At 43.4% G+C, this 144,179-nt stretch overlaps 4 protein-coding genes and 1 long non-coding RNA gene across 5 annotated transcripts in view; 3 read left to right on the forward strand and 2 right to left on the reverse strand.

The window, feature by feature from the left end:
- Positions 1-238: 238 nt before the first annotated feature.
- Positions 239-81,174, reverse strand: LOC127592365 (uncharacterized). Its single transcript, XM_052053064.1, has 2 exons — positions 80,211-81,174; positions 239-677 (listed from the first exon to the last, which is right to left on the reverse strand). Exons 1-2 carry the CDS (start codon positions 81,147-81,149, stop codon positions 261-263), a joined length of 1,356 nt encoding a protein of 451 aa, XP_051909024.1. The 5' UTR covers positions 81,150-81,174; the 3' UTR covers positions 239-260.
- spry2 (sprouty RTK signaling antagonist 2) lies at positions 4,473-10,394 on the reverse strand. Its single transcript, XM_052053227.1, has 2 exons — positions 9,910-10,394; positions 4,473-8,023 (listed from the first exon to the last, which is right to left on the reverse strand). Exon 2 carries the CDS (start codon positions 7,973-7,975, stop codon positions 7,079-7,081), a length of 897 nt encoding a protein of 298 aa, XP_051909187.1. The 5' UTR covers positions 7,976-8,023; positions 9,910-10,394; the 3' UTR covers positions 4,473-7,078.
- Positions 78,015-78,767, forward strand: LOC127592687 (uncharacterized). The gene is made up of 2 exons (XR_007960177.1): positions 78,015-78,203; positions 78,285-78,767. It is a non-coding gene; the product is annotated as an uncharacterized LOC127592687 (long non-coding RNA).
- A 61,661-nt stretch (positions 81,175-142,835) lies between the features above and the next one.
- Positions 142,836-144,179, forward strand: part of LOC127592142 (SLIT and NTRK-like protein 1) — a 5,262-nt gene continuing 3,918 nt past the window's right edge. Inside the window, exon 1 of the mRNA XM_052052653.1 lies at positions 142,836-144,179. This exon is cut by the window's right edge and continues 3,918 nt beyond it. Coding sequence (XP_051908613.1) covers positions 143,760-144,179 — 420 coding nt within the window. The 5' untranslated portion in view covers positions 142,836-143,759.
- Positions 143,760-144,179, forward strand: part of LOC127596170 (SLIT and NTRK-like protein 1) — a 2,133-nt gene continuing 1,713 nt past the window's right edge. Inside the window, exon 1 of the mRNA XM_052058358.1 lies at positions 143,760-144,179. This exon is cut by the window's right edge and continues 1,713 nt beyond it. Coding sequence (XP_051914318.1) covers positions 143,760-144,179 — 420 coding nt within the window.

Consider the following 144,179-nt stretch of genomic DNA (forward strand, 5'->3'; position numbering starts at 1 on the left):
ATTACTGAACAAGGTTTTATATTACAATTTCAGTAAATACGTGGACTGGTCTAATCTTTGTCTCAATTATGTAACGAATACTGTTTACATATTTCACGATACACATACTGTATACAAAAATTCCCGGGGGTGGGTGGGTGAATCCTACCTCACGATTTTCACCTTTTGCGGGAGGGGTGTTTGGTCCCCATAAATCCCTATATATATATATATAAATACAAAATCCTCGTCTCACCCCCCCCTCGGGTGCTGTCCGTCCCTCATTCAGCTCGGGTCCTCTGCCAGAGGCCAGGAAGCTTGAGGGTTCTGCGCAGTATCCTTGCTGTTCCCAGCACTGCACATTTCTTGACTGAGATGTCCGATGTTGTTCCCAGGATCTGTTGCAACCACTCATCTAGTTTGGGGGTCACTGCCCCGAGTGCTCCGACCACCACAGGCATGACTGTCACCTTTACCTTCCAGGATTTCTCCAGCTCCTCTCTGAGCCCTTGGTATTTCTTGAGTTTCTCATGTTCCTTCTTTCTGATGTTTCCATCACTTGGGACCACTACATCCACGACAACGGCTTTCCTCTGCCCTTTATCTATGATCACGATATCTGGTTGGTTCGCCATTACCATCTTGTCAGTCTGGATCTGGAAGTTCCACAGGATCTTCGCTCTGTCATTCTCCACCACCTTCGGAGGTGTTTCCCATTTTGACCTTGGGGTTTCCAATCCATACTCCGCACAGATGTTTCGGTAGACTATGCCAGCCACCTGGTTATGGCGTTCCATGTAGGCTTTCCCTGCCAGCATCTTACACCCTGCAGTTATGTGTTGGATCGTCTCGGGTGCCTCTTTGCACAACCTACACCTTGGGTCTTGTCTGGTGTGGTATATCTGGGCCTCGATGGCTCTGGTGCTCAAGGCCTGCTCCTGTGCAGCAAGGATGAGTGCCTCTGTGCTGTCCTTCAGACCAGCCCTCTCTAGCCACTGATAGGACTTCTTGAGATCAGCCACTTCAGTTATGGTCCGGTGGTACATCCCGTGTAGGGGCTTGTCCTCCCATGATGGTCCCTCTTCCAGCGCCTCATCTTCTGTTCCCCATTGTCTGAGACATTCTCTGAGTACGTCATCCGTTGGAGCCTTCTCCTTGATGTATTCATGGAGCTTGGATGTTTCATCCTGGACAGTGGCTCTCACACTCACTAGTCCCCGGCCTCCTTCCTTTCGGCTTGCGTACAGTCTCAGGGTGCTGGATTTGGGATGGAACCCTCCATGCATGGTTAGGAGCTTTCGGGTCTTAATGTCCGTGGTCTGAATCTCTTCCTTTGGCCACCTTATTATTCCTGCAGGGTATCTGATCACTGGCAGGGCATAGCTGTTTATTGCCCGGGTCTTATTCTTGCCATTGAGCTGGCTTCTTAGGACTTGCCTCACTCGCTGGAGGTATTTGGCCGTAGCTGCTTTCCTTGTTGCCAGTTCGAGGTTGCCATTGGCTTGTGGTATACCAAGGTACTTGTAGCTGTCCTCAATGTCTGCTATTGTTCCTTCAGGGAGTGAGACCCCTTCAGTGCGGACTACCTTTCCTCTCTTAGTCACCATCCGACGACATTTCTCAAGCCCGAATGACATCCCGATGTCGCTGCTGTAGATCCTGGTTGTGTGGATCAGGGAATCTATGTCCCTTTCGCTCTTAGCATACAGCTTTATGTCATCCATGTTGGGGAGGTGACTGATTGTAGCTCCATTTCTGAGGCGGTATCCATAGCCTGTCTTGGTGATTACTTGGCTTAGGGGGTTCAGTCCTATGCAGAACAGCAGTGGGGAGAGTGCATCACCTTGGTATATGCCACATTTGATGGACACTTGGGTAAGTGGCTTGCCATTGGCTTCAAGTGTGGTTTTCCACATCCTCATCGAGTTCGCAACGAAGGCTCTTAGGGTCCTGTTCACCTTATACAACTCCAAGCATTCAGTGATCCACGTATGTGGCATCGAGTCATAGGGTTTCTTGTAATCAATCCAAGCTGTCCACAGGTTGGTACGTCGGGACCTGCAGTCTTGTGTGACTGTTCTGTCAACCAGGAGCTGATGTTTGGCTCCTCTGGTATCTCGACCAATGCCCCTCTGTACTTCGCTCATGTATTGTTCTCTGTGTCCACTTATCTTAGCCGCAATAATTCCTGACATGAGCTTCCATGTTGTGGAGAGACAGGTTACTGGCCTATAGTTGGATGGGACTGGACCCTTTGAAGGATCCTTCATGATCAGGATCGTTCGCCCTTCGGTTAGCCATCCTGGGTGAGTCCCATCCCTCAGCAGTTGGTTCATTTGTGCTGCTAGGCGCTCATGGAGTGCTGTGAGTTTCTTTAGCCAGTAGGTGTGGACCATGTCCGGGCCTAGTGCTGTCCAGTTCTTCATATCTGAGACTCTTTCTTATATTTCTGGCACTGTTATGGTAACTGGGTTCTGTTCAGGGAGGTTGCTGTGCTCCTCTCTGAGGGTCACCAGCCATTGTGCACTGCTGTTATGTGCAACCTCCTTCTCCCATATGCCTTTCCAGTACCTTTCAGTTTCCAGTCTTGGTGGGTCAGCTCTGTTGTTAGGACCCTGCCACTGAGCGTACACTTTCGCAGGTTGTGTTGCGAACAGCCTGTTTATTCGTCTGGCCTCATTCTCTTTCGTGTACCGCTTTAGGCGACTGGACAAGGCTTGGAGCCTTTGTTTGGCAGTTTCGAGTGCTTCAGGTATGGTCATCTGGATGTACCTCTCGGGTATCGGCCTTTTCATCACACCTCTCTGGGCCTCCGTCAATTGACTCACATCTTTCCGGGCCGTCTTGATCTTTGCCTCCAACCGTCTTTTCCATGGTGGGTAACGTATCTCATGGCTTCCATGGTTGCTCTTACAGCCCAGAGTCTCCAGGATCACTGATGCTGAAGCGTATATCAGCTCATTGGTTTCTGTGATCGTTACAGTAGGGATCGCCCTCAGTGCTGCATTCACACTTTCTGTGAGACTTTCAGATGGTAATTCACATAGCCGTTGTAATCGGTTTCTAGGTTGCCCAGCTTTCATTCTCGCCATGATCTTAGCTTTCAGGTCAGGTTTCAGGCTGCCTCGCTCAGCATTTCATTCATTGGGGCTTGCCTCCCAATCTCTGGTATGTATGTATGACCTCCTCCTCTGATCTGGCAGCCTGGGGCCCTTCACCATGGAACCTGCGTTGTACCTCATCAATCTCAAGTTGTGACAGCAGTTGCCGTTTGTGGATGTTGGAACACTGAGCTACTAGTTGTTTCGTTGTCAACCGTGACTGTGGGTTTCGAATAACCATTTAGCCCACATTCTCTGCATGTAACCCCTCTGACTAGGATTGCTTGAATAGTAGCATTTCAACAGAGCCATGTTATTGCATCTCGCCCATCTCCGCTTTGTTCCAGTAGCCCATTTTTCATCAAGGTGATCTGGTTCCCCAGCACCTTGTTTGGCCGGGCGACGTCTGAGCCGGCATGTCATTCGTTTTATTGTCTCTCATCATTGTTATGAGGTAGGCATTAGCGTGAAGGATCTTGCCAACACTGGATGGTGTTATGTGCTAATTTTTTTGCCCCAAGCGGGATTCGAACCACCGTCTCCCGTATGCCAAACCGATGCCTTACCAACTGAGCTATCCAGCCGCTTGTGTGTGTGTGTGTGTGTATATATATATATATATATATATATATATATATGGTATGCCCATTTAGAAAGTGTTTGGACAGTTTGTAGTGGAGTTGGAATTTTTAATATATATACTGTATATATCTATATAGCTATATATATAGATATATACAGAGAGAGAAAGAGATAGAGAGAGAGACCAACAAGACTAGCACCAACTTCCCAAATAGGTGCAGATAGCTGCATGGCATTGGGGAAACTAAGTAAACCTTGACCCGTTATTCAAAACAGCATGAAACCATCACGGTCTACTCAATTTAGGGCAAAGATGTTTGGTCTTTGTCATTCAAAGTGATGCTGTTAACCCTTTGCACTCCTTGTTCATTCCATACATAAGCCTGGTCTTTATTCAGGGAAACGACAATGGTTGGCGAGATAAAGACCAAACACAAGGACAAGACTCCCTTTTCTCCCTCTAATAGGATTCGGGCCGTTTCTTTCGTCCTGCACTGATGCAGAATAGGTGAGAGTTGATAATCACGTGAACTCCCCGAGCCCCACTGTCAATCAGAAAGGCTGCTGATGAATAGCAAACAAGTGAGAGCAAGTTGCACCTCGGCGTCAATCAAGACGCTGAATGCATACCGTGCTGCAAACACAACTGTCAGCAGGTGTCATGTTCTTGTTTGGCCTGCGGGGACATTTATCACCAAGTAATGCTCGAATAAGCCTTTGAATAAAACTGATGAAAAGTAGAGGAAAGCCGCATACATTGTCAGCAGAGTTGAGGAACACTTAAAATCAAATCAAAATCAGAGTCCATCAGACATGGAGGTTATTTTATTTCCAACGTTAATACACTTGCCTTTCGGCTGACACTTACCTAGTCTCCACCACTGACACAAATAAATACTTGGCATTACAAAATAATAAAACCTTCTAATAAATATTTACTTTTTGAATTCAGACTAAGAAGTGTTGAAATCAGAAAATATGTTTTTTTTTTATAGGTGACTGTGCAATTGTACAAACTGAATTGCTCTGAAGAAAATGATCTGAAATGAGAAGTGACGAAATCTACATTCCAGCGAAGGCCAAAAGCAGTTGTCACAGTTGGGAGTATTCTATGTACAAAAATAAAAGCATCTGACTAATGTACACAAAGTTAGTTGTTAGATTTCTGTTCTGAGAATTCGGTCAAGAAAGTCTTCGACTACAGTACCGTTGAGTTGAGTGCAGACCTCCACCCTCCCACCCCAGAAAAAAATCCCATTTTTGATCAACACCAAACCTTACACCTTCATGGATGCCCACCTGCTGTGTATGTGTCATCAGGCTTCATGCAACAGACGAGGCAATGGGAACTCAAGGCAAAAAGAAATGCTCGATCCTGTCAAGTAATTGGTTCTGCTGCGCCGCACCCCACCAACCACTTTCATCGTCCATGTGTAACGCTGCTAAGAAACACGAAAACGTCGTTTAAAACATGCAACCTCCTTGTGAGAGGTCAAACAAGTTCTGCAAGGCACAAACATAGCACGCATGCCTTCGCAAGCGTGCGGCGCTTGTTTTGGTTTTTCTTTCAAGTACGACTCATAATGCTGTCGTCATGCACCGAACGGTGCCAGCAGTAGCTCATGGCGTGGAGACTTTCGCATTCCCACTTGAGCTACAGGACTGAAACGGGACTTCAGTGGGTCTCACACCCCCTAACTCACTCGGTACGTTTACATGCAAAAATGTGTCTACACATTAATCTGACTGTAGTCAACCTTTTCAAAACGTGGATGAACAAACCTTTATTTATTTATTTTTATTTGATTGGAAACCAAATTCCTCTTCCCGTGTTTAATATCAATGCCTGCTTCCGAGGAGCGGCGCAAGCCGTGCGGGCGGCTGTGTTTGGACGGACAAGGAAATACATTTCCGCTACATCCTGACTATGAAACTCCATTTTCTGAAGCATGTTAAGAGAGGCGAAACACAAATTTTCAGAGCAGAGCATCTACAACAGTGTGGCACGATGGAAAGAGTATCGGGCGCATCCACCAAATCAAGCGGGTGTATTTTAACACCCAAATTGCATTTTTGTATCCCACAGTTGAATCGAAAACGGAATTCGTCTATGATCCACAACCAAAATTTTGCACGAATAAACCAACATCTTCAATTGTGCCTCTCATTGCCCTAAGGAAAAATAGCAAACCTGATTGTGAAGACCACTCACAACAACTACAGTATTGTACAGATTTAATCCAACGTCATGTATTTTAGACTTTATTTACATTAAGTATTGTTCTTTTGTACTCCTCACATGCCACCACGTACTCTGTGACCTTGCACAGCCTGGTGTTGCACTATTTGTACAACTGCATCCATTTTTCGGTATTTTCCAAAGTGTATCAGATTCCCCCTTGTTCTGGATACACACTGCCACATGGAACTCCTTTCTTTTATATTCGGTCTCTATTTGTATTTACCGTAGTTTGTTTGTTTGTTTGTTTTTTACTCTGTATTATTTCTTCGTATTTTACACATTGCCATCCATGTTACGAGCGAAACAAGAATTTCACTCTGCAGGGTAAAACACGTTTCCCTTCTGTTCATATGAAGACTTGGTTTCGAGCGAGAGATTCCAGGATGATTCGAAAATGCACAGAAACTTTTACAGGTGAACTTAATATGACCTTCTTTCAACTTTTGAATGCACATGTCCATGTTCATCGTTGCAGTACATTTGGGCATTTTGCAGTTGAACGGCAACATTCACAACAGGTGTTTGATCCATGAATACGTTCACAGCTTCATTTCAAATTGTGTTTTTGATTGATTGATTTGATTTCAAAAAATCAAATCCCCCGTTCACAGCTTCATTTCAAATTGTGTTTTGAAACAGTCTTCTTCAACATGAAGACAGCATGAGACAGAGGCCGCGCCGAACAATTGATCAACAAGTGCCTCGCCTTGGAGACGCTTCAAACAGGATGCTATCATAGGGAAGTGGCAACTGAACTTACGAGTGTCACAGTGCGTCATCATCGGCTTGCAACAGAGAGACTGTAGGACTCACAGAAAGGCAGTCCTATACGTATCAAACAGGTGTGAATTTTCAGCTCCTTGCTAGAGAACATCCAGCTATGCAAAAGGTACGGAAACACCAATAGTTGGACATTGTGCAAAAGTTCAGAAATGGTCAAATTAAATTTACCTGTAAATGTTATCGGGCATTTTTTTGCCATCCTGACATTTCAGCCTAAAGCCAAATCTCCCAAACGTATTATGAGAAGTGTGGTTAGACCAAAAGTTTATTGAACCCACTGCAAGTAGAGCCCAAAAGTAACCCGGCTGATTTTTGCATGTAAACGTCGTCACTCTCTCTCACACACACACACACACACACACACACACACACACACACACACACACAAGTTCTACGTTGGCTTGCTCACAGCCTCGAAGTGGATTGCATTCCTGCACCGACAACCGGGCCGCGTAGCTCGGTCATAGCAGCTCTGGCATGCCGCGATGCATCCTCGAGCTGGAAGGTAGCACAGGAGACATGGGAAGATAATGGCCAGAAGGGACACGGCGGTCCAGCGGATGCAGCAGCGTTCCTCTGTGCAAGAGAAGGGCTTGTCTGTACACGTGTCCTCATCGTCGGTGGAGCAGTGGTAGAACAGTCCCTTGACACAGCACACGCACGTACAAAACTCCACCGCTTTTTGTACGGAACATACACAGCGTCCGCCGCACACCCAGAAGGAGGGCAGCGGCCGAGGGTGCCCGCATTCGGGGCAGCGGCACCGACCGCAGCCCTCGCACTTGGAGTGCGTGTCGGCGCTTTTACACTCGCCGCTGCTGGGCACAGCCGCTAACAACTTTGGCTCTTCGTTAGCAATTTTCTCATTTGAAACTTGCGCTGCTGGTACGGGCTGGTCACTGATGATCTGGTCACCACTTTCCGTGATGCCGAGGACCCTCTGACCGGCGTACCCTCCGCTGGTCCCAGCGCTACTCTGACAGTCCTTCGTGCTGGCGGACGGCATGACGTTTGTGTCTGCATGCAGGTTACGAACATCCGTGGGCCTACTCTCTTCCTGATGAATGCTGGAAAATCGTGACGTAACTGGGTCACTCTTCTGTGAGACCGGAGTCGTCGTGGGTCCTTCTGTGTACTCATTGCGGTTCCCAGTTCCCCTCATTTCATCTAATGCCAGCGCGCCATCGTGGGCTTGCAAAGGCCTCGCCTGCAGCCACCCATCGTCCTGCGATGAACGCCTGCGCTGTCCTCCTCCCCCGTCGCTGAAGCTCGGATTTCTGGGATCCATCGTGCGACTGAAGAGCCACTCGGGGTTGCATGGGAAACATCTGAAATTCTGCAAGAAAGACAGATACAGTTGCTTTTACCAAGAAATCACGCAAATGATACTATGCAAATGACAACGGACGCCGAAGTGGGCAAAAGTGACGCATTGAGTGGTGAGACAAGCCGGTGTGTCAAAATGAATTGAATGTGGGTGCATATCGTTCTTGTGTTATGTTTTGTGATACGAGTGGGAGGTTGACGACACAACGGTGTACACTTTGAACAAAGGAAATGTCATCTGTTTATTGCTGCTGGACAATTTAATGGTTTGCATACTGCACGTTACTCTGCACGAGTGCTTTGCATTTACATTTATAGCCTTGTTTTCATCAATATTTCACACCAAAGTGAAGCAGAGTGACAACACCATGCTCTTTCTTCTGCATTGTGTTAATTAGTTTTCAAATCCATTTTTTTTTCTAGGGGGAAGGTGGTGAAGTCCACACATTTGGGAGTATGCAAGAGGGCATGTCAAGTTTGAGCGGCATGAAGGACCATTGGAATTCAATCACAAGTTCCAGGTACACTTCCGTTTTCCTCTTGCCATGCGGCAGTTTAAGCCATCAATGAAATGAACAAAGATGTGAAAAGTATTTGATCCCCTCACACAACTCACATCATTCCTGTCCAAAGGCAACTTTACTGACTGCCCATTACACAACAGGATTTCGTACAAGATCCTCTTTGGAATACATGGAGCTGTCAATAACCTCATATATCTCACCAACTTCTTTCACATGAACAGACCTACCTCCTCCGCTCTCGATTTGAAAGTTCTTCACCGCCCGCTCGTCTGCTCACAATGCGGTCAAAAGCCCTCAGCCACTCTGCTCTTCCACCTTTGGAACACTCACCCACCTCATCTTAGGAACTCTTGACTCTCACCACAATCAAATCATCACTCACAACATATCTTTTTAAACAGGCATACATTACATAATTGGCGTTGTTTTGACTACTTTTATTATGTTTGATTCTTTTGTTTCGGACTACAGTACTTTGACATATTTCATTGCTCATAGTCTAATATTTCATTTTATACTGCTCCTCTTACTCTGTAAGGTGCCCAAAATAAAATTCATTATTATTTTGCATTACGGGTACTATAACTTTTTTTGTGTGGTTGTAGTCGTAGTAGTAGTAGTTGTTGTTGTTGTAATAGTAGTGGTATGTGACAGTAGACAAATTTTAAAAAAAAGGACATCCAGAACTAAGTGTTACACTCGATCTACAGCTGTTAAAACCGCTTTCTTTGACACAAGGCAATCTTTTGTTGACAGGAGTTGGTGCCCCTACAGATAGAATGGATTGGGTGTAAAACGTGGCACACGGACCTTATCTGAATACTCAAACGTGAATCGGAGTGATGCAAATACTCCTGTCATCTACAAAACTCGATTTAACTGTGACTTTGCGGAACAGAGATTAGGAGGCTGCAATGTTGCGAAGCAGGCCCACGAGTTGACTTATGAGGGAACGGGATGGGGGTGGGGTTTCAGACTTCCACCATTCTCCTCCTGTGCACGCAGGCCACACTGGCAACTGACATGACTGGCAAACGGATGACACAACAGTTCATTTACCATACGGCCAGATACAAGCGCTGAACATGTGCTGAAGCAAAAGGTTTTCATGTTTGTTATCCCGAAAAAAAAAACACAGTGAGCGTCTTACGTCTGTCAGCCCCTGACAAACGAAACACGCCTACGTTCATTACATTGGAAGTTATGAGTTGCAAAAACTATGCATGTGAAGGTTCGTGACGCGGCTGAAAGCAGCGGATGTAATGGCTGTGCGTGTGAGAGTTTATCGAGGCTTCTTTATCTCACGCTCACATAGAGAGTCATTCAATATGATGAGTCCTTACTAAGAATCACTTTGAAGATGTTGACTTACCGGGCTTTCAACACTTAAATATCCGTTTCGGTTTTCAAGAAAGTTCGTCCGTAAAACCAACCACAACCGCGCTGTTTATCCCATGTTTTGCGCATGCGCACTAAACAGCAACCGGGTAGACAACTTTTATATGTCGTAAGAGAGAGACAAAAAGAGAAAGCTTACTCCACTTCGATTTGCGGAAACGGAAAAAAAAGTATGTGCACGTCCAAAAGCCGCCCCAAAAAGTTTGGTAAATCCAAGAAGCTTTGAGAAGGCGTTTTGTCCTTGTGAATCGCTTTCCCCCTCGCGGTGTCCGGGGATGCGGTAATGGATCGCGGCTGTAACTGTCGTCAATATGGTGGGGGAGGAGGACGGCGGCGGTGGTGGTGGGGACACGACAGGACAGAGCGCCTGTTGTTCCAGCGGATGTCTCGTATCCGGTGCTCAGTCATTGGCTGGCGGGTCACACTCATTCACGGGCACTTGGATCGGTCGTAGCCCTGCTGGTCACTTGGTCTGCAGGCTGCAGCTGACACGTTGCAGCGGCTCCATCCCCTTGAACGCCCCACGCTGTAGTTACATAGGGCTGCGTTGTGAGTTAGTCTTTAGTTGTTGTCCCCCATTTTTACGTTTAGGCGACAATGACACAAACACAAATTAGAAGGATCTGCTCAAATGTAAATTTGAGTTGAAAATTCCCTTTTTACTTTGTTTCGTGATTGGCTCTATGCACCTGCAGCACTGGCCCTGATATTCTATTTACTATAAATTGAGTTGAGTTTTCCAGGTATGGAAATCACTTAATGAAATTTGAATTAACTGCATCATTGCATTAACATTACTTCACGCTCACAACAAATAGCCTACACCTGAGGCCCATGTGGAGAAATCAATTCTAAACCTGATTAAAACGACTGCCCACTTATGTTCCATCTGCTATAAAAATCAGTTTTTATTCAGTACACCTCTTTTGATTAATGTATATCTTATCTTATCTAAATAGACCACTATATGAAATTTAGCATGGCTGAACAGCATGATAAAGTACTGTTTAGAAGAAAAAAAAATAAAATTGAACCATGAAAAGTATGAACCCATTTTACGATCAACACTGTTTTTTTTAAATTGCCAATTAGCTCCTTGTTAGAAGCCAGCATGTCCTGACACATTGAACAGTTGTATATGTGCATTCGAAAAGATTAGAGGTCAGGTATACAGTATGTTTTCGGAATGTGGGAGGAAACCGGAGGTACTCAGAGAAAACCACGCAGGCACGGGTGAACATGCAAACTCCACAAAAGAAAGGCCGGAGCCGGAATCGAACCCTGCACTTCTGCACTGTCAGGTGGACGTGCTAATTTATTGGCCAATGTGCCACCATGAGGAAATTCAAATGAGGAATAAAATAATTCTGCAGTGTGTTACAGTAAAAAAATAAAATAAAAAAGACTCACAAAATAAATTTTGCCCAACCACTAAAATACATGAAATAATTTGCAATTCTTGCATCTGATTAGTTTTAGTGTTAGATCAATATTGCTTAGTGTAATTAAAAGTGTGATGGCACCACAATCCAGTTTGAGGTCACTTTCACCCACTTCTAGGGTGACTTTAATTAATTTGAAAACAAATCAGGAAGTGCTCAGCATCTCCCATTATTTCCCCTCTGGGTTTTCACCTCAATTGCCAACTGCTCCCTGTTATTTTTCTTCTTTATGGCCCAAAGCCGCTCAACGTCAGAATCATATTTGGAAGATGTATGCTGAATGAACACAGGTAGAAATGCATTGTTTCATAAAGTATATTTTGGATGCCATTCTGAAGTTTGGTGGTTAATGCAGACTTGAGTATTAGCATGCATTCATGCAGCATCGGTACGTGTCCATCAAAATAAAGTGCCATATTGTTTGTGCTTGGAGACACAAACAATGGGCCACGTCGGTGTTCATAGTGCTCTGACATTTATTTTTCTTTTTTTTTCTGAGAAGTGCTATTGGTAAGGTTAGGGGGGAATGTATTATTGCATTCAAACACAATCTGTCAGTCTTAAAGAATGGGAAAATGTAAAATGTTTTTTTCTCCCATTCCTTTTTACTTTTTAGTAAACAATGTTTAAAAAAAAGCATAGGTCGACTTTCACCCCCCCCCCCCTCCCACCGGTTGAAAAGCAAATGTGTTTATTTTAAGACAAGAGCTACATTATTATTTGTAAGTGCACTTTAAAAACATGGGGCATCCTACCCCAACACTGACATAAGCATCACCTATCAGGGGAACAGTAAGTCTTCGTGAGGATATTTGCACAAGGCTTTCATTCCCTTCATTGGTTTGTTTTGATTTTCATTGAGCTGCCATTCCCAATTGGGCCACTAGGGACCAGTGGTGACTCTTCTGTTGTTTTCCCCTTGTGAAATGCTGGTATTTGCTGTCTGGTTCGAAGCATTCAACATTGTTGCAAAGTATGCATTTGTGGCACGTTTCCATGGTGCTTCTCTCCGAACCAGTAAATGCTTTATGTTATCTGCCAGAGCAGACGATGTTCTCTCTTGTTTTGAGGGCTCCCCTGCCAAACCCCAGCAATGTCCTTCTCAGACTCAAGGATACAAGTTTTGTTTATTGGGTTTTCACAATTTAGGACACGAAACTCTTCCAGAAAGTGACAGTTTACTTTGAATCTAACACCTCGGGGATATAGTCCATCAAAACAAATGGCAGATAAAAATGGCCTTTTTTGATTGATACTGTCACGGAGGGAGTCATTTAACGATGGGTCATTCCCGTTACTTTCTGTGACAATGTTTTGATTAAGACAAAATAAGCAGGTGTACCTAATGTTATGGCTAGTCTATTTGCAAAGCGGCACGGTCCTGTGGAGCCGACATGTATCATTCATTGATGGTGACGTTACATCATCGCCGAAAGTTTTTGTCATGCGCCAAAAGCAGTGGCCTCTTTTTTTTTTATCTTCCAGGGAGCTCTACCAGCAAATTCCACTCCTGTTGAGCCCAAAGGAAGGTCTCTGCACACCGTAAAAAAATAACAAGAGATCAAATTGAAATTAAGTCCAAGTTCCCTGCTGCTTTGGGAGATGAAGTGCGTCTCTATTGTCAAACAGAGGACGCCATCCCACGGTGCATCCCGTCATCGCTCACTGACTCATGCGCTGTTGCAGCGTCACCTGTGGGTGAGTGTGAATTCACCGCTGTCAGCTTTTCCCTCCCGTGCTGTGACCATTTTTGGTCAATTCCTGGTTGAATTCCTTAACATGACAGCTGAATGTGGTGGAATTTACGCGGAGGACAGGTGAGCAACTCTCATGCAATATTTGAGCTCTTGTGAAATGGCATAGGCAAGTGCTCTTGGTGCCAACTGAAACCTGGAATATTTGTCATAGCGGTACAGGGTATCCACAAAGTCTGGGTACGTAGGAGATCGGAGTGGTTCCGTCCTTTTCCCCACTTGACTTCTCTTTCTAGGGTATGCTAAAAGAGAATATGTACTTGTTGAAGATTACAGATACAAATCACATGAGAGAACGCACTACCAATCAATGTATGGAAGTCGTGAGCAATGCGGACCGATTTCATCAAGTTCACCTAAATTTTGCAAAAGTGCATTCAATTATGCATTTGAGCATGATGGAAATCATGTTGAAAATATTATTTGTCAACATTACAATTGAATAACATTGTTTCTTTGTAAAAACAAGTATTATTATTATGTTTTTTTACCATGTACATAGCCTTTTGGACATTCTGTAGATCGGAGAGGAAGAATTGTCTTTATTTGTAATTTACACACACACACACACACACACACACACACACACACACACACACACGCACGCACGCACGCACACACGCACACAATTTAATTTCTGCTTTTGGCCCATCACAGCAGTAGACGCAGCAAACGCTGCCTACTTACATGCCTGAGGAGCAGTTTGGGGTCTGGGTGCCTGGCTCAAGGACACCACAGCGTACTCTATGTCTGGGAGGAGTTGGGGGTGGATGATCTTGAGCCGGAGTCCACACAATGACAGTAAATGGAAAGGCTCCTCACCACTTGGCCATGGCTCCGGGAAGGCAGGCAAGCAGGCAGGCATGCAGACAGGCAGGCTATTTAACCTGTAAAGCACTGTTGCTGGGTTACAAGATGGAGCAGAAAGCCGAATGAATAAAGCAGCAATGTGCTCTCACCCATTGACAAGCAGCAATTATGGTGCTTTCTGCTCCCCATTGGCAGTGGACCTGTGTCATTGAGGAGTCACTTGCAAAAGGCCCCTTTCTGTTCCACACGTACAGTAGCAATGTTCATAAAGACTAGGCTCAACTGTGCAAAGCCCTGACATCAACCACGTGAAACACCTTAAAGGTAGACGCGAGCAGAGCTTGTTAGCCAGGCCCTTTGAATCCCACATCCTCAACTGCTGATCTTGCCAATGAGTGGGCACAAATTCCCACGGCCACTCTACAAAGTCCTCCAAGGTAAGTCGAAGCTTCAAGCAGCACATGGATTAAAATAGGAAGTCACAATAAATGATGTTCTGTCATTTGATGTAGTGACTGTGCCGAGGCTCCGATGCTTGTGCCGAGTAAACCGGAAGAAAATCTGCGAAGCGCGCATCGAGGCGTGTGTCGATTACGCTTGTGACCACGCCCGATGCCTCGCGGGACGGGATTCCTACGTCACCGCCAACAAATAGTTTTGCGGGTGAATTGAAATAAATTCGGCACACCGGGACGACAATGAGCTCACAGGTGACGCTGACACTCAACTCGCATCTCCAAACCTCAACTCATTCCGATTCGTTTTGCACCTACCGTCCTCAACGAATAGGAAGAGAACATCCCCTGTCTGGGATCATTTCATCTCTCCTAAAAAGGTACCTGTATAAATTATAACCAGTGTGAATATATATTGTAAATTATTGTGACAGCACAGTATAATCCCTCATTTTAATGTCTTTCTTCTACTTGCAGATATTTCAAAAGGTGAAGTGTAAACTTTGTTCCAAAGAACTTGGGTACCAAAAGAGCACGTCATCTATGTTGAGGCATTATAGGGCCCTGCATGAAAATAAGGAGACAACTCAAACAGAACCACCCCCAGGGAAGGCATTTTAACATGCAATGAAAGAACAGCATAGCTTACCATGTGTAATTCAAATGTGACAGATAAAATTAATGACATCTATCATTAACTCTGTTTCTGTTAAACTGCAGTGAATAAGAAAGCACAAGACTTTTTTTTTTTGTTGTTGTTGTTTTTGTGTTTCTTTTGTCACTTTGTGTTTGTTGTTACGTCGTGTGGACTTGATGTGGACCTTTTTCAGCATTTTTTGGCCACGACATTCATTAAGGAGGAGACTCTGTGCTTGGTGGTTGCGCCTTCTCGGCAGCATGGGTATACCAGCACTGTTTTTGACTTGAGGAATGTCGGCGCCATTTGACTGTCGTTGCTGGACAGTCCCGGGGCGCTTGTGTCTTGCGCCTGTAATGGGCAGCATTTTTCACTGCCCCGCTTTGTTCAGCGGAGAGATCGGTGCTGTTGAACGGTCTGCGGCTGGATGGATGGAGGTCTTGAGGAGCCGACGATGAGAAGAAAGGAGCGTTGGCGCGGAGTGCCGATGCGGATTTGGTGCTGGGAGTCGCGGCTTGGAGTTTGAAGCGGATTATGTGAGACAGGAGAAGTGAACTAATCTCTTTTCGTCAATGGACGCTACAGCTTCGTGTTTGCTTTCAAAACTTTGCTTGTAGCAGACGTGTGCACATTTTCAGCATGATGTCTCTGATCCACTGGTGAAAGGACACTTTGATCCTCTCCTCTTTCATCTATAACTGCTTCAGACAACAAAGTGTATGCAGAAAAGTGGTGAAGATTGCACGACTGTCTCTGTCCTATGTGTTGTCTTGTGTTATTTTTGTTATTTTGACTTCAAAATGGCGCCGCGAGAGTGGCTGCCTTTCCAGCAGCTCCTATTTTTTTGTTGTTCTACTTCTTCCTTTCATAACTTTGCTGCTGTGAATCTGTAATTTCTCCATTGCGAGACTAATAAAGGTTTTCTTAATCTTAATCAAGAGGCTGAGAGGAGGCTCACAGCTGAATGTGCGACAGTGATCCGATACAGGGCATCTTCCTCCTCCTCCTCCTCCAACCCATCATCTTCAACAAAACCGGACACATCAGAAGCTTCCCAGCCTGTTGCGCAAGATAATATTCGATACATTCAACGAAAAGAAGACAGAGGTGATATTGTTTGGTCCCAGTGGCCCTTGTACATTACATCCTGTAGACTTGGGCCCCCTGTCTCCCTCCCTCCATCCATCCATCCATCCATTCATCCATCCATCCATCCATCCATCCATCCATCCATCCATCCATCCATCCATCCATCATCTACCGCTTATCCGGGGCCAGGTCGCGGGGGCAACAGCTTTAGCAGGGAAGCCCAGACTTCCCTCTCCCTAGCTACTTCTTCCAGCTCTCCCCAGGGGATCCCGAGACGTTCCCAGGCCAGCTGGGTGACATAGCCCCCTGTCTCCTTTTCTGAAATCAACGGTCTCAAACTTGGGCCTTAAACTGGACAGTGATTTCAAACTCGATCGGCAAATTGGTGCCGTTGTTAAATCCAGCTTCTTTCACCTTAGACATCTGGCCAAAATAAAACCTCTCCTCTCACATGAACACTTTGAGACAGTAATTCATACCTTTGTCACATCTCGGCTCGATTACTGCAATGCCCTTTACTTTGGAGTCAGCCAGTCCTCCATTAAGCGCCTTCAGCTGGTCCAGAATGCCGCTGCTCGCCTCTTGACTGGTACTCGTAAGAAGGAGCACATAAGTCCTACTCTGGCATCCCTTCACTGGCTCCCCATTCATTTTAGAGTTATTTTCAAGATCCTCCTCTTTGTTTTCAAATCTCCGAATAATCTCGCGCCACCTTACCTCTCTGAGCTCATCCGCCCCTACACACCCGCCCGGCGCCTCAGGTCTGTGGACCAGACTTTGTTAGAAGTACCAAGAACTAAACTGAGGCCTTTTCTGTTGCTGGTCCCTCTCTCAGGAATGACCTCCCACTGAACATTCGGCAAGCATCCATCTTCAAAGCCCTCCTCAAAACTCACTTGTATTCTTTGGCATTCGACTCAACATGACTTAGATTTGTTCTTGATTTTACTGTTTGGTGCTTTCTACCGCCTTTATTACCGATTTGTCTTACTGTTTATTGTGCATGTTAAATTGTTCCATGTACAGCACTTTGTATGCAGCGATGGCTGTTTGAAAGTGCTCTATAAATACTGTTGACTTGACTTGTTGACACTGTCATGACATTTATTTTCCACGTGATGGCGCAATAGAACAAATGAAGCCTCATGATGCTTTGGCCCGGGAACGAACCAGTTGAATGGAAAGCCTCATTGCTTCATGAGGCTTCAGTTTCCCATCACTAGTTATTTGGCGACTGCAATTTAATTGCATCTAATCAAATATAAATGCCATTTGTCACTTTACATAATGTATTCCCCCTTTCTCCCCTAACTGTTAGCAGGTTTTCCAGTGTACCAATATTTTAATTGAACACTGATGGTATGATGACAGCTGATGTGCCAATGCAATGGATTTGAAGAAACAGGTAAACTCAAGTTCTTGATTTTCATAATGTGAAATACAATCAATTACAACTCCGTATTACCGTGTGCATCTATAATGGTGACCCCAAAAGGGAAAGGCCTGGAAGAAGAGGACACTGTACAACAGGGGTACCCAAACTTTTTGGACCGAAGATCTACTTTTCGATCAACTAACCTCCCGGGATCTACCCTTACTGGCGCACGCGCGCACTCACACACTCAAACGCACGCACGCACACACACACACACACACACACACACACACACACACACACACACACACACACACACACACACACACACACACACACACACACATACCATTATGAAAAACAGCCTGAAACTATGGCATGCGATGCACTTTTGCAGCCTGTTAACTGTCGTAGCTCACGTGTACCGTTTTAAAGTGCTTCCCTGGGCCCTCCTCCTGGATTCGTATTCTTTGCCCATGCCCTCGGTGAATTGTACACAAAGCAAACGCTGAATGAGAATAATGACGATAAAATATGGAGCGCAACAGCTCTGATCACACGCTGCTATTGCAGACTGCTGAGCGCTAACAACTTCTGGTGGTGTAAGCACGCGCCACCGTAAATTCAAAATTTACCTGCTTTTTTTGGGGGGGGGGGTGAAAATGAGACTGATAAGATGATTAGTGTGCAGTCTTCCGGTACATTAACACAAAAATATATTACTAACATGTACAAATACACACAAATGGTTGTTGTTTTTTTTCTCCTCGACACTCCTCGGATCTACTCGGGACCTGTCTTACATCTACCGGTAGATCAGGATCCACGTAATGGGCACCCCTGCTGTACAATCAAGTTCTAAAGGAAGAGAGTACGGTACATTGTTGCTGTCATTAACATCGTAATGCGTGCCTCCATTCGCTGCCATCATCCAGCCACCCATTTTCTGGAGCACTTATCCTCATAAGGGTCGTTTAGTGAACTGAAGCCCATCTCAGCTATCACAAATCTCAGGGGGGGGCATGATAGACACATGCATGTTTGGTTACGGTGTGGGAGACTGTTTTTCAGTGGAGGAGCTCCGGTGTCCTTCTGCCCTCCTTACTTAAAGTTAAACCACTCTAAGCACCGGTTTGTTCAGTGTATTTCTTCCAAAATAACATAGCTTATCTTATTCCGATGCTTTGTCTTTTGACTGTGTATTTTCAAATGATTTATTTTTTACCCTAAAAACTATGCAGGGAAACTCTTTTGCTACGTTAACGAATCTGCTGTGAGAATTGTCATTGGAAGAAGCGTGCGTGTGGGCAAAACTTTCGGCTACCCATATAATAGCTTCCTATTTGTTGCCCTGGAGTATACATCCAATTGTATGTGTTCTTGAGAGGGGGCATTTACAGCTAACGGTAAACTCAAAGTCCTTCTGACGCCTAATTAAGAGTCGAAACAACACATATATTGCAATGAGTTACGCACATAGGCAATGAAGAAAGCACAGCACTGCTCTGTTTGCTCGTCCACGCTGAGACGCTTCGCATAACTAAACATATACGTAATTAGAGGTCGATTTTCTACAAAAGATTTGTGCAGAACTTGAAAAGTTCGTCCAAAGGGTTGTTTGTAACACAAGGTTCCACTGTACAGCTTTTTCACAACCCCAAGGTAACGGTAATCGCCTATACACCAAAATTACAGGTACTTTTTTTTCTCGACCATCCCCTCGATTTTGGAAGATTTGTCGTGCAAAATAATGTCCGTTATTCTGAAGAGATTCACCTATGGTCACGAGCTATGGGTCGTGACCGAAAGAACGAGATCCCGGTTACAAGCGGCCGAAATGAGTTTTCTCCGCCTGGTGTCCGGGCTCTCCCTTAGAGATAAGGTGAGAAGCTCGGTCATCCAGGAGGGGCTCAGAGTCGAGCCGCTTCTCCTCCACATCGAGAGGAGCCAGATGAGGTGGCTTGGGCATCTGTTTCGGATGCCTCCTGAGCGCCTCCCCGGTGAGGTGTTCCGGTCATGTCCCACCGGGAGGAGACCCCGAGGAAGACCCAGGACACGCTGGAGAGACTATGTCACCCAGCTTGCCTGGGAACGACTCGGGATCCCCCGGGGAGAGCTGGAAGAAGTAGCTAGGGAGAGGGAAGTCTGGGCTTCCCTGCTAAAGCTGTTGCCCCCACGACCCGGCCCCGGATAAGCGGTAGATGATGGATGGATGGATGGATGGATGGATGGATTCTGAAGAGATTATCTCGAATGTCGAAATATTTTAAGACCACGGAGATAAATTTATTTCACCCAATATAGTTGTGTATGTAATGCGCTGTGTGTATTGAACCTTAATGCTAACTGTAGCATTTTAGACAAAAGCTGAAAGTTAAAACCTCAAGTGACATACAGTACTTGCTCATTGTTTTGTTTCAAATTAATTTTAGGGATGCACTATGTATGTACTGTTGAGGCAAAATCACAAGCACCCTCTGATATTCGGTATAGACTAGGGGTGGGCAAACTTTTTGGCTCGGGGGCCACATTGATTTCTAAAATTTGACAGGTGGGCCCGGTCAGCACAAGATACTGTACATACAAAAAACTGCAGATGTTGACAGTCCATACCAAACATCAACAAAACAAAAGCATTAAAGTATTAACATACTTTTTTAAATGAGAACAGTGAAACAACTGTGGTATATGTCCTGTATGAACGTTCAAATATGTTAGCAACATGTGTGACAACACAAGCAACAAAGTGCAACAATATATTGCCCAAAAACTGTTTATAACACAAAAACTACAGCATACAATGCAGGTACAGTATATGAACAAAATATAACAAAGTTATGATGGCTTTTCTTTCCACTCACTCACTGTCTCTAACATGACCTCCCCTCGATCACCACACATGACCGTATTGCTCAGCTGATGTTGTGCAATGAACTTTTGAAGCCAGCCACGGGATGCTTCGAAGTCTTCAATGGTCATAGTTAGCGCTATGGAACTCGCCTCCTCTCTTATTAGCAATCCAGTTTGCGGAACGTTTTTAACACGATAACAGTCAAACCATTCCAGGAAACGATCATTTACTTGACTGTCCATCGAGCCGCAAGCGATTCACGCTGAGCATGGAAATTGCCAGAATGGGACTGAGCAAGAATCGCTCCCATGTTTTCCAAAGTCTCGTATGTTTGAGTCTTTCCGACTTCAAGCGTTTCCCGAATGTTCCGCACCTTGTAACCCGCTTCGCTTCATTGGATACATTTCACTTTGTCTTCCGCGGTCATTATTGTTGCTCTTCGTTTGGATGCCATGATCTACAGGAAGTAAACGTAAATGAATGAAATTAAAAACTTTCGCAATTCCAGTAAAACTCACTGCAATAAAGAGTCTCTTAAATGTCGGCGTTTTGGATCCAATGAAAATAATATTATATATCTATATATGTGTATATATATATATATATATATATATATATATATATATATATATATATATATATATATATATATATATATATATATATATATATATATATATATATATATATATATATATATATATATACACCATAACACCATCCAGTGTGGGTCCTGGGGCAAGATCCTTCACGCTAATGCCTACCTCATACAATGATGAGAGACAATAAAACGAATGACATGCCGGCTCAGACGTCGCCCGGCCAAACAAGGTCTGCGTCAGGTGCTGGGGAACCAGAGCACCTTGATGAAAAATGGGCTACTGGAACAAAGCGGAGATGGGCGAGAGGCGATAACATGGCTCTGTTGGAATGCTACTACTCAAGCAACCCGAGTCAGAGGGGTTACATGCAGAGAATGTGGGCTGAATGGTTACTTCGAAACCCACAGTCACGGTTGACCACGAAACAACTAGTAGCTCAGTGTTCCAACATCCACAAACGGCAACTGCTGTCACAACTTGAGATTGATGAGGTACAACGCAGGTTCCATGGCGAAGGGCCCCAGGCTGCCAGATCAGAGGAGGAGGTCATACAAGAGATTGGGAGGCAAGCCCCAATGAATGCAGATGATGAGATTGGGTGGCCAGCCCCAATGAATGAAATGCTGAGCGAGGCAGCAACTGACCTGAAAGCTAAGATCAGGGCGAGAATGAAAGCTGGGCAACCTAGAAACCGATTACACGGCTATGTGAAGTACCATCTGAAAGTCTCATAGAAAGTGTGAATGCAGCACTGAGGGCGATCCCTACCGTAACGATCACAGAAACCAATGAGCTGATATACGCTTCAGCATCAGTGATCCTGGAGACTCTGGGCTATAAGAGCAACCATGGAAGCCATGAGATACGTTACCCACCATGGAAAAGACGGTTGGAGGCTAAGATCAAGGCGGCCCGGAAAGATGTGAGTCAATTGACGGAGGCCCAGAGAGGTGTGATGAAAAGGCCGATACCCGAGAGGTACATCCAGATGACCATACCTGAAGCACTTGAAACTGCCAAACAAAGGCTCCAAGCCTTGTCCAGTCGCCTAAAGCGGTACACGAAAGAGAATGAGGCCAGACGAATAAACAGGCTGTTCGTAACACAACCTGCGAAAGTGTACGCTCAGTGGCAGGGTCCTAACAACAGAGCCGACCCACCAAGACTGGAAACTGAAAGGTACTGGAAAGGCATATGGGAGAAGGAGGTTGCACATAACAGCAGTGCACAATGGCTGGTGACCCTGAGAGAGGAGCACAGCAACCTCCCTGAACAGAACCCAGTTACCATAACAGTGGCAGACATACAGGAAAGAGTCTCTGATATGAAGAACTGGACAGCACCAGGCCCGGACATGGTCCACACCTACTGGCTAAAGAAACTCACAGCACTCCATGAGCGCCTAGCAGTACAAATGAACCAGCTGCTGAGGGATGGGACTCACCCAGAATGGCTAACCGAAGGGCGAACGATCCTGATCATGAAGGATCCCTCGAAGGGTGCAGTTCCATCCAACTATCGGCCAATAACCTGTCTCTCCACAACATGGAAGCTCATGTCAGGCATTATTGCGGCTAAGATAAGTGGACACATGGATCAATACATGAGCGAAGCACAGAAGGGCATTGGTAGAGATACTAGAGGAGCCAAACATCAACTCCTGGTTGACAGAACAGTCGCACAAGACTGCAGGTCCCGACGTACCAACCTGTGCACAGCTTGGATTGATTACAAGAAAGCCTATGACTCGATGCCACATACATGGATCACTGAATGCTTGGAGTTGTATAAGGTGAAGAGGACCCTAAGAGCCTTCGTTGCGAACTCGATGAGGATGTGGAAAACCACACTTGAAGCCAATGGCAAGCCACTTACCCAAGTGTCCATCAAATGTGGCATATACCAAGGTGATGCACTCTCCCCACTGCTGTTCTGCATAGGACTGAACCCCCTAAGCCAAGTAATCACCAAGACAGGCTATGGATACCGCCTCAGAAATGGAGCTACAATCAGTCACCTCCTCTACATGGATGACATAAAGCTGTATGCTAAGAGCGAAAGGGACATAGATTCCCTGATCCACACAACCAGGATCTACAGCAGCGACATCGGGATGTCATTCGGGCTTGAGAAATGTAGTCGGATGGTGACTCAGAGAGGAAAGGTAGTCCGCACTGAAGGGGTCTCACTCCCAGAAGGAACAATAGCAGACATTGAGGACAGCTACAAGTACCTTGGTATACCACAAGCCAATGGCAACCTCGAACTGGCAACAAGGAAAGCGGCTACGGCCAAATACCTCCAGCGAGTGAGGCAAGTCCTAAGAAGCCAGCTCAATGGCAAGAATAAGACCCGGGCAATAAACAGCTATGCCCTGCCAGTGATCAGATACCCTGCAGGAATAATAAGGTGGCCAAAGGAAGAGATTCAGACCACGGACGTTAAGACCCGAAAGCTCCTAACCATGCATGGTTCCATCCCAAATCCAGCACCCTGAGACTGTACGCAAGCCGAAAGGAAGGAGGCCGGGGACTAGTGAGTGTGAGAGCCACTGTCCAGGATGAAACATCCAAGCTCCATGAATACATCAAGGAGAAGGCTCCAACGGATGAAGTACTCAGAGAATGTCTCAGACAATGGGGAACAGTAGATGAGGCGCTGGAAGAGGGACCATCATGGGAGGACAAGCCCCTACACGGGATGTACCACCGGACCATAACTGAAGTGGCTGATCTCAAGAAGTCCTATCAGTGGCTAGAGATGGCTGGCCTGAAGGACAGCACAGAGGCACTCATCCTGGCTGCTCAGGAACAGGCCTTGAGCACCAGAGCCATCGAGGCCCAGATATACCACACCAGACAAGACCCAAGGTGTAGGTTGTGCAAAGAGGCACCTGAGACGATCCAACACATAACTGCAGGGTGTAAGATGCTGGCAGGGAAAGCCTACATGGAACGCCATAACCAGGTGGCTGGCATAGTCTACCGAAACATCTGTGCGGAGTATGGACTGGAAACCCCAAGGTCAAAATGGAAAACACCTCCGAAGGTGGTGGAGAATGACAGAGCGAAGATCCTGTGGGACTTCCAGATCCAGACTGACAAGATGGTAATGGCGAACCAACCAGATATCGTGATCATAGATAAAGGGCAGAGGAAAGCCGTTGTAGTGGATGTAGCGGTCCCAAGTGATGGAAACATCAGGAAGAAGGAACATGAGAAACTCGAGAAATACCAAGGGCTCAGAGAGGAGCTGGAGAGAGCCTGGAAGGTAAAGGTGACAGTCGTGCCTGTGGTGGTCGGAGCACTCGGGGCAGTGACCCCCAAACTAGATGAGTGGTTGCAACAGATCCCTGGAACAACATCGGATATCTCAGTCCAGAAATGTGCAGTGCTGGGAACAGCAAGGATACTGCGCAGAACCCTCAAGCTTCCTGGCCTCTGGTAGAGGACCCGAGCTGAATGAGGGACGGACACCACCCGAGGGGTGAGATGAGGATTTTTTTTTTTATTTTTATATACATATATATATATATATATATCCTTGTTTTGGATTTTGATCAACTTAACAATTGTATTCAAGGAATGCTAATTATAATGAATATCAGAAAATCGAAATACAAAAGAAGAAAGAATAACAATATATATACAAACCAGAAGGTGTAGAAATAGAATAGCATAGTATACACAAGGGTAAAAATATTTAATGATATGTAGTTTTTCATTTCTTTGTTTTGACAAATGAACAATCAGTTACATAATAAGGGGTAGGACTAGATAAGTTATTTACTTCCTCCTACTCCTTTGAGCATATAACTGTGATGTGTGTTTTTTTTTCTCTTTTAACTATTTCTAATTTTCCTTTTATAATTTTGCTTGACCTTTGTCAACCTGTTATTGCGTGTACTATATGTGCTCAATAAAACAAACAAAATATATATATTATATAAATAGCGGCGGCGCGGACACACTTATTCCGTCGTATCGATCGGGAGTTGCTTGAGTTGGCGCTACTGCGGGCTTTCGTATGGCTTCCGTAACTTCCGTTGTTATGAATCGATCGTTGATGTAATATAGTCGTAGAAAGTTTAATGCATGAGTTTTTTTTTGTCTGTTTTTTTACCGGGTTCGGGAATTTTCGGTCCGCAGGTGGTCGATAATATTTCTCCCTCTATCTCTCTCCCTCTCTCTTTGTCTCTCCCTCCTTCCCCGTGCTGTGCACCTTCAAGTAACTGTGCCACCTGGCATTGAACTGCCTGTCATTGCAAGTCCAAATGAAATGAATGCAATCATTCACATCGACCCTTAATCGTGTACCAACCTTCGGCGGGCCGGATTAAAAAAACAAAGGCCTGATCCAGCCCGCAGGCCGTAGTTTGCTCACCCCTGGTATAGGCTATACTGCCATCTGTCTGGAATTGTGTATCTTTATGGCGTTGGCAGCTTTAAACATGAGCTGCACTCTTTTCATGGCCGCCTCTCCCTTGCACCCAACAGAAAGCGTGCAGCACTCAGTGGCTCGCTCTGCTGGGGCAGAACCAGAGAGGATAAAATGGGAGCCACATAATAGTTGCCGATGAGCTGGAAGTCGTGATATGGGTACTGAGTGAGCCTCACCCAGGCCTCTCTTTTGTCTGAGTGGAGAGAACGTGGCTATTCATAGGGGTGACCGTTGCCGCTAAATGACAATTAATTAATTAGCGTGCTCTTCATATTCAAACGAGCGCATTTGGCGAAAATGATTTAATTTGGCTCTATAGTGCCTTTCGATATTATCTCATTGTTGGTGCACTGGGAGATGCAATTGAAAGATGATCAAATGAGTTATGCCTCATGTTGTTAGTTAACTTTGTTTGAAGAGCAGACTGTCGTGTTTTGAATTCGACGAGGAGACGGCATACAAATGGATGCAGCGAAACGTGCCTCGTTTGTTATCCATCCATTGGCTGCTCCCTCTGATCTGTGCACTCGTCAGAGCTTGCTTCTTGTTCATTGCCCTCTACATGAGCTCCTGGTCTGCATGAATGTGGAATACTTAACCGCCCCCCTCCACCCTTCCAAAACGTGACCCCCCTCAAGTGTGCTTCTGAACAATATCCTTTTTCAGCAAAAAAGGATGGAGGTAAGGGAATCCTGCTTTGAAAAGAGGTATTAAGCGCAAGATGAATTATTTCTTGCAGGAGGTTATCAGTTTGTCACTACAAATAACTTGTCCTATATTGTGGCTCAGGTGAAGGACTACAGTAAGTTTGTCGCATTTTTAAAATCTTGTATGATTTGACGCCCACCTGCCTTCATAGAGTAGCGCTCCTCTAATTTTCAACACGATGCTGTTACACGAAAGCCTTTTTTCATTTTTATTTTTAAGTGGGTCGTCAGTTTATGACAAAGTTCTACTCCGCCGAGGGGCGTAACCTGACTTTCTGACGGGCCTCAGTCTGTCACCAAGATAACGCAGTAGAGAAGCTGTAATTTGCATGAAAAACATGTCAACGGCATAAATACAAAACAATCAAATGTGTGTTGTGTTCCTCTTTTGACTAAACCGAGGACGTCCTGTACTATAGATTCAGAAACCCCAGTAGGTGCAGTAAACGATCAAAAAGGCCACTTTTTCAGCAAATGAAACACGCATACAGTATGCAGAGTGCATTTTCTTTCTGTCCTGATGTATTAGAGTCCAAAAATAAGCTGGCAGCCCTGTTGGCATGTGTCCTCAAAGCATAATGAGCGGTCCTGAGACTTATTTGCAAACTTTTATGCAATTTCCCGTGCTCAAGATTAGCTTGCAGTGAGATGAGGCAACTTTGAAAATGCACTATCGTGAAGTAGCTAGTGCCGGCAGTGAACTTGCGCGCGGAATGGCACACACTCACTCGGGCACACACAAAGTCTGAATAAGCCTACCACATCATTACTGTGCAGTCTCATACGGCTTTCATCTCCTCTCCTCCAAGTCTGTACGAGCAACATTTGATTTCCGCCTCATAACTCTCTCCATAATGCGATATCACCAAAACTAAATTGCCAAGATAACCTTTATCCGACGAGAGGTGAAATCTACAAATGGTTGTGAGCTTATTCTGCTGTCAGGAAATAATAATAAAAAAGTAGAGTTCGGGAAGGTAGGCTGGCGTTTGATAATATTTGTTTTCTGTTGGGCAAAGCCTCTGACTCCTCAGCTGTATCGTGCAATGGTTGATGAAGTGAAAAGTTTTCAACAAGTGCCTCTTACACAGCTTTTTTTTTAAACCCTATACCACCATATGAGGGCATAGGCATAGCCAGAAATCTTTCAGTGGGGTGCGCAGGGTGAAACAACTTCGGTGAGGGGTGGCTGTGAGTGCGTCCGTCATTCTTTCTCGTACCATCCAGTCACAGTTTCATGAAATCAGATCCCAGCATATTCCGAAAAATGCCATCAGACTCAAACTGAAGCAGGGTGGTGATTCCCGATGGGCGACATAGCTTGCATTGGACATGTCTCCCGTCTGTTCATCCCTCTTAAGACACATTACCACAATTCAGTTAGTTACAGTGCATCACACCAAGCTGACCTCTTTTAGACTTTGCTCAAAGTGAAACATCGGACATTTCTCCATTTTGGTCATCATGAAGCCTTTCATGCTGGACAGATTTGAAACGGCACCTCAACTGCCAAGACATGTTCGACAATATACAATTCCTGGCATACATGAGGTAAACTGACTTGACAGAAAGGTACGGTCGAGGCATCTGTGCTGGCATCCCGAAGCACTTGGCTCCACCCATGCCGGCCGGCCCAGCGTGCTGTTGAATGTTGTGTTTTGATGTCCTATTGATGTTGAATTGATAACAGGTGCAGACGGGGATAGACCCAAGCCAAATATGGCTACTCACAGGACAATTCCATTCAATCATAGACATTGATTTATAACCTTTGCAGGGATAACGGTTACTACAGTGGACAGATGATCACGTTATCAGGTTATGGGGTGCATGAAAGAGTTAATGTCACATTGTCAATGTATCTAATGTCATTTTTTTTCAAATACAAGGCAAACGTATCTGAATAGTGAGAGCTTCCTTTCAAAATGAATCACTGCTTCGGCAGTTTATATGATTTATGTAATGTTTCAGATGAAATTTAAGTCACTCATCTGGTAAAAGAGGCATGCGGACATGAATGACATTTGACATCATTGACAGGTATTTGTCTGCCTAAGATATTTTCGTCGAGGCATTTTGGGATGTATATGCTATTTTTCTTCCGGGATCACTATGCTCGACGCTGGCTGATAGCTGGCGTATGCCGGGTAGTAAATTCGGCTGTGGATTGTTTCGGTGCCTCTGATTCTCTGCATTCTCACTTCGGGCAATGACCAGTTCCAGCAAAGCCGCCATCATAATCTGCGCCAAGCACGACGCACTGTCAGCTCTCTCCCCAAAGTTTATCTGCGCTGTCAGGCACCGGCGTGTTTAGTCATAACGGTCACCCCATCGACAGTAATTGTCCCCAAGCAGGAGGGGGTTTCAGAGGTTTAGGAAATGGGCTTTTTATGCTGCATTAGTCCTCTTGTGCTTTACTTCTCTCCCTATTTCCCTCTCTGTGACACAATTTCTTTCACTCTTGTCTGTGTCCACTCTCACTGCTTGCCAATATTTAATCAAACCTGATGGATATCTCTCTTTGGTTCTCAGGCTGGTTTATTAGCGGGCAAAACAGATAGCAACACCAGCCTTGTTGTAGGGATAGAGGACAATGGCGTCGCGTGTTTGCCTGGAAATGACAGATGGGGCATTATCCAGAAACGCTTGGCCTTTTACGAACAAAGCAAGTTTTTATTTCATTGTTGGGCAATTAAGCTGAGATGTGGGACATCAGAAAACAATATGCCAAAATCTCTCTGCTCAACAGTTTTGCTTGGCTCAAGTGCACCTCATTGCTCATGCTCATTAAAATGCCTTGTTGTTGGAAACACAACGTGATTGAAATAGCAAATAGTCCGCTGGTTCACGTAGAGGACAACTGTTGTTCTGCTCCCTTGTGTCGTCACATATTTGCTTTATTTAAAGCTGAATAATTGTTCAGAATTGTATCCCATTGATTGGACAATTATTATTATATTTTGGTTGCTTCTGTTTGCTGTGTGTTTAGAATACAGGTGACAGTTGTGTTAGGATTTTCACATTGTTTGTTTGATTGCAAGCCGACTTGAGATCTGGAAGTGAATGACATTGTATCATCTTCTATTTTGACAAACGTGACATTTTTGTCAGAGGCTCGATGGGTACTTGAAATGCTTGCATTCCATGCTCTATAACTAGTGTAAATATTCGAAACACCGGGTTAGCCAAAATGATTGGTTTGGTCCAGTTGTCGACAACACTAAAGCAGTCAAAGAACCATTTGGAACATCTCCCACGGGAAAAAAATAAATAAATAAAGAATACTTGTGGTCACCTAACCCTTTTGACATCAAATTTGCATTTATGAAAGCGGTAAACGGCGACAGAGAATGCAAAATTTAATTTCTACATGCAACAAAAAAATCTGAAAAAAAGATGCTTGAATGATGTTTACTTTCATGTAAAACCTTTTCAACCCTGCTTTTAAAAACCCGACGTGACACATTCTTACAGAGAATTCTTCCTCAATTTTATAACCACTGCTAATCACTCGGGACCCTCCATAGAAGCTCATGGGTGCTTTAAAACACAAGGTCACAAATCCTGGCAGCTGAATTTTGGTGCAGTTGTCCACAATGTTGAGTGCCATTAGCTTTTGAAACCTCAAACGCCCCTTTGAACGCCTGGTTGGTGGGCGAAGGGTGATGACAGACATTTTGTGACATATTTGCTCCATGGCAAACATTTGTCAGGGGGCTGGAAGGGGAGGTGGGGCCTATGGTGCTGACGCATATTCCATCCTACACGGGGCGTACATTTGGGGCATATATTCTCTGTAAGAGTAATAAATAAATAAATAAACACCTGTTGGAGTGCAATGCCCCTGCACGTGACACCCCCAAAGCCCCCCCCTTGGGTGGCCTCACAAAGCCTGGCAGTAGCACATTTCCATAAATTACAGATGAAAAATAAACAGCCATACATACTGGAATACATAATTATTTTTTTTTTAAATTGAGCATATTTCTGCAAACACTCTCAGTCATCCAGTTCTCCAACATTATTGAACAAGCAGCCATTGATGAAAGTGAAACATCAAACACGTTTACACCTAAAGTGGGTTTTTGGACACAGCGCGGAGCTGCTGCTGAATTCAACCTAGCTAAAAGCCTGTCACAGCTTTCGTCTGTGAGGAAGTGTTCCAGGTGTGCATCTTACTGGTAAGCTTCCTCAGTCCACTGCTCACTGCCTTTGAGTCCGCCCACCCTCCTGCTGCTGCTGATTCCATCCACATGCTCTCTCTCTCTTCCTCTCTCGCCCTCTCTCTCAGCCCGTCCCAGTCCATCCACTTCCTTTCTCAAGCCAATGAATAATGCCTCTGAAATGATGGAATGACATGCTTTGAACAAACCCCAGGAAATATAAGACCTTCATTTGACTATTTGAGCCTGTTCATACTCTCCTCATTCCCTTTCTATTTGAGTACTTCATCTGCAGTGACTATGAAAAAAGAGGTCCTGTGATGAGGATACGTAATCCGACAAGTAACCGGGTCTTAAAGTTAACAGCGCATGAAATGCTTGATGACAAGGTAGAACTAATCTTAGGCTCAGCTCTGCTTTCGCCAGGTGGTTGCTGGTGGCATGCACGATGTTGACAAGATGAAAAGAAAGCCAGTACCCCTTGGGAAGGTGAGATCTGTCTCATTAATTGTGGGGATGTGCGATGTTATCATTGTCATTGTCAGGGGAAATCACAGACTCGCATTGAATTTTTGTCCTCATAAAAATAAAATTCTCTGGTAATTGCAGTCAAGCCAATTTGTATGGTGATGAAGATGAATGGAAAGTTAGCTCCCTACTGATCCAGAGAAGCGTTTGTGTGCGCAGAGGTCGAGACGATGGGGCTGCTCAGCTGCACCTGCGCATACCTCCACTACAAATGCCTGAGCTGCCCACTGTGGTTTGCCAGTCAATCCGAATGAAGGGTCACAGGCTCAAGCTGTGAAATTCCCTACATTGTGTTCAAGTCTGCTCTGATTCTTCCAGCCCTGGGAACACCTAGGCAGGTGGAGATCACTACCTCGCCCGCTGCACACCAAAAACGTTGCTGCCTATCTGAAACTTCCCCTTCCCTGATCTGCTGATGCGACTTCACCTTGCCTGCTGCATCAATAGAGGCTTCCTGCCATTTGGCTCTGAAAACTGTGTCAGAGCTTAACAGGTCCACTAGATGCATTTCCTTGCAGACCAGTAGTTTGCGCTATTGTGTTTTCAATTGCACACTGTCTCTGATCGTTCCAGACTTTGCGAGTTGAAGAACGAAGAAAGATGAAGGCTAATTAAAAGCGCATGCAACTTCAATCTTTATGCACACTCCAAGCCGTCAAAAGACGTTCAAAGCCCTCAGATTGTTTTGAGGCACACAGACTTCATAATGACTACGTAAAAAGACTTTCAATTTTCTCTTAGTCAGGGACGCGCTCGTAACACATCGTGGAACGTGACCGTGCGGGCAGCACAGTGGCTTGTTGTTTAGCACACAGCTTTGCGTTTGAATATTCTCCAAGGCTTTTCTGCTTGTGTTGACTTTTGCAAGTGCTTGGGTCTCCATGCACAGTCCAAAAAGTTGACACATTCCCATTCAAATGCCATTTTTTGGTGACGTGAAAACAAGATCAGTCATTTCCAAACGTTTTCCTTTATTATTGTGACCTACAGTGTCACCTGTATAGAACTGAGAAAACATTTAAGAGGAGACGTATCCATAACTGAGATAATGTGGTTGCAAAAGTGTGCGCACAATGTTTTATCTTTGGGGACGCAACAGTGTTGGCAATTGCCACTCAAGCCGTTGCAGGTTTGATTGCTTTATTTCTTCATTTATTTCAAGGGCCTCTGAGTACTCTCCAAAAATGCTCAGTTGTGTTGTGTCCGACAAACATGAGGACACGACTTACTTTTTCAACGGTCTTAATTCAACTGGCCTAACACGTGTGAATCGTCAAGTCAACCACGGCTTTGGGACACTGCTGTGACGTCGTGCAGCAGCATGGTATACAGCCATATGCTACAAATTGCTCCAGTAGTTTTGCTTTCGATTTTGAGCGCATGCTGCTGGTATTTGAAACAGTTCGTACTTCCCACCACCCTGAATAAAGCCCCAAACCCAGAAGAAGAAGAAAAATGAGCAAGAGCATGATGTTGCTAGCACCTTGCTTCACTCAAGGTTTTGGTGATGAACAATGTTCATACCTGTCAACTGTTCGGAGCGCCAACCTTTATAAACTACCCCAAAAATCCTTATAAAGATCAAAAAATCCTTATAACATACCAAAGCATTTTATATGTCAAAATAACGGCAGAAAAACCCCCACGAAATGTTCAATGATATTTATTGTAGATTTCCATAATACAATGTCTGCTTAATGTCTAATCATGTCTAATCATCATTCTACTTAGTGGCATTACTGTGTTTAGAGTTGTATTCCTGCGTTACTTTTTTCACCAACTCCAAATCATTTGGAGTTGGTGGAAACCCCCCCCCCCACCCCCCAGAAATTTTCAGAATCCGTATGATTTGTGCGATACGGCCATATACGTAAAATTCACCACAAAATCCGTGTGAGCTATGGCTAAACCGTATGAGTTGACAGGTATGAATGTTGTGTTTGCTCCAAACAAACCTTTTGGAATCATGACCAAAAAGTTCACCCTTGATTCCGCCAGACAAAAACACTCCCCTACCTGAACATGTTTTAGGGAGTCTTCATATGCCCGTTTAAATGTAGCCAGGCTTAGATAGTGTGGTAACTTGTGACACAAGATGTCACAAAAAGCCAACGACAAAATCTGACCTTAAAATGGAGGCAGGTGTGGACTAACACCTATTTGACATCAATTTGAATGGAAGTGGTTACGAAGGCACATCCACTACACTAAATCAAGCACATTATTTCAGTTATCTGTTTTTTTCCAGTTACTCTCTCCAAAGTCACAGAAAGTTATAAAATGATTGATCTTGGGCTCTCTTTTTTTTTTTTGTTGTTGTTCTCAAAAACACGGCATTTGAAAGGAGCCGTCTAGAGCTTTATCCGGTGCATTCGAGGTTAACTGATGACCAAATTGTTTGTCGAGGGCAACGTGAGTGCGAATGGCTGTCTGTTTCTTTGTGTCTCTCCTGTGACTGACAGCTGAACCTCCAGCGTGCACCCCACCCTCACACACTGAACAGGATAATTGGACACTAGAAAAACGTGAGTTGGGTAGATCCTTGACAACATCACCAAAAAGAAATGCTCGGGAGCTTCCGATAATGTACAATAATGGCTGCCTCTCTGGTAGTCAAATTATTGACCTCAGTCATACATTACATTATGGAAAGAAGATGGGTTAAGTGCTGCCAAAGAGTGCAGGTGACAGCAACGTCCTTTTACATGGAGTGGAGGCCATTTGGATGGATACTGGACACATTGGCACCAAAAAGACTGAACAAGAGCTCTGACATTTGCTCCCCTCTCCAATAATTACGCTATCAGAGAATCTTCTGCTTGCCTGTAACCTTTTTCTAATTGACCCAAATGCTCATCTGTCAGTGCTGAGGATAGCGAAGCCGACCTTATGGGCTTTTATTTTACGGACTGAAACAAATGTGGCGATGATGCTCCAGGGGTTTTACTATGCAGGGCCACTTTTAAAATAATGGCACTCGTGTGGAATAACAAATATCATCATCATAGATTAACTTCAAACTTTTATCTTGGAATCGAATTGCGCATCTCATATGTGATTTGTGACTTATTTTGCAGTCGTACAACAATTTGGCCGTGCGTTTGTATGACATGGTACAACCTTCCATTGACTCGTATGAATGAGAATCCTGAACCTTTTGTGGAATTCTAAATTATATTAAGCCTATTCCGGTATACAGAACTACTGCAAAATAACAAGTGTGATACATCAAAGACTTTACCTTGTTTCCCCCCATAGGACCATTCACTGTCCCTGGTGTATTTGTGTTGCATGGCTCATACAGCATAGGACCAAATCATCTGGCAACATGTACTGTAAAAGCAAAAACTGTTACTCAGTCTCATTGTTGCGTTGCTGCACAATTATGCCATCCAGCCAGTTGATTTTCACCTTGAAAACAGTGATTTCAAATCAAGACATACATTTTCCACGTGTATCGGTTTAAAAACAAACAAACAAACAAACAACAACTTAATTCACCACTTCAAGCAAGAAGAAATTGTGACAGTTGCTGGCGCAGACGACAACACATTCATCACACGCCAACGCCACTTAGCGCAAAACACACACATCGCTGTGTGCTTGTTAACCTTTGGACGGGCATCTGTACATGCGCGTGTGTGGCTTGTCCCCTGGTGACGGATGAATCTGGGGAATGATGGAGTGTGGCTGTCTGAGCCACCCTTCCTGGCACACACACACACACACGCACGGATTTGCTTTAGCAATACTTGTCCAAAGAATGGCATCTCTTAACACATCTCTACATTCCTCTCTTCCATCTCCATAGATAACATTTATTGTAAACACATGTGTGTGTGTGTGTGTGTGTGTGTGTGCGTGTGAATTTAATGATCGATTTATCCTCTTGGATCACCACAAAGAACAGCACAAGGGGGAAGAACAAAACAAACTGAATATAATTAATCATGGAAATGTGACGTGTGCTGGTTTTGGCTTTACCTTTGTGCCTGAAATACATTCATACACACCCTTTTTCTTGTTTCCTCCCCCCGTTTCCTCTCAGACTAATGTGCATAAACAACAAGACAAATTACCACAGAGTCTAAAAGAAAATGGAAGCAGCACCTCTTTGCGCTAATGTTGCCTAGCAACCTTAACCAAAGTGACTTAGTCATCAAAAGCCTTCTCTGAATCTTCGCCATGAAAATGGTCTTGTCCAGCCTCAACATTTGCTTCCGTGGTTTGCATCTGATTTATGTGAGGAGAAAGTGTGATGTCTCATGTACTAGTATGTGTGGAACTTCAAAAACAACATCCTCCAAATCTGGTGGCAGGCCAGCCAGTCTCATCCTTATAATCGCTAAGAAACAACACTGTTGCAACGCGCGCAGAATCTAGCATGGGAGTCTTGCTGAAATAAGCACGGATGTCCCTGAAAATATCTTGCTTGGGTGGCAGCATATGTTGCACCAAAACCTGTCTGTACCGTTCAGCTTCAATGGCGCCTTGACAGATGTGCAAGTTACCCATTCCATGGGAACGAACAACCCCACCAAAACCTTCACAGACATTTGAACTTTGCATTGATGGCAACCCTAGATGGCCCTTTTCTATTTTGGAAGGGATGACACGACGTCCATGATTTCCAAGAACATTTTGAAGTGAGGACGCATCAGACCACAGCGCACTTTTTCACTTTGTATCAGTCTATCTCAGAGGAGCTTGCGCCCAGAGAAGCCGGCTGCATTTCTGGTTGTTGTTGATGTATGGCTTTTGCTTTGCGTGGGAGAGTTTGAACTTGCATTTCGGTTTTCATTTCCCATCCAAAAATATTAAAACAATCTCCCCGATATTTAGAATTTTACGGACATAAAGTGTTTTCCTCTGCATAAAAAAAATGTTAATATCACTCGATGTCAGAAATCTGTGATCACTCTTCACCACATTATATGTGAAGGTCTCCGCTTACTGTATTAGAAGCTCAACCACTGAAAATATGCATTATTAGAGTGATCACCCCAATATTTGGGACGTTATGAGCAATATCATCTTCCTCTCCATATGCGCTCACTAAAGCTCAATGTTGCTTAATGACAAAAAAGCTAAATGCCCATAAGATCCCAAAATATTGCGTTGATCATTCTAATAATTCCAGAGCTTGACTAATACCTATGTGTCTCCTGTACACATAGAAATCATACCTGATGCTTGTTTGACATTGCTCTCAATCTTTATGTGGCATGCGCCAAATGTTGTCCATGAAATGAAAGGAGCACAATGCAACATTTCGATGGTCTTTTCCAAAATAAAGTTTAATCCTAACCCTTCTGTGATCCTCATCCCTGGGTAGGCGCTGGAAACTGTACTCATTCTCACAGCGACATCCTTGTCTGGGGTGCAAATCCAAAACATTGTTCTTGTAACCTCAGATTCAACTTCCTCTGGTTGTTAGTACAACCTCCAAAAATGTCACACGTATTAAATACTTATGATCGTTTAGAAAAGTGTGTGTGTGCGTGTGTGTTAGGTTCAAAGACTGCTCCGTGAAACAAAATCTGCAGTCACAAATGGTTCACTGCTACTTCTGTTGTCTTTGTGTAAGTCACACCTTCATTGGTTTCCACATCAGATCCCTCGGGAGTAAGGTTTACTCTGCCCACTGCCCGAAGACAGCTGGGATAGGCTCCAGCACAGTTGTGAGGATATGCAGTTTGGATAATGGATGGATAGATAAATATACCTTGGTACACAGTGAAGACCAGTGATGGGCATTCCGTCAAACTGACAGAAGGTCCGTCAGTGTTTCAGGCCGACCCACGTTGGTCTTTTCCAGTTCATACAGAGGTGCCCCAAAAGCCGACAAAGAACCAAATAAAGAAAAAAACTAAATTAAATACAAACAACAGGCACACAAATGCACAACATGATGACTAGTGAAATAAAAACAATACGGGACACATGGCACTGAGGTCTACAGGACTGAGGGGTAAACCACACTGTTTTATTTGTTCTGTATTTGGCTGCGTGTCAGGTGTGCGGCACCTGTGTGTGACGTAATATCGGTATGTCAGTTCTCGATGCGGATTGGCTATCGCCAACCACTCGGACGGACTGAGTCAGGCTGAAATATTGACGGAAGCTCACTGACAGACTCACCGGAATTATGATGCCCGCCTCTGGTGAAGACATTGTCATCAACATCAAGTGGAGAAAATGTGTGGGACACAATGGCATTACAAATAAATAGAAATCCCTCCAAAACAAGAGACAGGAAGAAAAATGGTCAGGGAGATTGCCAAAATTAAAGAAGCTGCAAAAATGTCTTGCAATTACTGGCTTATGTGACAATGTTGAGTCATCTTTATATGTCTGTGCTATAGGGTAGGTTGGCGAGATGGGAGCCCTGTCTTGCAAAGAAAATCATCCAAGCCCAATCAATTTTTTCACTGGGCTTGCTTTAATTTAAATCTGTGAAAAATTCTGGCCAGCTCCATCATTTAAGTCACCCATCCCTGGACAGCAAATCGATTATTGTATAGTGGTGATTGAGATGAGAATCAGATCCACACAAAGCATTTGCCCTCTTCTTATTGAATTCTTACTTGTTTTGCAGAACTTACCCCACTTTATTGAGATCATAAAAAAATTAAGTATCAGACAAATATAACCTAATTAAAGATAACATCCAGTTTTAAAGGAGGTGATTTTATTCATCAAGGGGAAAAAAAATATTCAAAGCATCATGGCCCTGAGTGAAAAAGTACTTGCCCCCTGGTTCATAAATTAACTGTAGCAAATCATATTTTTTGCGAAAGCCGAGTTCGTTTTCACGGACCACACTGCCTGATTATTTTCAGACCTGTTCAGCCAGGAAATTTTCCGAATAGAACATGTTAGACGAATTGAAGTTGGCCAAAATATCTCAAAAAGCTGCAACAAAATGCCACAATCATAAAAAAAAATACTGATGATAAATAAAGTCAGTGACATGTTTCAGTGTGGGCAGGCTAACAAATCCATTCCTAAAGATGTATTTAGAACTCCAGTAAACCACTGTGACAGTCATTATTTACAACTGGAGAAGTACCATATGGATGACGTACATAACTGATGTCAAACTCAAGGCCCGGGGGCCAGATCTGGCCTGCCATATAGTTTTACGTGGTCCGCAAAAGCAAATCAAACATGTCAACTTCCATGATGATTGCTAAAATCTGGACCAAAATAAGAGCATTTTCTTGTTACCAAACCCTCATTTCAGTAGTTTATTTATTTACATGGTTTCACAGTCATAACGGCCCTCCAAGGGAAACGGTCACTATAAACTGGCCTGCGACAAAAATGAGTTTGACACCCCTGCCGTACATGAATCCAAACACGGCCTCTATCACAGTTTTGCTTTTAAATAACTAAATTAAAAAAAATATTTGCAGCATGCGTAAAACAAAAATAGCTAAGGAGCTGCAGGATGCAATTGTGGTCTTGCTGGATTAGATATTGATTCAGTGAGTGCTACATGGAAAGACTTTAAGGGTTGTGGGTCAGAGGTCATTTAACGAATAGATTCTGAGAGCCCTTTTGTTCAAACATAAAGTACACGTGGGTGTGTGCAGGAATTGTCAACTCAATCTATAGCATCTGGTAGGAACATGCACCCTCCCTTATGGCACTGCACAGTTCTCTGCTTTACCAGCAGGTGTCAACATTCACCTGCCCTCATTCAAGCTTGCGAAGCCCCCCCCCCCCCGACCCCCCTCTGGCCACTGATGCCGAACCCCCAAAACAAAGACAAGCCGCAGTCTCCATTTCTGTCTGACCTTAGCAAGTCAGTCATTACCTTCCTGAAATTCTTCAACGAGGTCAAAACTGATGTACAGTACATGCCTCTTTAAGTTATATTTTGTTGGTGTTTTTGTTCCCAACTGTCAGGAACACAGTGCACAGACATCAATCCCTTGTTACGTGTCGTTCAAAAGCAGTTGGTCAAAGACTTGGGGGTTTCTGAAACGGGCAAAGTTTCTATCACTGTTGTTGATTTACTCGTAAAAATACATGTGCATTCATACAAACAGTGCAATTGTGTTTATATTGCATGCAAACCAAGGCCATGCTGTCAAAGGTCAGTAGTGCAAGAGAGCTGTGCTTCTCACGTCTGAGCTTCAGATTTTCTCATAACGGTGAGCCTGACCACAGTGTGAAGAGTGTTATTGCTTTGCAATTTGAGTCTGTATTTTGCTGATGGAAGGGAAGCCTGAGAGAGAGAGAGAGAGAGAGAGAGAGAGAGAGAGAGCATGTGGATGGAATCAGAGAATACAGTCATTTTATGCTCAGGTCACATACATCCCCAATGTATAACGTCACTTGCACCAATATGAGTGAGCGTTTCAAAATGGAGTGCGAATGGCTTTATAATCTCCTGGCACAATGTAATCTGACACGTCAAGACAGGGTGGGACATTTGGAGCAGTCGAATGCAGAGAAGAAAAGCTCGAGGATGAGTGGGAAGATAGGGGGGGTGGTAACAGAGGAGGCTGACATTTGTTTGTAGATTTACAGACCTTGCTGCTCAACCTCAGAGTGGAACACGAAAGTAGAGAGAGCTAATTAACACAGAGCACAACCAGTGAGACAGCGTGAGTGATTCTGATCCTGCAGCGGTGTCACGCTTGCCACAGCGCCGACAACCCAACCTTAAACCGCCTCTGTTGATCCTACGTGTCTCTTCCCAGATCATTTAAGGTCGCGGCTCGCCTGAATGAACATTTTTCACATAACCCATACACTGCATCACGCACATACCCCCAGTAACCAACGGAGGTGCAGCTTTCATTATCTCAGCTTTGCAAGTAGATTTGATTTGAACAATGAAAAGGTATAATGCATGTTTCTGACTATTTATTATTATTTTTTGTATGCTAACATTAGCATGGGACAGTGCAGCGTAATGTCACACGCACATACCTTTCGACAATCCTAAGAAGATTGCACATTTTTGGTTGCATGAAAAAAAACGACGTGTTGAATTTACTCTGCTTTATTTTGTCAAGTCCTTGCACAAGTAAAATCATCTGGATCCAGATTGTTTTATTTTGTGCAACCACTTACTTGGTTGTGGTTAAGAGACAAATTGCATGTCTCTTCTCAAATTTGGAAAGACAGCTGGCGTATCTACCAGCTCACAGTAAAAGAGGCCAAAAGAAAATATCTGTCGGACCTTATTCTAGCCAACCGTCACAACCCTCGTGCACTATTTAAAACGATAGATTCTGTACTCAAACCCCCTCTGCCTACTTGCGCGGATTCTTCAGCCGAGATGTGCAACAGATTCCTTCAGTTCTTTATTGATAAGGTCTCTACAGCTAGGATTCCGGTCCCAAATACCGCATCTGACCCCTCTGTCCATGTTCCATGTTCAGCTGTCCTAAATTCTTTTGATACTGTGTCCTTGGCGCTTTTGGAGGATGTAGTTCGCCAGACGAAGCCATCTGGCTCCCCTTGCGACTCTCTTCCCCCACGCTTCTTTCAGGAGGTTCTCCCGAGTGTTGGTGCATCGGTCTTGGATATCATCAACAGCAGCCTTTCTTCTGGTGTAGTTCCCCAACAGTTTAAACATGCTGTGGTCCAACCCTTGATCAAGAAACCTGGCCTTGATCCAGATGAGCTGTCAAGTTACAGACCCATTTCCAAACTGCCTTTCATTTCCAAAATTCTGGAAAAAGTGGTGCACATGCAGTTGAAACTTTTCTTGGATGAACATAACATCTTGGAGGTCTTCCAGTCAGGTTTCAAGACGATGCATAGCACGGAGTCAGCCCTGTTACGCGTTTCTAATGACATCCTCCTGGCAAATGACTCTGGAGACCACGTGTGTCTGGTTTTATTGGACTTAACTGCAGCATTTGATACAGTGGATCACAGTATTCTGCTGACTCGTTTGCAGCACTTGGTGGGCATTGGCGGGAGTGTTCTTGATTGGTTTAGGTCCTATCTAGCTGACAGGACCTTTTGTGTCAGCCTTGGCTGCTCTGAATCACGCACTGCTCCCCTGTCATGTGGTGTTCCACAGGGCTCAATTCTGGGGCCTCTGCTGTTCTCGCTGTATCTGCTCCCATTGGGTTCCATCTTAAGGAAACATGGTATTCCTTTCCACTGCTATGCAGATGACTGCCAGATCTATGTCCCACTGAGCAAGAAAGACACCTTCTCATTAAGGCCACTCCTATCCTGTCTGGAAGAAATCAAAACCTGGATGGCACAAAATTTCTTGAAGTTCAACGAAAAGAAGACAGAGGTGATATTGTTTGGCCCCAGTGGACCTTGTACATTCCATCCTGTAGACTTGGGCCCCCTATCTCCTTATCTGAAATCAACGGTCTCAAACTTGGGACTTAAACTGGACAGTGATTTCAAACTCGATCGGCAAATTGGTGCCGTTGTTAAATCCAGCTTCTTTCACCTTAGACAGCTGGCCAAAATAAAACCTTTCCTCTCACATGAACACTTTGAGACAGTAATTCATGCCTTTGTCACATCCCGGCTCGATTACTGCAACGCCCTTTACTTTGGAGTCAGCCAGTCCTCCATCAAGCGCCTTCAGCTGGTACAGAATGCCGCTGCTCGCCTCTTGACTGGTACTCGTAAGAGGGAGCATATAACTCCTACTTTGGCATCCCTTCACTGGCTCCCCATTCATTTTAGAATTATTTTTAAGATCCTCCTCTTTGTTTTCAAATCTCTGAATAATCTCGCGCCACCTTACCTCTCTGAGCTCATACGCCCCTACACCCCTGCCCGGCGCCTCAGGTCTGTGGACCAGTCTTTGCTAGACGTACCAAGAACTAAACTGAGGCTCAGAGGGGATCGAGCCTTTTCTGTTGCTGGTCCATCTCTCTGGAATGACCTCCCACTGAACATTCGGCAAGCCTCCTCGCTGCCCATCTTTAAATCCCTCCTCAAAACTCACTTGTATTCTTTGGCGTTTGACTCAGCATGACTTGGATTTGCTATTGGTTTTACTGCTTGGTGCTTTCTACCGCCTTATTGCTTATTACTTATTGCTGATTCGTCTTACTGTTTGTTGTATATGTTGGGTCGCTCCATGTACAGCACTTTGTGTGCAGCGATGGCTGTTTGAAAGTGCTCTATAAATACTGTTGACTTGACTTGACTTGACTTGACTTAACATAACTGAGTAAATTCAACAAAAAATGGACAAACACACGCACACGCACATAAACACACACACACACGTGCACACACACACACACACACACACACTCTCACACACACACACACACACACACACACACACACACACACACACACACACACACACACACACACACACACACACACACACACTTTCTTCATTTTCTCAATACCCGTAACACAAAGGTGACCATCACAGCACACCAGCAGGGAACTTTCAGAGTAGGAAATTCTATTCCTGTTGTATAAAATCCATTACAAGTGCAGAGAAGGTGCTTAAAGGTGACCACAGAGAGGGCAAGGGTGCTGTGGAATTGCTCTGACAAAAAATGTCACAGCAAATGGCAACTGTTAAATACACCATTTGCTTGACCCTTTTTCCTTGATGAAGAAACTGCAGGCAACATGTTCGTCACATCGCGTCTGATGATTCTCAGAGAAGTGAGCTTCCACATGCCAGAATCCAGCAAAAGCACTGCAGCATTTCACCTTTGGCACGTCATGTCCTCAATCAGGTCATGCGCACACATACTCACCACATTTCTGCGCAGGATAAAAATTGCAAACCAAAATGACATTCAGGCCTTATCTCATTTGCATGAAATAGTTCACTTCCCCCTCTGCCGCTCATATCTGTCAGGTACTCTCCCTCCTTTCATCATTCCGTCAAAAACATGCAACCGAAACATTGAAAAGAGCATCCCGGAACGATATTAAAATTCTGCTCTGGCCTCTGCTTGTATTGGCCCTTAAAAAGGAAAAGCAGCAGTACTGTATTTCTATTTTGGCCAGTATGATGGCAAAGGTGAGGTCCAGCCAGCAGCTGGCCACTGGGCAGCTTTGCATTGCATCATTTTTTTGGGCACTGCCATCACCTTGGACGACACCCGGGCCAGAGAGGATGAATGTAGTTTTCTGTGTGTCCCGTGATTGTGAAGCATTTTCTCCTCAGCAACTGGCCTGCAGTGAACCCATCTGTTCATGAGGCCAGGTGCACATGTGGACATTTGTTTACTCCTTTCATTCGGAACCAAACTGGGTGATTAATGTTAATTTGCTTGGTGATGTCAAGCTTGTAATCTCACACCCACGTGTGCATTCTGCACACCCTTCAGTGGTGCGACATCCTCTCATGCCGGGAAGCGTTTTGTAAGAAGTAGTTGCGAAAATATTTCAGGTGGTGGCCATCTCATTTTGCACCACCAATTATCTGACCTCCGTTATAAACAGAGAGGCTCCCGGAAGACGTTAGTTCATCAGAAGCTGCGCCCATGAGCCCCCTCGCATATAAATTCTGAAACTGTTATTTTCCTTCTACGCAAATTGACTTTTTTTCTAGATGGTGACTATTTCACTGTCATCGTTGTTTCTATCAGCTACAAATTCTCATCAACACATTGTAGCAGTTTATTTTGCATAATATTACCAACCATTTTCTATCTATCAATTTTATATACACCATTTACACCTACTTTCCACGCCAATCTATTTTCGATATTGCTTCTCCTGCTGATGCTTGTGGGATGCTTGAGTCTATTTTAGGTGACTTTTGGGTGAGAGGCAGATTATGTCCTTGAACGATGGCATACAGTGACAGATGAGCATTTATACTTCCAATCACTTGGTAACTGAGAGGAAAGTGAACCCACACCGCGTGCACGGGAGTCATATCCTCCTGACTACCAGGAAAAAAAAATGTTGTCCAATCACATTTATTTTGAAATTCCCCAATCTATGTGAAGTACTCCAAAAGAATATTTTGAAATTCCACTACATTTTTTAAACACTTGAATACTAGGCTCAAATACACTTAAAACAACTCAAACAACACTTGAACGTGTTCATAAGAGTCTTATAAATAAAATGCCAACAGCATTTCAAGACAAAATCTGTTTGATAAAAAGTACTACTTTTCCTCTTCCCATAAAAAGTGCTTGAACTGAGGGAAGGCATTTTCTTAGTTTTTCTAACCCCTACAAATTTGGTATGATTGGAAAGCACTGAATGTCCTCTTTAGAGTAACACAAGGAGTTAATGCGACTGGATGCACTGGATGGGAGATATTTAGGTTTACAAATGTCCTCTACAGAGGACAAATTTGAACTACTGGTACTCAGGAGGATATGACTGAACAGCTTCACCGTCATATCTGTAGTCTGCACAATTCTTTCTATGTATCCTCACTTCAAAGCCAAGTACAGTACAGTAATTTGTCATTAAGACTAATTTGGCTGCAAGCATCAATGTGAATGGATATCTGCCATATGGCAGTCTTATGATTGGTGATCATTCAGTACCCCACCTCTTTTTTCCTTCTTGCCATCAGCAAACGCAAACATGAACCCTCACTTTTTAGTACCGTACTTTTGTTTGGCAGTGTATGATGTCACATTTGTGGTATTGTACTGAGAATTGGGACAGTGGCTATTTCTTACCTTATCAATTCTAACACAAGTAGCGTAGCACAATTTACTGTGCGTGTGCGTGTGTGGGAATATATATATATACTGTATATATAAAAAAAAAAAAAAAAATCCTCATCTCACCCCTCGGGTGGTGTCCGTCCCTCATTCAGCTCGGGTCCTCTACCAGAGGCCAGGAAGCTTGAGGGTTCTGCGCAGTATCCTTGCTGTTCCCAGCACTGCACATTTCTGGACTGAGATGTCCGATGTTGTTCCCGGGATCTGTTGCAACCACTCATCTAGTTTGGGGGTCACTGCCCCGAGTGCTCCGACCACCACAGGCACGACTGTCACCTTTACCTTCCAGGCTCTCTCCAGCTCCTCTCTGAGCCCTTGGTATTTCTCGAGTTTCTCATGTTCCTTCTTCCTGATGTTTCCATCACTTGGGACCGCTACATCCACTACAACGGCTTTCCTCTGCCCTTTATCTATGATCACGATATCTGGTTGGTTCGCCATTACCATCTTGTCAGTCTGGATCTGGAAGTCCCACAGGATCTTCGCTCTGTCATTCTCCACCACCTTCGGAGGTGTTTCCCATTTTGACCTTGGGGTTTCCAGTCCATACTCCGCACAGATGTTTCGGTAGACTATGCCAGCCACCTGGTTATGGCGTTCCATGTATGCTTTCCCTGCCAGCATCTTACACCCTGCAGTTATGTGTTGGATCGTCTCAGGTGCCTCTTTGCACAACCTACACCTTGGGTCTTGTCTGGTGTGGTATATCTGGGCCTCGATGGCTCTGGTGCTCAAGGCCTGCTCCTGAGCAGCCAGGATGAGTGCCTCTGTGCTGTCCTTCAGGCCAGCCCTCTCTAGCCACTGATAGGACTTCTTGAGATCAGCCACTTCAGTTATGGTCCGGTGGTACATCCCGTGTAGGGGCTTGTCCTCCCATGATGGTCCCTCTTCCAGCGCCTCATCTTCTGTTCCCCATTGTCTGAGACATTCTCTGAGTACGTCATCCGTTGGAGCCTTCTCCTTGATGTATTCATGGAGCTTGGATGTTTCATCCTGGACAGTGGCTCTCACACTCACTAGTCCCCGGCCTCCATCCTTTCGGCTTGCGTACAGTCTCAGGGTGCTGGATTTGGGATGGAACCCTCCATGCATGGTTAGGAGCTTTCGAGTCTTAACATCCGTGGTCTGAATCTCTTCCTTTGGCCACCTTATTATTCCTGCAGGGTATCTGATCACTGGCAGGGCATAGCTGTTTATTGCCCGGGTCTTATTCTTGCCATTGAGCTGGCTTTTTAGGACTTGCCTCACTCGCTGGAGGTATTTGGCCGTAGCCGCTTTCCTTGTTGCCAGTTCGAGGTTGCCATTGGCTTGTGGTATACCAAGGTACTTGTAGCTGTCCTCAATGTCTGCTATTGTTCCTTCAGGGAGTGAGACCCCTTCAGTGCGGACTACCTTTCCTCTCTTAGTCACCATCCGACTACATTTCTCAAGCCCGAATGACATCCCGATGTCGCTGCTGTAGATCCTGGTTGTGTGGATCAGGGAATCTATGTCCCTTTCGCTCTTAGCATACAGCTTTATGTCATCCATGTAGAGGAGGTGACTGATTGTAGCTCCATTTCTGAGGCGGTATCCATAGCCTGTCTTGGTGATTACTTGGCTTAGGGGGTTCAGTCCTATGCAGAACAGCAGTGGGGATAGTGCATCACCTTGGTATATGCCACATTTGATGGACACTTGGGTAAGTGGCTTGCCATTGGCTTCAAGTGTGGTTTTCCACATCCTCATCGAGTTCGCAACGAAGGCTCTTAGGGTCCTGTTCACCTTATACAACTCCAAGCATTCAGTGATCCATGTATGTGGCATCGAGTCATAGGCTTTCCTGTAATCAATCCAAGCTGTGCACAGGTTGGTACGTCGGGACCTGCAGTCTTGTGCGACTGTTCTGTCAACCAGGAGCTGATGTTTGGCTCCTCTGGTATCTCTACCAATGCCCTTCTGTGCTTCGTTCATGTATTGATCCATGTGTCCACTTATCTTAGCCGCAATGATGCCTGACATGAGCTTCCATGTTGTGGAGAGACAGGTTATTGGCCGATAGTTGGATGGGGCTGCACCCTTTGAGGGATCCTTCATGATCAGGATGGTTCGCCCTTCGGTTAGCCATTCTGGGTGAGTCCCATCCCTCAGCAGCTGGTTCATTTGTACTGCTAGGCGCTCATGGAGTGCTGTGAGTTTCTTTAGCCAGTAGGTGTGGACCATGTCCGGGCCTGGTGCTGTCCAGTTCTTCATATCTGAGACTCTTTCCTGTATGTCTGCCACTGTTATGGTAACCGGGTTCTGTTCAGGGAGGTTGCTGTGCTCCTCTCTCAGGGTCACCAGCCATTGTGCACTGCTGTTATGTGCAACCTCCTTCTCCCATATGCCTTTCCAGTACCTTTCAGTTTCCAGTCTTGGTGGGTCAGCTCTGTTGTTAGGACCCTGCCACTGAGCGTACACTTTCGCAGGCGAACAGCCTGTTTAATCGTCTGGCCTCATTCTCTTTCGTGTACCGCTTTAGGCGACTGGACAAGGCTTGGAGCCTTTGTTTGGCAGTTTCGAGTGCTTCAGGTATGGTCATCTGGATGTACCTCTCGGGTATCGGCCTTTTCATCACACCTCTCTGGGCCTCCGTTAATTGACTCACATCTTTCCGGGCCGCCTTGATCTTAGCCTCCAACCGTCTTTTCCATGGTGGGTAACGCATCTCATGGCTTCCATGGTTGCTCTTATAGCCCAGAGTCTCCAGGATCACTGATGCTGAAGCGTATATCAGCTCATTGGTTTCTGTGATCGTTACGGTAGGGATCGCCCTCAGTGCTGCATTCACACTTTCTATGAGACTTTCAGATGGTACTTCACATAGCCGTTGTAATCGGTTTCTAGGTTGCCCCGCTTTCATTCTCGCCATGATCTTAGCTTTCAGGTCAGTTGCTGCCTCGCTCAGCATTTCATTCATTGGGGCTGGCCACCCAATCTCATCATCTGCATTCATTGGGGGTTGCCTCCCAATCTCTTGTATGACCTCCTCCTCTGATCTGGCAGCCTGGGGCCCTTCACCATGGAACCTGCGTTGTACCTCATCAATCTCAAGTTGTGACAGCAGTTGCCGTTTGTGGATGTTGGAACACTGAGCTACTAGTTGTTTCGTGGTCAACCGTGACTGTGGGTTTCGAAGTAACCATTTAGCCCACATTCTCTGCATGTAACCCCTCTGACTAGGGTTGCTTGAGTAGTAGCATTCCAACAGAGCCATGTTATCGTATCTCGCCCATCTCCGCTTTGTTCCAGTAGCCCATTTTTCATCAAGGTGCTCTGGTTCCCCAGCACCTGACGCAGACCTTGTTTGGCCGGGCGACGTCTGAGCCGGCATGTCATTCGTTTTATTGTCTCTCATCATTGTATGAGGTAGGCATTAGCGTGAAGGATCTTGCCCAAGGACCCACACTGGATGGTGTTATGTGCTCATTTTTGCCCCAAGCGGGATTCGAACCACCGTCTCCCGTATGCCAAACCGATGCCTTACCAACTGAGCTATCCAGCCGCTATAAGGAAAGGATATATATATATATATATATATATATATATATATACATACACACACACACACACACACACACACACACACACACACACACACACACACACGGTATATATACTGTGATTGACACTAGACACCAAGCTGATCAAGAGGGTTAAATTCCGTCAATATTTCACATTTTTATGCAAAATCGCTGATTGACTCAAATCTCATAATTTGCACGATGTATCAATGACGTCATTTGTCAGATCCATGAAATAGCACATGACAGAAAACACAACCTCATTAACTCAGGGGTCGTTCTGCGCCGTCATACTGTATATGTGAGCCCGAAAGCGAATCTATTTTTAGCCTTGCCGAGAGTCTTCTTAGCCGAAACACTTTGCGCCTCCCCGCCCTCGACCATCTAATCACAAAGCAATAGCATTAGTGTGTGTGTGTGTGTGTGTGTGTGTGTGTGTGTGTGTGTGTGTGTGCGTGTGTGTGTGTGTGCGTGCGTGCAGAAATGATTTACGTCAAATGAAGGATTAGCTGCAGGTATGTGTATTTGATTCATTACTCAGCGTAAGTTCAGTGAACTTCCGGCCACGCACATTCAACCGATCACACATGCAACCAGCAACCCAGTATGTTGTTTGAATTATCATGGAAATAGTTCCATTGTGGACAGACACACTAAACATTTCCTAATGAGATATTGAGGTCATGCCGAACTTTGTATGCAGCGATGGCTGTTTGAAAGTGCTCTATAACTACAGTTGAGTTGAGTTGAATGATTCTTGCGATGCAATTATATGTAGAGTCAATACAGTTGGCATTGACAGGGGCGAATCACAAACAATGAATAATCATTGCGGGCTATGAGCACCGGGACCTGTACAACACAGCCAGTTTCCATCCATCCATCCATTCTCTGATCCTCTTTATCCTCACAAGGGCATGCTGGAGCCTATCCCAGCTGTCTTCGGGTAGTGGGTGGAGGACACCCTGAACCGGTTTGCCAGCTAATCGCAGGTCAGCTTCCAATCCGAGCCAAATAATAGCAGGAGTAAGCTACTTGACATAGTTGGTAAGTAAGCATAGGGGCTCGTTTACAACTGTTAGACCAAGATAGCAATAGTTTTAGCTGAAGACCCTGCCACCTGAATGACTAGAGATCTTCATGGTCTTTTTCCTTAATGTCACAGGAATAAGGAGATCTAAACATGTAAACCTTACATGTTAGATTTAACGTATATCAGTGTTTTAAAAAAAACAATTATTTGTGTTCAAACTATAATTTTTTTCCCCCAGTGCATTTACACCATGGCAAGGGTCAACCCTTCACTGCAAAAAAATGTGTGCTGAATTCACTCGATTTTATTTCGTCAAGTTGGACGCATCTGTTCAGTAGAAGTGTAATCGAGATAATATTGCAAACCACCCTATGATGAAAGAAAATTCAACCCAAACTTTTGTTTGTTTAAATGGATTAGTCCATCTTCCAATCGGATCAGTGATCGAGTATCGGGTTTTTCATACCTTCTGATTATAAAAAACACGTACAGTTATGTACGGTGATGGTCTTTTAGCACCCCTGAGCTGAGTTTGGTTGCTGGTGGGTACTTTGACAACGAGTCAGGAGGCACGTCAGAATCTCTCCAATAACAAGCAATTTCTTTTATGTCAGCGGTGGGACTCGAACCTAACTCGAAAGTTCAAGTTTGTAATGTATGAATGAGCTACTGCCACCCACATTAGCAACATAACGAACAACAGCTGCCAAAAGGCTGAAAATAGATAATAATGCTTGGATAGCACAAGCATTCAGATCAACTTAACGTCCGCCACTTCCACATTCACGTGCGTGTGCCACAGCAGAAAAGCACACTCGCTTCCAGATCAGCACACACTCACACTGGCACATCATTAGCCCATTATGGTTCCCATGGCCGCCGGCCTCATCCAGGTTGGTCGTCAGGGGAGCGGAGGCAGGCTGAACCTGTCTAGTCTGCTCACTATCATAGTCGAGTAGCACATCTACTCCCCCCTTTCTCCCTGGTGGACTAGTTTGGCCATCTCAAAGGCCATCACGTTGGAGGAAATAGAGTGCAATCCCCTGTAATTCTGGCATCGGCGTGGAATTCAATTAGTAAAACCAGGAAGAGTTATGAGCTCGAGATTGGCTGCAAACATGAGCCACACGAGCCTGTGGGCAGAATAGACTAATGCATATTTATTGAGACACAGAAACCCCCAGCCATGCTCCCAAACGAAGAACCGAGCCATCGTCGTCCCAGAAGGGTGGAATTAGAGCAAGAAGAACATATTCCAAACACTTTTAGATGTTGGCATTCATATGCACTGGCCTCCTCCACATCGCCTCTGATTAGCCGTAGCAGCTGCCACAGCAATCTTTCACGTCTCACATGTTGGGACATTCAATGACATTCAAAGGTTCAGATGGTCTCAAATGCAGAAACTGAAATTTTACTTATTGGCCGGCAGATGGAGAGACAAAAATAGAATCACTGACACACAGGTACTAATGTATCCTACGCAGCTTGGAAGGCTGCAACTCCAGATGGTCGGTCCAGCTTTGGTACCGGAGTGGTTTTGAGCCTCTGAGAATAGCTGGAGGGTCTGCTTTGACTGCAGATTTTACAGTTTTCTTCCTTTCTTTTTTTTTGTCCCCAAATTGTGATTTTTTTTCTTTTCTTTTTTCTTTTTTTCCCCTTCACATTGATCTATACATAATATTTAAATCCATCACTTTTCTTGGTGTTTTCTTGGTATTGCTGAGTGCCTCCACATTGGCTCCAGGTTCCCCGATTGGAAGGAACTGACAATGACAATCGTCACGATACGTGCCGAGCATCATTAGTACAGTTGCCGTGGAACAGAATGGCACTCCAGCTACAGTTATATCTGTAGGAGCCGTGTGGCACTGCGGGCACGCTGAAGCAAAAGCCGCATGTGGAGTAGATAAAACCAGATGGAAAACACTGTTTAGTCATTTTAGAGGGCAAAACATGTGACATTCTTGCAGTGCTGGTGCAATGGCCCCAGATCCATTCTCGGTTTATTTGTATGTGCTCATTAAGCACATTATCATCTGAATAGTCTTTGGGGCTTCCCTCTCAAGAGTCCATCGTCATCGGCACTGCTGGCTGGCTAGTTTGGGAGCCATCACCCTGTCAGAGTTGAGCTTTGCTGCTGGCGCCACACAGGCAAACAGTATCCAGATCGCACATTAGCAAGTGCACTTGCTGCTTTTGAAACATGCCACCGCCACGTCTCTGAATCATTCCATTCGAGTCACAGCTGAGTGAATGAGTGGAAATGAAAGGGAGTCATTTATTCCCACAATCACATTGGCCTTATCTTCAGTTCAGGTTCCCTCTGAATAGGCCCGAGCAACAAAAAAAAAGGTTTTCTCGAACATACTTCCGTGTCATGGTTGTGTCTGTAGACGGCGTGCAGCCTTGCCCTGTCACATTCCTGAGCTGTAAACGGGGTTTTTGTTTTTGTGGAGGGACCTCAGTTAAGATGGAGCACACATACACGTCCCAAAAATATTCCAGCCCCTCTTTCAATCAGATTTTCTTTTGTTTTTTTTATATTTCAGCAAAAGATAAAATCTGTCTGAGCTGTCGTCAGTGAGAGTCGTCTATTGCCATGGCCTACATTCCAAGTTGTCTTATGCCAGCAATCTATTTTAAGTTAGCAATGACTCATTACCCAGAGGAGACTGAACTTGCACTGTTATTGTTCGTCCTCATCCTAATAGTGCCGTCTCATGTTATGTAGTTACTCTTGTGTTTTCTCTTTTTATTGGCCCTTCTCCCTGCACGGATGGCTCCTGGTCCAACAACTAGGCCCACATTAAAGCATTTTGTACTTTTGAGTTTATTTCAGGCGAAAGTGATGGGGTTGTTATATTCTCGCACGAGTGCAACAACACACTGAATATTGATGAGGCCTAAGTATTTCAAATAAAAGTCGACATCCACAATAACATTGCAATTTTGGATGGTGTGAGCAGTGGTGTTGCATGCAGCGGCCTGTGAATCACTGCGCCTGGCAGCCTCATGAAAAAGCAGCGCTAGGTAAACTGTGAAATATTTAAGGACATCTCCACAAGACTGCTCTGCACAACACACAAGGGTTTTGTCGGCTTTCGAGGTTACGTGTGTTGTTAGGATTTAGTGCAAGTTGGACAGCTACAGAAGTGTCGGGGGATTGGCCGCGGATCGTCAGGTGTGTGCTGCTCATCTTTTGTTCACACCTTTTGCACACAGTTGATGCATGTTCATCTGCACGCACAGCGTGTTGAAGGCCAAGCATGAATGTGTGTTCACGAACGGATGTCGAGTGTGATTGTGTGTGTGTGTGTGTGTGTGTGTGTGTATGTATGTACATATCTATACATGTGTGAAACTTGTTCCCAACCATGCGAGCGGACAGGTGTCAGGTCATATTAACGCACTGCTCTGGTGACCAGGTGAAAACCTGGAGGAGAAAAGATGAATCAGCAGGGCAGCAGAACTGCTCGGCTCACTCGACCATTACCCAAAACACGCATGATGGACACATGCACGTGCACGTGCAAGTCATATCCACACGCACACACAACAATTCCTTCTTCTTCCCCGCCTCTTTATGTTTTTCTATTTTTGTTTCCTCTCTGCCCCTTTCCCTTTATCATATGCACTCTGCCTTGCCTTACCTTTAGGTGCCACAGCAACAGGAGAGTGTAGAAGCGTCTCGAATCACGTCAGTGTCAACTACTACTGAGTGTGACATTTGGCGGGATGAGATTCATGTAATGGAGAACCTTGTTCGACTCGCCTAAGCTTCTCTTGCTCACTGCTCTTCCTGTGCATGCATGTGAGACGTGTTTGCATCATGAGTTGAAAATATTACGAGTTCACTGGATTGAGAATGGCAGAACTCCCCTTTCGAGGTGTCCGTGGGTAAATATATGCATAGATGGAGAGATAATCACAATATCAAATAGACAAAAATACCCACTCGCCATATCACTATTGTGAGAGGAATCTATGAGCAAAATTGTATCATGTTTAACGTTTCATTTAATCTGGGCACATCTAAACGTTTGGGTGCGTATCCAGCACCCCCAAATTCCTGTGCACAAAGCCGGAGGGCACGTCAATACAGGTGGTCGATCAAGGGGGAGAGGGCGAAACTAGGTCACAAAAGGGGAATGAATAATTCGGGAACAGCGGTTGAGCAACAAAAGACGAGTTGAGAACACCCGTCGCACCCAGGCGACATTGGCCCTCCGCAAAGTCTGCAACATGTTAATTCAATGTAGACCAGACAGAAAAGGAGCAACGTACTGATGGTTCAATGTTTAAAACAGGTAACCAATCACTACCGAGGGCCGGATCGTGGGTGCGGCATGCAAATATCGGGGGCAGTGTTTTTCTTGTATGTTACAATAAAAGTCTGAATTGGCGGGAAGGGAGCGGGAGTGTGATCGCGGAGCAACTAACCGTCGTTCGCTCTCAGAGGTCCGCTTCAGCCGATATTGAAGACAATTTTCCTGTGTGCCGAGTCGTTTCTTTAACTTTGTCCGAGAAAAACTCTGACAACTATATACCTTTTGCTAATTCATTACATTTACATTTTTTTACACTTAGCCTTGCTTGGACATTGTTTTTCAGCAACAACTGCTTTTTGGGGTCCTACAACTACCACCATGCAAAACGTGACAGCGGGACTCAGGAGACCACTTATCGATGATCTCATAACTGTACAGTCAAGTCCACTAAACATGCTCGCAGAAAACTCGAAATACGAACAGCATTTTCATTTGCTGGGGGCTTTCTGATCAGCACACATGTTCGACTATTTGTATTAGAGATGAGTTGCATTTCTTCTCTTTATATTTCCTTCAGAGGCAATGCGGGGTCATGACGCTGCTTGGATGCACTCCATGGAGTTTAATATGCTTTTATTAATGAAGGCATTGTGGACAAAAGTGTGTCAGAGGATGGAAGTTGAGTGGTGTCAATGAGATGATTTATGTTGCAGCGTAGGCACACAGGGACACGCTGTCGGAGGTCTTGTTGAATCTGTTCCAAAAGGAATCGGGTATTCAACCAGTTTTATTGGTCACATAGAAGTTTTCAACTCAAAGAACAAATGATAACTTGTGCCTCGGCTGCCACGAGTGGTAATTAGAGCGCACTCGACTAAATTACCCTCACAAAATTTGCCGTCCCTTGACACTTGTGTTAAGTGGAAAGCTCGCCAGCACACAGTAAACAGCTCACTCTTGTCGTCTCTGTTTCATCTCTGACCAGCGAATGAAAAACAACTTAACATTCTCCTCTGAGAGTTATTCTTTTGTTTTGGATTCCTCCATTTTCTGTTTGTCACCCTCAGCCACACTGAGCAGCAACTTGTACATCGAGCAACATGAAATGGACAAAGGCATTCCGACTTAGCCGTACCGTGGTCGACGGGTTAGAATGTCCAACTCACAGTGCAGAGTTCATGTGCTTGATTCATGGCCGCGGCCTTCCGGTGTGGCGTTTGCATGTTTTCCATTTGCCTTTGTGGGGTTTTCTCTGGGTACTGCGGTTTCCTCCCATATCCGACCTTCTTGAGGATGAGGCGGTTCAGATCATGCATGCATGGATGGATGGATGGATATTACAAGCATACAGGAAGAGAGAATAGTAGACAATAGTCAAAGTTTATACCGGTATACATTGTCTTGTGCCAGAACAATGTTTTCCATAAACAGTCGAAAGGGCAGCCAGGCAGTCATGAGAATCTGCAACAGGCCATCCACAAAGAAATGGGGAAATCAATGACTTGCTGTTGCCTAAAACATTGCCCGAACAAGCACAAGTGTTAAAATGTAAATGTAATTAGCCGGAGACACTACTCATCAACCTTTAAGGGGCACAGTCAAAGACAGACAGAAAGACAAACCAAGAGATCGCAAGATAGAGAGTTAGATGTCTTTTAACTTGGATAGGGCAGGCCCCATTGCCTTGATGTTTCTGCTGTTGGTCTGTGTCTTTTTACCAGCATAAAAATGATCAGACTTGAATAAAATTTGCAGCCCATGTGAGCAAATGTGTTATGGTCAGATATGACAGATATTGAGCAATTTGTCCACAATCACAAGAAATATGTTTGGAGGGGCCAAGCGCTCAAATCAGGCACACCTTACCAAATGGTAAGCATGGTGGTGATAGCATGATGCTTATGGGTGCATACAAGTGGTGCGCTGGTGTGCATGAGCACTACAAATTCAATAATGCGCTCCAGTTGAAGTCTGTCACCATGCTTTTGCGCACTAGAATAATGCAGCTCAGCCGTGTCAGCTTGACTGCGGTCAGGCTACGTAGCCTCAATTCAAAGTCAGGTCAGCCGCCACAATGATTGCTTTTTTTCAAAAGTAGTGAACGGCATTGTTTTTAAATAAACTTCATTTTGGTAAAGCTGATTTGTTGCAGTTGTATATCAAAAGAGGAAACCGAAAAAAAGAAAAAAAAAGAAAAACATTTACCCAGGAATGTTAAATTCACATATCTACATATATTAACGATAAACCTTCCTCAGATGTTCTGCATGTCTTTAAGTTCATCCATGAGGTTAATGGGTCGGGGAAAAGTAAGCACCAAATAACCACCTCCGGTGCTTGTTTGAGGACGACGCCAAAATTCTGATGCGCACCCCTGATTATGCTGAGAGTGGTACTTGTGCACTCTCCAACATGAACGGAATAAGGAAAAAAAAAGAGGACCACCTTCAAATTCTTTACATTAATCTCAAGCCAACAGTAGATGAATGAGACTTGGCATAGAATTTGGTGTTCCAATCGAAGAAAGATCCCAAACACACATGATAAAAACTTGAAGCTTCTTGAATGGCCTTTGCAAACATCCAACCTCAGACCGATCGAGCATTCAAATGTGCTTGGAGAGAAAAAAATGCAGAAGAACTAAAAATAAATGAATTATGTTAATGTTATGGCATATGACTGCAGGGAGTTGGAGCCTATATCTGTAATACCACAAATGTTATTTGTTTGCTTTCATATTTTCATCCTGAATTTCAATTTTTACTTTTGAGATCTGAACAATAATGTTCCCAAAATTACATAACTGGAACTTATCTTTTTTTTGTTTGTTTTGTTTTTAATCAATTTAGCTTTGCTAAAAAACCATACAATCCATTCAGACTTTTATGCAAACATTTATATTTGCTCTGCTATGTTAATTAACAAAATAAAAAATGTTTATTATTATAAAGGGCGGTCCGGTGGTCCAGTGGTGGTTGGCGCATCGAGGTCGTGGGTTTGGTGCCGGCTGTGGCCTTCCTATGTGGAGTTTGCATGTTCTCCATTTGGCTGCGTGGCTTTTCTCTGGGTACTCTGGTTTCCTCCCACATTCCAAAAGACATGCATGGCAGGCTGATTGGACACTCTAAATTGTCCCTCAGTGTGAGTGCGGAAGATTGTTCGTGTCTGTGTGCCCTGTGATTGGCTGGCAACCGGTTCAGGGTGTCCCCTGCTTACTGCCCGAAGATGGCTGTGATAGGCTCCACCCTATCCATCTATCTATCTATCTATCTATCTATCTATCTATCTATCTATCTATCTATCTATCTATCTATCTATCTATCTATCTATCTATCTATCTATCTATCTTTCTATCTATCTATCTATCTATCTATCTATCTATCTATCTATCTATCTATCTATCTATCTATCTATCTATCTTTTAGCAGTGCTAATGGTCAGATTTGAGTCGCTCTCACTCATTCTGGAGAGCTCATTTGGTGGAGCAAAGTAGGCTACTACTTATTTGTACATGCTAAATGAAGCAAATTTCACTTTCCACTTCACAACTTTCAGAGTTACTGTAGTAACTGGTGGGAGGTGTTTACGTGGGAACGAAGTGTTACACATGAACGACTGTTCAGATCATACTTTGGACTATAATATCGCAGTCTATTTTTTGTGTTTATGCATATTTTCAGTTTATACACCCTTAATAATCGACAAAATCAGAAGACATTTTTAAACATACTTTCTGATAAGATGAAGCAGAAGGGAGATTTGATGTACAAACTCACATTTTGTGAACCATAGCATCAAATGTCCGGACTTTGACCAGGCTATATACCATTATGTTGAAGATGCTACACTTTTTTGAGTGTTTCTCATGTTTTTCCCTCACTCTTTCAAACCAAATGAAGCCTAGTACAAGATCTTTTTAAACAAAGAAGTTAACAACAATTGTACATCTGGGCATACAAAGTTGCTGACCCTTGCTTGAAATGAGGTCTGTGTTTACCCTGAAGTTTAATTTTTTTTTTTTTTAAACAAACAGTCGTGTTGGTCCAAACACTAATTGAGGTCAGAATGCTAATAACACCTGTTAATTTGCATAGACATGATTTCTCCACGTAATGTCAGTGGAAGGAGTTAGGTGCACATGCGCAATCTACTCAAGATACAAGTACAACTCGAGCCGAGAGCTGCGACAAAGGGCCATTGCAGCCCTGGCCGCGCTGGGATATTGGCATGTTGGGATACTGGCACGTAAGAATTGGAACTTTACAAAAATGAAGAGCATCACATTAAAAACTATTCAAGAAAATATGATACAAAAGACCTAAAATGAGGCAAAATGTGAAGGGAAATGTAAAATGATGGACATTCTTTTGAGTCCTAAGTCGTGCCTCCTACTTCTTGTTGAGCTTGGCGAAATGTTCAACTGGGCATTTTGGTTAAAATATTGTAAAGGGTGCAACTAAGCCGCTTTTTTATGATTTTTTTTTTAACCACAAAATGAAAAATTGTGACTATTTTATATGTTTTCATGAACCATCAACATCAGCGTCATTTTGCTTGACAAGCACCACGTCGCCACAGCATCAGCGTTCAGCAAAATCAAAAGCTTTGCTTTTCCAAGTTGTTTTGAACATCTTTGGATGAAACACCCACAGTTTCAAGACAATTGAATAAAGTTTCTTGGAGGAGTTTTTTTTTAAATGTGACCTGCATGAAAGAAAATTTAAAATGACAGACTTCCTGTCAGCTTTCGCATATCAAGTCAACTGTATTGTCAAATGTGCTCTATGTGTAACATACAGCACAGATGACATTTCTTTCCTCTCAACCACCGGAGAGAGAGGAGCCGCTGTGGGTACCTGCGCCGCCATAAACAGAACAGTGAACACAAAATGACAAAATACAAAATACAACACAACACATAAGACACTGACATAGTCTGACTCTTACTATTTTGTTTTTTTATTTTATATTGAACATATTTAATATACAATGCAGCAACAAATTGGCAAGAAAAGAACGCAAGCAAGATAGACTCCTGCCTGAAGACAGATGGGCTAGGCTGCAGCGCACCTGCGACCCTTGTGAGCTGATTAGAAAATGGATGGATGGACAACTATTCAGGGAAATCATATTACAAAATGTACTGTACTGTTGGTAAATACAGTAAGTACAAAAAAGTAGACAAACAATGAGAATAGCACGCCATAAAATAGACACAAGTAAAAATCCTATACTGCAAATGACGCCTAAGTAAAGAATCTGAAATTAATACCTTTATAACTACATTCATATCTTACTATACTGTACCATCCATCCATTTTCTGATCCGCTTTAACCTCACAAGGGTCGCGGGGCGTGCTGGAGCCTGTCCCAGCTGTTTTCGGGCATTAGACGAGGGACACCCTGTGAACTGGTTGCCAGCCAATCGCAAACAATACTCTGCCTTCCTATGAAAAACAAACTCACCCTCTGCTGGCCATGAGAAAGAACCTCCACTTCACTTTTTCGGCCTAGAATGCCATTTGTGGTCTGACAGGAATATTAAGTTTCATTATGCATCACTGATCTGTATAAAATGAAGGGAGACAGCGGATGAGTGGGTAGGACGTTGCCTGGGAAACAGCTAGATCCATAGAGGTGAATTTTGTCAAGTGGAATAATTAATTCAACCACTTTTATTTTTATTTTTTGCAACATGAGAGAATTCATTGTAGGTTAAACTAAATATAACTTTGTCGTTTTATCTTTTGATACATATATGTTCCAGTAAAGAAAATGAAGACCTTATCTTGTATATATAAAATTGAATCACATTTAGCTAGTGTGTTTCTGCTGTGCATGTGACACTTGAACCTCTTGAATCTGAATAAGGCTTGGGGGGGGGGATGAAAAAAACGCAGATTTTGCATTTCTAACACGGCAGCTTAACCTCTGTGACTGTAAGACAGCTTCTGATCTTTTATTTATGCACTTGTCTAATGCAGTGCAATTAAAACCAATTGTTTTGACATTTTGCCTTTGCTGCTTTATTGCCTTGTGGCAGTAGCTGTGGTGGATTTTCTTTTCTCTTTTTTTTGACACAGTAGAAAGTCATCTTTGGGGCGTAGTGGTTAGCACGCCTGCCTCACAGTTGAGTGGCTATGTGTTCTAATAGACCAATCTTCAACCTTCATTTGTGGAGTTTGTCTGTTCTCCCTGTACTTGTGTGGGTTTTCTCCATGTAAACCGGCATAACTCACACATTCCAAAACCTCTATGTTCATAAATTGAAACGTGAGTGTGACTGTCTGTTTGTCAAAATGTGTTTTGCGAGTGACAGGTGGGGCGGCCCGGTAGTCCAGTGGTTAGCACGTCGGCTTCACAGTGCAGAGGTACCGGGTTCGATTCCAGCTCCGGCCTCCCTGTGTGGAGTTTGCATGTTCTCTACGGGCCTGCGTGGGTTTTCTCCGGGTGCTCCGGTTTCCTCCCACATTCCAAAAACATGCATGGCAGGCTGATTGGAGGCTCTAAATTGTCCCGAGGTGTGAGTGTGGGCGTGGGTGGTTGTTCGTCTCTCTGTGCCCTGCGATTGGCTGGCAACCGATTCAGGGTGTCCCCCGCCTACTGCCCGAAGGCGGCTGGGATAGGCTCCGGCACCTCCCGCGACCCTAGTGAGAATCAAGCGGTTCGGAAAATGGATGGATGGATGAGTGACAGGTGTCCACTCAAGGGTGTGCCTGAGCTCTTGCCTGAAGTCTGCTCCGATACTCCATTTACCAGCTACCATGGCGGTTTTACATGGTGACAAGGGATGGAAGCTTTATCAAATGTCTTGCCACCCCACTTGCCACCGTACTATTGGCGGTGAATCTAGCAATACAATTTCTAAATTCATGATACAGTTTGCTTATATTGTCTCCATAGTGTGTATAATAAGTGTGTTTCGTATTTACTCCCACTGCAACCCCCCTTCTTCCAATAAGAAATGGTCACGGTCACCAATTAGTAATACAAAGAAAATCAAAAAGTCAAGTTCATTTTTACTTGACCATCCCAGTTGGACCTCAGACAGTCAGGTAAGCTATAATGAATGACATTTATTTGATATGTTCAAATAGTCTCTCAAGTGTGGCAAGGAAAGTGTTAGTTAGCAGCAATATTTTTTCTCGATGTGAGATATATATATATCTCACATCGAGGCTTGCTCCCTGGTCATACTCAAGGACATTTTGAAAACAATACATTGTAACGCTTACCAGTTTTACGGTACACTAGAACAAAAGCAGTACGCGCGGTACGGATGCTGTGACATGCCGAAACACAGAGTGCACTCGACGAATCACTTGCTGTGTCTCTCTCTTTCCCCAGTACTTGTGGATAAAGGTGCATTTACAAACTCCATTCATCCATCCATCTGATCTGCTTTATCCTCACGTGGGTCACGGGCGTGCTGGAGCCCATCCCAGGTGTCTCTTTGCAGTAGGAAAGCTACACCCTCAACTGGTTGCCAGCCAAACGCAGTGCAAACATAAACAAACAACCATCCGCCCTCATAATCACACCTAAACACAATTAGTGTTCAATCAATCTACCATGCATTTTATCTTTTTCAACAAAAAAGTGTGTTTACCGTCAGCTTTTATGAGGGAGTGATATTTGCATTTGTTATTCTGTTAAAGCGCAGCTGTCTTTCTGACAAACTCACACCGAATTGTTTTATACAGTTTGGATGCCATTTGGGCCAGCATGTTTTTAAACTGATTAGCTTTGTCAGTGCACACGGTATTCGTGTCCTATTTAATTGGAGTAATCAACCCGCATTTAAGATTGCAAATAAGGTTGTGATGGGCGCAAATTTAGATGCTAATATTATTATGCAACCATGTGTTAGGCTGTATTGACAGTACCTGTACCAAATCACTCCTGGTGCTATCATGTCTCTGAGAGGGGTAAGATGAACTGTCATGCAACATTATGGCATGTCATTAAATATTAAAATGTGTGAGATGTTATGGATTAAAAAAACAGCTGTTGGCACTTCAATCCAAACAATGAGTGTTTTCAGTAATTTGCATAGTTTTAGACATAGGCCTGCTGTACATATGAGCATATTAAACATTAACGTTACATGTTCAGTTCTTTTAAAGTGGGTGCTCTTGTATTAGCAAAGGCTCGAGTTAATAACTCAAGAGTGTACAGTGCAACTTCTCGGTGCAAATGCCCCTTTATAACCGTGCACGTCGAAATGGGTTAACCCCCGACCTCTTGCCCCAAAAAAGAAAAAATATGTACTTTTTGGTGAGTGAGGTAGGGAATGAAAAAAGCCCCAATCTGTGACTATTGTGAATTGGCGGGTGCTAAACCGAGTACCAAAATGCAAAATAAAGAAACAAGAAATCCAAAATCAATAAAACAACGTGTGGCCTATAAATGTTTGATATGTATGTTTTTTGGAATGTGGGAGGAGGCTGGAGCACCTGGGTTGCAAACATAGAGCCTCTTGCCTGATGTTTAAACCACTCTGCTGCCTAGTTTCATAACAAAGGTTTTATAAAAGCGATCCCCATCCATTGAGAGTTATAACATGTCAAATGGGGAAGGGATCACAGTGTAAATATTTCATATCAGCCAATATTGATGAATACATTATTTTTGACCCCTTCAAAAATAAATGGACTAAAAAGTGAAAATGTTGTTTTTGCAATCTATATTATTTTTGTAATCACCATTTTATTTGTCCAAAATTCTTCTGTTTGAGTGTGTATTTGCTTTTAAATGTCCACAATTCTTGTCAGTTTCTGGAAGGTTCCGGACAGAATGGGACTCCAGAAATGTGAACTCAGAAAGCATTGCCAATAGGTTTATTTAGCTAGCTAAAATGCCAGGAAAACCAAATAATCCAAAACGCTTGCAAAAGGCAAGGACGAAATATATACGGAAATAGCTTGTTACTAATTTTCCATTTTGTGTTCATATTGCATTTAATTGAAAGATGTTTGTTGTTTTTTTCTCTTTCTTCTTTCTTCTTTCTACATACATTCTTGCTGCTGTAGGCTGTAAATTTCCCCAGTGTGGGACGAATAAAGGACATCTTATCTTATCTTATCTTATTAGACAAAGAAAACCCCAAAATGCTTATGATTCAAAAATCCGTGATAAATAATTACAATGGAACGCCTACTTACAAAGCTAAGTGCAAAAAAACATGGCGAAAAACCAAAGAGCATGAAACATTGACCGTCTGGAATACTTGGTGGCAGAGCCATGAGGAAGATGAATTATCCTTTTATGTGGTGTCAAACGATACTCCTTAGGGTTTTGTATTATGGCCTCCTCATTTATTTTGATGGTCCACTTCCGGGGACTTTGTTTGCTTCCTCTATTTTTCAGGTTGGGCCAGAGGTGCTGCCACACCTGCAGCTGATCAGCAATCACCACCTGTGTATAAGACCTCTGCTGATCTGCAAGGGGGTGTGAGATGATGTTTGACCTATGAGTGGTATCTAGGCCTTTTGTTAGCACACATGCTTGCCCTTGTTGGGTGCTTGGTGTACTACTTCTTACTCTTGCTTGTTTCTTCCTAGTGCCTCCCTGCCCAGCCTGCCGCTGCTCCTTCACCCCCGGACCAAGTGATCCTACAATTATCCTGCTCCCCATTCGCTCTTGGATCCACGACTACTTCCACCTCTCACGGACCCTAACATATCCGACAGAAACATGACAACTTGAAAGTCTTAAATAGTCATCTGATTCACATTGGTAGCAGGTGTGCATGCTGGAGGGAAGGCACTCCTATGCCAGCTGCTGGATACACACAAGAACAGAAACATGACAATTCTTTTTGTTAATAAATGCCTTTGAATGAAGTATTTTCAATTTCGTGACGCACATTAAGTTACCTCGTTTATGAAAAAAATCAAATACAACTATTGAGGGGAAAATAACAGTCATGTTACAAAATACATAATTTGCACACGGGTGTGTGTCCTTTGATAACCATTGTACATGACATTTTATCCACCCCATCCATCCATTTTCCAATCCCCTAATCCTCACAAGGGTCGCGAGGGGTGCTGGAGCCTATCCCAGTCGTCTTTGGGCATTAGGCGGGGGACACCTCGAACGGGTTGCCAGCCAATTGCAGGGCACACAGAGACGAACAACCATCCGCGCTCACTCTCATGCCTAGGGACAATTTAGAGTGTTCAATCAGCCTGCCATGCATGTTTTTGGAATGTGGGCAGAAACCGGAGTACCCGGAGTACCCACACAGGCCCGGCAAGAACATGCAAACTCCACACAGTGAGTCCGGAGCCGGGAATGAACCCACGACCTCTGCACTGTGAGGTTGATGCGCGAAACACTGGACCACCGGGCCGCCCCATGACATTTTAATGAGGTTTGAAATGTAATTGCATAACAACCGTCAGGATTAGATTGTGTGCTTGTTCTGAGGGTCTGCTGTCTCTTCCGTTGTTGGTCTGCACTCTCACAGAGAAGACATACCCTCTGGTCATGGAACATCCCCCCCACCCCATCTACTCTGAAACAATTATCTCAGAGAGGAGACATTTCTATTTTGAAGAGTTCCCACCATCCATTCCGCCGCTGTCATTTTTGACCCCATTCTAAGGACCAACGTTATAACTTGTTATTCTATACTTGGTTGTGGGAGCTCTTATTCTCTCATGCACGCAACCTTGCTTTATTTGACAGTGTATTTACTCGATGAGAATGTGGCCTTTTTCAAATTTTCATTTGTTGTGCAAAAGTTGCGCAAAGTTGTATAATTTACAATTGCTGTGAGATAAGGTGCAATTCCCTGCTTACGCTGAATGGATTCAAAGTCTGGGGGAAGTGTTTTTGAAGCCCCTGCAGCCTCACAGATTTACAGCGAGCAGAAGAATAACAAGCTTGGGTGAATGCTTGGCTGAGTTGGCAGAGCCAGAGATGAGGGAATCATCTAAGAGGAAGAGAGCCCTGGGGTATTGCGGAGAATGAGGCGAGCGAATATGTTTCCTCTACAAAACCAATTAGCAAATGACTCCTTGCACCCTGCTTTGGGAAGCTAAGAAAGAGAGAACAGGAAAAAAATAAAGGGAATGAGAAAATGGTAGCAGTACTGGAGTTTGTGGTAGTGGGCGGTGATCGACAGACGCTAAGGGTGGATATGCGTGATTTATCATCTCCCCTCTCGAGTTTTTCTAGATGCTCGGGAAAAGGTAGAGATTGTAGTTACCTTGGAAATTGCATGCACATGCTATCGCCAGCTGGTCACAATTCCAATTCTAAACTCTATTGAGTTTTGTATTGTTGTTTAAATGCATCCCAGGGTATCAAAGCTGTCTTCAAATACCATGCAGACGTATTGAGAGCTGTCTGTTATCAGACCAATGTGATTGATTGACATGCATTCGATGTTTTGAGGCGAGATTATGCATCACTGCTTTACTGTCTATGAGGTCACCTGTCTGAAATGAGATGCACATTTGTTTCTCTGACTGAGTTGCAATGGGTTAACACTGTCGGAAATGTACGGCTGTTTAGTTGCCAAATAGCCTCACCGTAGATGCTGGTCTCTGAGCATTTTGAGATGAAACTTTATTCTTTTGCAAATGACACAATTAGTCATAGCAATCAATGTCAAGTCAAATCGTTTGCAGTATGGACACGACCATGATGGCTTCCATTTAAATCACATGATTGACTGGCCAAGAAATGTTTCGGTTGCAATTCTGCGTCCCAAAGAAGGGTGAAGGTGCGTTGTGTGACGGTTATGGAGGTGAGGAATATTTGTATGCATGTATGTTTTGTAGCCTACGGTTGGCTGGCAATCCCCACCTACTGTCCCAAAGGCGGTCGGGATAGGGTCCAACACACCCGCGACCATCGTGAGGATGAGCGGTTCAGATAGTTTATGGCTGGGTGGATGTTTTGGAGCAGATGATTGGCTGTCTCGGAATGCCTTGTGATAATTTACAGATGGGGTCGAGTCACCCGAGCTGTCTGAATGGTCTGAATCTGTCTGATTAGTCCCAGAGCAAGGCTGTCCATGCTTTATAGATCGCTATGCCAACTGTTGCAGCAACAAGGGAGCTAGTTAGTGAACAGTCACTCCCTCCCATTGCAGGGGAAGCTGTCAAGCGAGGCCGTTGTACGGAACCAACTTTACACTCATCTACTTCTTCATTGCAGGGATGCAAATATAATTCGTTTGGTTGTCTGTTTGTTTGTTGAACATATAAATAGATAACAGAAATTTGGTAGGAAGTGAAGGAAATTTATTTCAAAATACTCATCATTCAGCACAATATACATGTTCAAAACAAATAGGAAGAAACCTATTTGTTTTGCCGTAACCGATCAAAACAAATTCCTGATCGAACAAACTTTGAAATAGATAGATACGTAGAAAAAACTCATTCCTTACTGCTGTAAAACATGAAGTATCAAATATTGTAAAACCTTTAAAAATAAAAAGTCGACTGATTGCTTTAATATTGATATGACAATAATAAAGCAGATTATAGAATATGTAGTGCGACCTTTCACGAACATATGCAACCTGTCATTCAAAGCTGGTATCTTTCCATCAAAATGAAAAAAAGTTATTCCAATCTATAAAAGTGGAGAAAGACATCTGTTTACAAATTATAGACCAATATCACTACTACCACAATTTTCAAAAATATTAGAAAAACAATTTTCTCGCAGATAGCTTCATACAAAAGCATGCACTGTTAAGTGAGAATCAATATGGCTTCAGGGAAAAACGGACCACCTCAATGGCATTTATGGAGTTTGTGTCTGTTTGAACCCACAAATCCACTATTTATCAAATTAAATACAATGAAATTTTATGACCTGGTTGACTTTAAAATTGCCCAATTAATGTACAAAGCACACAATAACCTGCTCTGCCAAAACATTCTGAAGTTTTTTGAAATTCGAGAAAGCAGGTATGATTTAAAAGGTACCAATTTATTCAAAACACTGAAAACAAGAACAAACATCAAGCAAAGAAGTGTGGCATAATTTTGAAACGGACCTGAAAATGAGTACCGGTAAATCGCTTGCTGAGTTCAAAAACAAATTAAAAAAAATAGTACAAATTCTAAACATTAAATATAATGATAAATCAGAGCTAAATTGATAAATAGAGAAAGGTATTGAAATATCCATTATGAATACAAGAGAAAATTGACACAAGAGTGCCAGGGTGTGGATGTATATAATCCCGATACAAACCAAAAGTTGTAAAAAAAACATGGCTAAGGGTAAAGTATGAGCCTTAATAGAGACTTCTTTATTCCTACTTTCTTTCTTTTCTGAATGATATAAAAATGATTTATTAGTTATAAACACATAACGGGCGTTATGCGTGCTGTACTTATACTGTATATATTGGGAGGTACAGGGACTGTCTAAGCACACACTCTGGCACATTTATCTATCACTATACTCTCATACTCATCATCAATATTCCGTTACATTACAGCATTTCATCAAAAGCTTTTTTAGATCTAGAAAAATTCCAACTTTTTTTTTATAAATTGCAATTTATAATCACATTTGATGCTTGATTTTTAAATATGTATTGCAATAGATAATATAATAATAATTAAATGATGTGAAGGAAAATTGTAAATAGTACTGTGATTTATCCATTTTGTGTTCATATTGCATTTAAATGAAAGATGTTTGTTGTTTTTTTTTCTCTTTCTTCTTTCTTCTTTCTACATACATTCTTGCTGCTGGAGGCTGTAAATTTCCCCAGTGTGGGACGAATAAAGGATATCTTATCTTATCTTATCTTATCTTATCTTATCTTATCTTATCTTATCTTATCTTATAAACGCTCGCTCACTTGTCCGTGTGGCTCACTCGCTCTCACTTGCTCCAATTTAGTAGTTAACATCAAAGCAATATAACTTCGGAACGAGTCACACCCATCCATCCATTTGTCAATTTTTTGTCGCGCTTGTCTTTGCTAATGGTGAGCTGGAGCCTCTCCCTGCTGACTTAGGATGAGTGATGTGCACCCTTAGTTGGCTAGCGGCTAATCACCTGATATAGATTTTAAAAAATCACACATAACATCCCTAATATTAATATTTTATCATCAAAGGCAGGTTTAAAAAAGGCTACTTAATAGACGGTCCTGAAAACCTTAACTCACCCCCACCCATTTCTAATATGCTTATATTTATCTTTTATCTTTTATGTTTATTTATTTTAGTTTATTTAATTTATTTATATACTTTTTGTCTTTGACTTTCTCCCTTTCATTTTACTGCTTTAAATTAGGAATTTCTCCATTGTGAGACAAATAAAAGGTTTCTTATCTTATCTTAAAGAGCAGTTCCACTAGCTATATCTAGCGTTGTGCACTTTCAGCCTGTGTGACATTGTTTGATTTCTTGAGGCAGCAGACACTCTGATCATACATCTGCTAGTCGCTGACTGCCCAGTTATGCAGGCCACGGTTGGCTCTCCCAGGAGTAAAACAATTAAAATGCTCGGGAGAGATGTTGAAAAGATGTAGTTCAAAGCTGCTTGCGGACAGTATCGTAAAGAAAGAGGCCATTGCGCAATTGTATATGTGGTACACACTTGCCTCGTGGCTAATCGCTTTTTTGACGTTGTCGTTCTTCATTCCGGCTGATTCAAGGGTTTCCTCCATTGAACCGATCGTTGCAAATTACATGAATATTAATTAATCCAATGCTGGAAGATTGGACGGCTTTGTTGAAAAGGAACACCTCTTGGAGGTTTCTTCCTAAGTGCTCGTCATTGTAGCCCAGTCGGATTAAAACTTTGCTGAAGCTCAATTACCTGCTGTCCTGTATATTCTAAGGTTATCACTTAGCAGCTGTGCTTCATCATATCCCCGACCATCGAACCTGGCTTGCTTTTTGAGTTGCCAAAGAACAGTAATGATGAATACTGTCATTCAATAGTTTGTGTGAAGAATGCAAACAGTGGCTCCTGGGAGACGACCGAAGGGGGGAGGGTGCAGCAAAGCAGTAACAGAGGTAAAGAGATGAGAGCGCAGGACTCTGAGCCAAGGAGGGGCACTTATCAGCTGCCTTTGGTCTCCAGCTGTGTGACTCATTTTGAAGGGGTGTGAAGAAGACCTACGAGTGGATTGTTAGGGGAGCAGGATAACAGCAAGTCGTCTGCAAAACAGTGCCCCCCCCCCACTCCCCAAATAAAGGTGTGCATACATTTATTAGGGCGGCCCGGTAGTCCAGTGGTTAGCACGTGGGCTTCACAGTGCAGAGGTACCGGGTTCGATTCCAGCTCCGGCCTCCCTGTGTGGAGTTTGCATGTTCTCCCCGGGCCTGCGTGGGTTTTCTCCGGGTGCTCCGGTTTCCTCCCACATTCCAAAAATATGCATGGCAGGCTGATTGAACACTCTAAAAAATTGTCCCTAGGTGTGAGTGTGAGCGTGGATGGTTGTTCGTCTATGTGTGCCCTGCGATTGGCTGGCAACCGATTCAGGGTGTCCCCCGCCTACTGCCCGGAGACGGCTGGGATGGGCTCCAGCACCCCCCGCGACCCTAGTGAGGATCAAGCGGCTCGGAAGATGAATGAATGAATACATTTATTATTTTCACTACACACGTCTAGCTGCTGTCATGACACTCGATTAGCACAAAACTCTGTGGAAAATTATTTCTAATTAAGTGAGCCTTGAGCTCATGTTGGAAAGTATGATGAACATTCCCAGATGCTGCCTTAACCAGGATCCATTATGTGGAAGAAATCTAAAGAAAGGTATTGTGTTCATTTTAATCCCAATACCCTTTGAAATCTAAACGCAAGCGCTTCACAGCCCGCTCCTGGGAGCTTCATATGAGTCAATGGACTGCGCATGAATTCATCCGGTTATTCACCTTACGAACATGAAAGATGCTGAGATCTCACAAGATATTGAAGGTGACACTTGATATAATGCAAGGGGGCTCTTTAAATTCTGCGTTTTTCTACAACTGAAGCACATTTTTACTTTTTTTACTTTATTTTGGTGGAATTAGATGATTGCCATGTAGCCTGACTTTAGAGGTTCCACTCGAAACTGAACCCTACTAACTTGGCATTATCAGCATAATGACCCCACTGCCCCCCACACCCCAAAATTAAAAAAAAAAAAAAAAGCAAAAGATGGTGGGTGGAGTAACTGTGACGAAATAGTCCACGTAGCGCAAGGGTTAGTTTTGAGTAATGAACAAAATCAGCTGATTCTTAGCAGGCTCATCTTGGGGAAGCGGCAAATTTGATCTCAAAATAACTTATATTTTGTCACCTCTGATGTCATTTCACAAATTATTAATAAAAATATAATAAAATATCATAATGGAAACCTTCAGTACGAAATCATATGATACAGGTAAGTCTCATAGTCGGGTTTTGAGCTTGAATAATAATGCACTGAATACTTCAAAAAATAAATTAATGTATTCAATTCATAATTCATATTCAAATAATATTCAAACACAAAAGAAGGTGTCATATAAAATAAAGATGCAATTACAGGGTTGGCTAACAATGATGGTTTACCCATCGTACCTCACAACAGAAGCTTGTATGGGGAGGTGTCAGGAAGATTTCCGGACAGAATCGGACTCGATAGATGTAGACTCCAGGTCCAGAATCCAGGAGCAGGGGATCCGTTGCCGTTCTACCGATCCATAGCCTTCCTAATTGACCAGGTACCGTATGGCTCTGCCCCTACACCTAGAATGCATAATTTCTCTCACCGTGTACATTGGCAAAAAATAAAAATAAAAATTGTACACTAATCGCAAACATTTTCTGTCACCCGTGATTAAATTGAGAATGTGTTTACGAGTTGGCTGTTTGGTTATATCTTTATTTTGCACTTAATGGTATTGACATTATCTTGGCTGCAAATGGACAACTGTTGAATGTGTCTGTATGTCACGCAAATGTTTGAAGAAAAAAAAAATACAAAATGCAATTGAACTCGATGTCAGCATGCACATTGGTACACAACAATGTAGTTTTTGCAAATGAAATCACCAATACCTGGCTTTTGACTTGAGATTCCAATTGTAACTTCCATTGATCCTCGATCGCTTGGCCCTCCTATGTTTACATGCAAGCTCCTCCCACCAGAATTTACACCGAAGGGGTGTGGAGATTAGACAAAATAGCGAGTCAGAATGAAGTGGAAATGTTTCCAGAGGCCTGCTTAATGTTGACTAAATTTACAAAATTAAAACAAAATCTATTACATAATGTCTCCATAGTGTGTATAAAAAGTGTTTAGAATTTGCTACCACTCCGACAACCCCCCTCCCCCCACCCCCGCTGCCAAGAATAAAAAAGTAATTAAGGAAAAAGTCAAGTACATTTAAATTGACCATCCCCGGCGGACCACAGACAGTCAGGTAAGCCATGTTATTATTTGTGGTTACGCTTGTCTTTGTTTATTATGTTCAAAGGGTCTTGTGACAGTGCTCGAGGCAGAAATCTCTGAGAAGCCGGAACTAATAGAAACAAGCAATCACAGATTATAAAAAAATATATTGTCAAAAAAAATTATTTTAGCTAATAGAGTAAAAGTTTCTTACCAAAAACACTCACGAATAAATAATGTTGCATTAAAACTACACAGAGAAATAATTTAAAAACTTTTTTTAATGGAGTAAATGTAGAACGTTACAAGCCACCTCTGGAAACAATTCATATAATTCAGACTGGCTTTCTCAGAGGCACATCCTGAGAGAGGGGCAGATAACAAAAGACAGACGGATAGTTGTTTGATTTCATATTTGATGACTGGGCAGGCCCAAGCAGCATGGTGGACTAATTCGCAGTTCTGAGGTTCTGTGTTCCAATCTTTGCTTCAGCTTCTTGTGTGGTGTTTGCACTTTCTGCCCATGATTGTGTGGGTATTCTCTCAGTACTTTGGCTTCCTCACACATTCTAAAAACATGCCAATTTGGTGAACTGAAGACTAATTTGCCCACAAGTGTGAATGGTTGTTGCAATGATTGTCAGGCAACCCGTCCAGGGTGTAAATCGCTTCTCACCCAAAAGTCATCTGGGATATGCTCCACCTCACCGACTACCCCAATTTGGACAAAAGACACACAAAGAGGATGGTTAACTGGGTGGGCAGGTCATCTCGAGGCCCAACAACCACTATTTGCATTCAAGTAATGCAAAATAACCTGACATTTAAATGCTTTGAGCCCAAAAGAAAGGCCCGAGTTACAGTTTTTGACCACTGCACCTCTTTTGTCTCCTGTGTGACTCTTTCTTGCCGCAACATTTAACGATTCTAATCTTCAATTTGAAGTTTGGTAGCCAATGCTGGAACCATCCTTTCATCCTGTGAAATCAAGAAGTGGCAGGAGCAGAACAAGAGTGATTAATGCCCCACTTGAGCGCTTCGCCCATTTGAACTCTTATCCCTGCCATTCCTTTTCAGTGAAGTATCATCTTCTGAGTGCAGCCAACGTTTCCCTTATCTCCTTTACACCTGCCCACACTTCTGCTTCCATCACCACCATCACCCGCATCTCTCTCGTTTAATTTCCTTTGCAGTCTCAGATCATATGTCACGACCAATTCTTTGCCCAGTAAGCAGACAGTACATTTTGGCGTGGAACAGTTTTCTCACTATCACTGAGGGGAGATTAATTTATTAATGGTATTCACCAATAATTATTCCACGGAGCAATGGAAATTGACCTGAGTGAGGTGGCCCAGGCAGCTGAGATAAGCTCACCAATTCAATATCGGTTTTCTCTTTTAATGGGTGGCAAATGACAGCTGAACTTTTTAAAGATGAGCGAGTTTTAGATGGAGTGGAGGAGTTTGGCCAGTCACTGGGATGGAAAAGCAAACAAGATGTACAATCTGTGCTGAGGTGTGCAAGTCAGAAGGATCACAGAATGCTTAAAAGTTGGATCCAGGGAGTTTTTTCAATTTAGAAGGTGGGAGAATTTCTCCTTCTGATCAAAGACAGATCAGAGAAAGGTCAACTCATCAAAATCAGACAGGAGGAAAAACAAAGGTCAAAGAAAACGTTTACAGGCAATCCAACAACTTGAAAAAAAAAGATGAAAGATCAGTAGATTCAAATTGCCTAGCATCTTGTGAGGGGGTGTTGCTGCAGCTGCTTACTGACTGCTGGTTACTTTGACATGTTTGCGTGCATATTTGTTGATAGGAATCAAGAGGTTAGGGAGAATTAATTGAGTTACAGTTGGCCCGTTCATTTAAATTTGAAGATTAATCATCTGAGATTGGCTGACAACCAGTTCAGGGTGTACTCGGTCTCTCACCTAAAGACAACTGGTATAGGCTACAGCACACTATTGAGGATAAACGGTACAGTGAAACTCCTCTGCAACGAAACCTACATGGGCGAAAATACCCCCTAATGTGAAAAAATTATTCATGCATTAACACCATTCCCACTCTCTTGCCCCCATACAATGAAAAAAAAACTGTTGCGTTATACGAAATCTTTTTCTTTTCTCTTGCCTCGCGACAAGATTCACTACTACGAAGTCTAATCCGACAGCGACCTGTACTGCTTCAGAAACAGCAAGAGCAACCACCACACTGGTTTATACACGCGCAGTAGTCCAGGAAGTATTTGTTATTGTTAGTTTCAGACGCAAGAACGTTGCATTGCTAAAATGTCTACAAAACGGACCCTTGGGTGTCAAGCAGCTAGGACAAGAAGAGCTCTGACGCTGGAAGAGAGGGTAAAAGTGATCAAAATGAAAGACGGAAGAAGCAAAATAAAAGACATTATCCAAGAAATTGATGTAAGTGAAAGTGAATGCTGATCATAAATTTCGCAAAATGTGAATGATTACAAAAATATGTAGTGTATATGAGTAAACTTGAAATTTTCACACCTCCTTGCTTGGTGTTGTGTCGGTGTGTAGAGAAAATTCAGAAAATGTTAACCGTTCACTCAACATGACCTCACACAACATTCAGTCTTTGGTTGATGCCATATTTGGGCGTAAATACTTCTTGCTGGTTATATAAGCACAATGCTTCCCTTTACGACTGTAATGATAAACACGAAATGCACAACACTTTGAGGAAATGAATCAGAGTTGTTCTGTAAATTGTGGCATCCAGGGAAAGGGCATTTTCAGGTTGTAGTCATAGCTAGCTAGCTAACTGCCTGCCGCAGAGGTAGAAATTTGCCAAATAATTATAACTTGCAGTGAGTTGCAATCGCGCTGAATAGCAACTGATGCAAATGAAGGCACTCAAGTTTTTATATTGTGTGCGAGAGGATAGTCCAAAATGCATCAATAGGCACCATTTTAACCACATCCAAAAATATCAGTACAATTGAAATAGTTAAAAACGGTTTAATGCCGTACCTTCACAATTCAGTCCTACTGGCTTATATTTTGCACATGTATTCAGCAAATGAAAATCTCTCACTTCACCGTATAAGGGGCTTTCATAATAAATGTTCTAGTTGAAAAATAATCTTTTTGTATGGCAATGGGAATTCCTTAATCAGATGACTGCACTGAACAAAACAAAGTTGCTTAAATATAAAAATGATTTTGCTTTTCAAAAAGAAGGCAACCCCCCACCCGACCCCCACCCCCACCCCCAAAAAATACTAAGCTCCAACATAATGATTGTTTTAAATGTGTTTGATGAGGTTGCTGCCGTGACGTTGAGTCTGATGAGCAGAAAGCGCAATGAGCCAGTGTGCCTTCTGGTGTAATGTCTTTGAAATGCAATTTACTTTGTATGACTGGCATGTGTGCATGATGCATACTCTCAAGTGGCAGCTTCAAGCACTTTTTCAGTCCAACAATGCATCTTGTCTCCTGATTGCATGATGATTACACTGTGATTTTTATTCATTTTTTTTCTTTGTTTTTTTTTTTTAATTGATTTTGCATGATTAGTGCTCCGGACTGACCATTGAATGAGTGATTAAAAAAAAGAAATTGCAGTGGGCTATATTAAATAATCATACAATTTGTCTAGACAATCGTATCATGCTGTTAACCAGTTGCCAAAACCTTACTCTGGTCTTTACAAAGTAAATGCAAGAAAGACACATCCTTTCCTAGATGTGGTGAAGATAATGTGCCTCATGACTTCGAGGTCTTTTCAGACTCGTGCAAAGAGACATTGTTGTCCCAAAATCTCTCCCTTGAAAGAATTACCGGTAAATTAAACCTTGCATATGCATTCTCGGGGCCCTAATCTTCAACATCAAACATTCTACTTCAAAATCTAATTTAAAAACATCATGTACTCTACACAATAATGACATTAAACAAAAAGCCAAATTTTGCGTAACTCTGAACAATCCGAGGTCTGCACAAAAGATTTCTGAAAGCCCCCACTCTCACCTCAGTGCACTCTATGATGCAAATAAATCACCAAGTGTCTGAAACCCTGAAAAGAATCAAGATGTCATGTACATACGTACATATCATTTACGTAACCTTGACAGATGCACAATGTGCAGATTTAAGAGAATATGCTGCAATTCCCTGAGTAAACTGAAATGAAGAGCACATCAAGCTCAGACTGGCTTACATCAGCGTAGATGTGTGATGAAGACGTAGACAAGATCATTTCATGTTTTAAAGGAACAATCCCCCTGACATTTACAAACAAAATATTGAGCAAATTTCCTCTGCGATATTCCACTGAGTACACTCATGTCCTCCAGTCTTAAACAACTTGTGTTTTATACCGGCTCAGAAATTAACACAACTTAAAAGCTGTTTACTCTCTTAGATTTGTTTGGAAAAACGTTTGTCATTGTTGTTGTTTTTTGTTTTTGGTTTTCCCCCCTTCCCCTTCGTGATATTGCATCTGTGTTCAAACCCCTTTGGTCTACACAACAATACATCAAATATTAGTAACAGTTACCTTACCTTACCTTTAAAATTTCATTTTTCCATTCCAGTAATGCATCTATTTTTTAGACGTACAAGGCAGTTACAAAATGAAAACAAAGAAACAAGGATGAGTATTACAAACTCACAATCACAATTTACTTTAAAAAGGAAAGTGAAAGTGTCGCAACCTTGACAACCCCATCAGGCCATGAGCCGTATGGTGCAGGATCAATTTCAATTTCATTCTTGCAATTATATTGTGTTAAGGCAGGGACATGTTTAGTTGGTCTATCAAAGAATGAGGACCATAGGGAAAAAGGAGGGCCATGTTGGAAAAACCACTAGGCCAGCAAGTTGTAATGATGCATCACACATCATATGTTATTCTGTTATTGCTGCTCTAAGGATCCAGGCACACAGATGCCTCGCTCAACAATATTTTTCTTGCTTTCTTTCAATCTATGTACATATGCAGTGATATACAGTATATGCAGTTACAGTTGGGAAAACAATTAATAAAATAAATAATACACAGTTTGGTTTTGCAGCAGTTGTATGTGCGTGTGTGTGTGTGCGTCAGGCTATCTTTGAATGGCAAACCTATACTTTGATCCAAAATATCTGTACATAATGTTATCGCTCTTCTTTTCCGTACATGTACAAACAATTACAGAAGTCCTGTAGTTCATTCAGACTATCAATTTGCAGCTCAACATTTACAAATATAGGTAAAACATTCAGTCTGTTTGCGCTCCTGCTGCAATTGTCAGTCTCCCGATTCTCACAGCAAAACTGTAATTGCACCCAAAAAAACGAAACACACAACGTGTTGATTACAAATGAAACAGGGTGGCCCGGTGGTCCAGGGGTTAGTGTGTCAACATCACAGTGCAAAGGTGCAGGGTTCGATTCCACCTCCGGCCTACCAGTGTGGAATTTGCATGTTCTCCCGGGGCCTGCGAGGGTTTTCTCCAGGTACTCCCGTTTCCTCCCACATTCCAAAATCATACATGGCAGGCTGATTGAACACTCTAAATTGTCCCTTGGTGTGAGTGTGAGCGTAGAATGTTGTTCGTCTCTGGTGCACTGCGCACCAAAGACGAACAACCGGTTCAGGGTGTCCCCCGAAGACGGCTGGGATAGGCTCCAGCACTCCCCGCGACCCTTGTGAGGATAAAGTGGATTGAAAAATGAATGAATGAATGAAACATCTGATATATTCCACCATTCGGTACTGGATCTGAATGCGTTTTTCAGATTTGCTTCAAATTTTTCAAATCCTCTTCAATAGCATGGTAAATAGGGAAGATCTTGCTTTTGTGTCATGTCTTTGTTGTTAATCCTCTCTGCTTCAACTTCTTAATGTCATTGTTGTGTCCGTTTTGCTTGTGCTTCAGCTCCAGCTGAAGCGCAGGGCGTTTCCCTCCAGCAGGCACACCTTTTACGCGTTTCCTCATCAAGCCTTGCTTGTATGTCTCTGTTGGATTATTGACCTTGCTTGCCATTGGGCCTCAAGTGTTGTTTTCTAGACCTCTCGATATCACTTGTAGTCACTCTTGTTTTTCACAGTTCCTTGTTTGTATTTTATTATTTTATTCATTTTTTGCTCTTGATCTTTTGCTTTGTGTTATTGGACTCCTGACATTATGTTTGTGTATTCTCTGTTTTTTCTTGTACCTTGCCTTTTGCAAGCACTTTTAATTTCGTATTGTTTCACCTGGCTTGTTTTGTCCAGCAATTTCTGTTTGTACTTGGTTGGTACGCTTTTAGTAGGAAGCCCATTTTGTCCATGGAGTCAAGAGTACTGAAACCTGTTTGCAAATCTAGTACCGGTACCCGAAAAGTGTGCTTGGGTACCTTAACCAACATCACGTCCCACTACTGCAGTTACCGGTAAATGAAAAAAAAACCCTGAAACTGTGTCACATATCAAGCTCTCACTATTTATATAAAAAATTGTAAAGTCTTCACAAAAACTGCTGACTGAGAGCGCTGACAAGATGTATACCTGTATATATATTTTTTCTTTTTAGTCCAGTTTGCAACCTCATGGTCACAACCCTGCTTAAACAGCCCTCAACACAATAAGTGCACAAACCTGTCAAAGACACCATATAGTTTAAGCTATCCTCTTGTGTTGGTCTTTCGGTATCTTGAGGCAAATACTGTGATCGAGACACAGTCTTGTAAACAAAAAAATAAAATCACAAACCTCAAGAAGATGGCGCTGCAATTGATGATCTGTGCATGTAATGTCGGACCTTCATATTTGTGCCTACATATTTACATTTACATTATTTATCTCAATCTCTTTTAGGTCTCTCTTGCTGATTAAATGTTTACAGTGCATCAAATACATGTTATGTTTGTTTAATAGCAAGAAAAGATACACCGCTGCTATGTTTGCCACTATGTATTTGTACTTTGAAGATCACACTTTCAACAATAAAATAATACAAGCATACATTACATATCATAAAAGATGTAAAATACATTTAATTTAACTTTCACAGCTCAACATTTTCATTTTGCTTTTACTTCTATTTTCACTCAGCTGCAGTAAATGGTAGGTCATATAAAAAAAGGAATCATGGCAACGCATGTTTAATGCAAAATGTATGTGTGTTGAAAGTTGATGGTGTCATAATCCACTTTGAGTTTTGTTTGTTTTCCTGTTGCTTGTGTAACCAGGTGAACCATACTTAGACTTTTGTAGTGAAGGCTGCCTTGTTTATGTGTTGTGTTTATTATTTTACTTTATGTTAACTGTTTTGTAAAGCGCTTTGTTACAGCTGCCGCTGTTGTGAAAGCGCTATATAAATCAGCATGTATTGTATTGTTTAACAAATGTAGCACTGTCACTTTAAGAGCCACGCTAGATGAAAACACGCGGGAACATATAGAGCGTGTGGGAATCAGACCAAGAAGCGAAGTAAGGGTGACATGCACGTGAAGGAGGGTAGTCGTTGAACTGTGCTTGTCCCAACTTGATACACCCATGATCGTCGTTGTAACCCTGGCGATATTCAGGTAATTGGTAGCTATTTTACCATGAAGCTTGTTAGCTGTTATATTTGGACGGGTGATTAATTATTTGAATGGTATTTGTAGAGCAAAATATCGTGATTTGGAGTTTGAAATCTGCCGCTCGTGAGTCGTGTGAACAGCTGTATAGCGTAAGTGTTTTCGCAATGTTACCAGATGTAAATATGTTTTTTTGATTGTGAAATGATATGAACTGTGTATATGTTCTTTAGAGGGTAGATCATTTGTGTTTTTCCACGTGTTTTGTATACACCCAACATGCCGGAAAGTGTCGAGTAAGTGTGTCCTCTCATCACATTGGATTGTAATGATTGCACTTTTAAGTTTCATGGATTGTTGGAGCTTGGAAATAATGTATTTTTATTTCTCTTTCCTTATCAAGCAAGCCACTGCTGTTGTTTATAAAGGTGAAATTTTCCTTAATTAATTTTCTTTGATCTCTTAGATCCCTTTTCCAACTCTTAAAATTAAGTTAACATCTCAGTCTTTCATCTTAATGCTGAACAATTTTTCATTGTTCAGTCGGGAACAAAGCCCACCTAAAAATTATTTTGTGTCCAGTCCAGTCTTTCCAAAGACCCGGCTACACTTGTCTTTTAGTGTTTTTTTTCTATGCTTCCTCTGCAGTGTAGTGAGAAGGTGAGCAAGGAGTCATACCTTGGATCAATTTGGAAATTTGCTGCGGCCACACCTGGGAGCGGCCAGATGGTTTCCTTTGTCTTTGACATGTGCTGAAGTGCATTACTTTTTCTGGATTCTGCTTCAAGTTGGTTGTATTTGTGTTTTCCGAGGTCTCACAGGAAACTCCTTCCTCATTTTTTAGTTGCCGTTTGGTTGAACTTTGTATTTTCCTTGTTTAATCGTGCTTTGTTTGTAAGTCACCTTTTATTTACTTTATTTGGAATAAAGACTTTGATGTCTTTTTTGGGGTTCAACCACACGCGAATTAATACAGATTGCCACAAAAATGCTGATTTCACTTCTATTTGAGGAAATGTCACACCTCCGTCCCAAAAAATAACTGATGAAGAAAGAAGGTAATATTTGAATTAGAACGGTATTCTCTTCTTTTCAAGGCAAGCTCGGGTAGAATTTTATGGCCTGCTTGACTTGACCAGTGTGTATTTTGTTGACTGTAAAACCCGTGGTGCAATATCCCTCCCATAAATCCATTTTATAATGTTGATTCAACAGCCCATGACCTTTAGCTTGCTGAGACTTTCTGTACCAACAAATGGCATTTCTCCAGCTGGTCCTGGATTGTGTTCTTGGCTTGGCAAAAATGCTGCATAGCATTGCTGCTTGAATTTATGATGCCCAGGAAACATCCAATTAATTCTTATCCAGATTGCTAAAAGCCAGAACAATCAAAATGGGTCCACCACGTTTCCCTGTATTTCTTTTGGATGTCCATTCATTTATTATCTGACTGTTTTAATTACGAAATGGATGCAATGGAAAATGCACTTCACATCAAACATTAACTATTGTGGATTTTTCATTTTGTGTACACACACACATATATATATATAAAAAAAAAAATCCTCATCTCACCCCTCGGGTGGTGTCCGTCCCTCATTCAGCTCGGGTCCTCTACCAGAGGCCAGGAAGCTTGAGGGTTCTGCGCAGTATCCTTGCTGTTCCCAGCACTGCACATTTCTGGACTGAGATGTCCGATGTTGTTCCCGGGATCTGTTGCAACCACTCATCTAGTTTGGGGGTCACTGCCCCGAGTGCTCCGACCACCACAGGCACGACTGTCACCTTTACCTTCCAGGCTCTCTCCAGCTCCTCTCTGAGCCCTTGGTATTTCTCGAGTTTCTCATGTTCCTTCTTCCTGATGTTTCCATCACTTGGGACCGCTACATCCACTACAACGGCTTTCCTCTGCCCTTTATCTATGATCACGATATCTGGTTGGTTCGCCATTACCATCTTGTCTGTCTGGATCTGGAAGTCCCACAGGATCTTCGCTCTGTCATTCTCCACCACCTTCGGAGGTGTTTCCCATTTTGACCTTGGGGTTTCCAGTCCATACTCCGCACAGATGTTTCGGTAGACTATGCCAGCCACCTGGTTATGGCGTTCCATGTAGGCTTTCCCTGCCAGCATCTTACACCCTGCAGTTATGTGTTGGATCGTCTCAGGTGCCTCTTTGCACAACCTACACCTTGGGTCTTGTCTGGTGTGGTATATCTGGGCCTCGATGGCTCTGGTGCTCAAGGCCTGCTCCTGAGCAGCCAGGATGAGTGCCTCTGTGCTGTCCTTCAGGCCAGCCCTCTCGAGCCACTGATAGGACTTCTTGAGATCAGCCACTTCAGTTATGGTCCGGTGGTACATCCCGTGTAGGGGCTTGTCCTCCCATGATGGTCCCTCTTCCAGCACCTCATCTTCTGTTCCCCATTGTCTGAGACATTCTCTGAGTACGTCATCCGTTGGAGCCTTCTCCTTGATGTATTCATGGAGCTTGGATGTTTCATCCTGGACAGTGGCTCTCACACTCACTAGTCCCCGGCCTCCATCCTTTCGGCTTGCGTACAGTCTCAGGGTGCTGGATTTGGGATGGAACCCTCCATGCATGGTTAGGAGCTTTCGAGTCTTAACATCCGTGGTCTGAATCTCTTCCTTTGGCCACCTTATTATTCCTGCAGGGTATCTGATCACTGGCAGGGCATAGCTGTTTATTGCCCGGGTCTTATTCTTGCCATTGAGCTGGCTTCTTAGGACTTGCCTCACTCGCTGGAGGTATTTGGCCGTAGCCGCTTTCCTTGTGGCCAGTTCGAGGTTGCCATTGGCTTGTGGTATACCAAGGTACTTGTAGCTGTCCTCAATGTCTGCTATTGTCCCTTCAGGGAGTGAGACCCCTTCAGTGCGGACTACCTTTCCTCTCTTAGTCACCATCCGACTACATTTCTCAAGCCCGAATGACATCCCGATGTCGCTGCTGTAGATCCTGGTTGTGTGGATCAGGGAATCTATGTCCCTTTCGCTTTTAGCATACAGTTTTATGTCATCCATGTAGAGGAGGTGACTGATTGTAGCTCCATTTCTGAGGCGGTATCCATAGCCTGTCTTGGTGATTACTTGGCTTAGGGGGTTCAGTCCTATGCAGAACAGCAGTGGGGATAGTGCATCACCTTGGTATATGCCACATTTGATGGACACTTGGGTAAGTGGCTTGCCATTGGCTTCAAGTGTGGTTTTCCACATCATCATCGAGTTCGCAACGAAGGCTCTTAGGGTCCTGTTCACCTTATACAACTCCAAGCATTCAGTGATCCATGTATGTGGCATAGAGTCATAGGCTTTCCTGTAATCAATCCAAGCTGTGCACAGGTTGGTACGTCGGGACCTGCAGTCTTGGGCGACTGTTCTGTCAACCAGGAGCTGATGTTTGGCTCCTCTGGTATCTCTACCAATGCCCTTCTGTGCTTCGTTCATGTATTGATCCATGTGTCCACTTATCTTAGCCGCAATGATGCCTGACATGAGCTTCCATGTTGTGGAGAGACAGGTTATTGGCCGATAGTTGGATGGGGCTGCACCCTTTGAGGGATCCTTCATGATCAGGATGGTTCGCCCTTCGGTTAGCCATTCTGGGTGAGTCCCATCCCTCAGCAGCTGGTTCATTTGTACTGCTAGGCGCTCATGGAGTGCTGTGAGTTTCTTTAACCAGTAGGTGTGGACCATGTCCGGGCCTGGTGCTGTCCAGTTCTTCATATCTGAGACTCTTTCCTGTATGTCTGCCACTGTTATGGTAACCGGGTTCTGTTCAGGGAGGTTGCTGTGCTCCTCTCTCAGGGTCACCAGCCATTGTGCACTGCTGTTATGTGCAACCTCCTTCTCCCATATGCCTTTCCAGTACCTTTCAGTTTCCAGTCTTGGTGGGTCAGCTCTGTTGTTAGGACCCTGCCACTGAGCGTACACTTTCGCAGGTTGTGTTGCGAACAGCCTGTTTATTCGTCTGGCCTCATTCTCTTTCGTGTACCGCTTTAGGCGACTGGACAAGGCTTGGAGCCTTTGTTTGGCAGTTTCGAGTGCTTCAGGTATGGTCATCTGGATGTACCATATCTTTCCTCACATCTTGACTCACATCTTTCCGGGCCGCCTTGATCTTAGCCTCCAACCGTCTTTTCCATGGTGGGTAATGTATCTCATGGCTTCCATGGTTGCGCTTATAGCCCAGAGTCTCCAGGATCACTGATGCTGAAGCGTATATCAGCTCATTGGTTTCTGTGATCGTTACGGTAGGGATCGCCCTCAGTGCTGCATTCACACTTTCTATGAGACTTTCAGATGGTACTTCACATAGCCGTTGTAATCGGTTTCTAGGTTGCCCCGCTTTCATTCTCGCCATGATCTTAGCTTTCAGGTCAGTTGCTGCCTCGCTCAGCATTTCATTCATTGGGGCTGGCCACCCAATCTCATCATCTGCATTCATTGGGGGTTGCCTCCCAATCTCTTGTATGACCTCCTCCTCTGATCTGGCAGCCTGGGGCCCTTCACCATGGAACCTGCGTTGTACCTCATCAATCTCAAGTTGTGACAGCAGTTGCCGTTTGTGGATGTTGGAACACTGAGCTACTAGTTGTTTCGCGGTCAACCGTGACTGTGGGTTTCGAAGTAACCATTTAGCCCACATTCTCTGCATGTAACCCCTCTGACTAGGGTTGCTTGAGTAGTAGCATTCCAACAGAGCCATGTTATCGCATCTCGCCCATCTCCGCTTTGTTCCAGTAGCCCATTTTTCATCAAGGTGCTCTGGTTCCCCAGCACCTGACGCAGACCTTGTTTGGCCGGGCGACGTCTGAGCCGGCATGTCATTCGTTTTATTGTCTCTCATCATTGTATGAGGTAGGCATTAGCGTGAAGGATCTTGCCCAAGGACCCACACTGGATGGTGTTATATGCTTATTTTTGCCCCAAGCGGGATTCGAACCACCATCTCCCGTATGCCAAACCGATGCCTTACCAACTGATATATATATATAGCGGCTATATATAGCCGCTTTTTATATATATATATATATATATATATATATATATATATATATATATATATATATATATAATATATATATATATATATATATAAATCCTCATCTCACCCCTCGGGTGGTGTCCGTCCCTCATTCAGCTCGGGTCCTCTACCAGAGGCCAGGAAGCTTGAGAGTTCTGCGCAGTATCCTTGCTGTTCCCAGCACTGCATATTTATGGACTGAGATGTCCGATGTTGTTCTCCAGCTCCTCTCTGAGCCCTTGGTATTTCTCGAGTTTCTCGTGTTCCTTCTTTCTGATGTTTCCATCACTTGGGACCGCTACATCCACTACAACGGCTTTCCTCTGCCCTTTATCTATGATCACAATATCTGGTTGGTTCGCCATTACCATCTTGTCAGTCTGGATCTGGAAGTCCCAAAGAATCTTCGCTCTGTCATTCTCCACCACCTTCGGAGGTGTTTCCCATTTTGACCTTGGGGTTTCCAGTCCATACTCCGCACAGATGTTTCGGTAGACTATGCCAGCCACCTGGTTATGGCGTTCCATGTAGGCTTTCCCTGCCAGGCACCTGTGTTGGATAGTCTCAGGTGCCTCTTTGCACAACCTACACCTTGGGTCTTGTCTGGTGTGGTATATCTGGGCCTCAATGGCTCTGGTGCTCAGGGCCTGCTCCTGAGCAGCCAGGATGAGTGCCTCTGTGCTGTCCTTCAGGCCAGCCCTCTCTAGCCACTGATAGGAGCTCTTGAGATCGGCCACTTCAGTTATGGTCCGGTGGTACATCCCGTGTAGGGGCTTGTCCTCCCATTATGGTCCCTCTTCCACTGCCTCATCTTCTGTTCCCCATTGTCTGAGATATTCTCTGAGGACGTCATCCGTTGGAGCCTGTTCCTTGAGGTATTCATGGAGCTTGGATGTTTCATCCTGGACAGTGGCTCTCACACCCTTGTGTGATGCTGGTAACATATACATACATTATATATATATATATATATATATATATATATATATATATATATATATATATATATATATATCCATCCATCCATTTTCCGAACCGCTTGATCCTCACTAGGGTCGCGGGGGTGCTGGAGCCTATCCCAGCCGTCTTCGGGCAGTAGGCGGGGGACACCCTGGATCAGTTGCCAGCCAATCGCAGGGCACACAGAGACGAACAACCCTCCACGCTCACATTCACACTTAGGGACAATTTAGAGCGTCCAATCAGCCTAGCATGCATGTTTTTGGAATGTGGGAGGAAACCGGACCACCCGGAGAAAACCCACGCAGGCCCGGGGAGAACATGCAAACTCCACACAGGGAGGCCGGATCTGGAATCGAACCCGGTACCTCTGCACTGTGAAGCCGACGTGCTAACCACTGGACTACCGGGCCGCCTAAATATATATATATATATATATATATATATATATATATATATATATATATGGTCATCTGGATGTATGACCATATGACCAAACTGCCAAACAAAGGCTCCAAGCCTTGTCCAGTCGCCTAAAGCGGTACACGAAAGAGAATGAGGCCAGACGAATAAACAGGCTGTTCGCAACACAACCTGCGAAAGTGTACGCTCAGTGGCAGGGTCCTAACAACAGAGCTGACCCACCAAGACTGGAAACTGAAAGGTACTGGAAAGGCATATGGGAGAAGGAGGTTGCACATAACAGCAATGCACAATGGCTGGTGACCCTGAGAGAGGAACACAGCAACCTCCCTGAACAGAACCCGGTTACCATAACAGTGGCAGACATACAGGAAAGAGTCTCAGATATGAAGAACTGGACAGCACCAGGCCCGGACATGGTCCACACTTACTGGCTAAAGAAACTCACAGCACTCCATGAGCGCCTAGCAGTACAAATGAACCAGCTGCTGAGGGATGGGACTCACCCAGAATGGCTAACCGAAGGGCGAACGATCCTGATCATGAAGGATCCCTCGAAGGGTGCAGCCCCATCCAACTATCGGCCAATAACCTGTCTCTCCACAACATGGAAGCTCATGTCAGGCATCATTGCGGCTAAGATAAGTGGACACATGGATCAATACATGAACGAAGCACAGAAGGGCATTGGTAGAGATACCAGAGGAGCCAAACATCAGCTCCTGGTTGACAGAACAGTCGCACAAGACTGCAGGTCCCGACGTACCAACCTGTGCACAGCTTGGATTGATTACAAGAAAGCCTATGACTCGATGCCACATACATGGATCACTGAATGCTTGGAGTTGTATAAGGTGAACAGGACCCTAAGAGCCTTCGTTGCGAACTCGATGAGGATGTGGAAAACCACACTTGAAGCCAATGGCAAGCCACTTACCCAAGTGTCCATCAAATGTGGCATATACCAAGGTGATGCACTCTCCCCACTGCTGTTCTGCATAGGACTGAACCCCCTAAGCCAAGTAATCACCAAGACAGGCTATGGATACCGCCTCAGAAATGGAGCTACAATCAGTCACCTCCTCTACATGGATGACATAAAGCTGTATGCTAAGAGCGAAAGGGACATAGATTCCCTGATCCACACAACCAGGATCTACAGCAGCGACATCAGGATGTCATTCGGGCTTGAGAAATGTAGTCGGATGGTGACTAAGAGAGGAAGGGTAGTCCGCACTGAAGGGGTCTCACTCCCTGAAGGAACAATAGCAGACATTGAGGACAGCTACAAGTACCTTGGTATACCACAAGCCAATGGCAACCTCGAACTGGCAACAAGGAAAGCGGCTACGGCCAAATACCTCCAGCGAGTGAGGCAAGTCCTAATAAGCCAGCTCAATGGCAAGAATAAGACCCGGGCAATAAACAGCTATGCCCTGCCAGTGATCAGATACCCTGCAGGAATAATACGGTGGCCAAAGGAAGAGATTCAGACCACGGATGTTAAGACCCGAAAGCTCCTAACCATGCATGGAGGGTTCCATCCCAAATCCAGCACCCTGAGACTGTACGCAAGCCGAAAGGATGGAGGCCGGGGACTAGTGAGTGTGAGAGCCACTGTCCAAGATGAAACATCCAAGCTCCATGAATACATCAAGGAGAAGGCTCCAACGGATGACGTACTCAGAGAATGTCTCAGACAATGGGGAACAGAAGATGAGGCGCTGGAAGAGGGACCATCATGGGAGGACAAGCCCCTACACGGGATGTACCACCGGACCATAACTGAAGTGGCTGATCTCAAGAAGTCCTATCAGTGGTTAGAGAGGGCTGGCCTGAAGGACAGCACAGAGGCACTCATCCTGGCTGCTCAGGAGCAGGCCTTGAGCACCAGAGCCATCGAGGCCCAGATATACCACACCAGACAAGACCCAAGGTGTAGGTTGTGCAAAGAGGCACCTGAGACGATCCAACACATAACTGCAGGGTGTAAGATGCTGGCAGGGAAAGCCTACATGGAACGCCATAACCAGGTGGCTGGCATAGTCTACCGAAACATCTGTGCGGAGTATGGGCTGGAAACCCCCAGGTCAAAATGGGAAACACCGCCGAAGGTGGTGGAGAATGACAGAGCGAAGATCCTGTGGGACTTCCAGATCCAGACTGACAAGATGGTAATGGCGAACCAACCAGATATCGTGATCATAGATAAAGGGCAGAGGAAAGCCGTTGTAGTGGATGTAGCGGTCCCAAGTGATGGAAACATCAGGAAGAAGGAACATGAGAAACTCGAGAAATACCAAGGGCTCAGAGAGGAGCTGGAGAGAGCCTGGAAGGTAAAGGTGACAGTCGTGCCTGTGGTGGTCGGAGCACTCGGGGCAGTGACCCCCAAACTAGATGAGTGGTTGCAACAGATCCCTGGAACAACATCGGACATCTCAGTCCAGAAATGTGCAGTGCTGGGAACAGCAAGGATACTGCGCAGAACCCTCAAGCTTCCTGGCCTCTGGTAGAGGACCCGAGCTGAATGAGGGACGGACACCACCCGAGGGGTGAGATGAGGATTTTTTTTTTTTTATATATATATAGAATCCCACAGGTATACAGTAGATTCTGTTTGTTTTTCTGTTTTGATGAAGTGAGGTAAAAAGACAAAAATGGACTTTGGTACATCCGTTTTCTGTACGATTACTCTACACTTTTTTTGTGAATTGACAGAAATAATAGTTAATGCCTTTCATTGCGGCCTAATTTTTTTCAGGGCGAAAAAGGTAAAAACTCTAAACTCTGACCCTGCTTTTAATTTGTTGTTAGGAGTCCGAATTGGATTTGACAACTGTCGGGCCAGACAAGAGATTTGACCACAAATATTTATTTACAAAGAGCGCAAGTCCGACAAGGTACAACGAAAGATGCTGGTAACAAAGAACTAAGAAAAAGTGAAAACAAACCAAAAACGCTTGCAAAAAGCAAGGAACGAGAAAAACGTAAATCGTCTGTCAAACTGTAAGGACAAGGAAGTCTACGACTACCGTATTTTCATGACCATTCGGCGCACCGTGTTGTTGGGTGCAGTCTCAGTAAGGGGTTTTATTTCTGTATTTGACACATACACAAAACGCACTATATTATTGGGCACAGCCAGGCATGGTAAAACATACGCCAGCTTAAACATACGGCATGCATGCACGCACGCTAAAAACACGGTTTTAAAAAGGCAACGGAAGCAAAACTGAGTTTGGTTGTACTTTATTTAGCCATTTTACAATGTACTCACGTTTCTCTCTTCACCTCTTACATGCTCACCCTTCACTCATTGGCGACTGGTACCTGCTAGGGGCGTGACTTTAGCGTCCTCTTACACGCCCACCCTTTACCTCATTGGTCACTGGCACCTGCTAGGGACATGCCTTGAGCATCCTCTTACATGCACACCCTTTACTCATTGGCGGACTTCCGCATGCCTGTCGTCACTCATTCCGTCTTTTCTCTAAATAAACAGCGTGTCGGCCAGAAGCGTTCTCAGTCATGCTTTGGAACTTAGCTCATACACTAGACGCTCCGCATTATAAGGCGTCCTGTCCATCTTGGAGAAAATGTAAGACTTTTAATGGTGCCTATTATCTGCATCCTATTAGCATGCTCAATGTGTGATATCACTAACTTATTAGTATGCCACATGCATAAAGAGACAATGCTCTGTGGGCGATATAGTTAATTATGTTTGACCGTGTCACGATGCACGACAGAATACCACTCTAATGCTTGCTCATCAAGATGACCTGCAGGGCTGCTGTTCGGATATGCTTAAGCAGTGGCAGATCTGCATTTGGGGTGGGGTGGTTCAGCATTCCATCAGTTTGTAATGTGTATTTTTATTCCACACAGAGTTGCTAGCATAGTGCTGCCTTTCATCCAGCAACTACGGATTTTCTTCTTGGCCAACTTCACATCACCCATGAAGTGAAGAGCTCGACGTTTGGGACCCTCAAGCAAGGACAAACTGAACGCATCAGGAAAGGCAATTGCTGTAAAAACTAAGACATGTAAATGATCCTGTGTGGATGAGAAACCTGACTTGCGGCGATGAACTCAAAAGTTCTACTGTCCACCCAGTAGAACTACACTCGTAATCCAAAATCTGTTGAATCACAAGTTTTCCATTCAAAAAGACGAGGGGGGTGGGGACTAATATGCAGCGTTCAGGTCAACATAGGTTACTTTTTTTCACTGCAAACTCCCCCCTTTAATTTTTTCTGTGACCGTGATTTTCACTCAAAACACATCAAACAATGTTCCCCATTGAAATGAATAGTCATGCTATTAATCTGTTCTTTCCTTTTCTCTTTGAGAAAAATAGAACTCTCTAATCCACTTCTCTCTCCCCAACCCCTTCTTCCTTCTCTTCTGGAGGAACTCAAAAGCATGTCGTGGGTCATCCCGGAGGGATACTGCAGGTGGGACATCTCTAATGTGGTCATGAAAGCCCTCCTCAAAACTCACTTGTATTCTTTGGCGTTCGACTCAGCATGACTTAGATTTGTTCTTGATTTTACTGCTTGGTGCTTTCTACCGCCTTTATTACCGATTTGTCTTACTGTTATTGTGTATGTTAAACCGCTCCATGTACAGCACTTTGTATGCAGCGATGGCTGTTTGAAAGTGCTCTATAAATACTGTTGACTTGACTTGACTTGATGGAACAAATTAAACTGATATATCCCAAGGCCCCACCGTATTCAATGCACTGAAATGGTTGGTGTGCCACTCTTTTGTTTCCAATAAAAGTGCCTCGGACACTTGTCAAAGTAAGTGAACCGTGCGCTGACCTTTTGTTGGTACGGTGCATGAGAAGGTACATTAAATAGGATGAGCAATGTGTCCAACATCACCTTCTTCTTCCAAGACACATGCTTAAGCACAAGAAGCAGCACGGCATTCTGGAAGTGGGCCTTCATTTATTTATTCATTTGTAGCTATGCTTCTCCTCTGTACACAAAAGCTGACATCATTGTTCCAAACTGTACCAGAGCAGGCTCAAAATTAAGTGTCCAATCTTTTTCGCATTGCAGTCAGATGATTCTTCACATGTGACAATTTTAGGTTGACTATTTAATGGAGGACAGTCAGTCTTTGTCGTGCTCCACAATACAGGTACCCAGTGGATACACTAAGTGGGTGTGTACTGTCCACACAGTAGAAGAGGGAAACAAAATGAGGAAGGAAAACACTTGGTTTATTTCAAAATTTTTGATTGTTGTGTTTTTGTTGAGTCTGCTTTGCAACCCCTGTTTACGCGAACCTGGCAGAAGGTTTTAAACATATTTATTCATTCATTTTTTTCATGTTACAAAAAACACCCAAAATACATTGTGCATTTGGTTTGATGGATCAGGTTTTTTTTTTCAGGTTTTTTTTTTTTACAGTTCTAAAGTAAACAGAAAGGAAAGTACACATCTAGCCAGGGAGCTCAAAAGAGCAACTACCTGAATGCAGTCACTGTGCCGCAAAGGAGCCTCTTAGAATTCAATTGATTCTGCTTGATGATTTTTTTTTTCTCCGAATGAGCATTTTTGACATAAATTGAGAGACGAATAGAATTTAAGAGTACCGGTACTTCAATTTTCAGTATTCGCTTGCATCACCGATAATTTTCTGATATCCTGCAGTGAAACAAATGAGTACCATGCCTTTTGTAGTGTTCACTCTCTGTGCCATTCCTTGCAATATTAAATGAATGAAAACCTTTGTAAAGGGGATGCTGAATCAGTTAGCAAGGAAGCTTTGTTGGCCAAGAGCATTCCAGAAACATCCGACCATTTTGACAATTGCCAAATGCAAGACAGAGAGGGAGAGAGAGAGAGAGAGAGAGAGAGAAATGCTCTTTTTGCAGTTTTTGGTATCATACATAGAGCTACCCCTCATTTATTCCCACATGAAATCATGGGAGTATTACGAGATTTAAATGAAATCAAAGTCTTCCATATTTCCGCCTCCATAATGAGCTCATGCGAATGCAAACAGAGCTACAAGCACGATTGCCGTTTACCGCACAAAATGTTCACTAATAAGAAAGGCAATAATAAAAGGGTTAGCGAGGGGGAAGCGCATCAGCTGAGCCAACCGTGACAGCTTACATTGCTAATCCAGAAACAGTTGCTCTCAGTCATGTTGTCTTCTGAAACCAAAGCAAAACAGCGAGATGTAAATGAAGTGTAAACGTAAAGCAGCATCAAGACAAACAATACATTCAGAGAGTCATTTTATCTCGACGAAGTGGCCACAAGTCAGAATGAAATCTGAGGGATGTTCATGAGAAGAGGCCTTAGCGTGCGGTACAGCTGCTTTCTCCCTCAAGTTCTTTTTGGTCAGCTGATATTCTGTCATCTCCTACTGGACCCGCGGCCGACATGTGTCAGGATTCCTTTGAGCTCTATTTCAATCACTCGCTCCAACTGTCACAAAATCTGACTGCTGCACACCTTCAAACTTGCAAGACATAAAACTGTGAAAAAAAAGAAGCTACATTATATAATGAAAGAATTAGCTGAAATAACCACACAATCAATGTTATTTTGTTATTTTAATCAATACATTTTGATTGAAAATGACGTGGCGTCTTATTCTCTCAATTCTGAGGTCTAAACATGCAATTGCCTTCCTTTCAACAATTAAAAGACAAGGAATAAAGTTCTTGCTCAATCAGAGGAATGCGCAGGCTGGCACTTATAGAGGAAAGGGTGTGTTAACAGCATTACATTTATAATGACATCACGAGTCGGGAGCAAGACTGAAAAAAGAAAGGCAAAAAAAGAGGAGGCTCATGCTGTGATTGAAATCAAAATTTGTGGAACAATCCATCTCCTCATCAAAAATGAATCTTTCCAATAAAGACAATTCGCTTTGGGCCCCAATATGGTCTGGAGTGGCCCTGCTTGCATGCAACCAAGACAACATTCATTCATTCATCCATTCATCTTCCGAGCCGCTAGATCCTCACTAGGGTCGCGGGGGGTGCTGGAGCCTATCCCAGCTGTCTTCGGGCAGCAGGCGGGGGACACCCTGAATTGGTTGCCAGCCAATCACAGGGCACACAGAGACAAACAACCATCCACGCTCACACTGACACCTAGGGACAATTTAGAGTGTTCAATCAGCCTGCCACGCATGTTTTTGGAATGTGGGAGGAAACCGGAGCACCCGGAGAAAACCCACGCAGGCCCGGGGAGAACATGCAAACTCCACACAGGGAGGAGCTGGAATCGAACCCGGTACCTCTGCACTGTGAAGCCGACGTGCTAACCACTGGACTACCGGGCCGCCCACCAAGACAACACTCACATCCCATGTTTTTCTTATAGTTTGAGAAAACCTTTACATACAGATACCGTTGCTACACTTGAAGACATGTTGTTAAAGGTCAGGTGTGAAGTCGACCACAAAAGACCAACTACAAAAATGCTTTTGTTCAGCAATCTCCGGCGAGAGACGTACAAAAACATTCAAACTATATGAGTGAATGGATGGAATCCTACGTAATGGTTTACAACGAACAATGCTGCCGATATAATGTACAGCGTGGCCGACAACGCAACAGAACTACCTCGACAATGACAATGTAGGACACAACCCACTATGACGTGTACTCTCAGTGCTAGCAAAATCATGTTAGACCAGCTGGGCCAAGCGTAATTTTAAACTGGCTGCTTTCCACCAAATTGTCACCCTGCCACGTGCATTTGGAGGGACTCACTCAAACTGCGCCGGAATTCCTAGCTTGGCGGGGACCGGTCTGCCAAACTGGCAAACACGCAGCCAGTCGAGCGCTGACATTCAGTCAAAATCAGGATACGCCAGTTTTTGGTGCCACAGTGCATGTGCGCTTTCTCAGAAAATAGAGCCCAGGATGTTAATCTCTGATGCGACTTTGTTTTTCTCTTGAAACACGTTAGGTTGGTTGTTTTTAGTAATCATACATTTGCATATTTTTAATGATAGATTGATAGACTGTGTGGCAGTTGAGGGAAGCAACCACCTTTCTGAAAAAGAGATAAGTATTAAGACCAAAGAGGAGCAAGGTAACTGATTTATTGTGATCACTTCATTTGTTTGTTTGGGTTGATCTGGCACCGAGGAGCCGAAGAGCTTGCTTCTCGTGTATTGCACATTACCTTCCTGGGGGGCTACCTAGAGGGGAGACATCAAAGGAGAACAATGTGTTCATGTGGAACCGAATGCAATTCCCCCACCCAGCCAGTGACACAAAAACAGTCGTATGGCGTGCGAATGAGCCATGATTTCAGCAGTTGAGATCATGCTGTTGAATGTCGTACCACACTGCTCATTTAATTCCTGTTCTGCTGGCTTGCTGATGAGAAAACAAAAGTGCAACAGAATTCATGAGCAATGTCTTTACCGACGCGCACTGGCAAAATGATGCAGAACAGATTTACGTGAAATAATTGATTTTTATTGACCAAGGTTATATTCTGATGCCAGCGATGAACGCATTGTATATCACAATGAATCGTTTGGATCATCGCAAAATTCTCCACTTCATCCTCCTTCATCTTGTTAAGGTTGACGGTGTATTCATTGGGAGATTATGGAAAGTCTCCTGACTAATTATGCTGTGGTGCCTGAACTGTCTGGAAGGTTTTTCCAAACACCGCGTGAGAAAAGATTTTATATTTGCTGCCTCTTGAAATGAGCAAAAATGGACACTAAAAGGGGCATTTTCAGAGAATATTTATTTAAATAGTTTTATGACAGATTTGCCTTCACATGGAATTTTTAGCCACTAATCTTTCATGTTCTAAACAGTACATCATCATTGTGGTCGCAGGTGTGCTGGTGTCAATCCCAGGTTACTTTTGGCTAGAGGCAGCTTCCATCCTAGACGGGCTGTCGGCCAATTTTCTCCATCAATTATGTTTCTTCATGATCTTGATTCTTTTTCTTAAGGTTAAAGTTGATTTTGATGGAACAAAAAGTTCAAGTACCTCATTAATGTCTCACAAATGAGATGAGAGGCTCATCAACTTCTGACCAACAAGTGGTTGAACTTCTGGGAAGAGTGAAGACCCCGTTGCGCCATTTAGCGGATGCTGTGATGACGTTGGGGCTCCGCTGTTGATTAGTGCCTCAGTGTGAAGGCTGGTGGATGGCATGGTGGAAATCAGGCGTGGAGGACTTTCTCATCAGCGTGAGCCCTACTGATTCACAGTTAGCTTATGTTCAGACCACTTGATGCTGTGGATGAAATGGGCTCGGCATAAACGCTTATCAAAAAGAGCCTCCGGAGCTAATTACTTTCAACAGGTTCGAATATTAAGATTGCAATGGATGATTTGGCAGGAAAGAGCTCTCAGCAAGATGCATTAGAACCTATAAAAGGCAGAATTTGAATGAGGGTTTAAATTTAGTGATAGCTTTCATTTTATCATGGCATCAATGTGTATTTTCATTTTACTTTCCAACGAATCTGAGATTCCCAGGAGCTCTAATTGCATTTATTATGCACTCCTGAAAAGGGTTTTCGAAACTATGACAAATCATTTAGCGAAGAAGCTAAATATTAACTTATTGCCATCCATTACAATTTTATTGTTCAATAGAATGTGATTGCATTGGCTGATGTTTTTTGTAATGATTTTACTTTGAAGGGTTTGCAGTTACAAAATGAAATTGCCTTGACATAACATTGTCTCTATTTAGTAAATATGCATTGGATTACATATGTTGTATGCAATGCATTTTTTATAGATGTTTTATTATTTACACAATCAAAGTAAAACTGTGAACACTTCATTTCAAACCCAAGAAAAACAATATTTATTAGTTATTTTCATGTCATCCATCCAGCCTGTAGTGTAGACCTTCTCTTGTTTGTGAACAATAGGTGTCTGATTATTCTCGGAGGGGAGAAATGTGTCTGATTGACTGCCACTGACTTGAATTACAAAAAAATCAGAATAACTTAAAATAAGTAAAATATGAACTTATGATAAATGGTTATAATTGTTTGGATTTGCGCCTTCGGATACAATACACTCCTAAGTTCTTTTTTCAATGTACTTAAAAAAAAAAAAGAGAAGGATAACTGGAGTGGATTTTGATCAAAGTTGTACACAAAAGACAGCAAACATGTCTCATGGCGGGATGGCCACTTCTTAAGCTACAGTTTGGGCAACAAACTTCCAACATTGGGTTTTTGGAAGACATTTTTTCACTGGTATGCATAAAATGTTGGGTTGGGTTATTTGACTAATTTAGCCAAACATAATGGCTACAGGACTCTGCTGGCTAATGTCAACTTGAGAGTGTTTCAAGAGAGCACACATGCCTTCAATGCTAGCAACAAAAAAGTCCATCAATGATCTTGTTAACATTCAGAATTTCCTCCAATTCTATTTTTGACTCAACTGCCAATTGGAATGGAGATTTCGGCCGGTCTTAGAACCTTGACTTGACTTGACTTGACCTGTTGTGAAAGCTTTTCAATTGACACTTCACACATTCAAAGTACTGAGTGAGAGCAGCAGGTCCAATTCGTCATTAAAGCCAAACAGAAGGGCTGGTTTACTATCTTGAGTGTTTGCCACCCCAAGGTCTGTGTGGCGTCATGGTGAAAAGGGCCGTGTATATAAAAAGTCGGCGCACATCTGTTCAATGGGCAGGTTTTGAGGCCAAGATAAATCACTTCAAACCTTTTCATCAATGTCACCCATAATCATTACAACTCGGGGAAAAAATGGTTCAAGAGGGGGGGTAATTTTGAGTGAGACAATGTGGTTGCTAAAATAGGACACCCATTTAACACGTTTGAATGCGGCTCATTTTTTAACACAGTCAAATCAGTAAAAAGCGTGTGTGCAACCACACGATTTCGGTGGTTTACTTTTATTTCCACTTTTGACAAATAGGTCTCACAAATATGAACAGATTTTTTTTGGGGGGGGTCACAAAAATCTACCGTTTAAACAGGGGTACGCCTTCTATAACCACCGGTAAAACAATTGAAAGTGGAATTCCTCAGCAGGCGTGTTCAAATGTCTTTAAAATGCGCTGAGACAATGGTGGATACATTCAACATCTTTAATCATGGTGTGGCACACTGGAGTCACGTAATAGCTGTGATGGCAAAACACAGCTGAGGTCTACTGTGACATATTAGCATCGATTCCTGATATTCTTCTGTCCAAGATACCCTGTGATATGCTCCAATAGAGCCTGCCTCCTGGTTTGACTCCATTTCGCACCAGTCTGCAGACTTCTGATTGCACGCGTGTCTGCGTGCGCATGCATAATCGTGTCGTTTGTGCAAATTACATTTCAGGGTTTATTTGTGGCTGCTCCTTTTGCCATTATTCGTTCACTTCTTGCCGAGTGGAGTGACGGAGATCACAAAGTGAGTCGCTCCCAGGTACAGCAGATAACCGAGGATCAGGTTCTGACCTGCATTTGTTGGCCCCAGCCTGACAGGGACACTCTGAATTGGAGAAGGGGCACAAGGGGTAAACAAGCCCCGCTTGAGTAAGATGCACCGCCTTCCAGCGACCCCATCGGAAATGCTCAGTGCAAGATGTTGTTGGCGCTGCAGCTGCTCTCACAGGGGACTCAGAGTCAGGGCTTGTTCTTCCATTCTCTTCCGATCTGCACGCCAAAGCTGTCATAGCAAACACAGTACAATTGTTTTCAGGCCATGTGTCCAAATGAAGATTACATTGATTTCATAGGGATTATATAGGAACGGCCCAGATAGCCAAATCATCCCTGATTGTGATGCATCTACATATCGTATTGGCTGGATGTTTGTTGGCTTACAATGTGTGCTGAGGAGAGGGAAGGGGGTGGGGAGAAAAATTCTGTTCCGATGATTTCTGCTCATCTAAAATGAATTCATTGCTCACTCATGCATGTCAGCGCCCAAAGTATTTTCATCCAGCAGGATGATTGAGGGCAGGGTCAACTCTAGCCCAGCAAAATAAACCCTGCGCCTCAGCTCTCACCTAGTGTTGAGCATTGGCGTTTGGTATTACACTACCGACCTTTACATGACTCACATGGCTGGATTGAACCTGCCAATAGCTATTTGGACAATCATGGGAATTACCAGTATTTCTATTTATTTATATATTTTACAAGTTGTAATCTCGCAACGGGAAATCCTTTTCGCACTTCGCTGCGTTGTGTTGCACACCTCACAGAGAACTAGATCGCATACACGCAGGCATGCTCGGAGAGATGTAAGCGTGAAACGGGTGCACAAACCATGCTGCACCTCTTAAAATGGGGTGTGTTTCTTGTTCAGGGGCACCTTACACCTCAGGATCCCTTTTGAAGCTGTGGTAGCTTCCATGCTTCCGCTCTTCTGGGAAGATTTTCTGGATGTAGAGTGTCGTAATGTTGTTAGACAAGAAGGCCTGGCCTACATTTTAGACTTTCACTAAACCGCTCCTAGAAAGACGGGGTCGAATATATGTATAGATGGAACATTTCACATTTAACATTCACAACTGCCTGCCTCTCACTGTCCACATCAACAGTGGGGTGATGAATATACCATTCCGAAGAGACTGCGATTCCTATTTGTTCAATTGGCTGGACACAGTTTGCGTGCTGACAAAAGGCCATCATTCATTGAAAACATACAGTACCGGCAAGACATTCGTGGCATGATGGCTAAGTAACCATCAATTGACCAGCGCCCCTCTCCTGGTGTTTGCATTGCTTCCTGTCAGTGTTAGTTGTGGGAGGAGAAGGCAGCTGCTCAAGATTTTGCCAACCAGCGTGCTATGATCACGTTGGGCCAGCTGGCCATGTTTGCGTTTGCATCCATAATTCATGATGAGGGGAGTGCTTTTTACTGTTTTGGTCCAGCCTGACACATGACATATGGGGTGCACTATGGGGTGCACAAAAAAAATGGTCACATTTGGGGCCTTTGGTTAGTTAAAATATTGATTCAAGCACAAAGAGCTTTGTTTTCTTATACTCCAAACTTTGTCATATTGTCGTGTTTATCATCCTTTGTTTATACCCTGCAGAATGTTTTTGTAATTTGATTTGAGTTGCGGCTTGTGAACAGTCCAAAAGCGCCGCCTGCCATGTGAGACTTTGAAGCAAAAATAAACACCATGTGCAGAATTAAAACATTGCCACTCAGAAAACAAAACAATCAACATGAGATGCCCATATGTTAGAAAAGATAATTACATCAACGGGTAATCTCAACTCACTGCATTCCTGCGTTTTGTTTTGTTTTTTTCAAATAAATGATTATGCTCTCAAAATCGAGTGTTGGAGAAGTCCTATATCCCTGTGTATGAGAATTTTCATCCCCCCCCCAAAAAAAAAAACATGCCCTAAAGCCATACAAAAGAACGAAATCCAGTGAAATGCTGTTGCGATGGAGGGGAAATGAGCACATTATCAAATTCAGCAAAGTGACACAGTGGACCAATTATAAATCAGAGTGTTTAGGTACTAATCCAGATGACAGTGCTGGGGGACAGGTGGTCTGGCATGAAACATTTTGGACCCATAGTCAGATGCTATATATATATAATATATATATATATATATATATATATATATATATATATATATATATATATATATATATATATATATATATATATATATATATATATATATATCTCCAATCACCCATCCACTACCTCCTCCACTCAGTGCTGTCACACTTGGAGAAGGCTGGGAGCACTGTGAGAATCATGTTCTTTGATTTCTCCAGTGCCTTCAACACCATCCAGCCCAATTTGCTGGGAGGCAATCTGCAGAACGCCGGAGTGGACCACCATCTCACAGCATGGATCATAGACTACCTCACAAATCGGCCGCAGTACGTGAGATTGCAGAGCTGTGAGTCGGACCGGCTTATCTGCAGCACTGGAGCGCCGCAGGGGACTGTTCTGGCTCCATTCCTGTTCATCCTCTACACCTCGGACTTCAGACACGTCACTCCAAACTGCCAACTTCAGAAGTTCTCCGATGACTCTGCGATTGTTGGCCTCATTACAGAAGGGGACGATCGGGAGTACAGGGGACTGACAAAGGACTTTGTGGACTGGTGCCAGCAGAATCTCCTCCAGATCAACCCTAGGAAAACTAAGGAGTTGGTTGTGGATTTCTGCAGGAAAAAGTCCTCACCAGCACCGATGAACATCCAGTGTATGGACATAGAGAGGGTGACCTCCTACAAGTACCTTGGTGTTCTTCTGAACGACAAACTGGACTGGTCTACAAACACTGACACCCTGATTAGGAAAGGACAGAGCCGACTCTTCCTACTCAGGAAACTGAGGTCTTTTGGGGTTCCGGGGTCACTCCTTAAGACGTTCTATAACTCGGTGGTGGCCTCGGCCATCCATTATGGCATTGTCTGCTGGTCAGGCAGCATCTCAGCCCGGGACAGAAAGAGACTGGAGCGACTGGTCAGGAAGGCCAGTTCTGTCCTGGGTTGCTCCCTTGACACTCTGGAGGAGGTGGGCAACAGAAGGATGCTAACTAAGCTAAAAGCTATGATGGCCAGTCCCTCCCAGCCCCTCCAGCCCGCCCTGACAGCACTTGGTAGCTCCTTCAGCCAGAGACTGTTACACCCGCGCTGCAAGAAGGAGAGATACCGACGCTCGTTCCTACCGACTGCTGTCAGGCTGATGAATAAAAAATAACAATCATAATAACAATAATAATAATTAAATGATGTGAAGGAAAATTGTAAATAGTACTGCGATTTATCCATTTTGTGTTCATATTGCATTTAATTGAAAGATGTTTGTTGTTTTTTTTCTCTTTCTTCTTTCTACATACATTCTTGCTGCTGGAGGCTGTAAATTTCCCCAGTGTGGGACGAATAAAGGATATCTTATTTTATCTTATCACCTGGTCCGTTTATCCTCACAAGGCTCGCCAGCGTGCTGGAGCTTATCCTAGCTGTCTTCGGGCAGTCAGCAGGCAACTCCCTGAACTGGTTGCCAGCCAATGGCAGGGCATACACAGACGAGCAAGCATCCATGCTCACACTCACACCTACGGACAATTTGGAGTGTTCCATCAACCTACTACGCATGCTTTTGGAATGTGGAAGGAAACCCGAGTGCCTGGAGAAAACCCACATAGGCATGTGGAGAACATGCAAACTCCACAAAGGAAGGCCGGAGTCGGAATCGAACCCTGCGCCTCTGCACTGTGAGCCGAACGTGCTAAACAGTTCATCACGGTGCTGCACTCCCTCTCTTTCTCTGTCTCTCTTTCTCTCTCTCAAAGTTAGATGAAAATGTGCAATTCAATATGCATTTACTACAGCTCTTTTGCATTCTGCACAGTATGTGACATTATTACAGGGAAAATATTTTTCCTACATATTGTGCGTGCAATGTATGGGTAGAAAATAAAACATCCATCCTTTATCTGAGCCGCTTCAATATAATTTATTATATATATACACAATACCTTTTTTCAGCACAGCATCTCACAATATAGCACAGACACAAAACATCACTTCAGGCTCTAGTTTTCTTCGTCATATTTGTTTTCTTACGCACCCTATTCTCCCAGGTTTAACAATTTAAGGAGCTCTCTCCTCATACAGGTTTTTGGGCGTTTTTCTGTCGATCTGAGCTGTGAGTTCTCCGACCAGCACCTTTATTGGACATCGAAACATTTTCCTGCGAGCTTTGTACTCTCTTGCCTTTATCGTGTATCGGTACTGTCTCCAACTCTGAATTGTTAGTCAGGGGCAGACTGACTGCAGTTGTATTTGGCTTTTTCAACCAGTAAATCTAACAACGCACATCTCGGTCCAGTGACTTCAACCACAGCAGTGAAACACAGACGAATAAACGGGATGTTATTCCACCCCATTTCAGCAGCAAACAGCTGGCATTCACTCATGTAACTGAGCGCGCCTGCTCCACACACTTGTCCTGACTGCCGCTGCTTGCCTTCTCTTTTTGGTATTGCTCTTCCCGCCAGTGGCCACGTCACACACGCCGATAACAGCATACTCCGCCGGTCATTTTAAAAAAAACAAAGAACAAAATGTCAGTAAAATTTCACACATGCTAATTGGTCCCACAAGAATCAATTAAAGGCGGACATTTTCATGAATTTATAAAACACTCCAGGACGCTCGGACCGGGTTTAAAGAAGTGGACATTGAGTTTAGCAACTTGAATGATTCAAGAACAGACATTCTGAGACAGCAGAATCACATGTACGCCGTTTGCTGGCGCGCTAAGGAGATCCAACTGATTTGTTGGTTGTAGTTGCTGAATTTATTGCCAGCTCTGTCGGATTTTGTCAATAAAACAGACAGGACGGATTACCATAACATTCCTAAACACACATATGATGAGTTGAGAGATGACTTGACATAAAAAAAACAAAAAACGAAATGGACACTTGTTCAAGGTAAATGAAATTTAACATTCTCTTCGTTCACTTATTGATGTGCCAGCATCAGGAGAAATTCAAAGTTCAGTTTCTTGCTGAAGGACACTTTGACAGCTAGGCTGAAACCCCACAACCTTTGGCTTGGGAGACTACTACACTACCACTTGAGCCATGCCACACTACGTGCTAACGAGTGTCTCTGCCGCTGGCTGGCTGTTGACAGTGATCGCTTGATGACACACGACTGCACAAATTCAACAGCTTTTCCATGTTCTTCTGACCACAATAAACCGGAACTGTTGAGGTACAACATATTTTCTAGGTTATCCGCAATCATTTCCCAACATAGACAGTTGATAAATGACCGTCAAACACATCAGAGGTGGGTATGATGTTCTTCGAAATACCTGCTGGCATGGTTACTTGTAAGGTATTTCGACCGCTGTGATGCCTTATGTTTTTTACCGCTTTCATGCTAATTTCAGGAATTTTCCTTCCTGTGCATTTTAACAAAGTATGCAATGTATTAATTGTCATTCCTGGCTGCTAATTTAATTGGGAATAATGTGTGTACCGTATTTTGAGTGCCAAATGTTGGAATTTGGCTTTGAAATTAAAACTAAAGATGCGTCATCAGCAACTTTATGTTGTCACCTTGGGTGCTTTGCAAGTTTTCAAATGATCCCGCTTTTTCAATATAAGATGAAGATTAAGACAGTTGGGAAATTTGCCGGATATTTCTCCTCACCGATTGTGTTTTGATACAAAATAATACAATTCATTTTTATTTGTTTAGGGCTTTCGCAACAGCTGCAGCTGTAACAAAGCGCTTTACAGAACAGTTAACATAAAATAAAATAATCTAACAGAACACATCACATAAAACAGTCATGCAATCGTAACGACTATTCCCGCATATGCCTTGTTGTTTGAAGCAGTTATAGATGAAAGAGAGAATCAAAGTCTCCTTTCACCAGTGGATCAGAGACGTCATGCTCACAGTGTGCGTGATGTCCCGCACGTCAGCTTCAAACTAAGTTCGAAAGTAAACAAGAAGCTGTAGCGCCCATTGATGATAAAATAAATTGGTTCACCTCAATTTTATATTGGCTTCAAATCCAAGCGGCGACTCTCACTTTCCACATACGTATCTGTGCTGACGCACAAATGGATATTCTTGTATGGGGAAATAGGTTCGTGGTTTATTCAGATTGCAGATCTCGGACACGAGCCTGTCGATGAGAATGACTTCTGCTTCACTAACGTGTGCGCGCCGCTGAGAAGCAAATTGGCCAGGGCACGCCGGTCAGGAATCGGACCGTGATTCTGCTTTTGTATATACGTCGAACTTGCATCATCAAGTTACAACATTTCTAGCCATTTATTGATGAATTAGCCCCAATGACGCCTTGTACGAGGTCAGGGAGGTTCTTTATCTGTGGTCATATGTAATACCTATTAAAGATCAACAAGTGATCGACATGAGACAGACTGACACTGAGCAGATGTGTCACCACAGCCAGTATCTGCGCTGTCAAATGTGCTGAACGTCCCACACTGATGACACTTCACAGCCAAAACAAGCAGTAATTCGAAAGCATACCAATGTGGATGGAAGCTGCATCGTTTGGAGAAGTGCCGCTAAAAGAGAAGATGGCCGTCATAAAGCACGTATACATCTAATTGATGGATGAAATCGAAGTATAAAACATTTAAGGTTTATTCTGGAGGATTCCATGAGCTGTCGTGTCAATATTACTCTGATTTCCTACTTTAATTTCAGCCAAGCTCTAAACTATGGTTACGATTACAATCATAATGGATGTCTTCAATGACATCTCTGGCAGTCGGCCAGTCAATCCATCAAATAAAAACCTGCCCTGTGGTGAGGAATTTTACACAATATAATTTCACGCAACCCCAGTGATTTTAACCAAAAATAATATATTGATGCAGTTCATGCAATCTTTAGTGGATAATGGCTGACAGTTGGCCTTTCCCCCGAGAGTCCCCTGCTTCATCTTTGTTGCAGATAAGGCAGCACTTTCACCTCTGACTCCATTTCCCAAAGTCGAATGATGCTTTGCCTGGGCTCACCTGGCCATCAGGTATAAGCTATTCGAGTTTTCCGGTTTTCTAAGGTCATTTGAGGTCATTAAGGTCAGCACGTTGCCGGACTGAAGGAGAATTTGTCAGAGGTTCAATGAATGATGCAATGGCCGAGTGGATTTGATGACACTAATATGGTAGCAAAAAAAAAAAAACAAAACAGATGAGCTAGAATCATTTAACACACTTTCTGCTACGCTATATTCATGTACAGTAAAGTGCCACTTCCTTTTCCTGACCTTTTGTTGAAACAAAATCCCAAAGCAGAGCTCCAAAATAGGTGAAATTAAACTTCATTGAACAAAAGTATGTGCAAGAAAGTAACAATCACTAATACCAACAGAAAATGACATATGTGGAGCTGCAGACATTGACTGAAGTAGTTTCAAAAGTATTGAGGTAAGTTAAAGTAAGAATTGACTTAAGTAATGTCGAACTCAAACAACGGCTTTGTCATTTTTGTTTGCACATTATTTCCTATTTTATTCATTTTTATTATATAAAATCTAAATTTGATGATACTCCAACCACCAAGCTAATCCAATCCTGTCTTGTTCAAGTCTTTGTGTGTGTGTGTGTGCGCACATTAATTTTAGAATCTAAACAAGCATAAGTAAGCAGAGTATAAAGTGTGGGTGCCTAACCGTTTTTCAATCAACCAACCGCCCTCGATTGACTCCTCACCACGCGTGCACGCATACACACACACACACACACACACACACACACACACACACACTTAAACACACATGCCATGATGAGCAACAGCCATAAAGGCCCCTAACATGTACGAAACAGAAAAATAAAGGAGGTACAAGAGTTTGTGACGCGGAGGCACGGGGCGAACTTTTGCAGGGTGCTAAGTGCACAAACATGACGATTTTACCGCATGTGGAACGTTTTTAAATGTTTCTCCTGACTCCAGATTCTCATTCTTTGCCAGCGTTGTCACAATAAGTGTCACAGATAGAATGTTTGGGTGCATTGTGCACAAATACAAAAATATATAAAATTAATCATAGGCACACAGATAAACAACGTTTTTTTTCCATTTGCCACAACACCCCTCGCGATCCACTGCTGGCCAGTCCGTGAGCTATAAGTTATAAATAGTATCAATACTTCGGTATATGTGAGACTTAAGAGTCTCACAGCGTGCTGTAGCTCCGCATCTGTCAGAAAATGACGCCGTTTATGGAGTGGTTTCTTTGAAAGGTCAAGGATTGATGGCATTGAAGATTTTAAACCCTCAACGTTGCTGAGTCAAATTCAGCTAAAAAGCAGGCATCAATTATATTAAATGGAAAAAAAAGTTGGATAATGGCCCGTGCATCTATTTTTTCCTCCCACTTTGTTTGCTAATTCAAGAGAGCAGCTGTTTCCGAATCCGTGATGCAGTCTCCATCCTCCCTGTCTTTCTGCAGAGCTACACGATGCACAGGCAGATGGAGGCGGGTGCACACTATCACATCGCCTTTAATGGAGCTGTCCAATAATTACCACCTTACTGTAATTGGTAATATCTGCCGTAAATGGGTAGCTAAGTGATCTACGAGAACCCTCGCTAACTATTTTGCTTCGTGTAGCGCAATGACAATAATGTGCCAAAATGATTTAGGAGGCAAATATTTATTTGGCTGATGACTCGTTGGATTCTGCTCTTGAATTCATGTTGTGTTGGGAAATACACTGATCAAAGATTGTTAGTCGTAACGTGGAGTTTCTATTTTCTCTCGCTGCTTGTGTGGGTTGTCTCTGGTTACATCAGCTTCCTACCACATTTGAAAAATATGCACGCTCGGTGAAGTGAAGGGTCGAAATGGAGTGTGAAAGATGTTTTGTGTATGGACCTGTCCCAATACTCACACTTCCACCTTCGTACCCACTGTGTCACTCCATCCCCTTTGTTTGCTAAAGTTCCCGTGCCTCTGCCAAAAAATGTCTTTTCAACTGTGAAATATTACATTATTTTATCATTTCTATATATGAAATTCCAATCGAAATTTATAGACAAACTTGGAAAGACACTTTCAATATTTGATTAAATTATTTTTTCAACCCTAATTCATTCTTCATTGATTAATGTAATGACAATTGCAATAATACAGTTACAATTCATGGGCCAACGCTGGGAAACAACTTGGAAAAAAAGTTGCATGTATATGTTGATTAAAACTAAAATTGGCATGCTGATTTTAAAATTGCACCCAGTTTCTTTCGAGTTTAGGTTTTTGTTTTTCAATGCTTGTAACCTTTCCAGCTATTTGTTTTATTGAAAAAAAATTGGGATCTATACCTCAAAAACATGACGGCATAGAGAATTGAGATTAATTTTGGATTCCGCATCCAAAAATTTGCTAAAATCAACTGTCAAAACTTAACAAAAAAACGTTTCCCCCAGTGTAATAAATTAGAATGAAAAATGTGATCTCAACTCAACTGTATTAAAGAGCACTTTAAAACGACCACCTCTGTATACAACGTACGGTACACCGAGCAAATAACTAAATAAGAATTCAATAATTGTATTACAGTCAATTAGAATAATCTTCCTTTGGTTACCGCACAGTTTTACAATACAATACATCCTGCTTCGTGTAGCGCGTTCACAACAGCTGCAGCTGTAATAAAGCACTTTCACAAAACAGTGAACATAAAGTAAAATATTAAACACACCTTTCTCTTGTTTGCTGCAGTTTTAATATAATTTTAAGCATCCAAATTGGCAGAGCAACCGGTGCTGCCATGTTTGATGTCGCAGATCCAACAGAGTGGCGCAAGTCGATGGCGGAACGAAACACGCACTTGTCCCAATTGTGCGATTTTCCCAGCCTGGAACCCGCGCTCTCACTGGCTATGCACTTGTACTAAGTGTGCACTTCACTGAGGAGGATTGGGTAGTGCTGTGGGCATGAGGACAGATAGATGACAAGCCCAGGGTGTCCCTAATCTCCAGTCCAAAGTCACTTGTCAACTTCAGTGAAGCTCAGGGAGTTACAAAAAAAATTGTTTGATTCGACTTGCTTGAAATTTGGCGGTGAGTCGACTAAACATGCTTGACTTCTCCAATAACTTGGGAGTTTCTTGACACTTGAAGGTTTCGTTTTGAGACTTATTTGCGACTTTAGCATAAACAATATGATTTACTTCAACCTCTGGTATGGGTGCCAGGTCACGCCAAGCCTCAACAGAATGGATAGATGGATGGATTGATTAGGAAATTGCTTTTGCTATTGCTTTTGATCTGCCCCGCAACATCCAATGACAGGAAAATGTTTAAAAATGCTACTCTGAAAGTCTGGCAAAGATCCTTTCACAATGTTATTGAGTGACTACGACCGTGATGGCCTACTCATTGATTTTCATACCTTGTTATACACCGACAATAATGTAATAAACAACAAATATTTACGGAGCATGACATCCATTCATCCATGTTCAATACCACCTATGTTGTTCAGGGTCACAGGGAAAGTGGAGTCATGTCAGGCAATCACAGAAATAATGTCCCATTTTAGTTAGAGCAAAAGCTGCAACATCCACATGTTGGTGTCTAGAGATTCAGACATGATGTCTCCTAACTCAAAAGAAAAAGTATTTTTCAAAATGATTGTTGACTGGTTGGAGACCACTCAATCAAGTAGCTTGACCTTGGAAAGGTGAATACAGAAGAATATTTTGTTGACAAATGAGTGTGCATTTACAACAACAGTATGCATTTTTATTATTTAATGTCACGTGAGTAGGTGGACGGTTGCTGGTCAAAAACTAATGACCGCAAAGTCTGGGTTCACCACCATAACAAGACAGATGGGGTAGATTGGGATTCCGGGTATGACTGGGGTTGGGCACATTCTGACGGGTACAGTACAAGGATCCGAGGGTGACATCCCTCGGGTACTCAGCTGCTCAACCCGGGAACCCATTTTCTCAAACTGGTGCGCCAGCAGGGCCACTGTGTCACTGAGTTCCATGAATGTGGTGCCCTGCTATCCCACCATTCGTCCTTGGCTGACCAAAGTCCTCTTAATTTTTTTTCCGAGTCTAAAGGATCCATGGTCGGATTATTCTGTAATTTTACGGAATAATCCGGAACAGAAGTGGGTCCTACAAACAAAATGACAAAATGATCATACAGAAAAATGTCATGATATTAAATTACAAATTTTTTCACTGATCAACAAAGCCAGAAAAAAGCACACACACACACTAATAATAAACAAAAAGTGCTTGCATAAGGCAAGGAAATAAATAACAAAAATAGCTTAGACAAACCAAATATGAGAAAATACAAAACAAGAACACTGTTTATTATGGCAAGGACAAATATGGCATAAGCAAGAATTAAGCCTCAAGAGAATAATCATTTGGTATATGAGCTGTAAGGGAGGCAAATAATCCAACAGCAAATTGTCGGCGTAGCAGACCTCAAGAAGTCCACTGATGGTAACGTGTGATAGGTGCTGTCATGTTCTGCTCTGTTGTGTTTTGTTTTGTTTCCTTCGTGTGTTTTCAGGACCTGCTGAAGTATGGGGCATCACCCTTCAGCGGCACACCTGTGATTAATCAGGGCAATCAAGTGGGGGCCTACTTATGGACACTGTCTTCTTGTCTTCCTTGTCGGACAATTGCTCTTGATCACTGCTGTTGCCCAAGTGCTTTGTTCTAGCTCTCTCGTTGATGTACCTCGTCGTTCGCCGCTTCTTCGGGTTTGAAATTATTTGGTGTTATTTTGTATTGATGGATCCATGAGGCCTCATAAGGCGTGTCGACACAATGACACACTGTGTTGATACTGTACCAATACTGTGTCGCTGACCACTGCCACCTGCTGGACCTTCAAAATCCCTGCAGCCAACCCACTTGACAGACTGAACAAACTGATTTGATAATGAAGTGTATACAATGCACTACCTCACTCTACCCACAATAACCACAAGCGCCATTGTTTATATTGTCTATATTGTTCAGATTACGTCTTTTTTATACAGTGTAGCTGCTATACTTTCTTAGCTGTGTGTCTTTAATGCACAGCATGTTTGCATGCATGTATGCACTGAGGATTGAGAGGAAGAAATTTCATCTCTGCTGCATGTCATACATAAAGCATATTTGACAATAAAGATGACATTGACCCTTGACAATATCATTCACATCCATGCATTCATAATGTATCATTCAATGTGTTTCAATAATGTGAAAATCATGTGAATGAGGATGCTTGTGGGCTTTGTCTTTACAAATTTTGATTTAGAAAAATAATATGCTCCAGTGTTTTACGTTTCAGTCCCTTGCGTTTAATGCATGCTATTTCCCCTGTTGTGGAGAACACACACACACACAATGGAATAAGACATCTCAAAAATCCGAGAGGCACTTGGTGAGACAATGAGATTTTAATAAATACCTTATTCTCCAAAAGGAGATCAAAATGGCTCTACACGGCGGACAAATTGTATTTGTCCGGAAGCTGCTCCATAATATGCACGTACTGTAGCAACGTCACACGAGTGAAGCGCGTCTCAGCAGTCAATAGTCTGTTGCTATCAGCTGTGCGCGCGAGCACGTACTTGCGGCGCCGACCCAACCCACGCCACATATTAAGGTTTGAACTACGACAACAGCTAAGCTAGCCTAGCCGATGTAATGATGGTCAGCAGACAAGGTTTACGTTTTATGTGACTTTTAATAGCAACGTAGCAGAGTCATCAAACATGTGGTGTGCTCACTCGCAGTCACTTTCTGGAACTCCCCCTTATAGGTGGGACCTCTCAATCAACTGGAGTATGACGTAGAGTACAAACGTTCATAAAGCACTTCTCCTATAATAATAATTATATGACAGCCGACATGACGCTAGAAGTCAGACGGACACATTTTTTCTGATAATCAGTGTGTTTGCCATTTTGCCCAAACATATATTTTTATTCGAGCGAGGGAGAGGTCTAACTTGTTTCGGCAATCGGCATCGTGTCGCCAGACGCACTTCCTTAGGATACAGTGTGCGGGCTTTTGCTGCGGCAACGCCCCTTGCACTGAGTCGACGCCCCCTGGACTAAGTGGCGCAGCTTGGACTGTGCCAAGCAGCCGATGCAGTCTAAACTGCGCCGGTGCAGTCACGTGTCATTCACGTGACATAATGAAGCAGCACATGCACCGACACGTGGTTTGCTCTGTGAGCCCGGCGCATGCATCAACGCATCGGTGTCGCTGGGCCCATCACTATTATTTTAGTATTTGTCCTTGGTTTCGTTTGTTTGAATAATTCTCTTTTATTTTATGTTTACCTCTGTGTTCATTCATTCCTTGTAATTGGCTGTTCTCGTTCGTTTTTCTGACTTTTGTTTGCCGGTGTCTTTTGTTGCCTCACTTTTCTTTAAATAAATCTCTTTGTTATCGTATTTTATGAGAGTCTGCATCTGTGGGATCCACACCGTCCCGTCAGGTGCGGTGTTGGAGGGAAACGCCCACCACTCCGACCGGAAACAGAAACCAACAATAAACAAGAACATGACAATTGCACACTGCAATCATAATATGTCTTTTGAAAAGATGAAGGATGATGAATAATTTGGAATGAAATAAAAACCCAGCCCTAGAATTACTTAACAGGGTTATTCTTCCTACTGATGCAATAATAAGAGGCATCCAATGAAAAGGCTGCGTTTCTAACATGTCTCGCAACAAACAAAGCACCAAGATTCACTCTTTTTTTTTTTTTTTTTTTACTCACCATCTTTATTGTTCACAGGAGGAAAAGAGACATGCTGAAAGAGCTCCTACTGTACACATGGTTTTATGTTTGGATCAAATACATCTCTTCTGTTCTTCAGCATAATTGCAAATCAGAAGAAATTCAATTTGCATTGCTTAAGAGCATCCAAAAAATAACTGAGCTGTATTCGTACATTGAGTTCAAACACAGTGACGAGAGAGGCCACTTATGTCTCCGGAATGCCGCATTGGACGTACGCCCAGGCAATGGTCATCAGCCCACCGGTGCTGGCATAGAGCTGCTGTGGGCAATGGAGCGGCTCGAAAAGTGAATCCATTGATCACAGTCAAAAAGGAACAAGGCTGCTGTTGCCCGGAGCGAATGCCAGCATGGAATACAACATACAGCATAATAAAAAGCACAGATGTAAATGTCAGTGTTACATTTATATTAAAATCTGCAGGCAAATATTTCAGTTTAGCTGATTGCAGATAGTTCTGCAATCACATTTGCTCATGTGTGAATACAGTCTTTAGGAAACATGTTGTTTTGCCAAGGGGAGTTGAATCAGAATAGACGTTCATGCAGGAGACGAAACACCCCTTGAAAATGAGATGTCATTATTTCTGGGAGTCTTTTTAATGACAGTTCGTTTCCCATGTTTTTTTTCGCAGGAGAATTTAGGGTAAAACAAATCGTACACACACTTTGGTGTCTGGTAAATGGAAGGCGCTACGGTCCTCTCTTTTACTCAGACAAAACATTGAATGATGAAAACTAAAATGAAGTACTATCATAAAAAATAGCGCACCAAGCTGAATGATGGAATTGCTTTTAATTTATTTGAAGTTTTACATCTCATCGTACTTTGGCAAGTTGAACGCTAAATAGCTTACATTGTTTGCTACTTGCTATCTTGCTACACTGGTTGTGTTGTACTCACCGCTCCATGTGTGAGCCTGTTTGTGATGCATCCTTGTGTCAACACAACTGCTCTTGTTTGAGGGTAGTTGATCCATTCCATTCATTTTCTAATCTGCTTATCCTAATGAGGAAAAGCAGGTCTTAGGGCAGTAGGTCTGGTACACCTGACCTACTGCCCTGGTAACTGGTAACCAGCAAAACGCATATCACACATAAACAGACAACTATGCACACTCAAAATCACACCTTGGGGCAATTTAGAGTGTTCCATTAACCTGCCATGCATGTTTTTGGAATGTGGGAGGAAACCACGCGGGCACGGGGAGAAGATGCAAACTCCACACTGGATGGCCGGACCCAAAATCGAATGCTGTGCACTGTGACGTGGACGTGTTAACCAGTCGATCACCGTCTCGCCTGTTCAAGGGGGATACATGCAAAAAACGTGAGTAATGTCTTTGTCAAGTCAATCTTAGTCAAGAGATGTCGGTGTGATTGTTTAGTGTGAAAGAGATATAAGAATGCCAGCATGTATTGTGTCGTGTTAATTATGTTTGTGACTTCTTACTTTTACTTCTAGCATTTGAAAACCGATATCTATACTTTCTACTGTGTGCTCAAATTAGCCTGAAACTTGACACTTTTTACGGATGGCGTAGAAAGCGGTTCACTTGTCAGCATGCTTAGAAAGTTGGAAAAATAATTGCCTCCCAATCTGACAGGTTTGAGTTCTTTTTTTTTTTAATCAACAGACTATATTAATATACAAAAGATGGTTCAATATGATTGTTGATACATGGAGTGCAAAACTATGTTTGGTTCAAGGTGAAAGTGGAACAGTTAAATACGGTTCAATTCGATGCACTTGCATCTTTTCATTCAAAACTTTCCGCCTCCAAACATTTTTTGTGACACCACTTTATATATATGTATATATATATATATATATTCCTTGAAAACACTGATCACTGGGCATTCTATGCCATTTTCAAAATGTCATAATTACCTTTTTTCTTCATCAGTTGACAAACATCATTTTCTTCCTTTTCTTTCAAGCTCTTTTCAATGACAATGGTCTTGCAGATTCAAATATACATACAGTATATATTCTATTAAATAGAAGTGACTAATAATGGTACGTAATCATAAGCAAAATAATATTGAACGTTTGAAATATCGATTCCATTATAATGGCTTTTTTGTCCCTGATTAGTTTACAGTATGTTTCCAAATACCTAATTTTTCATATGGCAAATGATCATACCACCAGATGATTTGGGTCAGAAGGGGCTAATGCCAGGCGAGTCAGAGATTTCTTCAAATTTAGTCAATTAATCTGTAAGAATAATGCGAGCAGATCAAACAAATACATCAAATCCACCTTAACTTTTCTACCTTTATTTCATTTTTCCATGATATAACCATAGAAATCCAGATGACACAATAAGCCTAGGTGTTCCACCGTTGGACTACTTCTTTAATGGAGCTCTCCGAACAGACTTTTGCCAAAGCAGGTGCTCATTTGGTGTGTTTGTGAACCAGGGCCGGTGGCATGCATGGGGAGGGATCGAAATGTTTCTTGGTCCTTCTCTTCCGGCTGGCGAATGGGGCATCATACCGGGTGAGTCTTTAGGGTGCCACGGTCAACTGTCCACTACTTTGTCCAGTGGGCCATTGAGGAAGTGGTGGCTCCTTTGTTCCCAAGTCATCCACTTCTCCAACACTGAGGAGAACTATCGGGCAAGGACCCGGATGTGTGCAGAGCTGGGGAGGCACCGGCGTTTTCAAGTGATCCCAATCCAATTGATAGCTGCCTATTTTCTAGGATTCTCTCGTATAAAATGAACACAAACGTCTGTCAAATAAAATGACTTAATCCGGATGTAACTACTCAACCAATTTTATGTCATGTTTTGAAATTAATTACAAAAACCGTTAGTTACATTTGAAACTAAATGCAGGGTGTCTTTGCGTACCTCCATGTTTCAAGCATAGAAGAGTGTAGAACGGCGTAGAAGAGGAGCAAAGCAATGAAGGCTGTCAAAGTTGTCGTAGCCTTCACTCTAGGCCAGTCTCCATGGAAATGCCATGGAAACGAAGGCTGGATTTGAAGGCTAGACTCGAAGGCTGCATGAATTTGGACCCCCGGCCTGCGGCTGAGTCGCGCCACAAGTGACATCATGTGGCTGCCATATTCGTTTTGGACACAGCTATTCAGTCTTTCCAAATTCGCCACAGTTTATGTGGTCTATGGAGGCTACATGAGGAGGACTCCTTGAAGGACCCAGCCTGCGAATTGTCACTCGGAGGATAAAATTGGACACAGCAAAATTGCCACTAGGTCTCATGCGGCTACTAGCTGCTGCTGATCACACTTTGTGGATGTCAGCTGGTTTGTGGTGACACTGGCTCACAGTGCAGGGCCGTAGCTAGTCATTTAGGGACCAAGGTAAACACAATCAGAGTGCTTCCACCCCAACCTCCACATGCTTTCGTTCAATTTTCACAAAACTTAAGTTGTGTTATATGGACCACTTTGTCCTGTTTTTTAAACAACTTCAATTGACTGACAGCTTATGTAAATCGAATTGAAATTAATTGAATACAACTTTATTGTCAAATGTGCTAAATCTACTAATATTTACCACCAAAGTTTTTTTTTGCACACATTTTTAGCATCAATTGAAAAGTGTACATTTTGAGAACATTCTGTTATTTACTGAGCTTCATAAAGTAAATCCTATAAGCACTTTGACTGTTATGGTTCTGTTTATATGTCTTTCGGTGAAAGTGTGGCAGGCTGGTGGACAGTGGTTAGTGCGTCAACATCACAGTGCAGAGTTACGGGGTTCGATTCCGGTTACGGCCTCCCTGCGTGGGTTTTCTCCTGGTACTCCAGTTTCTTCCCACATTCGAAAAACACGTGTGGCAGGCTTATTGAACAGTCTAAATTGTCCCTAGGTATGAGTGTGAGCGTGGATGGCTGTTCGTCTCTGTGTGCCCTGCGATTGGTTGGCAACCAGTTCAGGGTGTGTCCCCGCCTACAGCCCGAAGGCGGCTGGGATAGGCTCCAGCACCCCCTGCAACCCTCGCGAAGATAAGCGGATCAGAAAATGAATGAATGAATAGAAGCACGATTAGAGGGCGTTTCCTCCAGTGCTGCACCTGATTTTCATGACCATCATCTTCCTTTATAAGGACCGCCACACCGACAATTCAATGTGGGATTATTCAGCCTTGCTCACTACTTGTTTATTCTAAACGTTCTTAATGCCTCATAGTTCTCTTTGTTTTATCAACGACCAAACAAATGTACACAGCAAATTCAACCATGATGAGCGTTAATGTTATTTTACATGCAAATACTCCTTGTGTGGCAGTTAAAAAAGTGTGATGTACGATGTGGTCGATTGACTGGTGATATTTCGGGGCTGAGCAATGCTTCTCACCCTTAGTGAATTGAGAAAGGCTCCAGTTACCTATGACCCATGAAAGCTATGTTTGTCTGCAAAGGCAATTCTCCCTGCGCGATATTGATTTACTGTTACCATTCACAACAGCCCTTTGTTTTTTCGCATGGGTAACCAGCCTTTATCACACGATGCCGAGCTGTGCTTCCCACAATATCACAGTACATTGCTTGCACCCAAAGAAAAAAATAAAATAAAATAAGTTCAGGCTAGGTTTTCTCCTATGACCTTTGTATTGGCAGACACTTTGGATAAAGATGGGTGTTTGAACAAAGGTTGCAAGCCCAGCTGCAGTATGTAAATGGTTAGACTCAACTCATTTCCTAACTGCAATAATTTGTTTTATACTGATACAGTCATCGCATTGTTAGCAAGAATGTGCCTTTGTTTTTCGGTTTCCTGACGCTGAGTATCACCTTCCAGGATCAACAGGCAAAGGTGATGTCAATACTGTTAATCTTTCCTAGTGCACGAAGAACTCATGTTCGTGTTTACAGATTTAACTTTCCTCCATTATGTTAGGTCTCCAGCTCGTCGGTCTAATCAGAATTGGATGGCCTCAAAAGATCCCTAACCTTGATCCACCTCATCCTTCACAAGTGCAGCATTTAACATGATTGACCATCATCCAGACAAAGCGATTGACAATGTTGAATTTTAACTTCGGAGCGGCTTTCCTCCTGTTCAGACTTTTCAGCCACTCTCCTGTATGCTTTTATCATATTTTACCGACATGATAATCTATTTGAGTTGCCCTCGGAAGGTAGCGTGCACTTACAAAGCAATTTGAGAGCAAATCTATGTGGTCCGACACTAAACATTTCCAAAGGTTTGCCTCCCAACGTCTTTCCACATACTGTACAGTGTACACATATTCATCCATCCATCCATTATCAGAACGGCTTTATCCTCATGAAAAAAACATATTTCTCTTCTAAGCGTATGTAAATCATCGATGGGAGGCACCATATAAACTCTTGCCTCCGGGTACGACATTGGGTTGTGCAAGCCCTGCAGAGAGGTATCACATGTCATGAACAAACATTTACAAACATGTATAATCAATCATTTATATTTGAATATGTGTCCTGCGACAGGCTGACAATCAATTTCAGGGTGTACCCAGCGGTCTGCCCAAAGATAGACTCTAACACACCCGCGACCCTTGTGAGGATAAGCGGTGCGGATAATGGATGGATGGTCAAGCAACGTTTTCTTTTTATTTCTTTTTATTTTATTAATTGTATTTAACAGTTCAAGAAATAGTTTCATTCTTGACAGTCACTGGCAACGAATCGCAGGAATGCATTTGCATTTGAATGGGATTTCGGATTTTTGAGAAAAAAAAATCAACAAAAAAATCACAAAAATATAGTATTGTTCATGTTTATAGATAGTAACAAACATAATGCACATTTTTAACATCTCTCCTCTATTGCAGCCTTTTACTGTTCTCCACAACAAATGAGGCTGTCACTATTTTTTGTAACTGTTTGGATTTACAGTACATTATACTGTATTGTTATTGTATTTACATCTTGTACCCTTTAATATGAGATATTTTTACTAAAATTATTTTAATTTTAGTTAAGCGGCACAGTGATCGACTGGTTAGCACATCCGCCTCACAGTACAGAGGTCGAGGGTTTGATTCCGGACTCCGGCGTTTCCTGTGTGGCGTTCATCCACATTTCAAAAACATGCGTAGCAGGTTAATGGAAAACTTTTCTTCAGGTGTGACTGAATGTGAATGTCTCTGTGTGCCCTGTGATTAGCTGGCAAACTGTTCAGGGTGTTCCTCATCAACTGCCCCAAAGCCAGCAGGAAGAGGCTCAAGCACACCCACGACCCTCGTGGTGATAAGCGGCTTGGATAATGGATGGAAAATGTTACTCAGCCATGGAATCCATCCGTCCATCCATTCATTTTCTAATCCACTCATCGTCATGCGGGTCGAGGGTGTGCTTGAGTCTATCCGAGCTGCCTTTGGGCGAAAGACGGACTACACCCTGAACTGGTTGCCAGTCAGTCACAGGGCACACATTGACATGAAGAACCACACACATCCACACATTAATACCACCACTGAGTAGGAATGGACCGTACCCTGCCGAACTCATGTCAGGCGAGTGTATGACTACACCATTAGTGATATACCATGGAAACCATCTATTTCCACACACCATTTAAAGTGCTACGACCACCATCGTAAATTTAGAAATCAACAGATATAAACCCAGTTACTCAAGAGCACTGGTGGTTCAAGGCAGTTTTATCTCAGGTGGCGATGGTGTTTAAGTGGTTCAGTTGGACGGACGGTGATTATAATCCCCCACTCCAGTCCCCACATCCCCACAAATGCACATGCCAGAGATAGGCACAAATCTCTGAGGCCAAATCCAAGTCGAGTCTCAAGTCTCTAACCCATTTACTGCATTCCCTGGCAAGTTGTACGTATGCCACATGAATAACAGCTTAATGTTGAGCACTTGCCCAATCTGTGTAGGCCCTGGAATAACAAATCTCAACTCAGGCTGCCACAAACAATTATTTTGCTTTTCGGCAAGTCACCAATTGTAGTTGCAATTTGTCGACTAATTGGATCATGTAAATTGTAGCATATCACCCCAGCAAGCAGCTGCTCTTACATAATCCTCATTAGCAGACAGCCTGATTTCTTTAAGGTACTGTATGTGCAAACCAACAATAAAGACAATTAATAGGACAGTACATTCAACTTTGCTGCTTGTATCAGCATTCTTGACATGTTCATAAAAGTGCATGTTAAACTGAAGGTGATAAGGTGGCCTGAACTTGTTTTAAGGATAAATGTTTACTTCATTTTACGGATTAACCCCCCAAAAATACCCACTTTGTATAAATAAGTATACATATAAATTAAATACTTCATGTTTTACATGTTATTTGTTTTTGTGTAACCATTATTTATCCAAAACATTTTGCTTCACTTCACCAGTATGTATTATTTAAACGTATTACATTCATCAACCAAATTAAAATGAGGTTCGCAACCTGAAAAAAAAGGGACGATCAGAAGCAATTTTAGATCCAAACAAACTTTTTTTGTTTGTTTTTTAGAACTGTAACAATACAGTATAATGTAATGAACTGGGCTATGGATGTTTGACTGCTGTGGGTGTAAGGGGTTGTGGAAAAAAAGAAAAAAATATTTTCATTGTGACTCTGGCCTTCCTGTGTGGAGTTTGCATGTTCTCCCCGTGCCTGCGTGGGTTTTCTCCGGGTACTTCGGTTTCCGCCCACATTCCAAAAACATGCACCGTAGGTTAATGGATCGCTCGAGATTGTCCCAAGGTGTGAATATGAGCATTAATGGTTGTTCGTCTATGTATGCCCTGCAATTGGCTGCAGCACGCTCGTGACACTCGTGAGGATAGTCGGATTATAAAATGGATGGTTGGCTGGATAAATACCCCTATGAGCATGAATTACATATATTTATATGGGTTTATTGTTCAAGTGTACCTTTTAAGAGAGAGAGGGACAGTTGCCCCAACATATGAACAAGTTCAAGTCATGTCAAGTCAACTTTGTCAAATGTGCTCTATGTGCAACAGATGAAATTTCTTTCCATTCAAACCACAGGTGAACCACGCCGCCATCAACAGAACAGTTAACATAAAATGACAAAATAATACTTTTCAATTCCAACCACAGAATTCTATTTCTTTCAAAAACGAGGCAAATTATGAAATTGTGTATGTCGTGAGTTATTGACTTTTGCTTCTGCGAAGGCCACACTGATTTATTCTCGTTCTTTCAGATATCAAAATGCTTCGCTGCATTTGATGTTACAGGATTAAGAAGAGAGGACAGTGTGCACCGTTGCACTCTGGTACTTGGAAGAAAGCTGCACAGCATTGCACTTCGATAGCGTCTTCTATAATGCTCCATTATACGCAGGCACAGTGAGATAGATGTGGCTGGCAGCACAGTGGCCAGCGTGCGGCCAGGCGAGATGGCCGCAGCCTGCAGCGAGGCAGCAGTTGTGGTGGCCTTTGGAGTTCTGCATCTCCCTGGGCTGAAGGGAACGACTGTTTGCATGCTTAAACGAAGGTCTAGCGACTAAAAGAAACAAGAGCAAGAGATGCAGGAGATGTTTGTGTGTGTGTGTGTGGGGGCGGGGAGGTCAGCAGAATGGACATTTAAGCAGCAAGCAGGCTGGCTGCAACAGCGATGCACCTCGGGGTTTTTCAAAGAAGTGCGCTAAAAATAGTAGTTTGCACACAGCCCACAGATAAAATTATGAATCCTGACATATTGTACACACGCAAATGTGTGCGCGCACGGACACACACACACACACACACACACACAGAAACACACACGCTTACATTTGACATAGAATGAATGCAAATGCCGCAAATGTTTTGTCGTATGGTTGTATAGCTGGTTATTTGAATGATTAAAACATGTTTGAATACAATACACTTCTCCGCCAATCTTTTTGAAGTTTAATTACAACTTTTAATACATTATGGTAATTGTATGTGGCCCGCATGCGTGCTCAGCTCATCTTCATAAAAATCCTCCTACGGTACCCTTTTGGAACCAGGGGTAATTAGAGAGAATGATGCCCTCCTGAAATTGTTCTGTTAAGTCCTGGGTAATATTCACCCCTTGCCACATCCGCATGTAGTTTGATCAAAGAACTCACAGCGAGTTATCAGGGACGAACGACTTGACAATGACACTGATCTCCATGGAGATGTGTTGTCTAGCTCTTCAGTGAGAAGCTTTCTGAAGTGCAGGCAGAATAGCGTGGGATGCAGGAAGAGGCTCGTCACTTTGAAAGGTTTTAATTCAAGAGTAATGGCAAATCTTGGTCATAGAGAGAAATATCAGCTTGTTAGTTGTGAGTCACAGACGGCTGATGGATTAGTGATGAACGTGGCACATTTTTCTTCTCTCATGACTGGCCTAACATCACAGGACCATGTCTGAACATCTGCTCCGCCACCTTACAGCCTCTCTTTGGCCACACTGTTAAAAGCGCTCTGCTGCCTATTTAAATTTTCACCAAGCGCTACTATTTATCTCATCACGGTATAGTTTGAACTGCTCAAAGCGGATAGCCGTCAGAAGGCTCGTTTGTGGTTTTCTTCTTGGCCTGTATCGGACCAATCAGCAGACTGCAATGTGTTTGGCTTCCCCCTTTTGCCACCTGCACTAAAACTGGAACATGTGTGAATGGCTGTCCGTTATCGTTTGCCATTTTTGACGTCCTGATGGAAAAGCAAAACAAAGGAATGAACACAAATACTGTCGCAACCGGACCAATTAAAATGCTTGGTGAATCTATTCAGATGGGTCGCACTCAAATACTTTTTACCCTTTCCTGAACTCATAAAATTCAATTGTTAACAGGCATTAAGTGAAGTCTGGGTTTTAACCTGTCCCCTCTCATTTTCCATGCCTCCCGACAAATCTTTGTCTTGTGCTGCATCTTGCAAAGACTGAATGGCAGCACTGACTTGCATTGTACTTTGAGCGCAGAACTGCATAATTTCAATTGTCACGGCACCCACATGAAGGATTTTGTAAGGGTAAATCTGAATAATGCAGCTGTCAAATGCTCTGGCCTCCAGCAGCAATATTATTTCCTCTTTTTTTCCTTCCAAACCTGCCCCCCTTTGCTGGGCACTGACTTTTAAAACTCATGTACAGGTATACCCTTTCCCAAGTACCTTTGTGCCACATCAATATTTCCTTCCCTTGGTTTCTCACATCTTCAGTTGACCTGCAGTGATATTCATGACTCCTTGGCGTTTCTCCTGTTTGAATGCCAGCCCAATAAAGTCACCATGTGACAAGTCTCATGACCCCCTGAGCAATGGGAACATAAAATAAGTTCAAATTCGAATGTTTCTGAGCACCTGCTGACTCACACTAGCACACTTGTAATGCCCACTTATCAGTTGGATACAGGCTTATACAAATAAGCACATTCACATTCAGTCTTTCAATGCCTGCACTGTTGAGATGTCAAAGCAATGCATAGAACTTCATCTCTTTTGGAGTGCAATTCTCCTGCCAACTTTGACAGAATTTTCTCTCATCCGTCTCAATTGCCAGAGAAGGGATGTGAAGCCTTTGGAATGACCTGAATTTCTTTGTCAATTTGTCATAAAGTGTGCTTTGATGAACATCCTGATAAACAAGATTCAAATTGGCAGTATTCATTTTAGTTCATTGATTATGGGTCACATCCTTTTGTAAAGTTTGCTCACAAGTACGCTAAACTACTTTTTCTCCGAGTATGACTCCAGTAGGAAAGGAAGATTCTGCCGGACCGAAGGCGTTCTCTCTGACAACCCTGACAATTTGGTGACAGAAAGCAGAAAATGGAGGTACCTCTGCTGTCATGGGGCAGTGGGGTTTTGCTGTTTGTTAGAGGGACCCCATCATATAATTTTTCTAAATTGACAGACACCAAGCAATGCTTTCTGACCTTTCCTTTATTACTCCATCCACATTCTCAGTTCAAATAAAGTGCATGACTTAATTTCCTTTCACTTGTACAACACATCATAAACTCTCTTCAACCCCTGCTACCTCTCTCTTCCCTCCCATCCGTGTCCCTCCTCCGGTATGTTCTCTTTCATTCTCACAACCTACCATTTCTTTGCCAAATCTCTTTTTCTGTGAACTAAAATCTCCTTGTTCCACAATTGGGCTTGCTCCACCTTATTTATCTATTTATTTATTTTGCTGAGACGATCTAATTAGCGTCTTCCTACTTGACTCCTTAACCGCTTTTACTGTAATTGTCAGGAGCTGGGTGTGTATTGATTTTGGTTTTGATGTAGGTGAGTTTTCTCATGCTTTCTCTGTGACTTTGCGCTCTGTCTCATTATGTATTCATGTCCACCTGCACTCGTCAAACTGGTCCCTTGTGTTATTCACTTGTTCAGGTGTTCCACCTTGTTAATACAAATGCCTTATTTTCTTTTTTTTTTTCCTTTTGGGAAATAAAAACGTTGCAAAAACATTCTGCCTCCCTGCAATTAGGTCCTCAACCCAGCCAAACATGACAGCACGAACCCACTCAGCCGAGGTGCCAAGTCCAGGTCCAGAAATTAAAAACCCTGCCACAGTATGGTTTTAGCCACAGGTGTTTCACGGTTCCTTCTTCGCAACCGGCAGGTAAACGAGCTCTGAGCGACGAAAACCAAACTGAAGCAGGGTTTTAACTTGATGGACCTGGATTTTCCACCTCTACCAATTAGCCACCGTTTCCACAATGCAACTGAGTGTCACGTTCCATATTTGACAGCAGGGGGCAGGCGTTCTTGCTTGCCGCCTGCACACCTGCCACCCATGTGTAGGCGATTGCACCTGCTATATTTAGGCGCTCCGGCAGTCAACTCACTGCCGGAGTATTCCACGCCGTGCCATTGATATTGCCTATTCTTTCTCAGTTAAAACATTGCCTTATTGACAATTGTTGCGTTCCTAGATATCCTCTCGTGAGTGATCATAGTATTTTTCCTAAATTTTCTCCTTGCCTTTTTTTTTCCGCAAGCGTTTTCTGTTGCCTCGTTACAATTATTTCCTGGTTCTCTTTTTGACCAGCGTTTTCTGTTGTCCGTTTAGACGGGGATTTTGTGTTGTAATAAATGACACTCTGGAGGAGGTGGGTAACAGAAGGATGCTAACTGAGCTAAAAGCTATGATGGCCAGTCCATCCCACCCCCTCCAGCCCGCCCTGACAGCACTTGGTAGCTCCTTCAGCCAGAGACTGTTACACCCGCGCTGCAAGAAGGAGAGATACCGACGCTCGTTCCTACCGACTGCTGTCAGGCTGATGAATAAAAAATAACAATCATAATAATAATAATAATTAAATGATGTGAAGGAAAATTGTAAATAGTACTGCGATTTATCCATTTGTGTTCATATTGTATTTAATTGAAAGATGTTTGTTGTTTTTTTTTCTCTGTCTCCTTTCTTCTTTCTACATACATTCTTGCTGCTGGAGGCTGTAAATTTCCCCAGTGTGGGACGAATAAAGGATATCTTATCTTATCTTATATCATTTTTGATTGATTTGTGATCCACTTATCTCCAGTTTGTTGCGCACGAAGCGATTACTCTGTCACTTCGGGCACAACGTGACAGAATACTCCGGCCACCATGGATCCCGCAGACATAGAAAGGATTTTGTCCGCACTGTCCCGTCGAGAGCAGCAGATGAGTCAGCAGGGCCAAGCCATTACGGAACTCCGCGGCGCGGTTTCCATGCTGGCTCATAGGTTCGATGATCTCGAACCCCGTATTGTACGGTTGGAGGAACGGAGAGCACCTCCCCCGGTGGTTCACCATACCACCACTGAGGCACCCGTTTCTTCTCCCACAATTAGTAGGGAACCGTCACTTCCACACCCCCCACGTTACGGCGGTGAGCACGGTCAGTGTAGGCACTTTCTCCACCAGTGCTCGCTCGTCTTCGACCAGCAACATTCCGTCTACGCTAATGATGACGCGAAGGTTGCATATGTAATGAGCCTATTGACAGGTCAGGCGGCGTCATGGGCTATGGCAACGAGCGACGCAAAACCGAGCCTCCGGTCTTCTTTCCCCGACTTCGTAGCTGCGTTTCGCTGGGTGGTCCACCATCCCGTATGGGGCAGAGAGGCGGAGGGCCGGCTACTTGAACTCCACCAGGGAAGGCGATCTGTAGCAGAATATTCAATCGAGTTTCGGATTTTGGCCGCCCAGAGTGGCTAAGGTGACCGGGCGCTGTGTGGATTGTTTCATCGCGGATTGAACACCCAGCTCAAGGATGAACTGGCGACCCGCGACAACAGTTCAGATCCGGAGGAGTTAATAGATCTCTGCTTGCTGTTGGACAACCGCCTGAGAGAGAGAAGCCGAGAGCGTGGAGGTGGTTGGTCCCCGTTCCGGCATTCTACGTACCGTGGGGCATCTTGCCAGAGGCTTCAGGCAACTGGTTCCGGAGACCACCCTCGAGCCCGGAATGCTGTCACCGGGGAGGAGCCGATGCAGCTGGGTGGCAAAAGCTCCAGACCGGAGGAGAGACGGTGCCGGTTCAACGATCGGGCCTGGTCAAACAGCGGTCTACAAGGACATCACGTCGCTCCCGGCCCTTCGGAACCTCAGCCACCTACATTCACCGAGTACTGTGAGTCACGATCCAGCGCAGAACATCCCGAGCCTCGGCGAGTCGACCGTCGGCCAGGGCACCCCAAGAGACTGGAACTCGTAGGAGAGATCTATGGGGTGTCATCATCATCCATTCATCACTTCTGCTACCTTCAACAGCATGCCCTTTAGTTGCTCTGCAATCACCACTCTCCCCTGTCTCAGAATACTCTTGACAACCTAATTCAAGCCACTCAACAAATCATCCTTATCCTTCAACTTTGGTCCCTTCTGTGGAGCATAACCACTGACAACGTTGAAAATCTCAGCTTCAATTTCAGGATTCAGAATCACTGCCCCCTCGGACTCGTGTTTTACCTTATTAACATTCTTTGCATACTCTTCCTTCAGAATCTCTCCATACTGCATTCCTCTTGCCATCCAGATTCTTTGCCCTTTCTTGTAAATTTGCCAAAATGTGTTTTATAACAACCTGCATCTTGAATAGCTTCTGCTTTTGCAAACTTGAAGAAGGGCCTTCCACAATACAAACATAAGGAGAACACTAACACAGAAGTTAAATAGGAGTTAAGGTCTAATGGGCAACAATGCCTGATGCCCTGTAGTCAAAGCTCGGCTATATTTGTTGTCATAAACAAAACTTCCTCCAGCCGGCAGCAAAACTTGGACAATGTCAAACAGAGAAAGGTGTTGCATACGTGCTTGGATCACAGAAGTGCCTGCCAGCATGCAGGCAGCCCACACCTGAAAAATGCACTGAGTTGTCGCGCATGCGAGGAGTGAGAATTGCTTCAACGCAAGAATTCTGCAAAGCAACAACCATGCAACCTTTTCTGAGGGAACATTGACTGTTTTTCTGTTCAGGAATGTAAGGAAGTAACTACAACACCATTTAAGCAATCAATAAATGCTTTGTAATTAAAAAAAAAAAAAAATCAATCCTCATCTCACCCCTCGGGTGGTGTCCGTCCCTCATTCAGCTCGGGTCCTCTACCAGAGGCCAGGAAGCTTGAGGGTTCTGCGCAGTATCCTCGCTGTTCCCAGCACTGCACATTTCTGGACTGAGATGTCCGATGTTGTTCCCGGGATCTGTTGCAACCACTCATCTAGTTTGGGGGTCACTGCCCCGAGTGCTCCGACCACCACAGGCACGACTGTCACCTTTACCTTCCAGGCTTTCTCCAGCTCCTCTCTGAGCCCTTGGTGTTTCTCGAGTTTCTCATGTTCCTTCTTCCTGATGTTTCCATCACTTGGGACCGCTACATCCACTACAACGGCTTTCCTCTGCCCTTTATCTATGATCACGATATCTGATTGGTTCGCCATTACCATCTTGTCAGTCTGGATCTGGAAGTCCCACACGATCTTTGCTCTGTCATTCTCCACCACCTTCGGAGGTGTTTCCCATTTTGACCTTGGGGTTTCCAGTCCATATTCCGCACAGATGTTTCGGTAGACTATGCCAGCCACCTGGTTATGGCGTTCCATGTAGGCTTTCCCTGCCAGCATCTTACACCCTGCAGTTATGTGTTGGATCGTCTCAGGTGCCTCTTTGCACAACCTACACCTCGGGTCTTGTCTGGTGTGGTATATCTGGGCCTCGATGGCTCTGGTGCTCAAGGCCTGCTCCTGAGCAGCCAGGATGAGTGCCTCTGTGCTGTCCTTCAGGCCAGCCCTCTCTAGCCACTGATAGGACTTCTTGAGATCAGCCACTTCATTTATGGTCCGGTGGTACATCCCGTGTAGGGGCTTGTCCTCCCATGATGGTCCCTCTTCCAGCGCCTCATCTTCTGTTCCCCATTGTCTGAGACATTCTCCGAGTACGTCATCCGTTGGAGCTTTCTCCTTGATGTATTCATGGAGCTTGGATGTTTCATCCTGGAAAGTGGCTCTCACACTCACTTGTCCCCGGCCTCCTTCCTTTCGGCTTGCGTACAGTCTCAGGGTGCTGGATTTGGGATGGAACCCTCCATGCATGGTTAGGAGCTTTCGGGTCTTAATGTCCATGGTCTGAATCTCTTCCTTTGGCCACCTTATTATTCCAGCGGGGTATCTGATCACTGGCAGGGCATAGCTGTTTATTGCCCGGGTCTTATTCTTGCCATTGAGCTGGCTTCTTAGGACTTGCCTCACTCGCTGGAGGTATTTGGCCGTAGCCGCTTTCCTTGTTGCCAGTTCGAGGTTGCCATTGGCTAGTGGTATACCAAGGTATTTGTAGCTGTCCTCAATGTCTGCTATTGTTCCTTCAGGGAGTGAGACCCCTTCAGTGCGGACTACCTTTCCTCTCTTAGTCACCATCCGACTACATTTTTCAAGCCCGAATGACATCCCGATGTCGCTGCTGTAGATCCTGGTTGTGTGGATCAGGGAATCTATGTCCCTTTCGCTCTTAGCATACAGCTTTATGTCATCCATGTAGAGGAGGTGACTGATTGTAACTCCATTTCTGAGGCGGTATCCATAGCCTGTCTTGGTGATTACTTGGCTTAGGGGGTTCAGTCCTATGCAGAACAGCAGTGGGGAGAGTGCATCACTTTGGTATATGCCACATTTGATGGACACTTGGGTAAGTGGCTTGCCATTGGCTTCAAGTGTGGTTTTCCACATCCTCATTGAGTTCGCAACGAAGGCTCTTAGGGTCCTGTTCACCTTATACAACTCCAAGCATTCAGTGATCCATGTATGTGGCATCGAGTCATAGGCTTTCTTGTAATCAATCCAAGCTGTCCACAGGTTGGTACGTCGGGACCTGCAGTCTTGTGTGACTGTTCTGTCAACCAGGAGCTGATGTTTGGCTCCTCTGGTATCTCTACCAATGCCCTTCTGTGCTTCGTTCATGTATTGATTCATGTGTCTACTTATCTTAGCCGCAATAATGCCTGACATGAGCTTCCATGTTGTGGAGAGACAGGTTATTGGCCGATAGTTGGATGGGGCTGCACCCTTCGAGGGATCCTTCATGATCAGGATCGTTCGCCCTTCGGTTAGCCATTCTGGGTGAGTCCCATCCCTCAGCAGCTGGTTCATTTGTACCGCTAGGCGCTCATGGAGTGCTGTGAGTTTCTTTAGCCAGTAGGTGTGGACCATGTCCGGGCCTGGTGCTGTCCAGTTCTTCATATCTGAGACTCTTTCCTGTATGTCTGCCACTGTTATGGTAACTGGGTTCTGTTCAGTGAGGTTGCTGTGCTCCTCTCTCAGGGTCACCAGCCATTGTGCACTGCTGTTATGTGCAACCTCCTTCTCCCATATGCGTTTCCAGTACATTTCAGTTTCCAGTCTTGGTGGGTCAGCTCTGTTGTTAGGACCCTGCCACTGAGCGTACACTTTCGCAGGTTGTGTTGCGAACAGCCCGTTTATTCGTCTGGCCTCATTCTCTTTCGTGTACCGCTTTAGGCGACTGGACAAGGCTTGGAGCCTTTGTTTGGCAGTTTCGAGTGCTTCAGGTATGGTCATCTGGATGTACCTTTCGGGTATCGGCCTTTTCATCACACCTCTCTGGGCCTCCGTCAATTGACTCACATCTTTCCGGCCCGCCTTGATCTTAGCCTCCAACCGTCTTTTCCATGGTGGGTAACATATCTCATGGCTTCCATGGTTGCTCTTATACTCTGGTCCCAGAGTCTCCAGGATCACTGATGCTGAAGCGCATATCAGCTCATTGGTTTCTGTGATCGTTACGGTAGGGATCGCCCTCAGTGCTGCATTCACACTTTCTATGAGACTTTCAGATGCTACTTCACATAGCCGTTGTAATCGGTTTCTAGGTTGGCCAGCTTTCATTCTCGCCATGATCTTAGCTTTCAGGTCAATTGCTGCCTCCCTCAGCATTTCATTCATTGGGGCTGGCCACCCAATCTCATCATCTGCATTCATTGGGGCTTGCCTCCCAATTTCTTGTATGACCTCCTCCTCTGATCTGGCAGCCTGGGGCCCTTCACCATGGAACCTGCGTTGTACCTCATCAATCTCAAGTTGTGACAGCAATTGCCGTTTGTGGATGTTGGAACACTGAGCTACTAGTTGTTTCGTGGTCAACCGTGACTGTGGGTTTCGAAGTAACCATTTAGCCCACATTCTCTGCATGTAACCCCTCTGACTAGGGTTGCTTGAGTAGTAGCATTCCAACAGAGCCATGTTATCGCATCTCGCCCATCTCCGCTTTGTTCCAGTAGCCCATTTTTCATCAAGGTGCTCTGGTTCCCCAGCACCTGACGCAGACCTTGTTTGGCCGGGCGACGTCTGAGCCGGCATGTCATTCGTTTTATTGTCTCTCATCATTGTATGAGGTAGGCGTTAGCGTGAAGGATCTTGCCCAAGGACCCACACTGGATGGTGTTATGTGCTCATTTTTTGCCCCAAGCACGGGGATTCGAACCACCGTCTCCCATATGCCAAACCGATGCCTTACCAACTGAGCTATCCAGCCGCTCATATATATATATATATATATATATATATATTTTTTTTTTTTACTGTGGATCGTTCATCTGAAAATTCCTCCATAAGATTTTAATGCCAAAAATTTCTTTTTTGCTTTACCCCCCCCCCCCCCCCCCCCACAAATCCATCCGCCCATCCATTGTCTGAACTGATTTATCCGTGCTGGAGCCTATGCCAGTTACTCTGCCTACTGCCTGATGACGGCAGATGATCGGCTACAACACGCCCGTGACCCTCGTGAGGATAAGCGGATCAGACAATGGATGAAGTTCTGAAAGACTTAAAAATGAGCAAAAATGACCCCTTGTTTCCAATTGGCCAGTGACCAAGTGCCTGTGCGAAGCGACGTGGGGCTGTGTTGCGACAAGTAAGGACAAAGAGAAATAATTTGATTTGAAAGGAGCATTAAGAACGAGTGCAATTACCATGAAATCATTTTTTTGCAGTACGACCCCCGTTTAACTTTTTGGTTACGGGATGCCCGGTGGACAGCTCCCCTGTGTCTCCCCCAGTTCTCAGTTAGGATACAGACATTTTTGCTCCCCGTTATTTTATGCGGGCTTTTTCCCCTTCACTTTTATGCCAAGCCAATGCTACTTTGCAGACACGTGTTTACCAGAACTGTACAATGTCACTGCTACACATGTTCATTTTCTGATGGACAAGCAACCAATTTGCATTATGTATTCCCTTTGCCATTTGCAAGCGCTTTGTGTTCATTACGTTTTATCCTGGCTTTTAGTTTCCAGCGATCTTTGTTGTACTTTTGTCAGTATTTATCTAAAATAAAACCTTTGGTTACAATCTTTATTGTCATGGATCTGTTTGTGACCAACAGGTGCCACCGTAGGGCTCCGCCTGCAGCTGCACACCTGTTGGTCATTGTGTCATTTGTTGTCACTATAAAAGACTTGATGCCTGACCACTCAGTGTCGGGTCATTGTTGCTGTTATTGTTTTCTGTTGGTGATTCTGTTCCTGTTAGTCTTTGCTTCTGCCATGGGTTTTTGTTTGTTTTGTTACTTTAGATTCTTGCTGTCTTCGGGTCTGTGTTCTGGATTTAGTTTTCTCAGTGTTTGTCAATACAATTTGTCAAGTTCACCCTGCTCCTTCCCTCCTGCCTGCTTTTTTGGGGGTCCTCCATCACCACCGTTCGTGACATTTATCCTTGTTTATATTTGTGGTGTACAATTCTGACCGGTTTGTACAGGGATTGACAAGGTTGGTTTATTTGAGGCGTGTATTTGAGGATGTGTCTCCACTGTACTTAATCCAGAATTTCAATTACAAGTGGCTTCCGAACAACCACGATTGTTGTTGAGAAAGTTTGTATCCCATAATACATTCTTCGCAGAGGAGCTATTGAGTGGTTCTATCTCAGGCAAGCAGATGCATTCTGCAGAAACCACTATGATTTGAATCTATTACAGAGCAGCAAAGAAGCCTCAGCTTTGCCAGTGCTTCAAAAGGGATGTTTGTGTGCACCCACCAAGCTTTCATTCATTTTAAACATGGCAATCTGTTGCACTGTGTCTACAGGGTCCTATCTTTGAATAATAGATGCATTAGAAAAAAAGAGCATTTTGACTTCTGTAAAAATGCATGAATAAATCAGATGCCTGAATGTATGCATGCTTCATCATGCATCGCAAACCTGCATTAATGTCTGGTCTGGATGCTCAATTAAACAGGCTCCTATTATTATTTTAGTATTAGTAGTAGCAGCATTGTTGTTTTTGTTGATGTTATGTTGCGTTAGTGGGTAACTATTTGGTACATTTTTGAGTTCTTAGGTTACAATAACATGATGGGCATCACCACCACCTTGGAGGGGGTAACAGAAACATAAAGTCGGAAACTGAGAAGGGAAAAGGAAAACAGACAGAAGCTTCTGGATTGTTTTACAATAATAATAATAATAATGATAAGAAGAAGAAGTACGACCTTTTAACGAATAATCCAAAGTGGCATGTTAGTGAACTCTTTGTTAGTGTGGTCTGTGGAATGTTTTTTTTAAGTCCTTGTAAATAAAACTGTTAGTTTTTTAGACAAATTCCACAATATGTACTTGCTTTTCCGAATGTGTTGGTAAAATTATGCAGACATGGGTAATTGTTTGTCCTTGGCGTGGATTCCTAAGGGATTGTTTTGGCCACGGCATTGGTCGAAGAAGAAAATGTGCTTGACGTACTTGACGGTTGTGCCTTCCTCAGGAGCGCACGTGTACCAGCACTGATATTGATGGGGAGAAATGGTGCTGGTGATTTCCTGCCACAGTTTTAACTCCTAAAATGTTTAGCTTACCTTACTCCAAAATCTTGCATTACAGTGTAACCAAAGTCACCACTTTCGTCAGTGCTTCTTCATGTGAACGGGCGTCTGTCAGTAACGGTCTGACAGACCCACTTCTCAAAAGATGCGTTCGTGTTTGTGACTGCATTTTATGATTCTTGCTGTTTCTTGGCCAGGACTACCTTGAAAAAGAGGCTTCTTGGTTCAATAAAGGTTAAATGAAAAATGTAAAAATGGATAACAACATATAGAATTTTCAGGGTGTTCAAGGACGCTTTACATATGTTTACTGATCAGATTAAATATATATATGATGTATTGTATGGGGTTCACAAAATCAGACCATAATAATGTTTAGCTACTACACACATCAGTTAAAGGAAAACTTGCATAAATATTTTAATAGCATAGCAAATTCATTCATACATCACAAGATTAGTACAAGTTACCTTTGGCCTCTATAATTGCTCGAGGTACTCAACATGGTGACCATTAGCTTCAGGACGTTTGTGTGTACAGCTGTGCTTCTCAATTATTTTCTGCTTCGCCGGCCCAGCAAATATTTTGCGTTTTCCCCAGACTCTGTCGTGACTATCAATATTATCATTTGTCAAAAAAAGGGTATATAAAAAGTATACCTATGCATACCACTGTCCATATTAACATAAAGGACAACAAAAAAGGAAAAACATATATAGATCTATTTACAACAAAGAATAAAATTATCAACACTGTTTTTCAGGATCTCTTGACCTTTCTCTTCTTCTTTGTTAAATGTTTCCTATGGTGTCTGTCACAGGTTTGTACAATTCGCATCTCGTGCTGTGTGTTGTGTGTGTGTGTGTGTGCATGCACAGTGAAAACCCTCCAAAAAACTACATCTTATAGCTAATAGATCCTCTACACTTTCTTACCAATGATCGTGGCATGGCCACCCAGTGTAGTGAATAAGCAATTACACTGCACACTTCAGACAGACGTGTTTCCGTTAGCTTTATTACTTAACACATGAGCACTCTCTCAGACAAATTGTATGAGAGGCACAGAGGGGACAACATGTGTGTTGCGTCTACACACAGACAGACAGACAGAGAGAGTAAGAGAGATTATTAATTCTTAAATTAGAAATCTGTATCTAAATCTGTCTGCATTGATGCGTTTGGCTCTTCTCAAACATTAGCTGCTCGTATCCCCGCGAGTACGAACTGAGCCGTGCTTAACTGAGTGATAAACCTTTTTCCTTGGCAAATCACAAATCACTCGTCGGCAAGACAGTATGTTCACACGACCAAGTCCAGACCAACAAGGCAGTATAATCAGAACAGTTCCTCTCCCACCTGCAGGCTGGCTTCTCATTGGTTGTTCACTGTTTTACGAGGAACTAACAGACACTGCGATTCATAGTTATGCTCTGAACTGATTTGCTCATTCACGTTCATGCAAAAGAGTTGTTCTGTGGAACAAAACATTCAGGAAGTCTTCCATACTAACAAAGTCAAGCAGCCTTTATGGACCTTGCTTTGTGCACTGGTGTTCAGCCATGCTGGAGCAGGCAAGGGATGTCCCCAAACTCTTCTTCAAAAAGCTGGAGGCACAGAATTATCCAAGCTGTAAAGATGAAAACATTAGAACAAAGGCTTTTGAAAGCAAATCCTCAGTAAAGTTGTGTCTGAGAGTTTTGCCCCATTGTACCCAAGCAAGAGGTCATGCAAACGAACAAATGTGTATAACTCAAACACGTCGACCGGCGTACTATCAATGATAGCTTTTACTTAACTACACTCTTGATGCTCTGTCCTCATCTCTACTCTTAAATTCATCATCTCTTCTGCACAAGAACTCCACTGCCCCTGAGTATTAATTATTTGTGTTGCTTGTGCTCCGATTTTGAGTCTCCTATTGGGGGTTAGCAGAGATAGCACAGGGCAGACATGTTGAAACCTTCAGTACAGCCAGACTTCAGCATCTTTATAGAATGAAGAACGTACTTGTAAGCTTCAGGAGCACAGTGAGATGCTCAGATTATCTGAGTGTGTATGTTAATTATCATATTCAAATCTCATGAAGTTACTGAATACCAGACCATTTTGAAATCTTTTAATCAACTGTTCTTTACATATGGTGTAATGAAACAGTCAATACGTCTGCTTCTGCCTAAAACAGGACAAGCATTAGACTCTTTTGGAAATGCTACTTTTAAATTCCAGCTTACACTGTATGACTCAATGTCTTGGACACTGAGCCAAACCTAGCTTTTGAAGTGCTCACACTGAATGGGCTGAAGGAAACTCCCGATAGAACTGCTCGAACTGTGCAGCGGGGTTGTTGCTCTTCCACTTTCATGTAGGTATCAGTAGGCTACGTTTCAAACCGTTGCCATCTGTCAAAACAAATTACACTGCCACCTTCCGTAGACCCAGAATGTCAATGATAAGAACAACAAAGCAATATGAATCCCTAATCACGTGCACTTTGATCTGTGCTCAAAACATTGACTTGAATTACCTTTATTGTCATTACACGTTCGTACGAAAATTTCACTTAACAGGCACGCTCTGCACAAGAATTGCAAAATACAAATCCAGCTGCCCTCATAACTTCATTGGTGGAGTGACGTATGTTTGGAGAGTGGATGATCCAGTACTAATTCTGCCTAAAAAAAAAAAAAAAAAAGAAAAGAAAAATATATGAATAATCACTGTCAGGGCCACTAAATTTATGACATGCCAGGTCATGGTAACTCTTTCCTCTTTCCTTGAGTCGGGGGCTGGAGCACAGTTCTGAGCCTTATTTTGAAGGTTTGCCTGACTCCATCAGCTGTTTTTCGCCTTGTCACACAAGGAAGTGTGATAGCTCTGACAAGGGCTGAATTGACATTAAAACTGTTAACAAGTTACGAGAAACCTCTCATCAATGGAAAAAAAAAGTTATCTAGGGTGAAAAAAAAAGTATGGTAACATTAAAGCTAGTTGAAAGTCAGAAATGTTTTACAGTGGACTCACAATCTCTTTTATTTCATTTGTGCTGCTTCGCCAAGAAGAAGAAGAAGAAACTACTGCCTTGCGTCCAACATGGAGTGGACCAATGTGCCCTGAGCAAGAAATGCATCCAGGAGGAGACATGCAAGGGAGAACAGCTAATGTGACGTGTGAGCAAAAATGAAAAGAAACACTAGATTCCAACCATCAGCTGTAATAAAACTGCAAGGACTCCGTTTTCGTGATGAGCATGAATCTATCGATCGATGGGATCAAATTATAATCCGGTGTTTGCGTCGTCCTGTGCATGTGCACAGCCGACGAGCTTCCCGGTCTATTGGAATGGCTTCTTTCATCACTTTGAATATCAGCGCACAACCTTTGACATTTCTGAAGTAGAAATTAACTCGATGGAGTCCATTCAGAAGAAGGAAATGCAAAAAGTTTGTTCATAAGGAACTGCAAGATCATCTCCATTATGTACTGTTTCATATAAAGTTGGCCTGGTTGGTTGCACTCCAACAATCACACAAATATGTGTCAAAATCGCTTGAGGGTGTGAAACCAAAGCCAATCACAGTCCATTATATCCTCTTCAGCAAAAGAAGACAAGATGATTGTTTGCTTTTCGCTCATTCTTTGCATGAAAGCAAAGCAGACCAGTGTATCGGTTAAGTATATTTGCCTTACTTGATTACACCTGTCGGTTGTAAATTACGTGCACCAAGTTTGACATAGGACAAAATCACCAACCACATATGATATTTGGGCTGGACTGATACAAGAAATCAGAACCTGCCATTTTGACCGGAATGGGCATGCATGAGTCAGCTGTAAGCAATCGTGCGGTTCAAGCCGTCATCCTTCTCTGGGGAATTTACAACTTCAATACACCATGAGACCACCAACAGGCTGTTGGCTGAACCCCAGGTGGTCAAATCAGCAACAATAGCAGTGTGGTTCTTGGACAGAGTCTGCTGGAGTGTTTGTGGATTTTATGGATGTCGTTAAGCCTTCCTCTGAACATCACTTAACGTCCATAAAATCCAAAATATTGGGACAATCATTTGAATATTTTCAGGCAATGAAGTGCTACAGACTTGCGCGTAAAATATATTTTGTTGCCGTATGGTCATGGTTTTTGTACATTAATAGTCTCTTTTTACGGCTGGTGCAATACTTTTTTTCCTTTCTCAGAGGAAGAAAATGGAAGATGTTATGGTTAGGAATCTCTGCATCTGAATTATGACAAGATTTGGCCATGCCATCGGGCACTTTGATAGCAAAATAGACCAGGGAAAACTAAAGGCTGCCAGGTTTGCACTCGTCAGCTACGCCATTGGGACCATGTAACTACTCAAAATGGTCACAATGCCGCTGTCACCATTTTAATACTTCATCGGCTTGAAGGTTTTTTTACATAGTCAGATTAGTTTTTACGCACACCGCATAATCGAATGTTAGCCATTGAATTTTTGGTTTAGTCAGTGGTGTGTTCATCAAATTTGCTATTTATTTATTTAACAGACATGGTAGAATATGCCTGGCCCTCACAGTGTAGAGATCGTGGGTTTGGTCCCGGCTCCGGCCTTCCTGTGTGGAGTTTGCATGTTCTGCCGGGGCCTGCGTGGTTTTTCTCTGGGTACTCCGGTTTCCTTCGACATTTCAAAAACATGCACGGCAGGTTGATTGAACACTCTAAATCAGTGGTTCTCAATTATTTTTCTGCCATGCCCCCCCTAGGAAGAGGAAAATATCTCCCCCTGCATGACTATAAATAGGATCATTTGTCTATAATATAATTGTAAAAGAACACCTTTGCATAACACACTATCCTTATTAACGTATAAGAGAATAAAAAAGAAAGAAATACGGAACAACTTACAACAAAGAATAGCTTTAGTAACTGGAACATAAAAGATTTAAAGTGCATCTGAAATTCAAAAATAAAATTCAATCCTTAATTAAACTATACATGTTTTTTGACTGACCATGTCAAACCATACGAATACTGAAAAATAAAATGACATAAAATCAATAACTAATAATGCATTCAAACTAATCACCAACATTATCTCAGGAGAACAATAGTAAAAAAAAAAACAGCAAAAGATTTTTTTTTTTTTTTTAAATCAAAGATGATGTCTGGATGGCTACAATGAGCACGTTTTGCAATGCACAGCTTTTCAAAGCGAGGTTTGAAGCAGGACACGGCAACTCTTGGCTCCTGCTCATTGTGTAGCCGGGACTTGTATTTCAGTTTACTGAAGTAGGAGTCACAAAGCCGCATGATTGTTGGCAATATTTGGCCCGTTTTTGCTGGAAAAAAACAAACAAAAAAAAAAAAAAACTCTAGCAGCTTATCAGCGTGATTGGGGTGTAATGTCTTTAAGTGGCACTTTAATTTATTTAGCTTCATGCTGTCCGCAACCAACATTATTAGACACAGTAAACTCACCGATATTTCCTCGTCTGCCACCGTAGTCACAGTGAGGCCAAGTGCTACATACGACTCGTCTTATTTCCTCCCGGAGAATGCTCCCTGCGCAAACTCTGCCAATGAGAGCGCTACTGCCCCCTAACGTAGTGGCGGTGCAACTGCACATTATTTTTGGACAGTAAAAAATATAAAGAATAAAAAAACATGTTCTCCAAGGTCAAACGCGCCCCCCTTGACTTAGCCTCGAGCCCCCACTGGGGGCGCGCCCCACTATTTGAGAAACACTGCTCTAAATCGTCCCTCAATGTGAGTGCGGATGGTTGTTCGTCTCTGTATGCCCTGCAATAGTCTGGCAACCGGTTCAGGGTGTCCCCCGCCTACTGCCCGAAGACGACTGGGATAGGCTCTATCACCCCCTGGGACCCCTGAGAGGATAAAGTGGATCAGAAAATGAATGAATGGTATAATATATCCGTAGTTACATTCCATAACAAATGTAGGCCAGTCAGTGGTATATGTACATTATGAAGTGGCCTACTGTTAATGTGTAACCAGGAATACTCCTTGAGTGCCAGCTTTGCCACTCCAGGCATAAGTACAGGTGTACAAAAATACAACTTTTCCTCACCTGCCTGCTTTGGGCAAAATATTTTTCATCAGTGTGTGTAAGTTAGCAATCAAGGAAAGCAATAATCTTGTTTTCAGCTCCTTTCACAATCAGCACAATAAAAAAAATAATAAAAAAGAACATTAAAAAAGTTTACTTGAGTCTCTGATTAAAACATTGAGTACACATTTGTTGGCCAGCGTTATTGCTGCACACCCAACTCTTGAGACAAGAAAATAGATTTGTGGTTCATGGTCTGTGTGTCTCGGTCTGGCATCAATGTCATTGTCCATTAGTGGGGTGCAGTCAAGGGTGATGCCTCCATGTGTCTTTAATGGTTTTAGGGCATTGGAGGCTTCAAGGGCAAAGATTAGATGGAATATTTTAGGTGGCGTCAATTTGATGGCTCCTCAGAAGTCCAGTGGCTGAGACTGATGCCATGCATGATTTAGGAGAACTCCTCCAAAAGACACCAGAGTTGCTGCTCCTTGTGTTTATTTCATTCTTTGCAACCTTATAATTTGATGCCCTCCCCCTCCTTGCAATTACATTCCCTGGCGTTTCCATTTATTGCGCTGTCTTACCCTTACTACTCAATAGTTCTTTTGTGGTCTTTTCTTTTTGTTCTTAGTTCATAGTAGTCTCCTCATGCCTTATTCTCTTTCTCGGGGCTTCTTTATATGCTATAAGATTAAACTGCATAAAAAAAAGAATTTTCAGCCGCTGCCAATCTTTGCTCCCATATTGGTTCATTAAATCATCTGTCTGTAAGACTCTACTGTTCAAATAAAAATTGAGCGACTGGGTATGGCACAGCATGCTAGTATTAGTTTTGGTAGACTGAGTGCACAAGGCAATGAGGATTAAAAACCCTTGGATGGAAGCCCAGAACCCATTCAGACAGGAGACAACCTGCTTCCCCACTGTCCCCATGATGACTTTACACTAGATGACCTGAATGATTTAATTCTATCAAACCGTTGGACAAAAAATATATATTTAATATCTTGCGTACCTGGTGGTTTTGTAAGTACAAAGAGATTCTCTGCTTCAATACCACTGCATATAGGATGTTGTGAGGCATGCAGATGACAGCAAAATGCGATTCAGTGACGCAAAAGAATAAAGCCGTTGAAAATCAGCTATGTCACACATTAGATGAAATACGCATAACCTTGAGGCGCATGAAATGCATGATACATTCCATAATGCTAAGAACTCGAATGTTATTATTTTTCTCTGGAGACTCTCGGAACTTCAAACAGTTGAATGTATTTTTTACAATTCAATAAATACAAGTGCAGTGCCACAGTGGTCATCCACATGCACACTGTAAAAGGTTCCACCATTCATGAGTGATTCTCACGTGTGCTTCTTTGAGATCTGATGATTACCACTCCATTAAATGCCCTGGGCTCGAAAGTGGTCACAAGTACCACCTTGAGTTTGAGTGAGATTGCCAGGGAAGCCGTTCAATTTTCTTGTGCGATGCACATCAGGAATGGTGATTGTTATTCACACCATAAACCATTGAAAACACATAGGGATCTATTTACATGCCCAGTAGAGTGTAACTCAAAGCGCAGTCTAACCCGAATAAGCATGGGTGGAATCTTCTTTCTTTTGGTATTTTCATAGACGCGCGCCGTTAGAAATGGCCGTTTACAACGTTATGTCACTGAACACGATTGGCTTGGATCCCAAGCAATGGAAGCAGCTCCCATCGCTCCCTTTATATATAGTGCACGAGAGGCGTACGGTCTACGTGCTTTTAGGAAGATGTACAAAAAACAGAGAAAGGGAATAATTCACAGAGGTGGGCATTCCATCAGTCGTGACAGGCGAAGCATTGACGGAAGCGGATTTGCCACTAACCGAGTCAGTGGCGACAAACTTTCTCAATCCATCACTGATGGACTCCCGTTTTACGGATGACTGACAGAAACACATGCCGTGTGTCTCGCATGTATTTGTGCGTGGGGATAACTACACTGCAAAAATAGTTTCAACATCAATCTGGTAACCAGTGGTTGTGTTAGCTGTTAAATAATGTACTGGTTGACAGTTCAACAGCTGATGATGAATTGACTTTTATTATGATTGAAAGCACAGGTGGCAGACTCAAGGCCAGGTCTGGTGCGCCACATCATTTTATGTGGCTCGCAAAATCAACCGGGTCAACTTCCATGACACTTGCTAAAATCTGTACCAAAATTTCAAACTATCATATGCAATATATAATCATGTTGAGCTATTGCAGGCATTTTCATGTTTTACATTACCGTATTTTACGCACTAAAATGCCACCTAAAAGCCTTCCATTTTCTTAAAAGCTCACAGCCCGCCTTAAAATCTGATGCGCCTTGTGTATGATTATTACGATAATATGTCTCCTTGCTAGAGACATGCTTCCAACGCAGAGTTCAAACTTTAGGCGATCGGGTTACGCAGTTGAACACGCAAATAGAGCAGCGGCAAGAGAGTTCAATGTTAGTGTGTCAATGTTATAATTTGCTGTTGGTTAAGTGAACTGTGTCGCAGCTTCATTAAATACGTTTTATTGACATTCGATTGTTCTGTAGCAACGGCACTCAACAGTTAAGCTATCTTAGTTGTTGTCGTTTGCGTAAAGCTTCTTTGACCTATGACATGGGTTGCGTCGGCGCTGATTGGTTGAACCACGTGAGTACGTGCTCGCGCTCAAGACAGCACAGCAGAGAGCAGCGGACTATGGACGGCTGAGGCGCACTTCAATCAAGTGAGTGGCGTTGTTACAGTTCTGTTGGCATTTCCTTGAGTGTAGCTCCATCTAGTGGATGCATTGTAGATTGTGTCTTATAGTGCGGTGCGTCCAACATATGAAAAAATTACAAAATAGGCCATTCATTGAAGGTGCACCTCATAATCCAGTGTGCCTTTAAGTGTGGAAAATACGGTATTACGGAAACATGAACAGTCTTGACTTTTGATTTCAAAATTAGTTATCTATTAATTGTGTACTGTATATGTAATAATTAAAGGAGGTGATTAAACATTTATTTCACATTCATAATGGCCCTCTGAGGGAAACTGTGACTAAAATTTAGCCCGTGACAAAAATGAGTTTGACACCCCTATTTAGAGGGATTGATCCATGCTTTTGTCAAATTTTTATGAGTGAAATACAAGGATCAGTAATCAGAATCTGTCTTTCTGGGCCTCGATCACGTTCACCAAATTGTGATACACCAGCTGTGCCACAACTTAGACCAGTTTTTATTTGGTTTTTGTAGACCAGGTAGTCTACATTCTGTCACCAAATAGTCAGGTGCGCTAGACGCGCGGTGTAGAAAATGCCCTGCTTTGCACCCAGAAACGTGCATCACGATCTGCCAAAGTCACAAATATGCTCAACTCGACTTGCCCCTGCACATAAATGAAGATGTGATGGTTTTTACATGCACCTGTCTATGACAATAGAGCTCCTAGTGCAGGGGTGGGCAAACCTTTTGGCTCGGAGGCTGCATTGACTTTTAAAATTTGACAGAAAGGCCAGGTCAGCACGAAATACGGTACATTGAAAAAAAAACAGCATTTGTTGACAGTCCTTATCAAACATCAACAGAACAAAAGCATGAAAGTACTGTATTAATATACTTTTTTAAAATGACAACAGTGTTGTTGATGTCCTATTTTAGACTGTGCATTGCTGCAGATGGGTTGTGATCAGACCAGTAGAAGTAGAGCAATACAGTGGTCCTAGGTGGTCGAAAAGACCCCCCCCCCCTCCCAGTGTTCTGCAACTTCAAGTCAATGAGCCACCTGGCGGTGAAATGCCTGTCATTACAAGTCCAACTGAAATGAATGCAATCATTCACATCGAACCTTAAATGTTGACCAATCTTCAGCGGGCCGGATTAAAAAGACCAATGGGCCGGTTTCGGCCCGCGGGCCGTAGTTTGCCCACCCATGTCCTAGTGTGTGTAGTTGTACTGTAAGAGGTTCTAATGAATCATGGGGTGTGAAACTCCTGGTCCATGTATCCATCAATTAGAGGGGTGACACTCAACGTTATTGTTTCTCATGTGTTATCAGGGCTAACTGCTGTGCGATGAGAGTGGTTCACCAGCTCTGTCTGATTTAGCAGAGATGAACCGGCTGCCATGGTAACACGGATTAATTGCTGCAGTTTAAAACATAAGACTCCTCAAAATCAATTGAATTTCAAATAGAAAAGGGATGCACCATGGTACTTTTGAGGTGAGATGAAGTACGCTAGGACAGAGGTTGGCCAACCATTAAGGGTTTCACGCCGGGTAAAGCAAAGGACAGCAAATAAGATTAAACGGAGCTCTTGGATACAAACGTTCATAGATTTATATAATATGGATTTTAAACATTGTAAGCAATCTTAACTTAAAAGGTCAACTTTGTTGGGATAGATAGTCATCCGAAGTGATTTTTTCCCCTGCTTTTTCCATTTGCTCACTTTTTCTGTTCAGCATGCACCCCAGTGCTCAGTGCTGTGAATGACCTCCTGCTCAGTTCACTCAGTGAGTGATCCCGCTCCAGCGGCCTCTCGGGCTGCTTCGGCAGGTCATCGGGGACATGTGTCGAGATTATTGTGGGGGGTGGAGAATGCTTGTTGATAGCTGTGTATAGATTTGCAGTCAGACGTTCTGCTGAGTCCTCATACAGGCTTACCGCTCAATATCACAGGCTGTGTTTTTGCCAGTCGTCCTATTGACTCCCGATTCAAACTTGACCCGTCTTTTTTGGTACATCACACATTAGTATGAACCTTATGTCCATAATTGAAATAAGGTGCTTGCATGATCTTTATAAGCACTTGTTTTGGAGTCAAATAGTCAATGTTTTGGGGTTTGTTTGTTTGTTTGTTTGTTTTATATCACCAACCTGGAGTTGTGCTGAGGTTTCAATGGACTTCATAATTGCCCTCCACACCCTATGATCTGGCTGATTAGACCTTATTTATGATCAAAGAATGACTCATGGGGAACTCTCAACCAATGGGCCTTATCTTGAATGCTGCTTGCACACACTCAGCCGCACTCAATGCTCATGTGAAAAGAAGCTGAACATGGCTCCTGACCTTTCTGTAATTACCCAGAAAGTATTCTACTGGCTCCAAAACTCCCTTTTTTGAAGGGCCTCTGGATGAATCTCAATGGCGCATTAAACTGCCAAGGGCAAGACTCCTATCAAACATTTCATAGAATTCGTTCCCTAATTTTTAATTTAGGGAACGCAGTTCATATAATTTTAATTTAGATCAATGTGCTTTGTCAATCACATGAACACGACTGGATAGTCTGCTCATTAAAAATATTAAGAAGGGATTTTTCATGCTGAAATATTTGAAATGTGTCCCTCACAGCGAACCAAATAATATAACCCAAAAATCTGCAATACATCTTAGTTTAGAAAACGATATGAACACATACTAACAACAGAAAAAAAAATCATCCATCCATGCATCCATTTTCTACCGCTTATCAGGTAGAAAATGGATTTATGGTCGGTTCGCGGGGGCAACTGCTTTAGCAGGGAAGCCCAGTCTTCCTTCCTGTGACCCTCCTGAGGATAAGCCAGAGGTGAGCAATTCCAGTCTTGAAGGGCCTGCATGTCTTCGATCTCTCCGTGTTGCAACACAGCTGATTCAAATGAACAGGTTCAATATCGGGCTTTTGCAGAGCTTGCTGATGATCTTACCATTTGAATCAACAGGGAGAGCACGCCTTCATTCGATATACAGTAAATAAATATTTTCCGTTCATAATCAACTGAGGATTTTGCTGCTAATCTATCGACACAACCAATTTAAAACTGATTGTCAGATTTTCCTTTTAACTTGCTATACCCTAAATGATAGTTTCGTGTTGGTTAAACTTTCTTGAGTCCCATTCACATCCTCAGGAAATAATTTGTTGTCTTGCTAGACGATGAAGTTATGTGTCATGAGTATGAGCTCCTCTGGTCCCCAGTCACACTAATGCAATGCGACATTATCTGTATCACATCATCATGCTGAGCTCCATGCTAAATTCCTTTGGATAATGCATGTTGTATTCACAATCCAATTAAGTTTGACTGCCAAGATTAGGATATCCCGCTTGAAATACCATTTTATCCTATTTTGGGGATTATTCTTGAATCAAAATGTTTGGACACTGAAAGACTGTGCAACCACGAGACATAGTAACTGACTGGTCAGCGGTCGCCAGAACGCAGACAATTTCTAACCTTGCACGTCCCCGTGTCTGTGTGTGTGTGTGTGTGTGTGTGTGTATCTGTCTGTCTGTGTGGCATGTGAGGGCAACGTGTAACACTGATGTAGACAGTTAAAGCATATCATGCGTAGGGCGCCATTAGGTGACTGCAGATGTTCACAGTCTGGCAAAGGTTTATTGAACACGTGTGCTGCTTCCCACAGACGTGATAGAAAATGTATGGTTGTTGCCACAAAGTGCTGCAAATATATTGGGGAAATGCAGACTGAAGCTTCACTTGTATGGCACTTCCACGCATACGAATAAAAAAACCCCACAAAAAAATCGAGTACAATACAAACAAAGGGCAAATATAAATCTTTGCTCATCTCACGTCCTTTTGTTCCTCATCCTCGTGGGTCCCTCTCTGCAAAGCATCTTAGCAAGGAACACGTCATGCACACATGCGCATACAGGCTGACGCATCGTTTGATACTCTTGTAGAGCTGAGGCATGCCCGTGGCGGATGAATTAGTTTTACCGCATTCGACAATGTTCGTTAAAAAACATCGAGAGCAACGATTGCACTGCTGGGTGGTTCCTTAAATAATGGGTGTGGAATTCGGGATGCGAGTGAGGCATCACGACCTGTACGTGTCATCGCGCCGCTGCTGCGCCGACTTGGACACTTTTGCAGTGGTGCTGCAAGCTGGCGGAGTGAGTCGGCGGCTGGTAGCACGCTGAATTGGCGCAATCGTCGACGCGCACGCATCTTTTTCGACACTTCTAATCCACGAACAATACGTATGGATTGATTTTGCGCTGCCGTGTTGTTGTTGTTGTTGTTTTTATCATTTATTCTCGCCCCATTCGCCAGCACAGCTGAGTGGAGTATATCCCGTCTTTCGTCGCCAGCTCCGCGCTGGATGCACAATTTGTGTGCGCCTTTTGGTGCGGTGCCGTTCGACGCACGAAGAAGAGGAATGAAGGAGGTGAGACTCAGGCGAGAGATGTGAGGGGGGAATGCGGGTGCTTTCCAATCAAGCCTCGGCACCAGGGGAGAGGGGACAGCTCCCCGCGCCGCAGCGCGCCAGCGAGAGAAGAAGGCGACCATTTGTTCCTAATTTTTCCGCCAAGGTCAGTCGTTTCGGCTGTAAAAAGGATGCCCCGGACATTCGTTCCTCTTGCTTTTCGCCCAATTGACCCGCAAAGACTGTGAGGAGGTTTCTGTTGGAAAGTGCGAGCTGACGAGCAGGTCAGATGTGTTTTACGGAGACCACCCGCGTCTCCCCTCTGCTTTTCTTTGGATTGTTTTTGACCCGATCAACAGCTCCTATGTCTTGAGACCGGGGGATGTCTTGTCCGCATTGAAAAATGCTGCTTTGGGTTGTCCTGCTGAACGCGGCGGCTCTTTGTGTTGCCAGCGGGAACGTGACAAGGGACGTGTGTCAGGAGCAGATATGCTCGTGCACAGAGGTCGAGGGAGACGTGCATGTCGGCTGCGAAAAAAGGAGCTTCACCACGCTGCAGCACCTCACCGGGCCCAGCTCGCATTTTTACCACTTGCTGCTGCACGGCAACTCGCTGTCCAGGCTCTTCCCCAACGAGTTCGCCAACTTTTACAACGCAGTCAGCTTGCATTTGGAGAATAACGGGCTGCACGACATAGTCCCGGGCGCCTTTTTGGGGCTGCAGCTGGTCAAAAGACTGCACATTAACAACAACAAGATCCGCTCCTTCAGGAAGAGTACCTTTTTGGGCCTGGACGACTTGGAATACCTGCAAGCTGATTTT

Source organism: Hippocampus zosterae, chromosome 2 (genome assembly GCF_025434085.1).
Source record: "Hippocampus zosterae strain Florida chromosome 2, ASM2543408v3, whole genome shotgun sequence".
Classification (NCBI taxonomy): domain Eukaryota; kingdom Metazoa; phylum Chordata; class Actinopteri; order Syngnathiformes; family Syngnathidae; genus Hippocampus; species Hippocampus zosterae.

What these genes read in the sequence shown, in the direction of transcription:
- LOC127592365 (XM_052053064.1), bottom strand. Translation starts at nt 81,149, where the DNA reads ATGTCATTCGGGCTTGAGAAATGTAGTCGGATGGTGACTAAGAGAGGA. An exon ending in AATGGGAAACACCTCCGAAG is followed by an intron (nt 678 to 80,210) that starts GTGGTGGAGAAT and finishes ACACCTCCGAAG; the next exon opens with GTGGTGGAGAATGACAGAGC.
- spry2 (XM_052053227.1), bottom strand. Translation starts at nt 7,975, where the DNA reads ATGGATCCCAGAAATCCGAGCTTCAGCGACGGGGGAGGAGGACAGCGC.